A 110876-nucleotide genomic window follows, 5' to 3' on the forward strand; every position below is an offset into this window, starting at 1 on the left:
GGCAACTGGTCAACTTTGCCTCTAGACAGGTTTTGATAAATCTCCCCCATTGTCATTTATTTTCATTACACCTGTTCATAGTGAGGGAAAGGCGGTCAACAGAATATATTCTTCAAATTCCCCAATAGATTTAAACTGCTAGCCAACACCCACCAGAGATCTCACATAAAAATAAAATTCTGATCTGCATCTGTGAAATCTCCCCAATGTTGGATACTTCAATGACAACTATTACCTAATCAACTAGTGCCATGTTGAGACTGGAACAAGCTAGAGTTCAGTGGCCTTAAATTGTATTTCATGAGTAACTGACAAGTAGTCACCTAACTTTTCGAGGCTGATGTCTCAGAATGTATCCTGATTACAAATATGCAAATTGTATTAAAAGTTTATTTTTTGCATAATATTAATTTTTTAATATTTTTTTTACCTACATGAAGATAGTCTAAATTAAAGACACAATAAGGGACATTTAAGAAGACAGGTGTGAGTTCTAAACTTGTTTAGAGCACAAATGTTGTGGAGAAAGAGGCTGATGTTTGCCACATTTATCAAACGTTGCAGGGACTTTAAAAGGGTATTCCAGGCAAAAAAAATTTTTATATATATCAACTGGCTCCGGAAAGTTAAACAGATTTGTAAATTCCTTCTATTAAAAAATCTTAATCCTTCCAATAGTTATTAGCTTCTGAAGTTTTCTGTCTAACTGCTCAATGATGATGTCACGTCCCAGGAGCTGTGCATGATGGGAGAATATCCCCATAGGAACTGCACAGCTCCCGGGACGTGAGTCATCAGAGAACAGTTAGACAGAAAACAGCAACTCAACTTCAGAAGCTAATAACTATTGAAAGGATTAAGATTTTTTAATAGAAGTAATTTACAAATCTGTTTAACTTTCCGGAGCCAGTTGATATATAAAAAAAAGTTTTTGCCTGGAATACCCCTTTAATGAATGACCACAGAACTGTTCTATTTTAGTCTGGTTAAATGTCGCAGAGATGTGGCAGTCGTGCGACAATTGTATCAAATGTCTTATGGACTTTAATACAATTGTCGCATAGAGCTATTTAGTTTTATAGGGCAGGATTGACATTTCACAAAAAGCCGCACATGATAAATTGGTGACCACTGCACAAAGTGTTCTAAAGAAGATCACTTCATGATACTGATATTTAAATGTTTTAAGTGAAATGTCACAAAAAATGTCGCATGGGGCCAGTCTGCGACTTTTCATGCAACAAATTTAGATGAAAAAGCTGTCTAAATGCTTTGATAAATTGCCCTCAAAGTTCTCTCCGTCTAAAGCTGGCTGTACACATCCAATAGTTAAAGACTGAATGCTTGTTCAACCAGCTGCTATTTCCACCACTTGTTGTCTTCACATGAACAGTTAAGTATCTTGAACTATTACATGGATCCCTCTTTTCCCAACATTTGTAGTTGGAGGACAGTCACTAGGCTCCTATACACATGAGATAGTTCGCTAATTCTATCAATATCAGTGGGTTTGGAATATATCGATTCTTTTTATTTTATTTTTTAAATGATCTCTCTACTAAAAATAAACAGGTCTGGGTGGGAACAAAACAGGCTTTCAAGGCAAGCATAGAAGCCTGGGATCTATTGTACAAGGGCCAATAGACTATATCAAGGCTGGCAACAAGGCAGGAAAGATGATGCGCACCTGGCTTGTCCTAGACGACAGGGGAAGCTTGTTAGAACACTGGTGGATGTCAACGACACTATACATACTCACCCCAAAACCATCAGCATTGTTCTATCTACTGAAAAGTGGGAACCCTGTAAGCTAAGCTTGGTAAGAAAGTGTATTTCTAATCCTGTTGAGCAACAACATGACTACTCTACCCAGTACCTCTCTGACTTTGACAGGTGGTTGAGGAAACAGAGTTTTGTAGAAGGCTCATCCAATGTTTCTACTGGGGTCCAGAGGTGTTACAGACATTGTTATCCCAGTGGGTCCAGGATAAAGCTTTCTGAATTAATGCCAACAAAGCATGTTGTACCCCAGGAACATGTCCAACTTGAAAGCATTACTGTTATTTGTAAAAAAAAAAAAAACTTTTGACATGTCATCCTGCACCCGGTGCATTTGCAAATTATAACCCGGTAAAGTGTGCAGCAGCAGGCTTCACTCCCTGGCTGTCAGTCAAACCCAACTCATTCACCATAGAGTATAAAGGAGTGAATGTGACAGAGGAGATGGCTGGCCAGGCTGTGAAGTTCACTGCTGTGCACTTCACTGGGTTATATCTCACTATTGCAGCAGGTCTAAGGAATGAGACCCGATGCGACTGGACAACATGTCAAGAGTTTTTACAAAATACAGTAATGTTTTAAATAAAGATGTAAAAATGCAGACAACAGTTACATTTCCTTAAGGAGAGTTTGGGGAACTGGATAGTTGTCCCATTCTAAGAATAGACTATCAATATTAAAGTTCCAGAAAAAAACAACTTTTAAATGGTAACCCATATATTATATGCAAAGGATTTTGTTTTACCTTTTCCAGGAATGAAAGTTTATCTCTTATTCTCAGTCATATTTATTTTGTAGGTTTGTCTTTATTGGTATGGGGAGGGAAGAGGAGCACAAATACTGTACTCATACAGAGGTTCAATAAAACTTGAGTGTCCACACTGGTTAATGTAAAAATTTTATTCAACATAAAATATTCAACTTACAGTAAAATCCAAGTCAACAAGGCATTGTGGACAGAAGAGGTCATACAACAAGCATCTTACACAGAGACGTTCAAACATTTAAGTGCATTCATCAAAAGTCTGTACATTCAGACACACTGACATTCACTTATTCTGTCTGATCTGTTGTATCTGCTGGCATCACACATACAGTGCCAAGCAGAAACAAGCAATAATACAAATCCAATTTCTAGCTAACCTGGGCTAGACCATTAGTATGAAATGGCATGGTTTACTTTCTTTGTTCCTTAAAGACCTGTATTCTCAACATCTTGTTCTTTAAACATCAGTGTCCTCAACATCATATTTTCCTGGGAGAAATGTTGCAATCTTCGTACCCAAGCTAAGACTGCAAAAGCTTTAAGATGGTTCTTGTGCCAAACAATGTGAAGGTCACCTGAATATGCTGGTTGTCGCAAATAAACTGTGGAGAGATCCTGCCGTGGAATTCCATCAATACATACAGCACACTCCTTCTTATGTATAAAAATAACTGCAACAAATAATAGCTTCTGGTAAAGTGGACAAGGCGAGACTAAAAAGTGTAAACCATATTGATGTAAATTCATTAGGATATAACTTAAACAGAATCTGTCATCAGCGTCACCTGCACTAACATGATGACATAGGGTTACAGTGCCAGTGACACTGATGAAAACCATACTTACCGATCTTCTGTCCGTGGCTCTGTTCTTCTCTAGTTCCAGTCTTCTGGATATGGTAATGAGGAGCTTGGAGCACGGCAGGTGTTACCCTGCATGTGCAATAGCCATGGCTATTCTCCATTCTGCAGCATAGAAAGCTCTGCACGGGGGAGGGGGTGTGACAATGAAGGAGACGGCATGCACAGGTCTTCAGAATACTAGATGTCACTGGGGAACATCCCCTGTGTTCCAAGCTCCTCAGGACCATATCCAGAAGACCAGGAATTACATAAGAATGGAGCCACAGACTGAAGATTGGTAAGTATGGTTTTCATCAGTGTCACCTGCACTATAACCCTGTACCAACAGATTAGTGTGTGTGATACTGATAACAGATTCCCTTCAATTTAGGAGACGTCATAAATAAGAGTTCAGTCTAGTTAGGTAAGTGGACCATAGTATCTTATGACCTTGACATTAAAGGTCAAGATAATAAGCCTAGGATGTAGTGTAATAAGAGAAACTACAAAAGTCTTTGTTCAGCATCCAGCAGCTCCCTCTAGGTTACTCTGCAACTAATGTGTTGGCCTCGAACACATTATCATCTAGAAGCCATGAAACATCTGAGTCATGTTAACAACCAGTGCTGACTACCGCTATTGTTGTTAGATCTAAAAATACAACTTGTTATTTTACTGTTTTCCTAAATGAATGGTAATTATCCAAGGCCATTTCTTTCCCTGCAACATCAGTACTGCACATTTTTAACCCTTTTAGAAGACTCTAAACAGATCCTTATCCTATAACCATAGCAGTGCTGTTTTTCGCAAGACATCGACCATTGCTGTCCATTCTTCAATTCATCCATGTAATGGTAGATGTGAGACTGAAAGGCTATCCGTGTGGGGGGTGAGCAATGGGTAAAGTGAGGGGGTCACTCTTGTGAGCCAGAGTTTGAGAGAGTGACCCCAGAATTTTGTGCACCTCTTCCCACCATCTCCTGGCCCCATTCTCTGTGGCTAGACTCTTGGAGACCTCGGCCTTTGGTTTCAATGGGAAGGAAACAAGAAGCCAGTGCTGCTAGTAAACAACATCCACTGTATACTAACACTGTGAGATATATAGAAGACTCAAGCATCACCTGCAGACAAACAAAACAATGTATGACAAGTACTGTATGTAAGTTAGTTTTCTAACCGTAACTGAGTATTAAAAGGGTACAAGGCCCCTGGACATCTTGGGGGAGATTTATCAAAACCTATGCAAAGGAAATGTTGCCCAGTTGCCCATAGCAACCAATCAGATCGCTTCTTTCATTTTTAAAAGGGCCTGTGCAAAATTAAAGAAGCAATCTGATTGGTAGCTATAGGCAACTGGGCAACTTTTCATCTGCACAGGTTTTGATAAATCTCCCCCCTTATCCCCTATCCAAAGGGGGTATGATGGCTGTGGTCGCTCATCGAACCCCTCCCATAGAAACAAATGGAGTGGGCATGGTGTGACATGAACCAAGCGTTCTGAACAAAAATGTTCAGGGTGCCAGGGTGCCACCCGGAGATCACAGGGGGTCCCAGCAGCTGGACCCCCCCACGATCAGACATCTTATCCCCTATCCTTTGGATAGAGGATAAAATGTCCAGGGGCGGAGTACCCCTTTAAGCTTAAAGTCATGCCTGTTTTTACATTATATTGGCCCATTTGTTAATATTTCCTTTCTGACAAATAAAACTTATTTGAAAGTGTTTAGCCAGTTGTAAAAAATAATGTTACATAATATATACCACATACAATAACATATATATATATATAAACTCTTTCTATAACAATAAACTTTTCTCCATATACCAATAATAAATCAGGTTGATAACATGCTGGGCAGAACTGTTAAATCAACTGCCTCACACCTGCACATTCTCAAGCATAGGCCTTATTAATCACAATAGAATCCATGCGAAAGACTGCTTAGATGCTATATGGTATCTCTCAATGCCTAACATAAAATTGAGTAAAAGAGCAGAGTGACATTGATCTTTGTTTCTTATAACAGTTGACATCAGGGGACAGGTGGGCTTCACAGATTGTAAGTGGGTGCACCATAAATGTACAAACCAATTTTCTCATTTCAGATCCATGTATGCAGAGGACTTCTTCAGAATCGGTGGACTACGTCGATGACCAGCGTTTTTTTTTTTTTGTTTAAAATGAATAAAATGGTTAACGAGGGCTTGGGGGAGTGTTTTTTTGGAATAAAAGTTTTTAAAAGTGTTGTTGGTTTTTTTTTAATTTACTTTACAGGCTTAGTAGTGGAAGCTGTCTGATAGACAAAGTCCTTTACTAACTGGTTTAGCGCTAGCCACAAAAACAGCTAGCGCTAACCCCCCAATTATTACCCCGATACCCACCGCCACAGGGGTGCCGGAAAGAGCCGATACCAACAGGCCAGGAGTGTCAAAAATGGTGCTCCTAGGCCTAGGTGGTAACAGGCTGATGTTATTTAGGTTGGGGAGGGCCAGTAACAATTGTCCTCGCCCACCCTGGTAACGACAGGCTGTTGCTGCTTGGTTGGTATTTGGCTGAAAATAAAAATAGAGGGAACCGTATGTGTTTTTTTGTTTTGTTTTATGCAAAATAAGTGTAGGGGTTCCCCATATTTTCATTCTCAGCCAGATACCAACCAAGCAGCAACAGCCTGACGTTACCAGGGTGGGCGAGGACCATTGCTACTGGCCCTCCCCAGCCTACATAACACCAGCCTGTTACCACCTAGGCCCAGGAGCACAATTTTTCATGCTTCAGGCCTGTTGGTACCGGCTCTTCCCAGTACCCCTGTTTTTGTGGCTAACGCTAGGCCCCAGCTTAGTAAAGGACTTTGTCTATCAGACAGCTTCCCCTACTAAGCCTGTAAAGAAAATAAAATAAAAATAAACAACACTTTTTATTCCAAAAAACACTCCCCCACAAGCCCACCATCACTTTTTTTTATTTTTTCTGTCCCTGCCTATTACCCATCTATCCCTAACCCCCTCCCTGCCTTTAATTTTTTTTTTTTTACATATTAAAAATGCCTTTTTGTCTGCCTGGTAGTGTGCTCACTACCAGGCAGACTTCCCCAGCAGACACGATGTCACTGATGCCTGCTGGGGCCGACACTTCCGCCCGTAGTTCACCTATACAGGGCGCCTCCAGCTGTTTCCCCACTGCAACTCCCAGCTTGCACTGAAATCTATTGGCTGTCAGGGCATGCTGGGAGTTGTAGTGGGGAAACAACTGGAGGCACCCTGTATAGGTGAACAGCGGATCTGTGATGGCCACACATACCGCTCCCCGCCGCGCAGCCCGCAACCCTCCCCCGGCCCCGTCGCGCCGCTCAACTCACTCCCCCTCCCCCTTAGTTCACCCATTCAGAGTACCCCCTCCCCGCCGCTCAGCCTGCAACCCCCCGGCCCCGCCGCTCCGCTCAACCCACTCCCCACCCCCCTTAGTTCCCCTATTCAGTGTCCCTCCAGCTGTTTCCCCACTACAACTCCCAGCTTACTCTGACATCTATTGGCTGTCAGGGCATGCTGGGAGTTGTAGTGGGGAAACTGGAGGCATACTGTATAGGTGAACACGCAACCCCCCCGGCATAATACTTTACCTTGTCCCCGGGAGCCTGCACGCATCCACTTCCTTCAAAGCGCTCGCTCCCGCCTGTTTGATTGACAGGCGGGAGCGAGCACTGCAGTGACTGAATTTCGACTCATTGCCAGGCTTCAATGAGTCGAAATTCTATAGTGACGTCACTGCCGAATGCATTCGGCCACTAGGAGGGCGACCCCTAGTGGCCGAATTTAAAAGTGATTTTAAACTGGTTTAAAATCACTTTTTTCAATTAAAGTATATTAGAGATATGTTGTAGTACTTAAGTACTACAACATATCAATTTTTTGATTTCATGACAGTGCCCATTTAACCATTTTATTAACATAAAAAAAAAATTTAAATTGCTGGTCATCGAGAAAGTCCTCTGCATACATGGGTCTGAAATGATAAGAAAAAAAAACACGGAAAATTGGTTAGTACATTTATGGTGCCCTCCCTTAGGGAAAACCATAAACCAGCGTTGCCAAACAGGGAGCCTCCAGCTGTTGCTAAACTACAACCCCCATCATTTCCAGACAGCCTTTGGCTGTCTGGGAAAAATATAAGTTGTAAATTAGCAACAGCTGGAGTCTCGCTGTTTCTAAACTGCAACTCCCGTGATGAAAAAATTAGCCCTCACACATCCCCGTATACGGAAAAAAAAAGTGAGAGGGATCAGAAGGGGACAATTTTAAACGTGCTAATTTTCATATAAATAGTTATATAAATATATATATTTTTTTATTTATTTATTTATTTATTTTTTAAAGTAAAACAAAATCAAACCTATATATAAGGCCAGCCCCTTTCACACTGCCACAAATGTCTGTCAGCCACTTTTTTTTGTGTGCCTTAACAGACTTATTTTTGATGGGGCACAATGGGAAACAACGGGTCCTGACAGATGTCATTTACTATTGTGGGGTCTGTAGGGTGCCGTTGTTTTTTGAAGAGGAGGATAAAACGTTGCATGATGCATTTTTCCCTCTGCTATTCTCCCTGGGTTCCCCCACGGACGCCACACTGTTGTGTCACAACGGCAGTGTGAATGAAGCCTAAGTTTGATATAATTTCAACTGTATGGGCCTACAGAATACATAGTATGTGTCATTTTAGATGGAAGGTCCTAAAAGTTACAAAATGGCGGGGGTTTTTTTTTCAATTTTTTTGTCCCACAAATAATTTTTTTTTGTTTCACCATAGATCTTGTGGTGAAATTATTGATGTCATAACAAAATAAAATTGTTGGTGCAAAAAACAAGGCCTTATATGTAAGATGGAAAATTTTAAGCGTTATGATTTTAAGAAGGTGAGGGAAAAAAAATATTTAAAAAATGAAAAACCCTGTGTCCTAAAGGGGATTAAAAAAAAAAAAAAATATATATAAATATATATATATATATATATATATATATATATATATATATATCTCAAACATTTTTTACAGAAAGGAGGTGGGGTTACAAAGTGGTGTTCTGGAGTATTTTATTGTTTTTTGCTCATGTGTGCTAACAATTTTTTTTTATTGTACAGTGATTTATTGGTTTTTGCTTATATAAGCCAAATTTATCAACCCCCTGTGATAGTATAATAAATATGTCACACATAAGCAAAACCAAAAGCAAGAAAAAAAATGCCTACAGAACTTGCTTACCAAAGCAACAATGATAAATGTCTCCGTATGTCTTCTTAGACTCTATTCACACTACTGTCAGAAGCACTGCAGTTTCACCAGATTTATTGGGAAGAGAAAACAAAACATGTTGCGCCATTCTTCCCATCAAAATGACAGACACCAAAATGGAATCTAACTCAGTAGGGTTCCTCAAGAACAGTGGGTGTTCTTCTTTTGACTGTTATGGTTTACGTTATGTTAAAAGTCATGATGGCAGTGTGAACAGAGCCTTAGTAAATCTCGCCCAACATATTAAAATGATTAAACTACTAAAATGAAAATGTATAACTTAATCTGTAAACAAACCGACTGTGAAATTTATACAATTGTGGCTTTATCTCTAATTTAACAATGTACCTGTGCAATGAAAGGTGTAATTAATGCCCCGACACGAGCCATCCCACTGCATGTTCCTAGACCTAGTGCTCGTGTAGCTGTTGGATAAACCTGAAAAAAGCCAAAGTGGCAAATATAAATAAAAATACACCAATATAGAGAGAAACTGGTTCCCTCAAGCAACGATACAACCAATGAGCTTTTTCAAACAGTAAATAAAAGCAACAATACAAAAATATCCTAAATATATTTTCATATACACATCAGGTATCAAATATATTACTGACTTTATACAGGTATGGTCGAATATTGATAAATCTGGCTCTACTGTTTAATGGGGGGGGGGGGAGTTTCTTACGACTGTTGTGTAAAACACTAGTCTTAGTAAATCCCCCCCACACCCCACACCTTTGTGTCACTGCTATTGACCTACCTCTGGAGTGTAAACATAGGCAGCTTGGAATCCCCCTGAAATGAAGGCTCTTGCAATGAAGAGTAAAACGGTGAGGACATTCCTGGAATTAAGTAAAATAAAGAATGAATCAAATCAAAGAGATTACCCCTTAGGGTCTATGCACACAGGTGGAATTTCCGCACCAATTCCGCTTCCTGGCTTGTGTGGATTTTGTGTGGAATTGGTCAGGAATTCGTGAGGAAATTCCACATGCAGAAATTCAGAAGTGTGGAATCCCATAAAAGTCTATTGGGCTTTCATTTGAGGCAGAATTCTGCAAGCAGAAATTCTGCCGTGTGGATAGACCCTTAATGAGATACTCTGATCAGTGCTGCTTCTAAGATATAAGTGCTGAATGCTCTGGATGGTAACTAGACACCTCTACAAGGAAATCATTACTTCAATTGTTGCATCTGTTTTATTTTTCACATACCTTCCAACACAAAGAAAAAGAAGAAGGGCACATAAGGAGAAAATGAAAAAACAGATGGCCATCGTCTTTTTCCGGCCTAGTCGGTCAATGATCCATAATGTCACCAACACCCCTTGTAGGAAAAATAAAAAACATCTGATGAATCATAACAATTACAGTTGAAGTAGTTGATGTGGCGCACACGGGGCTAAGTTCCAGTCATGACTTCAGTTCAGGGCAGCACTTAGGCTATCACTAAAGGGCATAAAGCCAGAGTCCTAATCTATATATATAGAACTATGTGTATGTGTGTGTGTGTGTATGTTCCAGCATCACGTCCAAATGGCTAAAGATATTAACATGAAACTTGGCACACATGTTACTTATATGTCAACAACAAACATAGGATAGGTAATTTAACCCTTACTCCCCCCTATTTGCCAGGGGAAATATATGTTACTGCATAACTTCCAAACGGCTGGAGATATTTCGATAATACTTGGTCACATGTTACTTATATGTCCATTTAAAAGATAGGATAGTTAATTTTACCCTTAACTACACCCATTTGTGAGGGTCGGGGTTTTTGTTTAAAGTCCCATGCAAATCAATGAAAAATGTATGTTCCCACATAACTTCCATATGGCTGGAGATATTTCAATACCTGGTACACATATTACGGGTCGTGATAGGAGGTCGGGATAGGTGGTCGAGATAGGAGGACGGAATATGAGGACGGGATAGGAGGTCGAAATAGGAGGATGGGAAAGGAGGACATAATAGGAGGTCAGGATAGGAGGTCAAGATAAGAGGTCAGGATGTGAGGACAGGTTAGGAGGACGGGATAGGAGGACGAGATAGGAGGTCGGGATAGGAGGTCGAGATAGGAGGACGGGATAGGAGGTCAAAATAGGAGGATGGGAAAGGAGGACATAATAGGAGGTCAGGATAGGAGGTCAAGATAAGAGGTCAGGATGTGAGGACAGGTTAGGAGGACGGGATAGGAGGACGAGATAGGAGGTCGGGATAGGAGGTCGAGATAGGAGGACGGGATAGGAGGTCGAAATAGAAGGACGGGATAGGAGGTCGAGATAAGAGGACGGGATAGGAGGTCGGGATAGGAGGACGGGATCGGAGGATGGGATATGAGGATGGGGTAGGAGGACCGGATAGGAGGTCGGGATAGGAGGTCAGGATAGGAGGTCGTGATAGGAGGTCGGGATATGAGGACAGGATATTGGGTTGGGATATGACAACAATATGTGAGGAAAGGATATGAAGTCAAAAGCTTCCAACAAGGTTTAGGAAGGAAAAAGCGGGCAACGCCGGGTACTCAGCTAGTGAAAGTATAGAACAAATCTTATCAAAGAGGACCTGTGAGAAGTAACATATATATATATATATATATATATATATATTACATTTTGATTCTTACTGTTTTTATTTTATTGCACTGCTTCCTCTTACTGAGATATATGAATTTTACTGTTTGGTTTTATATCTGTACCTTTCCTTAAAAAGTCAGGTGGGCATGAACATTATTTCATAAAGGGGTTACATGCTTGCCTGATTCCCCCCCCCCCCCCCTTATATTCACAGCCCCCCTGAACCTGGTTCATGCCCCCTGAATCTAGCAATTACACATCTTTTGATGTAAAGTTCATGCCTCTTACATGTTTCTTATTCTGTCTGATTTAAGCTCTCCTTTTATTACATGAATGATCATTTATCTGAATGGCCACCATGTTGTATATTTGTTTGCCAGGGAGCTGGGAGCGAGACAATGAGCAATTAGCTGATTGACTTCTTTAAATGTTAAGTCTAATAGCACTTGTAAATGATCTAGATATTAGGTGTATATAAGAGGCATCTGCAGAGGTAGTCATGGCAGATGAGGTGTCTGTGCCTAAAGTCTATGTACACCTATCCCATGTCAACATCTAACTCTTCTAGCTTTGCTAACCTGGGAATTCAGATAGTGTGGTCCATAATAAATCTTTGTAATCTTCCACAGTTAAATATTCACAGGAGAGACTGCATTTTGGCTTGACTGCCTTCCTCCGACTGGAAACTGGGAAAAAGAATAGAAATAGGGGACATGATATATTTGCTGTCCAGAAACCACAGCAATATTCCACACTGATAAGGTAAGTATTCACAATTTACAGTCAGGGATTGATAAGATAGCAGATATTTAAATTTTTGACTGTATTTATAGGATAAAAAGTTTTATCATGGTGAAAAATGTTCATGCCTAGAAATGATCATTTTCATTTATTAAATTGTAGCATGAAATCACATGTGAAATTATTAATTGTAAATAAAAGTATTGTTTTATTTCATGCTTGTAACAACTGAGGGAGTAAGCTATGGCTTCTTGGTTGTGTAAAAGCATGGTATTATGTAAATGGGCATTTATTTATCTGGTAATTTAAATAATGAGTGTCATGTTTATGTGTCTGGATCTGGAGGAAACTATAGAACGTCCATCAAAAGTTGTCAGCCTTCCATAATGGGGCATTCAATAACTACAATGCTGTACCTTTATCGGAGCAAATTAAATGATTGAATTTAATACTTACTGCTGCATACATCTCCAGCTTGGAAAAGTTCTGTTGTTAAGAGAACCAGCCCATAGTATGAAAAGGCATTGGAAAACCTGTAATATAAAATTAGATTTATTTTAACAGAAAATCTATAGGCTAAGTTTCCACTTGTGTTTTTTTTTTCTGTCAGTTTTTGGAGATCTGCCACTGCAGTTTTTGAGCCAAAGTCAAAAGTGGATCCATAAGGAAGGGGACGTGTAAGTCCTTCCTTTATATGTCCTATTCCTTTTGAATACACTTCTGGCTTTGGCTCAAAAACTGCAGTGGTAGATCTCCAAAAACTGCTAGAAAAAAACTTAGCCTTACAGTGTTTTTTTGATGAGCTATTGACAGAACAACAAGAGTTTGGTGGGGTGCTGATAACTGGCATCCCCATCGATCATCAGATTGCCAGAGCCAATTTACATGCATACACTGTGAAACAGAGGAGGAAGCATAAGTCCCATACATTGTGTAGTGGCCACACTGGGTTACAGCAGCTCAGCTTCAATTGAAGTAATTAGGAGCTAAGCTGCAATAACCCAGAACCACCACTACACAATGGCCCTCATTTACAAAGACTGGAGTGTCGGTTAGGTTTTTTTTTTCAGTGTACTCGTCTTTTTTTTTCCTTGTGATTTACTGATCTGTCGCCCAATTTACCTTTCTTTCTGTCACAGGTTTTTTTTCTGTTGCACAAAATGTATTCTGTGTGACAGAAAAAAGTCTCTGCAAATTCTGACTACATTAGTGCTTGTACTACTACCCCCATCATGGAACAGGGTCTGTTCCATGTTGAGGGTAGTAGTACAGGGGCTGAGGGATTGATCGCACCGGGTCTCACTTCTGAGACTCGATCCGATCAGATGTTATTAAGCAGGGGAGCGGGCGGCATGTTCCGATCCCCTGCAATGTACTGTAAACTTTCATTTTTAAATTCCTCACCAGGAGGGCTCCTGGCAGGGTTTTAATATAGAAGCGCTGTGGTGGGCAAAGATGTATAGAATCGCTGGGGGGTTATATATCTGGCCGCTCCAGCGTTTCTATATATCTTTCCCCCTGCTGAGCTATATCAAACTTAGTGCCCGCTGCGCTTGAATAAATGTACTGCCCCCCAGCGCTATTATATATCTATACTGACCCCCGCTGTGCATATACTGACCCCCGCTGCGCATATTTATATATATATATACTGCCTCCCCCAAGCTGCGCATAGTAATCTTCATTTTCTCCCTCCCATGGCTGCCAATGAATGAAAACTCTATTAGCGGGGGAGCGGAGGGCTGCTGCCCGCTCTAGTTTGTTATTCATAGCGGGCAGCAGCTGCATATCATGCTGTGGGGGTCAGACATATGGATATATGTCTGACCCTCACATCATACATATACAAATGCGGGCTCACCGCTATGAATGACAAGTAAGCTATTGGCAGCAGCAGCGCGAGCCTCCCTGCACTGCTTTACATGTCATTCATAGCGGTGAGCCGGCACCTGTATATATAGATGCTGTGAGGGTCAGACATATATCCATATGTCTGACCCCTACCGCACATCTATATATACAGGTGCCGGCTCACCGCTATGAATGACATGTAAAGCAGTGCAGGGAGGCTCGCGCTGCTGCTGCCAATAGCTTACTTGTCATTCATAGCGGTGAGCCCGCATTTGTATATGTATGATGTGAGGGTCAGACATATATCCATATGTCTGACCCCCACAGCATGATATGCAGCTGCTGCCCGCTATGAATGACAAACTCTCAGCAGCGAGAGCGGGCAGCAGCCCTCCGCTCCCCCGCTAATAGAGTTTTCATTCATTGTCAGCCAGGGGAGGGAGAAGATGAAGATTAATATGCGCAGCTTGGGGGAGGCAGTATATATATAAATATGCGCAGCGGGGGTCAGTATATGCACAGCGGGGGTCAGTATAGATATATAATAGCGCTGGGGGGGCAGTACATTTATTCAAGCACAGCGGGCACTAAGTTTGATATAGCGCAGCAGGGGGTAATATATATAGAAATGCTGGAGGGGCCAGATATATACCCCCCCCCCCAGCGATTCTATACATCTTTGCCCACCACAGCGCTTCTATATTAAAACCCTGCCAGGAGCCCTCCTGGTGGGGAATTTAAAAATGAAAGTTTACAGTACATTGCAGGGGATCGGAACATGCCGCCCGCTCCCCTGCTTAATAACATCTGATTGGATCGGGTCTAAGAAGTGAGACCCGGTGCGATCAATCCCTCAGCCCCTGTACTACTACCCCCAACATGGAACAGACCCTGTTCCATGCTGGGGGTAGCAGGATTCACTCCGTTTTGAGTAATTTCCTGACATCTCTGAGCTGTCGGGTTTCTGTGAAGCAAAACTCACAGGTTTTCCTGTGAGTTTTCTTCACACTCGGAGGGTTTTTTCTCTTTTTGTCGGGAACACGCTCCTTTTGTCGGGAAAAACGCCCCATTTGTAGTTTTTTTTTTTTTCCACTCTGAGTGAGTTTGATTTTGTCGGGTTGTGCGCCAGATTCTGGCGCAAATTCTGGCGCAGACAGAATTCTGGTGCAAAACCCGACAAAAAGTGTCAGGATCCTGTTAGTAAATGAGGGCCAATGTATGCTTTCTGCTCTCTTCCATTTTGTGTGGTGGAACTGCAGCTCTTCCAAACAATTGATCACCAGGGGTGCCAGGTGTTAGATATCCCTGGGATAGGTCATCAATACATTTTGCCCAGAAAATAACTTTTAAAGAGTTATTTTTTGTAGACAGCACATGGTTACATTATAACTTTAATCTAATGTCTGAAGAAGATTGCATTTAATTCTATGTATAGTCAGTTTGATCCTAGACATGCCTTTAAGTGTCTCAAGGATGGCCTCACCCTATCCTTCCTACACTTGATAGACAGCTATCCTTGTATCTGTGTGCAAAAGATGTCACATTGGAGTCAGCAAGTGGCATAACAGTTCTGCTTTAACCTCTTAATACCATCATATGGATTGCAGACTCATAAAAGAATGATTACAGTTGACATTAGTGGTACCTGTTTGTACTGGTTGTACAATGTTTTGAGCTCACATATATTTCAATGTTTGATAAAGGTTGGTTGTCGGTACAATAGCTTTCACACCGCCCATATATTCAACAGGTTTTGGGCCTTGGCCTTTTGCACTGGAACATCTAAGTGCTGCCTTCTAATTGTACAGTTGAACTAGATACTTTACTATCACACTGCCCTATTCAAGAATGTTCACTTTGACCATCAATATAACCCCCCTGTCCTCAAAATACTAACCTCCCCCAAATCCAGACACCAAATAACAATCTGTTTATTGCTTCAACCCTTCTCACAAACTATCCTATTCACACCTACTATCCCTGTCTCTGCTTCTCCTTACCGCTGGTGACATCTCTCCTAACCCTGGGGCCCCCCTCACCAAATCCCATGCATCTTGTCACCCTCCTGTCACCGACCAGTAACCACAATACCACAAAACTCCTCTAACCACATACTCATCCGCCCAATTCCTCTCCCCCTGTCCTCCTCTCAGTCGCACTCTGGAAGCCTCGCTCAGTCCACATCAAACTTTCCTTCATCCACAAACTCTTTACTGACCTACTTTACTCTATGCTCTTAGGCCTCACAGAAGCATGGCTAACACACTAAGACATTCCCTCCCCTTCTGCACTCTCCTACGACAGCTATCAATTTTACCCATCCTTCCTGCCCTAGTAAAATTGACAGTGGCGGTATCCGCCTCCTGTTATTACTTACTATTTAAATTACTTTCCACATCACACCTTACCACCTGAGTACTTGACCTAATCCCATCCCACCTCATTTCCAACCTGACTGCGGTATTTAGTCCAACCCTTACCTATCTTTTTAATCTTTCACTAAACATTGGCACTTTTCCTTCATCAAACAAGCAACCATCACACCAATCCTTAAATAACATCTTTCAACCCAATCTTCTTTGTCCAACTACCTCCTCATCTTGCTTCTCCCCTTTGCCTCAAAACTACAGTAATATGTCTACCTTGAATTGTCCTCCTACCTCTCATCGTACTCACTCTTTGATGACCTGCAATCTAGTTTTCATCCCCACCACTCTACTGAAACCGCCCTAACCAGGGCCGGCCCTACCATTGGAACCGGTGGGACCATTGGTCCCTGGCAGCACTTTTCAGGGGCCGCACTTTGCTGCCCCTTTTTTTTTGTGCCTCCTAGGTTCATTGTAGGGCCGACCCTGTTGCTGCGCCACCGCTGCTCACTGTTCTAAAGTGTCCGCGGCGCATAATAGCGCAGCAGGCACTTTAGAAAGTGAGTCTGCAGCAAACCGACCAGGGTCTGACGAGGGACGTCGCACAAGCGACGTCTCTCTGCAGACCCACGCAGGAGGACATCAGTGACGTCACTTGTCAGGCCACCGGTGGAGAGAAGTGCTGGCAGGCCAGGTAAGTGTGTCTATGTGTGCGTCTGTGTGTGTGTGTGGGGGGGGGGGGATGGGGTGGCCTATGCTACCTAATGTGGGGAATCTATGCTACCTAATGTGGGAAAAATGCTACCTAATGTGGGTAAACTATGCTGCCTAATGTGGGAAACTATGCTACTTAATGTGGGAAATCTATGCTACTTAATATGGGGAATCTATGCTACCTAATATGGGGAATCTATGCTACCTAATGTGGCCAAACTATGCTACGTAATATGGGAAACTATACTACCTAATGTGGGGAATCTATGCTACCTAATAAGGGGAATCTATGTTACCTAATGTGGGGAAACTATGCTACCTAATGTTGGGAATCTATGCTACCTAATGTGGGGAAACGGCTACCTAATGTGGGAAAACTATGCTACCTAATGTGGGAAACTATGCTACCTAATGTGGGGAATCTATGCTACCTAATGTGGGAAACTATACTACCTAATGTTGGGAATCTATGCTACCTAATGTGGGAAACTATACTACCTAATATGGGGAATCTATGCTACCTAATGTGGCCAAACTATGCTATCTAATGTGGGAAACTATACTACCTAATGTGGGGAATCTATGCTACCTAATTAGGGGAACCTATGCTACCTAATGTGGGGAATCTATGCTACCTAATGTGGGGAATATATGCAACCTAATGTGGAGAAACTGCTACCTAATGTGGGGAACTGCTGCCTACCTAATGTGGGGAAACTATGCTACCTAATTTGGGGAAACTGCTAACTAATGTGGGTAATCTATGCTACCTAATGTGGGGAAATGGCTACCTAATGTGGGGAAACTATGCTACCTAATGTGGGAAACTATACTACCTAATGTGGGGAATCTATGCTACCTAATGAGGGCAAACTGCTACCTAATATGGGAAATATATGCTACCTAATGTGGGGAAACTATGCTACCTAATGTGGGGAATCTATGCTACCTAATGTGGGTAACATATGCTACCTAATGTGGGGAACCTATGCTACCTAATGTGGGGAAACTATGCTACCTAATGTGAGGAATATATGCAACCTAATGTGGAGAAACTGCTATCTAATGTGGGGAACTGCTGCCTACCTAATGTGGGGAAACTATGCTACCTAATGGGGGGAACTGCTACCTAAGGTGGGGAATCTATGCTACCTAATGTGGGGAATCTCTGCTACCTAATGTGGGGAAACTGCTACCTAATGTGGGGAAACTATGCTACCTAATGTGGGAAACTATACTACCTAATGTGGGGAATCTATGCTACCTAATGTGGGAAAACTGCTACCTAATATGGGAAATCTATGCTGCCTAATGTGGGAAACTATGCTACCTAATGTGGGAAACTATACTACCTAATGTGGGGAATCTATGCTACCTCATGAGGGGAAACTGCTACCTAATATGGGAAATCTATGCTACCTAATGTGGGGAATCTATGCTACCTAATGTGGGAAACTATACTACCTAATGTGGAGAATCTATGCTACCTAATGTGGGGAAACTGCTACCTAATATGGGAAATCTATGCTGCCTAATGTGGGAAACTATGCTACCTAATGTGGGGAATCTATGCTACCTAATGTTGGGGGAATCTATGCTACCTAATGTGGGGAATCTATGCTACCTAATGTGGGGAGCCTATGCTACCTAATGTGGGGAAACTATGCAACCTAATGTGGAGAAACTGCTAACTACGGTGGGGAACTGCTGCCTACCTAATGTGGGGAAACAATGCTACCTAATGTGGGGTGACTGCTACATAATGTGGGGAATCTATGCTACCTAATGTGGGGAATCTATGCTACCTAATGTGGGGTAACTGCTACCTAATGTGGGGGAAACTATGCTACCTAATGTGGGAAACTATACTACCTAATGTGGGGAATCTATGCTACCTAATGTGGGAAAACTGCTACCTAATATGGGAAATCTATGCTTCTTAATGTGGGAAACTATGCTACCTAATGTGGGAAACTATACTACCTAATGTGGGGAATCTATGCTACCTCATGAGGGGAAAGTGCTACCTAATATGGGAAATCTATGCTACCTAATGTGGGGAATCTATGCTACCTAATGTGGGAAACTATACTACCTAATGTGGGGAATCTATGCTACCTAATGTGGGGAAACTGCAACCTAATATGGGAAATCTATGCTGCCTAATGTAGGGAATCTATGCTACCTAATGTGGGGAACCTATGCTACCTAATGTGAGGAAACTGCTACCTAATGCTGGGAAACTATGCTACCTAATGTGGGGAAACTATGTTACCTAATGTGGGGAAACTGCTACCTAATGGGGAGATCTATGCTACCTAATGTGGGTAAACTTCTCACTAATGTGGGGAATCTATGCTACCTAATGTGGGAAACCTATTCTACCTAATGTGGGGAATCGATGCTACCTAATGTGGGTAAACTATGCTACCTAATGTGGGGAACTATGCTACCAAATATGGGGAATCTATGCTACCTAATGCGGGGGAATTGATGCTACCTAATGTGGGGAACCTATGCTACCTAATGTAGGGAATCTATGCTACCTAATGTGGGGAACATATGCTACCTAATGTGAGGAAACTGCTACCTAATGCTGGGAACTATGCTACCTAATGTGGGGAAACTATGTTACCTAATGTGGGGAAACTGCTACCTAATGAGGGGATCTATGCTACCTAATGTGGGGAAACTTCTCACTATTGTGGGGAATCTATGCTACCTAATGTGGGAAACCTATGCTACCTAATGTGGGAAATCGATGCTACCTAATGTGGGTGAAACTATGCTACCTAATGTGGGGGAACTATGCTACCTAATGTGGGTAATATATGCTACCCAATGTGGGGAAACTGCTACCTAATGTGGGGAAACTGCTACCTAATGTGGGGAATCTATGCTACCTAATGCTGAGAAACTATGCTACCTAATGTGGGGAAACTGCTACCTAATGGGGGAATCTATGCTACTTAATGTGGGGAAACTTCTAACTAATGTGTGGAATCTATGCTACCTAATGTGGGAAAACTATGCTACCTAATGTGGGGAAACTATGATACCTAATGTGGGGAAACTGCTACTTAATGTGGGAAATCTATGCCACCTAATGTGGGAAAACTATGGTACCTAATGTGGGGAAACTATTCTACCTAATGTGGGGAAATTATGCTACCTAATGTGGGAAACTATGCTACCTAATGTAGGGAATCAATGCTACCTAATGTGGGGAAACTATGCTACCTAATGTGGGGAATCTATGCTACCTAATGTGGGAAACTATACTACCTACCTAATGTGGGGAATCTATGCTACCTAATGTGGGAATACTGCTACCTAATGTGGAGAAACTATGCTACCTAATGTGGGGAAACTATGCTACCTAATGTGGGGAAACTGTTGCCTACCTAATGCTGCAGATTAATGTGAGTTGCAGTGCAATTTTATGGAAGGAGGGGGCAGCATTTCACTCTTGGACCCAGGCAGCACAATGTCTTGGGCTGGCCCTAACCAAGGTGACCAATGATTTATTGACTGTTAAAAGCTTTTGCCAACATTATGTGCTCCTTCTTCATGACCTCTCCTCTGCCTTTGACACATTATACTCCTCTCTCCTGCTACAAAACTCTCTCATCCCTACGCATCACAAATTTAGCCCTTTCCTAGATCTTTTCACACCTCTTTACCCACGCATTTAGTGTCTCCCACTTACACACCACCTCCTCACCCTGCCCTCTCACTATTGGAGCTCCCCAAGGCTCTGCCCTGGGGCATCCTCTTTTCTTTGTCTATACCCTTTGCCTAGGACAGATTATAGAATCCCATGGTTTCAAGTACCACTTCTTTGCTGATGACAGTCTAATTTACCTCCCTGGCCATATCCCTGTCACCTCTCTTCTATCCAAAATCTGAGATTGTCTGTCAGCTATATCTTTATTCTGCTCCTCTTCTCCAAATGCTTCTCAAACTCAACATGGAGAAAATGGAATTGCTCATTTTTAGACATGCAAGACATTCAAGAGCAACCTGAAGACCCATCTCTTAAAGCATCCCTATGACCTACAATAATACTGCTGCCATTGCCAACAGCTACTTCCCCACAGATGACCAGATGACCCCCTCTCCTACTGTTTCCTTCCCCTTCCCAAGGGTGCTATATATATCTAAATAGCAATATATAAATAAATATTAATAAATAATGATAAATGTAAATAAATAATAATGAGTGCAGGTAACATAGGCACTTACCATATAAACCAAAGCAAAAGAGTTGTGCATCTAAACTGAGGTGAAAAAAGGTCCCGTATTTTACCGCGATCCTCCTATAAATGTGAAAATTGGTTACATTTAATAGCATTGCAGAGTTACAAATGCAAAAGTACCAAAAAACTGTCTAACATGGCCTTCACTACATTTTTATGCGTTTTTAACATCTTCAGGTTTCACTCCATTGGGTGGCTTAAAGAGTACCTGTCACCAAACTAAACTTTTAATATATTGTATTTATAATTATAAGACACTCTGCTATTTACTTGCTGTTAGAATTCTCAACCTTTATATTTTTTTAAAGTGATGAAAAATGGCCACTAGGTGGCTCTGTTCTGTTCCCTGCCACAAGTCAAACAGTTAGTTTTGTCTCCCCCGGCCTGGCAGGAGACCAAACTCAGGAATCGAGAGCGGAGCATGGGGAGGCACAGCTCTCACAGGCTTCAGTGACGTCACTCCTGCTGGGGAACGCCCACTTTCTCCTGCCGGGAGCTCACATAATTTAAGCAAGGGGAAAGGTATGATACACAGCTTTTTAAAGCTCGGAAATTTTTTTTTAAGGGCAGGAGGGGTGTTAGGAGCAGTTAGGGAATATAACCTGAGTTAATTTAGAAAATATGGTTTGATGACATTTACGCTTTAACTAGAAAGGCGTAAAATTATGACTTGAAGTATGCCAACTTAATAGACTAAACACTGTCTAAAGATGCATCAAATTTATGAAACAGCCTTAGCTACTGTAATAAATCTGGGGCGTTCTTAGACTATACACTATCTAAGTATTAGTTAAAAGAGTGAAGACCACCCAAAACTTAATTACAAAGTGGTCTTCTCATACAAAATAGCCACTCTGCATACTAAAAATGTATCACACACAATGGAGGAAATTTATTAAAGTATTTACAGAAGGTTTCTAATGTTAAAAAGTCACAAATTTTTGCTCAATGCTCAGTTGCGCAAAATCTTATGACTTTTTGCCACACTTGCAACTTTTCATAAAGTACTTTGAGTAAGGTGTCAAGAGTGTGTGGCAGCAGTGGCCTACCAGATTTATTAAAGAAGATCTCCAGTATTGAAAAACTTATCCCCTATCCTAAGGATAGGGGATAAATTTCAGATTGCGGGGATCCGACCACTGGGGTCCGACACGCCCCCTCAATACAACTCTATAGGAGAACCGGAGCGCTGCCTAAGTCAATCTCCGGCTCTGCCATAGCCCTGTATTGAGGGGGCTTGTCGGCCACCGCTTCGTGTGGTGGTTGACACGTGCTATCTGGCTGGAGAGCCGGGGCCCGTATTGGGAGATCGCGGGGGTCCCAACAGAGCTTAGTCATGTCACTGCTGCTGTTCTCTGCTGGGTCCCAATGCTAGCAAACAGCAGCCATGACACCACTAAGCTCCGCCCATGCTCCAAGTGGGCCTTGGAACAGAAGACACGGTGGAAGATTGTGGGAGAACCACAGCACAGAATGGGACCAGGTAAGTATTGTTACCATCAGTGTCACCTGCAACACCTGTCTGTACTGACAGGTTAGAGCAGGTGACACTGATGAGAGATTACCTTTAAAGGGGTACTGCTGTCAAAACCTTTTTTCTTTTAAATCAACTGGTGGCAGAAAGTTAAACATATTTGTAAATTACTTCTATTAAGAAATCTTAATCCTTCCTGTAGTTATTAGCTGCTGAATACTACAGAGGAAATTCTTTTCTTTTTGGAATGCTCTCTGATGACATCACAACCACAGTTCTCTCTGCTGACGTTATAATAATAATAATAATGCTTTATTTATTGTTGTCCTTAGTGGGTACCCAAGTCCCCAGCACTGCAATGCAGCAGTGCTAACCACTGAGCCACCATGCTGCCCTTGGCATACATCTGCTATGCACGGTTGCTAAAATGGACAGAGATGTCAGCAGAGAGCACTGTGCTCGTGATGTCATCAGTGTTCCAAAAAGAAAGGAATTTCCTCTGTAGCATTCAGCAGCTAATAAGTACTGGAAGGATTAAGATTTTTTAATAGGTTTTAATAGTATTTTTTAATATGTTTAACTTTCTGCCACCGGTTGATTTAAAAAAAAAAAAGGTATTCACCGGAGTACCTCTTTAAGCTATACTTTGAAGCATTTGTATGAGGCCTGGTTCAGACAATGTAAAAAATACAAGGATAATTTATTTACAATCGCATTTCCAGCTGTTTTGTTTCTTTGCCAATTTTGGCAAAAAGCATGGCTGCTAAAAAAAATATTATGGCTGAAAAATGGCTGAAAATAAGAGCATACATAAAACACTTGCACCCCATATTAACCTGGTTTGAGAGTGCAAACTACGTCACTTTGTTGACATATTTGCTTGCTGGGTCATGTTTACAGCAATCAAGTTGTTTTCATTACATTTCAATTATTAATATTAAATAAAATTTGAGGCAAACATGCATACTTACCTGTCTGGATAAGATAAGTTTCCCTAAAGGCATTGGAGCACCATTCTCTGTTGCTATACGCTTTAAGGTAGCGAGAGCTTTTTCCTGATTCCCAGACAGGACATCATATCTAGCACTTTCTGGTAACCACTACAAGATAATAACAGGAATTGAACAAGTCAAGTAACATTTTATAAACATAGGGGGAGATTTATCAAAACCTGTGCAGAGGAAAGGTTGCCCAGCAACCAATCAGATCGCTTCTTTCATTTTTAACAAGGACTCTGCAAAATGAAAGAATCTATCTGATTGGTTGCTATGGGCAACTGGGCAAGTTTTCCTTTGCACAGGTTTTGATAATTCTCCCCCAAATTACTTTTAGCAGTGAGGATGACAATGTGTTACAAAATGTACATTCTATATAAAAGATTCTAGTTAAACAACATTTTGCTTCCAAACATATTTGCTTCCAAAGGATCTTGTTAACATATTATGTTATATTCTTTTTACAATGTGTTTAAAGAGCTCTCCTGACAAATCTTTTTCCAATGAAATAACTTGTTGGGACACATTAGCCCAGATTTATCAATCTGGACAAAAATGTGTTTGAAAATTTATCAACCAATCACAGCTCAGCTTTCATTTTTCAAATTTCTCTGGTAAAAGTAAAGATGAGTTCTGATTTGTTGCAAGGGTGTATGTACCACAGTGGCAGACAATGCGGCTGCTATGGAGCCCTTGGGGAGAGGGGTCCCTGTCCTGGTTGGTCCCAGTACTTTTTCTATTGCTAAGAAACTGTGCAGAACTCTTCTCTCAAAGGAACTGCATTGTCAGCAAATTAAAGGGGTATTCCAGGCCAAAACTGGCTCCGGAAAGTTAAACAGATTTGTAAATTACTTCTATTAAAAATCTTCTTCCAATAGTTATTAGCTTCTGAAGTTGAGTTGTTGTTTTTTGTCTAACTGCTCTCTGATGACTCACATCCCGGGAGCTGTGCAGTTCCTATGGGGATATTCTCCCATCATGCACAGCTCCCGGGACGTGACATCATCATTGAGCAGTTAGACAGAAAACTTCAGAAGCTAATAACTATTGGAAGGATTAAGATTTTTTAATAGAAGTAATTTACAAATCTGTTAAACTTTCCGGAGCCAGTTGATATATATATAAAAAAAGGTTTTGCCTGGAATACCCCTTTAATGTAGGGAGTATTGACCAATGGGTCATGAAAAGAATGGGAAAATAAACACCAGACCTTTCTGGCTTGGGGGGTAAAATCAGGCAACAAAATAGGAGGCACATTTTGATATTTGCTATGAGGCCCCCTTTCTTCCATGTATAACACTGATTGGTTGCTATCTAAGGGTGCATTCACACCACGTATGGGGATACATCAGCTGGATCAGGCAGGGGAATTAAAAAACCAGCCACTGCCGTATCCCTACCACACCCCATTCATTTGAATGAGCCGGATGGACTCGTGACTCTGGTCTGTTAGTTTTTGAGCCGTATTAGTTTTAATGCCAGACTAATAACCGTGGAATATCACAGTTTTCAGTCCGGCAACAAAACCGGATTCGGTGCAAAAATGAGCAGATCGGAGTCACGATATGACTTTGTCTGGCTCATTCAAATATATGGGGTGCGGCGCGGGTTATTCTCCCGGCCGGATCCCCAAGAAGTGGTGTGAATTCACCCTTTCTGAGACAAAAATCTGAGACACTTTTGTCTCAGATGATTGATAAATCTGGGTCATTGTCTCAGAATGCTGAATTGTGCTGTTCCTTTGTTATTCCCCTTTATAATGTATAAATTCCCAACTGGGTGTTACCATGACAGTGATCAGTAAGATTTGTACCTACACAGTCTGACACTGTCCAATGTCAGACTATAGGATGAATGTGTCCATGAATGGTTAACCCAGTCAATTTATTCATACATTTCACAACATGTCACTCCACTTGTGGTACCTATTTCAGTAACTGGGCATGTGAAGCAATGTGAATGTGTTCCAAAGATTTAGTTCCTAATGAACAAGAATGATTATACGACAGGTTTTTACTTTGGCGTGAGCAGTTGCAATGCTTGTGAAGCTATATTGCTATATACTTACAAAACACAAAACTGCAAACAACATTAGTGGCAGGGCAGAAAGGATCAGAAGCCAACGCCATCCTAAGGTGGGCATCACAAAAATAGCCAGTAGAACTTCAAACACTGTGCCCACTGCCCAGAATATCTGGCAAGAAGAAAATAAGTATCATTTTATAAGAAGGTTTGCATTTAAATGTTATCATTCAAGAAAATATTCTACATCATTTTAAGAACAGCTCCATTAAAATGTATTTTGTACTTACATTGATATAATAAAGACACCTTATTCTTGCATTTCTTATATTTTTATGTTTTCAGAATCCGTAAAAGATCTTCCTTTGTCCATGAAATTGCTATGTTAATATCTTTCTTATTGTGTACATTCAACATATGTACTAGAAAATGTGCCCCGTATATACACTGAACATATCCACAGCCTAAAATCTAACACAAATGTATCCCACAAAAATCTAGATTGAATGGTTTACATTTTCTTTTATTTTTTAACTTTGAAAGGAAAATTGACCAAGAATTTAGCTTAGGCTATGTCCACACTTCGGAATGTCCGCATGGAGAATCTCTGTGCGGACATTTTGAAAACTACTGGTGCTGGCATAACATGCCGGTGGTAAGACCACATAGGAATGCGCTGTCTCACATTTTGTGTGGAGTTTGCAGAAAGAATGAACAGGAAATCGGAATTTCTGCAAGCACGGAAAGTCCGCCGTGTACACAGTGCAGCAGAATCCCATTGAATTCAACGGAACTATTCTCCTTCGGAATCTCTGTGCAGAATCCAAATAGCCTTACAGTTACATATCGCAGTGCTGTACATCAGGTGTATAATTCTGAAGATTTTCATGCAATGAAAACCACGTCCAATAGAACTTAGCCTACAGGACTGTGCTCTTGTGACTGCTTTGGCTAAAAATGGGGAACAGTTCCACAAAATCACCATTCACAAAGATCTACCAGGGGTTATATTAGGAAAACAGGATTGGGGATGTTGATTCTTTTTCCTAATTATCTATAAAATATAACACTGAGGATTTTACATCAAAGTGAAGTTTAGAAGTTTGGAATGCATCATAAAGCCTAAAGTCATAACTTTACAATGTAATACATTTCCCATATTACACTGATCCTCAGTTAAAGCTTGCATACTACCATAAAGGGGAACTCTGGTACATAACATTTTACACAAAGCTGTAGTCAACACGTTTAAATGATATTCCTACTGTTTATTAGAGGGTATGAAGGATTTAGATGAATTAATTTCAGGGCTCAAAATTATTGGTGGGTTGTAAGAGAAGCGCCACTAATTCTATGGTGATCTTTTTGAGAGCACAGGCCCCATACACTGTTCTTACCTGTCCACCCTAAAAAAAATGAAAACTGAGATACTTTAAAACATAGACAAATAAAAAGAAAAATCAGCCATGAATGAAGCATTATTTAGCAAATCTTGGAAGTAGTCAACAGTCCTCAAGTTTAAATGGGTTAGTCACAGTAAATTCTTACCTCTATCAAAAGTATGCATTTTGCTCTTGCTTTCATAGGAAGAAACTCTGCATACAGTGTCACTCTGGTCAACAAATAACAAAAAAGCATTTGTTGCAAGCAATGAAATGATGTACCCACAAGACTATGATCATACCCAGTGTTGCCTAATAAAAGCACAAGCTAATGATAGTGCAGGTACCCCCCTAGAAATATGGCATACATCTCCTAAGGGGCCGTAGCACATGTTAAAAATCTAGCAGACTTTGCATGTGATTGTATGAAACTATGCCCATTTCTAATGGAAATATAAATTGTGCTTTTGTTTTTATTGCAAACAGGACATATTAAAGGGTACCTCTCATCAAAAAAACTTTTGATATATTATAGATTAATGTATGCAGAATAACTTTACAATTGCATGTTATTAAAAAAATAGGCTTCTTTCTATTTAATTTTCCCCTTTGAAGAAATGACCACTAGGGGTCTCCCTACCAGTCCTGGCAGCAAGCATTTCAGACTCATGCTGGAGTCCTAAACACTATGAGCTGCCAGTCTGCTTTGTTCACAAAGGAGAACACTCAGAAATGCCAGCCTGCTTTGTTCACAGACTGTTTGGCTGTGAACAAAGCAGGCTGGCAGCTCTGAGTGTTTAGGACTCCAGCATGAGTCAGAAATGCTTGCTGACAGGACTGATCGGGAAAAATACAATAGAAAGAAGCATATTTTTCATTAACATGCTATTGGAAAGTTATTCAACATTCATTAATCTAAAATATATCAAAAGTTTATTTGATGAGAGGTACCCTTTAACCCCTTCATGACCCAGCCCATTTTCACCTTCATGACCTGGGCATTTTTTGAAAATCTGACCACTGTCACTTTAAACATTAATAACTTTGGAATGCTTTTACTTATCATTCTGATTCCGAGATTGTTTTTTTCGTGACATATTCTACTTTATTTTATCGGTAAAATTTCACTGATATTTGTATCCTTTCTTGGTAAAAAATCTAAAAATTTCATGAAAATTTTGAAAATTTAGCATTTTTCTAACTTTGAAAGTCTCTGCTTGAAAGGAAAATGGATATTCCAAATAAATTACATATTGATTCACATATACAATATGTCTACTTTGTGTTTGCATTAAAAAATTGACAAGTTTTTTACTTTTGGAAGACATCAGAGGGCTTCAAAGTTCCGCAGCAATTTTCAAATTTTTCTCAAGATTTTCAAAATCGTAATTTTTCAGGGCCCAGTTCAGGTTGGAAGTGGATTTTAAGGATCTTCATATTAGAAATACCCCATAAATGACCCCATTATAAAAACTGCACCCCCCAAAGTATTCAAAATGACATTCAGTAAGTGTTTTAACCCTTTAGGTGTTTCACAGGAATAGCAGCAAAGTGAAGGAGAAAATTCTAAATCTTCATTTTTTACACTCGCATTTTCTTGTAGACCCAATTTTTTAATTTTTACAAGGGGTAAAAGGAGAGAAATCACCCTAAAATTTGTAACCCAATTTCTCTCGAGTAAGGAAATACCTCATATGCGTATGTAAAATGTTCGGTGGGCGCAGTAGAGGGCTCAGAAGGGAAGGAGCGACAATGGGATTTTGGAGAGTGAGTTTTTCTGAAAGGGTTTTTGGGGGGCATGTCCCATTTAGGAAGCCCCTATGGTGCCAGAACAGTGGACCCCCCACATGTGACCCCATTTTGGAAACTATACCCCTCATGGAATGTAATAAGGGGTGCAGTGAGTATTTACACCCCACTGGCGTTTGACAGATATTTGAAACGGTGGACTGTGCAAATCAAAAATTTTATTTTTCATTTTCACAGACCACTGTTCCAAAAATCTGTCATACACCAGTGGGGTGTAAATGCTCACTGCACCCCTTATTACATTCCGTGAGGGGTGTAGTTTCCAAAATGGGGTCACATATGGATATTTATTGTTTTGCGTTTGTCAGAACTGCTGTAACAATCAGCCACCCCTGTGCAAATCGCCTCAAATGTACATGGGGCACTCTCCCTTCTGGGCCTTGTTGTGCGCCCTCAGAGCACTTTGCACCCACATATGGGGTATCTCCGTACTCAGGAGAAATTGCGTTACAAATTTAGAGGGTCTTTTTTCCCTTTTACCTCTTGTGAAAATGAAAAGTATAGGGCAACACCAGCATGTCAGTGTAAAAAATTTATTTTTTTACACTAACATGCTGGTGTAGACCCCAACTTCACCTTTTCATAAGGGGTTAAAGAAGAAAAAGCCCCCCAAAATTTGTAAGGCAATTTCTCCCGAGTACGGCGATACCCCATATGTGTCCCAAAACTGTTGCCTTGAAATACGACAGGGCTCCAAAGTGAGAGAGCGCCATGCGCATTTGAGGCCTGAATGAGGGATTTGCATAGGGGTGGACATAGGGGTATTCTACGCCAGTGATTCCCAAACAGGGTGCCTCCAGCTGTTGCAAAACTCCCAGCATGCCTGGACAGTCAATGGCTGTCCGGCAATACTGGGAGTTATTATTTTGCAACAGCTGGAGGCTCCGTTTTGGAAACAGTAGCGTACCAGACGTTTTTCATTTTTTGGGGGGAGGGGGGCTGTGTAGGGGTATGTGTATATGTAGTGTTTTTTACTTTTTATTTTAGGTTAGTGTCAGTGTAGTGTAGTGTTTTTAGGGTACAGTCACATGGGCAGAGGTTCACAGCAAGTTTGCCGCTGGGAGTTTGAGCTGCAGCGCAAAATTTGCGCCATCTCAAACTTCCAGCACTCACTGTAAACCTCCGCCCATGTGAGTGTACCCTGTACATTCACATTGGGGGGAGGGGGCAAACATCCAGCTGTTGCAAACTCCGAGCATGCCCTTTGGCTGTCCGTGCATGCTGGGAGTTGTAGTTTTGCAACAGCTGGAGGAACACTGGTTTGGAAACACTAAGTTAAGTAATAAACTTTCAAGTGTTTTGCAACCAAACTTAGTGTTTCCAAACCAGTGTGCCTCCAGCTGTTGCAAAACTACAACTCCCAGCATGCATGGTCTGTCAGTGCATGCTGGGAGTTATAGTTTTGCAACAATTGCAACAGCTGGAGGCACTGAGGTAGGAAACGGACAATGTTTCCCAACTAGTGTGCCTCCAGATGTTGCAAAACTACAACTCCCAGCATGCCCAGACTGCCAAGGCATGCTGGAAGTTGTAGTTCGGCAATATCTGAAGGATCAGATGTTGCCGAACTACAACTTCCAGCATACTTGGGCAGTCTGGGCATGCTGGGAGTTGTAGTTTTGCAACATCTGGAGGTCCACAGTTTGGAGACCACTGTATAATGGTCTCCAATCTGTGCTCTTCCAGATGTTAGAGAACTACAACTCCCAGCATGCCTGGACAGACTGAGCATGCTGAGATTTGTAGTTTTGCAACATCTGGAAGAGCACAGATTGGAGACCATTATACAGTGGTCTCCAAACTGTGGACCTCCAGATGTTGCAAAACTACAACTCCCAGCATGCCCAGAAAGCCAAAGGCTGTCTGGGCATGCTGAGAGTTGCAGTTTTGAAACTCTCAGAGGCAGCAGTGAGATCGCTTTACGGCGATCTCACTGCTGCCAATGAAGATGCTGCACTGCTGCCGGAAACTCACCTCCGGGACGCAGCGCCGCCGGGACCGCCTGGAGGACGTCGGGACCGCACGGAGGACGCCGGGACCGCTCGGGACACCGCTCCGACGGGTAAGTGACGCCGGGGGACGGGTCAGGGACACTTAGCAGAGTGGTGTGTGTCCCGATCCCCGTGATCGGAACTCACACACCGCGCTGCTAAGTATTTTCATAGCGAAACGCTGCTATCAGCTAGTCAGATTTGACCAGCTGATAGCAGCGATCGCTGGGGGGGGTGGGGGACGAAACCCCCCGTGGTCGCATGGTAAGATGGCTGGCTATCAGTGATAGCCACCATCTTTCCGGGCGCTGCGGGATGCCGCGAGTAGCGGCAGTAATGTCCATGACGTACCTGTATGTCATGGGTCGGGAACACCTTGCCACCCATGACGTACAGGTATGTCATAGGTCGGGAAGGGGTTAAGAATAACTAATAGATTTTGGAAATAAGATAAAATAGTCATTGCAAATAGGGTTTTAGGTAGCTGGCCCTTTTGCATGAAATTTTGGAGCGGAGATGAATACTACACAGTGTAATGTATAAACGAATATAAACAAAATTGTCTCCATAAATGCTGTACTCACTGTTCTTTCTACTCGGTTTATAACTATTTGTTTATTAAAAATGGATTGAATCATAAATAGTAGACAAATACATGCAAATACTTCAAACAGGAGTGCTAGATGATATGTGCATTATAAACAAATATGAGATTTATAGACATCCCATAGAAAACAGATCAATAGGTCACTTACGATTGAGGGACACCACCAATCCCAAAACCAACTAGTCCTCTAAGCACAAGAATCCAGCTATAGACAGGTGCAAATGCACTAAGGATTCCATAATACAATGTCCAAAATACACTGATCTTCAGACCCTGAATAAAATATGACAATAGCAGACTTCAAAAGGGGCAAATCCCAATAAAATGTGACACAATACAAGAGCTTTAAACATGGAATTGAATATATATCAGATAACTTGACTTACAGTTTTCCTACCATACTGATCTGAAAGATTTCCCCAAAGAGATGAGCTGGACATCATCCCAATAAACACAACCTGTTGAGAAAGCAGAATGAGAACATCAGCAATCTCGGTGTCGCAGTGTCCTTTTAGTTCCTGAAGGTGCCATCCTCCAGCTTAGATCTGAAAGCCACGAGACAGCTTTTTCTTTCTTATTAGTGATTTTCCATTCATACTATCCTAACATCACATGGTATGATAACATTACATTATCATCCAGTAAAGATCACTTTCCTGCAAGGACCTCAGAAGATTTAGCAACCAGGGGCTGCAGCAATATATACTGTAACTAGCATAAAGCAATTTCACCTTCATTGAATTCAAGTAAAGAAGCATGCGTTTAAATGTTTCCTGCATACATGTTATTTTGTGTATGCTGTTGGTCCTATGTGATGGTGTTATTATGTCCTGGGTTGCAGAAGCTGGTGGATGCTATACTCATTAGTGCCCCCAGATTCTATCACATTGTTTTAAGGGGTACTCTGGGAAACTAAACCCATAGCCTATCCTTTTCCTCTCATTAAACTATTTAGTTGTCTAAATATCGTCTATTAGAAGTCTATGGGAGAGAAAAAACACCAAGAAAAACGCCATGTGGATTTTAACTTTGGCATTTTTGGCGGCGATTTTTATTATTTTTTGGACTTAAGCGATCCCAAAAAAGTGATGGAGGGTACCATTAAAAAATAATAATAAAAAACATACAGTGGTGATAGAAAAAATTGTATTTAACGAAATTTTTCTTTTTTATAACAAATTTTTAATTAATTCTTAAACAGGGATCAATTTATGTGGGCGGGCAGGGCACTAAGGCTGGAACTCCACTGAGGTTTTTTTTTGCAAAAACGCAGTCAAAAACACCAATTTTCCCGCACTGCGTTTTTTCAGTGAAAAAAACGATGCATCCAGATGTTAGCTGCAAGTCAATGGTAAACTGCAAAATGCCAGATTCACTTGGTGTTTTTCAGTTTGGCGTTTTTTTAATCCTTTTGGCGTTTTTCAGCAATTTCGGGCTCAGAGGCTGGATTTTCAAAACGCCTGCCAAAACCTAGTTTGGCGTTTTTTGCCCTGAAATCGTGGCGTTTTTATCCCATAAAAGTCTATGGGAGAGCAAAAACGCCAAGAAAAACGCCATGTTGGTTTTAAATTTTGCGTTTTTGCAGGCGGTTTTTATTCTTTTTTGGACTTTAGCGATCCAAAAAAAATGATGGAGATACCTTTTTTTATTAAAATTTCATAGGGTACCATAAAAAAAAATTAATAAAAAAGATACAGTAGTGATGGAAAAAATTGTACCTAACGAAATGTATCTTTTTTATTACGAAATGTTTATAAATTTTTAAACAGGGATCAATTTATGTGAGCGGGTAAAGCGCTAAAAATGTAGCCGACAATAATAAAAATGTAGTGTGTGCGTGTTTTTCACTTTTTTTTTTTTTGTACATTTTTTAGGTAGTACTACTACTCCCAGCATGGAACACGCTGTTCCATGATGGGAGTAGTAGTTACCTGTACTTATTGACAGATCACACGTTGCGATCCTCTTGTATAATCTATAGATGCGGCGGCCGCTCTTCTCTGGTCCCCTGCACTCACGTATATATATACACCTATTCATATTTCCCGCAGAGAGCTGTGATTGGTCAGATGGTTCCAGACAATCATGGCTCTCTGTGATAAATCAGAATGTGTATATATACGGCGCGCAGGGGACCATAGGAGAGCGCCGGCTGCATCCATACATTATACCGGAGGATCACAGCGGGTGTCAGGAGTGATACCCGCTGTGATCTTTCCTTAACTACAAGTACTACTACTCCCAACATGGAGCACACTCTGCTCCATGCTGGGAGCTGTAGTACCTGCATTAATAGACAGATCGCAGCGGGTGTCAGAAGTTACACTCGCTGCGATCTGTCTTTTAATGCAGGTACTACAACTCCCAGCATGGAGCAGAGTGTGCTCCATGTTGGGAGTAGTAGTGCCTGCTAAAGGACACATCACAGCGGGTGTCACTTCTGACACCCGCTGTGACCGTCCTGTCAATAGCAGAGATGGAGCGACTGTATACATCGCTCACATCCCTGCTCTGCATTGTACTTCGGGCCGGCCACTCATTCATTCATCTTTTCCTCAGAGCTGTGATTCGCTGAAACCATCCGGCCAATCACAGCTCTGGGCAGAAAATATGAACGGCCAGTGATGTGAATAGAGCAGAGATGTGAGCGCTGTATAGAGCCACATCTCTGCTATATTATGGACGATCGCATCGGGTGTCAGACTGACACCCGGGGCGATATGTCTATAGTACAGGTACTACTACTCCCATCATGGAACAGTCCTGTTCCATGCTGGGAGTAGTAGTACTACATAAAAAATGTGAAAAAAAAGAGAAAAAAAAGTTAAACACACACACACACTTTATAAAAAAATGTATAAAAATTTTGTTATAAAAAATCAACATTTAGTTAAATGCATTTGTACATCCCTACTGCTTCTTTTTTTTTTTTTTTTGGTACCCAACTATTTTGTAAAAAAAAAAAAGCAAAAGGGGCCAAAAACGGCAAATTCCACACAAAGGTAAAAATGCCAGAAAAAACACCAAAATGCAGGGAAAAAATGTGGCAGTTTTTCTGGCGTTTTTATGCCACAAAAATCGCAGGGCAAAAATCTCAGTGGAGTCCTAGCCTAAAAATGTAGCTGACAATAATAACATTTTAGTGTGTGTTTCACTTTTATTTATTTTTTACTATGGTCCCCTGCACTGCCGTATATATACATCTATTCATATTTCCCGCAGAGAGCTGTGATTGGCCAGATTGTTCCAGCCAATCACAACTCTATGTGGGGAAATATGAATAGGTGTATATATTTGTCAGTGCAGGGTATCATAGAAGAGCGGCCGGCCGCATCTATACATTATACAGGAGGATCACAGCGGGTGTCAGGAGTCACACTCGCTGCGATCTGTCTATTAATGCAGGTACTACAGCTCCCAGCATGGAGCAGAGTGTGCTTCATGTTGGGAGCAGTAGTACCTACAGTAAGCGACAGATCACAGCAAGTGTCACTCCTGACAGAGCCAGGAGAACAGCTGATGCTGAGCAGTAGATATATGTCCTATATCTACTTTCCAGCAAGAACTTACAGTGAGCATGCAATGAGTATACAGTATACACATTGCTGGCTCACTTAACCCCTTGCTGAGCTATGCTCTATGTGCAAGCCCAGCAAGGAAAGAGTTAACTTACACTGCTGGACAGTGTAGGTTAACCCTTTTGGCGGTATACACTATATACAGCTATCTATAGATAGCTGTATATAGTGTATACAGAAGATGAAGTCTGCTTACTTCCCTTCAGTCCCGGCTGGGTCATTGTAGCTCCGCCCCCTAGTGGTGATGTCATTAGGGAGCAGAGCTTCAAACGGGAGCCAGGCTGGTAAGGGTGTGAGGCTCTGTTCACATTGTACCTTTTGTAAAATGTGAACAGACGTATCTGGCAGTGTCTTCCCAGACAGGGAGAGGGAGGAAGGCGCCTCATGTGCGGGATCAGTAGATCTTGTTGGTGGGGGTAGGGGATGATAATTCCCAAGCCGCTTACCAAAGTTGGTTGTGCGCCCACACACAACAAGGTAAAGTGCAGAAGAAGTCAAGAAGAAGGTCCACTGCAGCCCTCCTGGGTGAGAGTAAAATCAAAACCGAAAGACCAGGGAGTCAGGAGTTTGTCTGGCGCAGAGAGGAACCATCAGGCAGCCAAGTAAAATCAATGGATTTATTAGATGCAACGCGTTTCGTTGCGCATGCGCAGCTTCATCAGGCATCATGATGCCTGATGAAGCTGCGCATGCGCAACGAAACGCGTTGCATCTAATAAATCCATTGATTTTACTTGGCTGCCTGATGGTTCCTCTCTGCGCCAGACAAACTCCTGACTCCCTGGTCTTTCGGTTTTGATTTCCCAGACAGGGGGACTCCAGTTGTTGCTAAACTACAACTTCCAGCATGCCCAGACAGCTCGTTTCAGATCCGTGTATGCAGAGGATTACGGCGGATTCGGAGGACTACTACGGATGAACTGGATTTTTTTCCTTATAATAAAATGGTTAACATGGGCTGTGGGGGAGTGTTTTTTTAAATAAAAAAATGTTTCGAATGTGTCGTCTTTTTTTTTTTAAATTGAATTTTCAGGCTTAGTAGTAGAAGGTGTCTAATAGACGAAATCCATTACTAAGCCGGGGCTTAGCATTAGCCCCAAAAACAGCTAGCGCTAACCCCCAATTATTACCCCAGCACCCACCGCCACGGGGTGCCGGGAAGAGCCGGTACCAATAGGCCTGGAACGTCAAAAAGGACGCTCCTGGGCCTAGGCAGTAACAGGCTGGTGTTATTTAGGCTGGGGTCGGCCAGTAACAATGATCCTCGCCCACCCTGGTAACGTCAGGCTGTTGCTGCTTGGTTGGTATCTGGCTGAGAATAAAAATACAGGGAATGCTATGAGTTTTTTATATATTTATAAATAAATTTAAAAAACGCATAGGGTTCCCCGTAATGTTATTCTCAGCCAGATACCAACCAAGCAACAACAGCCTGACGTTACCCGGGTGGGCCAGGACCATTGTTACTGGCCCTCCCCAGCCTAAATAATGCCACCCTGTTTCCGCTAGGCCCAGGATCACCATTTTTGATGCTCCGGGCCTGTTGGTACTGGCTCTTCCCGGCACCCCTGTGGCGGTGGGTACCGGGGTAATAATTGGGGGTTAGCGCTAGCTGTTTTTGGGGCTAACGCTAAGCCCCGGCTTAGTAATGGATTTCGTCTATTAGACAGCTTCCACTACTAAGACTGAAAATTCAATAAAAAAAATAAAAAAAAGACAATACATTGGAAAAATGATTTTATTTTAAAAAGCAATCCCCCACAGCCCTCATTAACCATTTTATTAAAAGGAAAAGAAATTCAGTTAATCTGCAGTAGTCCTCTGAATCCGTCGTAATCCTCTGCATACACGGATCTGAAACGAGAAGAAAAAAAAAACACAAAAAAATAGTTAGGACATTTATAGCGCTCTCCGCTGGGGGGAGTGCCCATAATGCAATGTCTTCCCAAACAGGGAGCCTACAATTGTTGCAAAACTACAACTCCCAGCATGCCCAGACAGCCTTTGGCTGTCTGGGCTTCCTGGGAGTTATAGATTAGCAACAGCTGGAGTCTCCCTGTCTGGGAGGACACTGCCAGAAGGGTCTGTTCACATTATACAAAACGAACAATGTGAAGAGAGCCTCACACCCTTACCAGCCTGGCTCCCGTCTGTAGCTCCGTCCCTAATGGTGTCATCACTAGGGGGCAGAGCTACACAGACCCAGCGGGTACAGGGACCGAGGGAGGTAAGCGGACCTCATCTTCTGTATACACTATATACAGCTATCTATAGATAGCTGTATATAGTGTATACCGCCCAAAGGGGCCATAGGAGCAAGGAGTCCTGTCAGTCTGGTGACAGGATTCCTGGCTCCTGTATAGTATACACGGGTACACTATGCCCCCCTGTATAATATACGGCCGGGGGAGGTGAGTAGTGATGCTATACATCCCTCCTTATCTCCTTACACTCTGTGGACCGGGCGCTCAGCATCCGACCCGCACAGTGGTACCTGAAGGCAGTGAGAAAACTGCCACAGGGGACAAATTTGACTGTTTCCACACACCAGAAAAAATGCCAGAAAAACTGCTAAAACGCAGGAAAAAGCTGTGGCAGTGTCTCTGGTGTTTTTGCTGGTGTTATTTTAGGTGTAAAAAATATAAGAGGTGGAAACCTAGCCTTATGAAGACACAGTTAAAAATAAATCTTGTATATGAACTGTAAACAGCTTTAGATACCATAGGCCATCTGGTATAAATTGATAACAGTGCTACTGCAGGTAACAATTTTATATTCATTAACTGCACCAGCAAAACTTTGTGCTTACTCAGGATAAGTGCAAGTCCTTGGACACATATTACGTCAATGAAACACCTGAAATTCGATCCAAGAACTGGTCAGTGAATCTGCTTACCGATGTTAGCAAAGCAACCTGCCAACTGGGTAATCTCCATTCACAGTGGAGCTGTGGAGCCAGGATGCTTAGGATCATCATCTCCATTGCATCTGCCATCTACACAAATCAAAGGGCAAAGGATTAGAGCAGGATAACTAAAAAAAAACGCAGATCGCCAGGAAAACAAAGCTTAGTGCAAGACTTAGTGATACAAGAAATCACATAGAAACAAAGCACATCCATTTATCAATATTGATGAAAGTGTTCAAAATTATATATATACATAATATATAAAGAAAGACTAATATAGTTTTCCTCATTTGTTTACAGCATAGTACCAATTCACAAACTTGATACAACTACTACTGTTGAGACCTTACATATATATATATATATATATATATATATATAACTCAATGGGGGAGATTTATCAAAACCTGTGCAAAGGAAAAGTTGCCCAGTAGAAATGAAGACAGGATATGAGGTCGGGATATGGGGACGGGATACGGGGAAGGAATATGAGGTCGGATATGGGGACGGGATATGAGGACGTGATATGAGGTCGGGATATGGGAATAGGATATGGGGACGGGATATGGGGAAGGGATATAAGGACGGAATATGAGGTCGAGATATGAGGTCAGAATGTGAGGAGGGGATTTGGGGTCGGGATATGAAGAGGGGATATGGGGTCAGGATTTGAGGATAAACGTTTTCTCCTTTGTTGCTTTTCCTCCCCCACAAGGATTAGGTAGGAAAAAATGGGAAGTGCTAGGTACTCAGCTAGTTCCTAATAAGCCACATCAGGAATCACACACTGCTGTCTGATGTTGCTCCTATATGGAGAATGCTCTGCAAAAGACTCTAGTCCAGTTAAAGGGGAACTCCAGTGAAAATGTTTTCAAATCAACTGGGGCCAGAAAGTTATACAGATTTGCAAATAACTTCTATTTAAAAATCTTTTCTTTCCCAGTACTTAGCTGCTGTATGCTCTAGAGGAAGTAGTATAGTTCTTTTCAGACTGACCACAGTGCTCTCTGCTGCCACCTTTGTCAGTGTCAGGAACTGCACAGAGCAGTAGAGGTTTGCTAAGGGAATTGGCATCTATTTTGGAGAGTTTCTGACATGGACAGAGGTGTCTGCAGAGAGCACTGTGGTCAGACTGGAAATAACTATACAACTTCCTCTTTAGTATACAGCAGCTGATAAGTACTGGAAGGGTTAAGATTTTTAAATAGAAGTCATTTACAAATAAGTACCCCTTTAAGTAACAATGTGGCACATGCATTTTCTGGCCCTATTTCATGCGGCTTTCTGTGTTGTTGAGTCCATGGTACCCTCTGTCAGAATTTTTGTCGCAATGCAGACATTGTCACATGGTGGGTTATATGTTAGTGGCTACTGGTTGTCAGATTGCATATAAGTTCCAAGCCTCCATAAACACAACAGTGGGTGTTATGTAAGCAAGTACCACTGTGTAGGTAATATGTGAAATTATTATAAATCATGTTAAAAGTACGGTATGTTACAATTCCTGAAAAACTTACAAAAAAAAAAAAAAGCAGTGATAGAGGCTACTGATAGATTTGTTGGGCATCTGATACTGTTCCATAAGCAGTTTACGTTACACTAGAGGTCTTTATCTTTTTTGCATCGTGTGAACTATATAAAGCAAACAAAAAAGTAAAAGAAAATGTAAAAAGTATGTGGAGATTATGAAACTTGCAAATATTTTAGTGTGAAATTTGGAATTCTGGTATACCATCCAAACTGTCTCTCAAGGGATGAATATGTCTGCAATGTGGTGGTGTTGTACTACAGTGATCCCTCAACTTACAATGGCCTCAACATACAATAGTTTCAACATACAATGGTCTTTTCTGGACCATCATAAGTTGAAACCAGACTCAACATACAATGTACAGACAGTCCAGATCTGTGAAACGTGTCAATGGCTGTAAGAACCGACCAATCAAAATGGGCATTCACTGGTAAAAACCCCTGTATTACTGAAGCGTATGCACTGACTGGTGTCTGGTAGCGCCCCCTACAGTACAGGGAGGTATTACATGTTCTGTACACTTTACCTGTATCAGGGTTAGTTGCTCCTTTGGACACCAGGTGAGGGCGACTCCATTACTTTTTTTAGGACACCGTGTACTGTACAGGACCCTGAAGAAGCTGTCTATGTCAGTGTTTCCCAAGCAGGGTGGCCCCAGCTGTTGCAAAACTACAACTCTCAGCACGCCTGGACAGCCTTTGACTGTCCGGGCATGCTGGGAGTTGTAGTTTTGCAACAGCTGGAGGCTCCCTGCTTGGGAAACACTGTCATAGACAATGATTTACAGCTCCCAGCAGATCTTTCCAACTTTTATATGTAAAGACTTGTTTTATCTATATTAGTTATCTACTTATTTTTCTTTAATCCTCACTTTTTCCTATTTTTGGATGACATTTTGGCGCCTTTAGAACCAATTACCAGGTTTCCATAGAGTTCTGGTCTCAACATACAATGGTTTCAACATACAATGGTCATCCCAGAACCAATTAATATTGTAACTTGAGGGACCACTGTACAAGTGAATATGACCATAACTGAAGGCATCTATAGCGAGTCCACGGCACTACATGAATGAATGCTACATCATTTGCTAATTCATGGAAAATGTTTTCCATTTCTTATGTATTTAAACATGAATATACATAGGCAACAACAAGCTATAAATGCTGTTAAATTCTGCATTAGTATATAAGTGGGTAACTTGCCCAGGCCAGTCCAGTAAGAACTGACAGCTTCCATTGAAATTTCCCAAATCCAATTGCTTCCACTGCATCTTCCACCATAAATGTGTCTGTAAGGAAGAATAAAGAATTGACAACATTGACAACTAAACTGGTGGTTGAAATAATTTATCATTGTCTAATAATAAGACTTTGTTTATGGCATAAATCATGTTTTCTGAAATTTAAAAATAGACCCAGCTCCAGCACATTTTACCCTCTGCTACATATTCTGATAACTCATTCTCCCCAGCAGTATCAGTGACCAGGCTACATTCATTATGCCCTGTTTAAAGGGTATTCTGGGATTTATTTATTTTTATTTGACTGTGTAGTGTTATCCATAATATAGAGTCTGTACCTGTGTTTGATATCTGGTCTTACAATTCTTATGTGCTCTTTTCCCCAGTTGTTTATTCTTAGCAGCATACAAAGTGAATGTTGCCTTTGGCCTTTCCCAGGTTGCAATGCAGCCTGAGACATTACATCACTAGTCAGGTGTTGAAAGGCAGCATGTCTGTGCTTCAATGGGTTGAGCAACCGCTGGGAGGGAGGGAGATTATTCTCCACAGGGCTGCAGGGAACTGTAGTTCAGCATGAAAGGGAGCCTAGCTCTGCTGCATTGGCTGGTGTGGTTGATGTGTGGGAGGGAGATAAGTCAACTCCCACCTAGAAACAAGGGATCCTGGGGATTGTAGTTGGAGGGAGGGTACAGAAACAGAAAATATCCAGTTCACACAAACAAGCCAGCAGCATGATGAGGGACACAGGACAAGGCCATTTACCAACAACATAAACACGGATCCTTGGTAAACATGTCCATTACTGGTTGACAGATAATAAGTAAAGACACCTTATGTTGGATAACCCCTTTAAGCATTTATTGAGAAAGGGCAGGTGCAAAAGAAGGTGAGAAAAGAAAAATGATTCCTGAACATGTCTTGATGGATTCTGACTTTAACCTATTGGGGACCAAGGGCGTACAAGTACACTATCAGCAGCCAGGACCTAGGGTTAATGCTGGGCACCACTGATTGGGCCGATGCCTGGCATTAAAGGGGTTTTCCGGTGAAAAACAATTATTTTTCATATGAACTGGCTCCAGAAAGTTAAACAGATTTGTAAATTACTTCTATTAAAAAATCTTAATCCTACCAGTACTTATCAGCTGCCGAAGTTGAATTGTTCTTTTCTGTCTGACATCAGTGCTCTCTGCTGACACCTCTGCCTGTCTCAGGAATTATTCAGAGCAGGAGAGGTTTGCTATGAGGATTTTTATTTCACCGCAGATTATGTTATAAAATAAGTGATGTCATTACAAAGTATAATTGGTGATCCAAAAAACAAGCCCTTATATGGGTCTGTAGGTGCAAAATTTAAAGAATTATGATTTTTTGAAGGGGAGGAGGAAAAATGAAAGTGCAAAAACTAAAATTGGCCTGGTCATTAAGGGGTTAAGGGGGAAATCCAGACAAAATAATCTTCTAATAGGTCATGGATACTTGTGAAAAGAATACATAAGTGATAGCTGTGATCTTGGACCATTTAGTGCCCAATGTACAGGAGTGTTCCTACCATCAGTAGGGTTGGCAAATTCTTTTGGTACTATGGTTCCATCTTCCAGCTCCACTGCTTCCAAGTCTGTGTGGACAGGTCCAATTTGAATCTCATGCTCCCCAGAGATGTTGTCTTCTTCTGATCTGGCACTTTCTCCAGTTCGACGGAATTTGACAACACTGTAAAGAGAAGCTTTACTTTTGTAATTTTCATTATTACTTTATAATATAGGACTTCAAATATCAAGGTCAATAGTATTTACTGTTGTTGTAAATTGTCCACAAAGTCTAAAGCCTTATCTGGTATTATGCTTAAAGTGGTTGTCTGATTTATAAAAGACTCCTGATGCAAAGAGTGGCTATGTAGTGTTTTTAAGATGGGGCTTTCCCCTGAAAGGAGTGACATGGGACTTTTTTCATGCCAGACTTTTTTTTATTTATGTCAGAAAAAAACCTTTAAAGGGGTACTCCAGCGCTTAGACATCTTATCCCCTATCCCCGCTGGGGACCCCTGTGATCTTGCACGCAGCACCCCAGTTAAAATCAGTCCCCGGAGCACGTTCACTCCGGGTCTGATTACCGGCGACCACAGGGCCGGCGGCATGTGACGTCACGCCCCCGTGTGATGTCACGCTCCGCCCCTCATTGCAAGGCAATGGGAGGGGGCGTGACAGCTGTCAGTAAACTACACTGAAATATATATGTGTATAACAGAACATTTACTCTTAGTTTTAACAGAACCTAAAATTTCAAAAGGGGGTTTCTTAACTTAAATACTTCTGGCAATTCTACATAAAATGCCTTAAAATGCCACCATAAACAGAACATGGGGGTAAGGTTATGATCGTTGGGGTTCTGACCTCTGGAAACCCCACAATCTCAAGGACTGTCTGAATGGAGTTGCAGTACAGCACGTGCACTGCCACTTCATTTATTGTCTATGGGATTGCTCAAGATATAAAAGCAATGTACTGTACTGTACTGCTATGTTTGACATTTCCATAGACATTGAATTGAATAGCAGTGGGTATAATTGACTGAAATCTCAATTCAGACAGGAGCGTCACAAATCATATTCTTGGAGAATAGGAGAACCCTGATTATCAGTTAACTAGAGGTGGCAGCAACTAGACACAGATCTAATGGAGCTCTGTCAACCATGGTGAAGCTTGTTCTTAATGGAACCTGTCTTTTAAAGCCATTGGATGGTCATAGCCACCATGATGCAGCTTAGTTTCAGGGTCTTTACAATCTTCTTATAGCCTAGGCAATCCTAATGTAGAGCAACAAAACTTTTTTTGAGATCCTTAGAAAGTTCATTGCCATGAGGTGCCATGTTGAACTTCCACTGACCAGTATTAGAGAGTGTGAGATTGATATGAAATTTAAGATACTTGTTCCCCAGACACACCTGACCCCTTGTAACACTTCACACGTTTCCAGGAAGTGAAAATGGCTAATTGGGCCCAATTTGGAAATTTTGACTTAAGGGTGTACTCACTTTTGTTGCCAATGTTTAGACATTAACCCCTTAAGGACCAAGGACGTACCGGTACGTCCTTGGTCCTGCTCTTCTGATATAACGCGGGGTTACACAGTAATAGTGTCATAGTGAAGCCGGGACCCGCCTCTAATAGCGCGCAGCGCCGATCGCGGCGCCGCGCGCTATTAACCCTTTAGCCGCGCGCTCAAAGCTGAGCCGCGCGGCTAAAAGTGAAAGTGAAAGTTCCCGGCTAGCTCAGTCGGGCTGTTCGGGATAGCCGCGGCTAATCGCGGCATCCCGAACAGCTGACAGGACAGCGGGAGGGCCCCTTCCTGCCTCCTCGCTGTCCGATCGCCGAATGACTGCTCAGTGCCTGAGATCCAGGCATGAGCAGTCATGCGGCAGAATCGTAGATCACTGGTTTCCTATGAGAAACCAGTGATCAACATAGAAGATCAGTGTGTGCAGTGTTATAGGTCCCTATGGGACCTATAACACTGCAAAAAAAAAGTGAAAAAAAAAAGTGAATAAAGATCATTTAACTCCTCCCCTATTAAAAGTTTGAATCACCCCCCTTTTCCAATAAAAAACAAAACACAGTGTAAATAAAAATAAAAATAAACATATGTGGTATCACCGCGTGCGGAAATGTCCGAATTATAAAAATATATCATTAATTAAACCGCTCGGTCAATGGCGTGCGCGCAAAAAAATTCCAAAGTCCAAAATAGTGCATTTTTGGTCACTTTTTATATCATTTAAAAATGAATAAAAAGTGATCAATAAGTCCTATCAATGCAAAAATGGTACCGTTAAAAACTTCAGATCACGGCGCAAAAAATGAGCCCTCATACCGCCCCATACACGGAAAAATAAAAAAGTTATAGGGGTCAGAAGATGACAATTTTAAACGTATTAATTTTCCTGCATGTAGTTATGATTTTTTCCAGAAGTCCGACAAAATCAAACCTATATAAGTAGGGTATCATTTTAATCGTATGGACCTACAGAATAAAGATAAGGTGTCATTTTTACCGAAAAATGTACTACGTAGAAATGGAAGCCCCCAAAAGTTACAAAACAGCGTTTTTTTTTCAATTTTGTCGCACAATGATTTTTTTCCCGCTTCACCATAGATTTTTGGGCAAAATGACTGACGTCATTACAAAGTAGAATTGGTGGCGCAAAAAATAAGCCATCATATGGATTTTTAGGTGTAAATTTGAAAGAGTTATGATTTTTTAAAGGCAAGGAGCAAAAAACGAAAATGCAAAAACGGAAAAACCTCCGGTCCTTAAGGGGTTAATGACTGTGTGTTGAGGTATTTTGAGGGGACACAACACTAAACACTGTTATACAGGCTGTGCACTTCCTACTACTTCACATTGTAGCAAAGTGTTATTTCTTCAGTGCTGTCACATGAAAAGATATAATAAAATACAGTGATCCCCCGACCTACGATGGCCCCGACATACGATCATTTCAACATACCATGGCCTCTCAGGCAGCATCTGAAGGCAGCACCAACACACGATGCTTTTGTATGTCGGGGCCATCGCATAAACGTCTATCTGTCAGCGCAGACTGCTTCAGCTGCCACCGGATAGCCGTTTAATGTGATCGATGTGCTCTGGTGAGTGTCACTCACCATTCCCCGCCACTCTGGACCATCCTCTTCATGCTCCGCTGCATAGCCATCGCTCTCCTTTGTTGTCATCACCTCTCCACGCACGCCGTCCCATCATCCAATAGGATTGGCGTGTGCGGCGACGACAGCGATGGAAAGCGACGATCCAGGGCAGAGGTGACGGTCCGAGTGGTGGGGACACGCAAGTATAACTTTGTATATTATTATTTCACGGATCCCTCAACATACGATAAATTCAAGTAACGATGGTTCCTTTGGAACGAATTACCATTGTATGTTGAGGGATCACTGTATTTACAAAAATGTGAGGGGTGTACTCACTAATGTAAGATGCTATGTATATATACACAAACATATATGATCTTTTCCTCGTCAAATGTGTCCATAGCTCTTACTCTGGTGGAAAACATTTTTTTTTTTTCAAATCAACTGGTGCCAGAAAGTTAAACAGATTTGTAAATGACTTCTATTTAAAAATCTTAATCCTTCCAGTACTTATCCAGTGCTGTATGCTCCAAAGTTGTGAAGTTCTTTTCAGTCTGACCACACTGCTCTCTGCTGACACCTCTGTCTATGTCAGGAACTGTCCAGAGCAGGATAGGTTTGCTATGGGATTTGCTATGGACAGTTCCTGAGAGAGACAGAGGTGTCAGCAGAGAGCACTGTGGTCAGGCAGAAAAGAACAACGCAACTTCCTCTGAAGCATACATCCACTGATAAGTACTAGAAGGATTAAGATTTTTTAATAAAAATAATTTACAAATCTGTTTAGCTTTCTTGAGCCAGTTGATATGAAATAAATAGTTTTCCACCGGAGTACCCATCCAAAAGAAATAAAAACCTAGTAGAGTCCAGCACTGATGCCTCTGCATACACTCTCTCCCTGCTCTCCTTATGGCATTTCAAACATACTCCAGCCTCATCAGCTGAACAGGGAGAGCACACGGGGGGTGGGGGCAATTATGGCACTGGGGCAAACCAGAATGGTGGAACAGGACATGATGATGTGGGTATGCTGTATTGTATTATTTTACACCCCTTGCAGGTTGTTGTTTTTGTATGTCACAAAAACCATTCAGGTGTAATGAGAAAATATCTTAAATTGAGAGTCTTCAAAAAAATCATAAATAAAAATATACGGTACATTGCTCTGACTTTTGTCTGGATCATAACTGCTTTGTATAACAGGGAATGCAGTATATCCAATATGTTTATTTGTATCCAATATGTTAATATGTATTCCTTGTATCCAACATAAACAGACTATGATGAAAAGGCTTTGTTGTGCCAGGATCCTCAGATTGGACCAATTAGCTGAAAACATTGGAGGGGGAAAGTAATTTATAGAAAAGACTTGTGTCTTGCCAAAAGCAATATCAATGTAGGAGCTTCTGGAAGATTGCAAGATGGGGATGATTGTTAATAGAAAAGAATTTTTGGACTTGGTTATTGTCTACTATACAATATGGAGTGGGCAGGTACACTTATTCTTTTCATTACATATACAGTATTTCTTGCTCTTCCATTACATTTTTTTGTAAAATCTGTTTTATTGTGGTAAGTGGATTGTTGTGACATTCTTTACATATAAATAGCAAAGAAACATTTAATAATTCTAGTATGACCCGCAATTCTGCCAATTTTGTACATCAATATATGCACTGCATCCATATATACTGGCTTGTAACTAAATATTAAAGGGGTTATACTTTACATCAAATGAATGGTCCCTTTAGCTGTTTGGAGGGACATGGGTACTGCATGTGTAACAGAACCTGCATTCTGTACCAGGCACAACTTGATCATTTTAGTATTGCCTGAGCCTGGTATTGCATTTCACTACAGCTTTGCTTCAAATGACTTTGGACTTACTGTACCTGTAATACCAGGCACTACAGCCACTAGAAGTATGAAGTTATGCCTGTAAAACAATAGAAAGGGGTTGTTTCCCTCACCAGAGAGGTATGGCCTATTCAAACAGCTGAATGGTAGGAGTACAGAAAGTCCTACCCCCACCGGTCTAAGATTGATAAACCCTTTTAGTATTGTTATGATTATTATTATTATGTATTTTGTTATTTCAACATAAGTTACTGGTATAACTTCTTTACATTTGGATATTAGATTCAGCAGTCAAAATGCTAAGTTATTCTCCTTTAAATTCCCAAAGCCTAGCAGCTGCTGGTATTTCGGACATCTATTTTTTCTGCAAATATTGATGCATGAATATCTACCAGACACTTTTGTTAGAATAACATACTGGATGTTGGGACCTTAATCGGAATCTATATTATTTTTTTTTGTAATGTAATGTAAATGTACATTATTTGGTCCAAACTTTATATATTAAAGATACCAGCTGTTGTGTTTATGTATTTACCAGTCAACATATGGCAGCGTATATGGACAAGATGCCTACATAGGGGTCAATGTAAGCAACACAACCATGTGCACAGAATATCCACATTGCCATACGGATGTTCATAGATAAACATAACAAGCATTGTCCCCTCCAATACTTGTCCCTAAAATTTCAAGCATACTAAGGTATTCCACTAAAAGCATAGGTGTTCCTATAGTAATGAAGAAAGATCAAACATACTGAAATATTATTTAGACTGTTTTTCAAAGAATGCATCCATTACATAATAGAATACTTTGGAACACAAGTGGCGTTTTTCTTTCTCATATCTCTGAAACTATTATATGGCAATTATACATGTAATGATATGAGACATATATAAAGGTTTGGGCCCAGGTATGCTAGAATAGCAGCATGGTTGTTTATTTGCTTAACTATTATGCTAAATATTTAAGTCTTATTTGCTTACCTATTATGCTAAATATTTAAGTCTAAATATTTAAGTCTTATTTGCTTACCTATTATGCTAAATATTTAAGTCTAAAGACTGCCATATACACAGGTTTTACTATATAATAGACCAGTCATGTGCTGTGTGCCCACTGCTTGCAGAGAGCCCCATTTAGCATGGAAATGGTTAAATGACCCCCTCCCTGTTATAATGTCCTGCATTGCATTACTGATTCCAATGAAGACGGTGGAGATTCTCTTCCTCACATGATTACATAGAGCCCTGCTCATATTAAATCATTAACCCATTGTTCCAGTAAAGACATCACCACCTGCATCTATCTGACTCTAGTCTGCAATGCATGACAGGTAGGTGCAATCATATGCAATACATATGGGGCCTTATCCTGCTCCTTGGATGCTGAATACATTAAGGGATTCTACAGATACATGATGAAGATGATGATGATCCCTGAGCTACTCACGGAAGATGTCTTAGCTGGAACAGATCATCCTCCATCTCTGTGCTGTGTGTGGTCCAGATGCCCCTACTGCTCTCATGGCCTCTCACATTGTGCTGGATTCAGGAGGTCTGCCTGCTGGACAGCTCCTGAGTATTGTGAGCATAAACAGATGTGTCACACTTCACGAATGGTTCCCAGCCAGGAATGCTAGCCACACAGGCCCTCCTATCCTGTGCCATGTAACATAGCCCCCCATTGGCTCTCCCTCTATTATCCAGACTGCTCACTGAATAGCTAGCTCCTATTGGCTTTTCACAGAACCCAGGCTGGCAATAATAGCTGATTGATAAAACTCAGCAAGCCTGTTACTGGCTATAAAGCTTATACATTGTGTCTTTGCATCTATGTTTATGTCACCAATATCTGCACATACAGTGGTCCCTCAACATACGATTGTAATTTGTTCCAAATGAACGATCGTTAGTTGAAACCATCGTATGTTGAGGGATCCGTGCAATGTAAAGTATAGGACAGTGGTCTCCAACCTGTGGACCTCCAGATGTTGCAAACATACAACTGCCAGCATGCCCGGACAACCAACGGCTGTCCGGGCATGCTGGGAGTTGTAGTTTTGCAACATCTGGAGGTCCGCAGGTTGAAGACCACTGGTATAGGGGGTTATACTCACCTGTTCCCGCCGCTCACCACTGCCCTGGATGTCGCCCTCCATCGCTGTCGCGGCGTCCCCGGACCGTCTCTGCTGCGTCTCCATCGCTGTCATCACGTCGCTCCTATTGGATGATGGGATGACAACGATGATGGGATGACAACGATGGAGAGCGCCGGTGATGCTGGGTATCCCAAAGAGGATGGTCTGGAGCGCCGGTAAAGGTGAGTGACACCCACCGGACCACACAGGGCACCTTAAACGGCTATCCGGTGGCAGCTGAAGCAGTCTGCGCTGCCGGATAGCCGTTTATGCGATGGCCCCGACATAAAAAAGCAACATATATTGATGCTGCCGTCAACATGCGATCGCCTCTGAGAGGCCATCGTATGTTGAAATGATCGTATGTCGGGGCCATTGTAGGTCGGGGGGTCACTGTACTCAATACCTTATTGTCACTGACTGCTAAGATTCTAAATATGTGATGGATTCATAAAACAGGGTGCCATGTCTAGACAGAAAGCATTTTGTATTCAATTTAATACAGTGGTCCCTTAAGTTTCAATATTAATTGGTTCCAGGACAACCATTGTATGTTGAAATCATCGTATGTTGAGACCATAACTCTATGGAAACCTGTCAATTGGTTCTGAAGCCACCAAAATGTCATCCGAAAATAGGAAAAAGTGAGAATTAAAGATAAATAAGTAGATAACTAATACAGATAAAGCAAATCCTTACACATAAAAGTAATAAAGATCTGCTGGGAGCTGTAAATCACTGTCTATTTCAGTGTTTCCCAACCAGGGTGCCTCCAGCTGTTGCAAAACTACAACTCCCAGCATGCCGGGACAGCCAAAGGCTGTCCGGGCATGCTGGGAGTTATAGTTTTGCAACAGCTGGAGGCAACCTCTTTGGGAAACACTGGTCTATGTAGAGGAAAGAATCTTCTTCTGTAAAGAACACACAATATCCTAAAAAAAGGAAAATGGAGCCGCCCTCACCTGATGCCCAAAGGAGCAGGTAACCCTGGCACAGGTAAAGAGTACAGAACATGTAATACCTCCCTGTACTGTAGGGGGGCACTACCAGACACCAGTCAGTGCATGCACTTTAGGCATACACGGGTTTTACCAGTGAAATATCCATTCTGATTGGTAGGTTCTTCCAACCATTGACATGTTTTGCAGATTCTACAGCATTGTATGTTGAGTCTGGTTTCAAGTTACAATGGTCCAGAAAAGACCATTGTATGTTGAAACTATTGTATGTTGAGGCCATTGTAAGCTGAGGGATCACTGTATTAGAAATATTTGCTTTCAAAGTACTGAATACCCCATTGTGACAAGACAGATTCTGTAGTCAACAGAAGCCAACTTAACATAAAATATACTACATAATGCTGGCCTGGAAATGTAGAGCAGCGAAACAATCTACAGTGCATATTATGTGTGTGTGCATTGTGTTCTAACTGTATTTGCAGTGTACTTTTAATGCATACATTGGAGAAAGCTACTAAAGTATACAGGGATGCCTATGACAGATGCCATACTGTACCCATGTCACCCATAGGCTTTACATAAAGAAAAAGGATACAGCACAGTATACAGTTTTATGGGATGCTACTGTACAGAACAGTATAACTGAAGATGCAACACTATCCAGCAAGAAACATGTTTAGTGGTGTATACTGGCCCAAATAATGTTAGATTAAGACTCAAATTTTAGACTATGGGAGGAAATTTATCAAAACCTGTCCAGAGGAAAAGTTGCTGTATCGCCCATTCATATCTGGATGTATTAAATGTTACTCAGAACCTATTCCTGACCATGTAAATTTTTTGTGCATCTTGCACCTATATTTATTATAAAATACCTCTTTTCATTAGTTCACAGTGTTAGAAATCCTCTCAGGGGAAGGGGGCGAGGTGATTGGTGTGTCTTCTCATGCAGCTTTGTCCATGACCCATGGACAAGCTGATGCTGCTGCAGGACTGGTTAGTGTATGGGGAGCCCTAGTGGTGGGATTTTCAGTAGTTTTCTTTATTAAATATTAAACATTTTTTTAAACAACCACATTACAAAAGGTCTTTATTTTTCATCAGTAACAATATATACATTTTTGGGGGGATCTGACAGTGCCCATTAAGGCAGTAGGTCAAATATTAAGGATCCATTGTCCTTTCATACAATGGTATAGGGATGATGAATTTGATGGGGTGAATGGTGGCGTATCCTTAGTCATGCTGACCAGTCATGAAATATGTAGATGGCACATACACACTGAATGGCCATTAAGCCATCTAGTAGCATGTTGGAACTCCTATGGCCTTTCGAACTGCAGCATTTTGTCATGGTATGGATTTCACTTGATGTTGAAACTGTTCTGCAGGAATACTGGCTCCAGAGAAATCTGAATTTATATAAGTAGGCATTGTTTTTTCACTAATATTTGCGCTTTTTTGATCACTAGAGCCTTGCCTTTTCTTTTCTCCTTAGACAGCAATGGCATTGAAAATGGTCAACTGCTATAATAGCCCTATTGTTCTTAGAAACAGTAAGTTGGGTATTTTGACAAGAATTTTGTATTCAGCTGCAATTTACTTAAAGGAAAACTGTCATTAGTGTCACCCGAACTAACCTGTTGGTACAGGTATGTAGTTCAGGTGACATTGATGGTAAACATACTTACCTGTCCCCGTTCCGTGGTCCCATTGTGCCTCTATCCTGCTCCGTATCTTCCGTTCTGGCTGCAGGCTTGGGCAGAGCTTCCTGAAACAGCAGCGGGGACATCAGGAAGCTCCACCCGTGCCCCAAGCCCTCAGCCGGAATGGAAGTTACGGAGCAAGATGGCAACACAACGGTACAATGGAATGGGGACAGATAAGTATGGTTATCATCAGTGTCACCCACACTACCCACCTTTACCAACAGGTTAGTGCGGGTGACACTGATGACAGATTTCCTTTACCTTTGCTCCACCAACTCATCAGAACAAATCTAGACATCCTCCTCTGACCCCTTTCATCAATGAGCTGTTTTTTCCCACAGGATCCCCATGTTTTTCATCGATCGTACCATTCACATATATTTGTGACACCATTGCATAAGAAAACCCCAAAAGGTTTGCACTCCTTGAAATACCAGCCTCAGATAGTCTAGCACTGATGACCAGGCTTCAGTTGAGGTTGCATAGATCATTCAAGTTTACCATTTTGATGTGGTTTCACACTAAAACTGATCCAAAAAAAATGTACTCACCTGATTCTATGCACTTAGGGGTCAATTGCCATGTGTCTTATTTCCATACATGGAAGCTACAATCATGAAGGGGAAGGTGTCTCTTATAAAGTGGCCATTCAGTGTATACTCAGGATCTATTGTCCCTTTACAGTGAAAAATATGGGTACTGGTACTAGTGTCTAGTCACAGGGATATATGGGGTATTATGACAGGAGTTTACTTAGATGCACCATGTATAAATGTTTTAGCACCAAGGGTGGTATTTTAGCTGTGTACAGTTGTCACCTAGCATCTTGTGGATTGGAGCAGCACCTCTTACAGGTAAAGCACATGCAGGCGATGTGGAATTACCAAAGAAAACCAATGTTAGTGGGACTGGAGCTAATGGGAGTAATAAGGCTGAGTGCCTCAGGTCAGAAGTATACAAAACCATCCCTCCCTATAAGAATTACTACAGTGGGGATCAAAAGTTTGGGCACTCCAGGTAAAAATTTGTATTAATGTGCATAAAGAAGCCAAGGAAAGATGGAAACATCTCCAAAAGGCATCAAATTACAGATTAGACAATCTTATAATATGTCAACAAAAGTTAGATTTTATTTCCATCATTTACAATTTCAAAATAACAGAAACAAAAAAATGGCGTCTGCAAAAGTTTGGGCACCCTGCAGAATTTATAGCATGCACTGCCCCCTTTGCAAAGCGGAGACCTGCCAGTGTCATGGATTGTTCTCAATCATCATCTGGGAAGACCAGGTGATGTCAATCTCAAAGGTTTTAAATGCCCAGACACATCTGACCTTGCCCCAAAAATCAGCACCATGGGTTCTTCTAAGCAGTTGTCTAGAAATCTGAAACTGAAAACAGTTGACGCTCACAAAGCTGGAGAAGGCTATAAGAAGATAGCAAAATGTTTTCAGATGTCAATATCCTCTGTTCGGAATGTTATTAAGAAATGGCAGTCATCAAGAACAGTGGAAGTTAAAGCAAGATCTGGAAGACCAAGAAAAATATCAGACAGAACAGCTCGCAGGATTGTGAGAAAAACGATTCAAACCCCACGTTTGACTGCACAATCCCTCCAGAAAGATCTGGCAGACACTGGAGTTGTGGTACACTATTCCACTATAAAGAGATACTTGTACAAATATGGTCTTCATGGAAGAGTCAACAGAAGAAAACCTCTTCTACGTCCTCACCAGAAAAATCTGCATTTGAACTTTGCAAATGAACATATAGACAAGCCTGATGCATTTTGGAAACAAGTTCTGTGGACCGATGAGGTTAAAATTGAACTTTTTGGCCAGAATGAGCAAAGGTATACATATGAGCATACATATAATGGTATTGTCTACATTTTAACTCAACTGGTAGAAGTTGGCAAAAGATTTTAATATACAGTAAGAACAACCAACAGGGCTAAATAAACTGTATCATTATTTTTATTTATTTCAGTAAAATTTTTAACCCCTAAGTGACCAAGCTAATTTGGCCCTAAGCTCTTTCCTGCCCTATGACATATTACGTTATTGTAAAAATATGTAAAATTATATATTCACATCCTTTAGCGTTAACAGTCTATGAAGTGAGCACAGGAGCTGCACTTGCTTCATAGGCAGAGAAAAATGGCTTCTATCAGCAGCCAGGACTCACCGCTAATGCCAGGCAGCAGCGATTATGCAGATACCCTGCATCTCCAGGCTGTTTCAGCAGGCTCGAGAAGCAAAGCACTGATAACACTTATCGATGCTATAAGCATCAATGAGTGTATGCAGTTATTATTTATTCATATAGCACCTTTATATATATTATTACAGCTATACATTTGATGAGGAGGTAAAATACATGACACAAATGCAGGTACAGTAAACTTGACACATTGTATGACAGACTGATATACAGGGAAAGAGGGCCTTGCCCTCATGGGCTTACAATCTACAAAGAGAGGGAAACAGTAGGTGAGTGGGACAGCTGGCCGGCTATGAGAAGTTAGGGAAGTAGAGGTTTCCAGGGCAGTGGCAGTAGGGTTATTGTAGGTCATAGGCTTGCTTGTAGAGATGGGTCTTCAGGTTGCTTTTGAAGGTCTTCATGGTGGGTGAAAGCCGGATGTGTCAGATTAGTGAATTTCAGTGTATAGGGGAAGCACAAGAGAAGTCTTAGAGAGGCTTGTGTTAGGTGTGGACAATAGGAGAGCACAGGCAGATGTTTTGAGATGATTTGATTACGTGAGTGGCAGTATCAGGAAATCAGGTCAGAGATGTATGAAGGGGACAAGTTGCGGATGACGGATGACCTTATATGTCATGGTGAACAGTTTAAACTGCATTTGTTTAGCAACAAATAGCCAGAGAAGAGATTGGCAAAGGGAAGAGGCAGAGAAGTATCGAGGGGACAGGTGAAAAAGTCGGGCAGAAGAGTTAAGGATGGACTGGAGGGAAGCAAGAGTGTTTCAGGAAAGACCACAGAGGAGGATGTTACAGTAGGTCTAGATGTGCGGTTTGAGTCAAAGGTGATCCCCAAGGCAGAAGACTTGTGGGACTGGGGAGAAAGTGGAGCCATTGACTTTGATTAACAGGTGTGGGAGAACTAAAAAATTGTGGAAAAACATAATTAAAAAAATAATACATGAATGTGAATAGGTCACCCTTTAATAACAGTTTAAATTACCTTTTTCCCAGTTTTCAAAAACTGTAATGTTAATAAAAATAAACATATGTGGTATCTCCACATGTGTAAATGTCCGATCTAACAAACATTATTGAAACCACACAGTAAATTAAATAAAAGTAAACAAAATACCAAAGTCTAGAACTGCTAATTCTTAGTCACTTCATATACAAGAAAAAAAAAGACTGAAAAGCAATCAAAAAGTCCCATCACAACAAAAATGGCACTAATAAAACCTACAGATCATTACCAAAAAATTTGCCCACATACAGTCCCTTATACAAAAAAAGTGTTATAGGGGTCAGAAGTGAACTACACTGCTCAAAAAAATAAAGGGAACACTAAGATAACACATCCTAGATCTGAATGAATGAACTAGTCGTATGAAATAACACTCAATTATAGAGTGATATCTATTGCAAATGTCTTAAGTGGTGAGCACTACCGAAGTTGAAGCTATCAAGGGGTTGATGTCCAGGTGTGAGATGTCCAGACAGCTGACTACAGCAAGGATTTAAGCAGTTTGGTGGTGCCGGTAAACATCTTGTTTGAACAAATCGTATGAAATACTTTCGTCTTTACATAGTTAAATGTGCTGACAACAAAATTAAACAAAAATTATCAATGGAGGTCTGGATATGGAGTCACACACAAAAGTGGAAAACCACACTATAGGCTTATCCAATTTTGGTGTAATGTCCTTAAAACAAGTAAAAATGAGGCTCAGTAGTGTGTGTGGCCTCCATGTGGCCGTATGACCTCCCTACAATGCCTGGGCATGCTCCTGAAGAGGTGGTGGATTGTCTCCTGAGGGATGTCCTCCCAGACCTGGACTAAAGCATCCACCAACTCCTGGTCAGTCTGTGGTGCAACGTGGCGTTGGTGGATGGAGCGAGACATGATGTCCCAGATGTGCCCAATTGGATTCAGGTCTGGGGAATGGGCGGGCCAGTCCATAGCATTAATGCCTTCCTCTTGCAGGAACTATTGACACACTCCAGCCACATGAGGTCTAGCATTGTCTTGCATTAGCAGGAACCCAGAGCCAACTGCACCAGTATATGGTCTCAGAAGGGGTCTGGGGATCTCATCTCGGTACCTAATGGCAGTCAGGCTACCTCTGGCAAGCACACGGAGGGCTGTGCGTCCCCCCAAAGAAATGCCACTCCACACCATTACTGCCCCACCGCCAAACCAGTCATGCTGGAGGATGTTGCAGGCAGAACATTCTCCACAACGTCTCCAGACTCCGTCACTAGCTCAGTGTGAACCTGCTTTCATTTGTGAAGAGCACAGGGCGCCAGTGGCGAATTTGCCAATCTTGGTGTTCTCTGACAAATCGTAGAGCTCTTGCATTGCAGAGCCAGTTGTCACCTAGTGAATTCAGTGACACTGGCAATAGAAATGACACCTGGCTTTCCGCTAAGGGCAGCTACAAATGTGGCCGCCCCAGATGCGGCAATTGTAAATACATGCACAACTCTACCATTTTTTCTTCTTGTGCATCTGGTCAACAGTTTAATATCAAAAGTCTTCTTAATTGCCAGTCATCCCATGTGGTTTATACCATCATTTGTCTAGAATGCAGCCTGCTATATGTAGGCTGCACGACTAGAAAACTAAAATCCAATATTCAAGAACACATGTATATACCAAACACTGAGAAAAGTGTGAACAGGTCTCTATCAGGTTTCTCTAGACATGTGGTGGAGAAACATTCAGGCAGTATACCCAAATGCAAAGTATTAGGAATTGAAAAGGTCTGTCCTCCCCGAAGGGGTGGAGATTGGGGCTAACAGGTGTTTAGAAGAGAAGCATTTTGGATATTAAATCTAGAGACGCGTTATCCATCCGGTTTAAATCATAGACATGATTTATCTTATATTTACTAAGGTCTTGACTCTCTAGAAAACTATATTCTAGTTACAACATTGTTATATCTCTTCTTTGCATGTTTTGTCCTGGTGATACGCCTTTGATGTATCTCCGCCCACCGACATGACTAAGTTTGGTGGGCGTGTTTGAGTATAATGTCACTGCTATTTGCTCGCACCCTTGGTTATAACATCTATTGTATATGCTAATATAGCTCCGTTTATATTTTTTGGAAGCATAGATTGATATGATATGCATATGTTGTTTTTTGACAATTTAGGTGTGTTTGGCTTTACGTAGCAAGACATCCCATTTTTGGGAAGGGCGTGTTAGTGTGTGATGTCATGTCACGTATTGCTTATCCATGTATATATACCGAACAGTGTGTGCCTGTAACTTGCCATGACTAAGATTTTCTGTTAAGTCAAAACGCGTCGGCATTTCATTTGTGTTTTTATTCCCCTATTTTTCTTTAATTTTTCACCTACCTGGACTCATTTTAATGGATTTGTAATAAAGTTGGATTTTACCATACTCTATTGGGAGCCGGATATCCTGTTCTACTTTCGGAGGTGTTCTCTGACAAATGCCAAACATCCTGCACGGTGTTGGGCTGTAAGCACAACCGCCACCTGTGGACGTTGGGCCCTCATACCACCCTCATGGAGTCTGTTTCTGACCGTTTGAGTGGACACATGCACATTTGTGGCCTGCTGGAGGTCATTTTGCAGGGCTCTGGTAGTGCTACTCCTGCTCTTTGCGCAAAGGCGGAGGTAGCGGTCCTGCTGCTGGGTTGTTCCCCTCCTACGGCCTCCTCCACATCTCCTGATGTACTGGCCTGTCTTCTGGTAGCGCCTCCATGCTCTGGACACTACGTTGACAAACGCAGTAAACCTTCTTGCCACAGCTCACATTGATGTGCCATCCTGGATGAGCTGCACTACCTGAGCCACTTGTGTGGGTTGTAGATGCCGCCTCATGCTACCACTAGAGTGAAAGCCCTGCCAGAATTCAAAAGTGACCAAGACATTAGCCAGGAAGCATAGGAACTGAGAAGTGGTCTGTGGTCACCACTTCAAGAACAACTCCATTATTGGGGGTATCTTGCTAATTGCCTATAATTTCCACCTGTTGTCTGTTCCATGTGCACAACAGCATGTGAAATTGATTGTCAATCAGTGTTGCTTCCTGAGTGGACAGTGTGATTTCACAGAAGTGTGATTGACTTGGAGTTACATTGTGTTGTTTAAGTGTTCCCTTTATTTCTTTTGAGCAGTGTATTATAAGCATACCCTTTATTTATTTTTATTTATTTATTTTTTACAAAAAAGTAATATTTTTTTTAAAAGTAGTAAATAAAACTAAATCTATATAAATTGGGTATCACATTAACCTACAGAATTAAGATAACATGTCATTTTAACCATAAAGTTTACTGTGTTGAATCAAAACCTGCATAAAACAAGCCCTTAAAGTCATGGCTGTAAAAATGAAGTATTTCTCACAGAAAAGGATTGCAGTAACACATGTTTTGCTATACACACGTTTATTCCCTTTGTGTGTATTGGAACTAAACCAAAAAAGGGAGGAAAAAAGCAAATTGGACATAATGTCACACCAAACAACAAAAATGGGCTAGACAAAATTATTGGCACCCTAAACTTAATACTTGGTTGCACACTCTTTGGAAAAAAATAACTGAAATCAGTCACTTCCTATAACCATCAATAAGCTTCTTACACCTCTCAGCCGGAATGTTGGACCACTCTTCCTTTGCAAACTGCTCCAGGTCTCTCTTATTGGAAGGGTGCCTTTTCCCAACAGCAATTTTAAGATCTCTCCACAGATCTTCAATGGGATTTAGATCTGGACTCATTGCTGGCCATTTCAGAACTCTCCATCGCTTTGTTGCCATCCATTTCTGGGTGCTTTTTAACATATGTTTGGGGTCACTGTCCTGCTGGAAGACCCAAGATCTCGGATGCAAACCCAGCTTTCTGACACTGGGCTGTACAGTGCGACCCAAAATCCGTTGGTAATCCTCAGATATCATGATGCCGTGCACACATTTAAGGCACCAAGTGCCAGAGGCAGCAAAGCAACCCCAAAACATCATTGCACCAACACCATATTTCACTGTAGGGGCCATGTTCTTTTCTTTGTAAGCCTCATTCCATTTTCGGTAAACAGTAGAATGATGTGCTTTACCAAAAAGCTCTATCTTGGTCTCATCTGTCCACAAGACGTTTTCCCAGAAGGATTTTGGCTTAATCAAGCTCATTTTGCCAAAATGAAGTCTTGCTTTTTTATGTCTCTGTGTCAGCAGTGGGGTCCTCCTGGGTCTCCTGCCTTAGTGTTTTATTTCATTTAAATGTCAACGGATAGTTTGTGCTGACACTAATGCTCCCTGAGCCTGCAGGACAGCTTGAATATCTTTGGAACTTGTTTGGGGCTGCTTATCCACCATCCGGACTATCCTGCGTTGACACCTTTCATCAATTTCTGTCTTCTGTCCACGCCCAGGGAGATTAGCTACAGTGCCATGGGTTGCAAACTTCTTGACAATGTTGCGCACAAAGGTAAATCTAGATCTCTGGAGATGGACTTGTAACCTTGAGATTGTTGATATTTTTCAACAATTTTGGTTCTGAAGTCCTCAGACAGTTCTCTTCTCCTCTTTCTGTTGTCCATGCTTAATGTCGCACACACAGACACACAATGCAAAGACTAAGTGAACTTCTCTCCTTTTTATCTGCTTTTAGGTGTTATTTTTATATTGCCCACACTTGTTACTTGTCCCAAGTGAGTTTAAAGGAGCATAACATGCTTGAAACAATCTTATTTTTCCATAATTTTGAAAGGGTGCCAATAATTTTGTCCAGCCCATTTTTGGAGTTTGGTGTGACATTATGTCCAATTTGCTTTTTTTCCTCCCTTTTTTGGTTTAGTTTCAATAAACAGAAAGGGAATACACATGTGTATAGCAAAACATGTGTTACTGCAATCCTTTTCTGTGAGAAATACTTCATTTTCTAGAAAAATGTCAGGGGAGCCAACATTTACGGCCATGACTGTATATGGACCTGTAGGTGAAAAAGAGTTATGGATTTTAAAATGTGAGGAGGATAAAAACAAAACCCAAATTAATTAATTTATTTATTTATTAATTACAAAAAATCTTTTGGGTTGTTTTTTTTATTATTTTATTTTAAAAAAATGTTTTATTCTCATAAGGGAGACTTATATACTACACTGCACTACTACTGTATAATGGTGACAAGCAATGCACATACCTGCACATGCATAGCATGCCTGGGGCCTTTAGAAGACTCCTGGCTGCCATGGAAACCAACTTGCACTCGGTGATCGCATCTGTGGGGTAACAGAGCCCCACAGATCAGTTACATGCAGTGGTCATGATTGGACCATGGCATAAAAAGGGTTAAACTACCAAGTGCGTAGGTTTCTTTGGTCCTGGCAGTTAGTGTGGGGGGCTGTCACAGGGTTAATGTTCCTTGGCAGCCCAGCCTAATTCCCCTTTGTGCATTCTGTGGACAGTCTTTATGAAATTGTTAAAATTGTATTTGTCCCATATTTTAGCTTATTTCAGTCAATAAAATGCTCAAATAATGTTTGATAGATTTGATATTTTATGCTATAACCTTCATTTTTATTATATATAACATATTCTGTAAAATCTATCTCTGGCTGCTCTTTTAAAGAATACTCCGACAGAAGCATAGCATAGCATTGCCTATCTGTCTGGCCCAGTTCTGAAACCATCAAAAATCCATTTGTTTTGAGAGTCTTAGTCCTGTACATCCTAGTTGTACAATTCTCAGAATTCATTGCTTTTGCCTATTGTATCATCACAGTCCTCCCACCCTGGCTACTTTCCTTTCCCAGCACTCCTGCCAGTTCTCCACCTAGAGATGTTGGAGAACATCCCACAGCTGACTATTTGACAGGAGACAACTGCAAAATCAGTGAGATTGCAGCACCTTCTATTCATTCTCTGTCTGTTCTTCTGACTGTGACATTATTCAGTACACAATATCATGTTGAAAACACAACTCACTCTCCCTAAAAGTCCCAATAGAAAATTATACAGTGCTCAAAAATAATAAAGGGAACAATTAAACAACACAATGCAACTCCAAGTCAATCACACTTCTGTGAAATCACACTGTCCACTCAGGAAGCAACACTGATTGACAATCAATTTCACATACTGTTGTGCAAATGGAACAGACAACAGGCGGAAATTATAGGCAATTAGCAATCCCTCATAAAGGAGTTGTTCTGCAGGTGGTGGCCACAGACCACTTCTCACTTCCTATGTTTCCTGGCTGATGTTTTGGTCACTTTTGAATGCTGGCGGTGCTTTCAATCTAGTGCTAGCATGAGACAGAGTCTACAACCCACACAAGTGGCTCAGGTAGTGCAGCTCATCCAGGATGGCACATCAATGCGAGCTGTGGCAAGAAGGTTTGCTGTGTCGGTCAGCGTAGTGTCCAGAGCATGGAGGCGCTACCAGGAGACAGGCCAGTACATCAGGAGATGTGGAGGAGGCCGTAGGAGGGCAACAACCCAGCAGCAGGACTGCTACCTTCGCCTTTGTGCAAGGTGGTGCAGGAGGAGCACTGCCAGAGGCCTGCACAATGACCTCCAGCAGGCCACAAATGTGCATGTGTCCACTCAAATGGTCAGAATAAGACTCCATGAGGGTGGCATGAGGGCCCGACGTCCACAGGTGGGGGTTGTGCTTACAGCCCAACACCGTGGAGGACATTTGGCATTTGCCATAGAACACCAAGATTGGCAAATTCACCACTGGCGCCCTGTGCTCTTCACAGATGAAACTTCACACTGAGCACATGACAGAGTCTGGAGACACAGTGGAGAACGTTCTGCTGCCTTCAACATCCTCCAGCATGACCGGTTTGGCGGTGGGGCAGTAATGGTGTGGGGTGCGGTTGGCCCTGGGTTCCTCCTAATGAAAGACAATGCTAGACCTCATGTAGCTGGAGTGTGTCAGCAGTTTCTGCAAGAGGAAGGCATTGATGCTATGGACCGTTCCCCAGACCTGAATCTGATTGAGCACATCTGGGACATAATGTCTCGATCTATCCACCAATGTCACATTGCACCACAGACTGCCCAGGAGTTGGCGGATGCTTTAGTCCAGGTGTGGGAGACCATCCGCCACCTCATCAGGAGCATGCTCAGGCATTGTAGGGAGGTCATACGGGCACTTGGAGGCCACACACCCTACTGAGCCTTGTATCAGCCTTTAGTGTGGTTTTCCACTTTGATTTTGAGTGTGACTCCATATCCAGACCTCCATGGGTTGATACATTTGATTTCCATTGATCATTTTTGTGTGATTTTGTTGCCAGCACATTCAACTATGTAAAGAAGAAAGTATTTCATACAATTATTTCATTCATTCAGATCTAGGATGTGTTTTCTTAGTGTTCCCTTTATTTTTTTGAGCAGTGTATTTATAGGCAAATCCACAAGAAATCCGCACGTGTGAACAGACACTAAGGGTGTATTCACACACAGGATCTGCTGTACATTTGACGATTCAGATTTTAAGTGACAGATTTGATGCTGTGTTCAATTATTTAGTTTACACTGAAATCTGCAGCATCAAATTTGCAGCAGATCCTGTAAATGTGAATGCACCCATAAAGTACCAGGCATATTTCTAGCTTAGGTGCAATATTCTGCAGAGAAACATAAGAGCAAATTATATTGTTTTCCTGAACAAAGCTATTGGAGGTGTAAGCTGTTGTTGACTTCCTAAAAATAGTTTATAATTCCACCCCCTCAAGATGTCTGTGTTCAAAACAAAAGCCAGCCACATGTGTATGGAACAGATCTGTACCAGCCAGCAAAAGACAATGTACATACTGCTCTCTAACTACGTTATCAGATACACAATGTAATACACTTAAAATTTCATCAATATCCTTCCCTTCCATAAAATAAGGCCCGGGCTACAGGATTGATTTTACCTATCGAGCTACAGCTGAAATATCCAAAGCAATACATTGAGTCATATGCAATCTTATGGACTATCTGTCACTTAGTATTTCAAATCAATTGTAGCGCTACAAAAAGTTGCAGTGTAGCCCTGACATAAAACTAGTGTATACCACAATGTGTTTTTTTAGTTAGGGTCTACTCACACTTACAATATCCTGCACATATTTATTTGATGCGCAAATTTGAATCTGTGTACAGTCATTTAGTTTACAGTCAACTCTGCAGCAAAAAATCTGCAGCTGTAAATCCTGTGCATGAAATATGAGCAGGATACTGTAAGTGTGAATACATCCTTAGAGGGAATATATAATCAGAAAATTACCTATTGTTTTTAGAGCTGCGACGTTTAATCGATAAAATCGATAAAATTCCATAACGGGATTCGTTGTCGATGAATCCCGTTATCGAATAATCTCCCGATTCGTTGTCCACAGCCAGGAGGCTGCTGCGGTCAGTCGCAAGTCCTGAAAATCCCGCAGCAGGGACAGAGACAGTGAGTCACTGTGGAAATTGTATCGCCCGATGCCCGGGACATGCAGTTCCGAGTGCCGGGCAGGTGAATTCTTCAGGCATTTAGCCCTGCTTCGGGCAAGCAGGGTCAAATGCCTGAGGAATTCACTTATAACGGGGCAATCAGTTTTGCCCTGTAACTAAACTCCTATAGGCTGCAGCTGTGCACTGCATTCTATAGCGAGCCGCGCAGGATGACAGAATCCCGGCGTAGGCATGTGCGGTGACGTCACTCATCGCGAGCAAATCCGTCCGGACCGAGGATGTGGTCCAATACCAACAATGACCGCCGAGCACCTGAGCCTGCCATAGCACACATGGGGGCAGAGTACAGGTAGCAGGGGATCAGAGAGGAGGGGAGGTTTGGTAATAATGTGGTACAGGAAAGGGGGTTGGGCTGAAATATCATGACACACGGGGCAACAGAGGGGGGATATAATGAAAGAGGGGGCATCGGGGGGGGGGATATAATGACACAGGGGGCATCAGAGGGGGGGGAATATAATGAAAGAGGGGGTATCAGAGGGGGGGATATAATGGCACAGGGGGCATCAGAGGGGGGTAATATAATGGCCCTACCTAATAAAGTGTGTGCAGTGCACACTGCTTTACCCATGGGGGTATGTGCAGAGCATTACACCGTTGTGCCTGTACTACAGACATGGGTCGGGTGCTATGCTCTGCAGTCTGCACATACCCCCATGTGTATAGGAGTGCTATATAAAAAAAAAATGTAAATAAACCGCTACACCAATAAAAATTAGCTCCCCTTTTTCCTACTGCTATATAAAAAAAGGAAAAAAAAAATATTAACGGATTATTTGAGATACTCATCGGACCTCCAACAGTGCAACTGCAGACCATAGAAGTAGATGGCCAAATACACTGATCAGTGCTATGCCTATGCGAGAAAAAATGAAATCACTTTCTTTTTCCATTTTACAAATAAAAACAAAAAATCTAATAAATCAGCATATTTGGTATGACAGCATGCGGAAATGAGCGAACACTTTGAATATAATGGTAATGATCCCATACGGTGATCTGCATAAAATAATATGGAAAATAAATACCTGCAAGTCCAAAATTGCTGATTTTTGGTCACATCCATGTGATCAAAAATGACAGATTATGGTGCACAAAATGAGCCCTCATACAGCTGCGTGCATGGAAAAATATTAGAATTATGTGGGGTCAGAATACTTTTTTATACAAATAAAAAAAAAGTTTGCCTAATTTTAAAGCAGTACAATAATAGAAACGCTTGTAAACGTGGGTATTAGAGATGAGCGAACTTACAGTAAATTCGATTCGTCACGAACTTCTCGGCTCGGCAGTTGATGACTTTTCCTGCACAAATCAGTTCAGCTTTCATGTGCTCCCGTGGGCTGGAAAAGGTGGATACAGTCCTAGGAGAATCTTTCCTAGGAATGTATCCACCTTTTCCAGCCCACCGGAGCACCTGAAAGCTGAACTAATTTATGCAGGATAAGTCATCAACTGGCGAGCCGAGAAGTTTGTGACGAATCGAATTTACTGTAAGTTTGCTCATCTCTAGTGGGTATCATTTTAATCGTACTGACCCACAGAATAAAGCGCACTGCAAAAATGAAATAGGATGAAATGAAATATGTCATTACAAAGAAAAATTAGTTATGTAAAAAACATCCTCACATGGGTCTGTAGATGAAAAACGCACAAAGCGTTATGGCTCTTAAGAAAAGCATAAAAATTGGCTGTCCTCCCACTAAAACTCCAAAAAGTGTATGTGGAACTATCATATATATGAATTGATAAATACATTAAAGATGGTAAACATAAAAAATACATTTAAAAAAATGCCTGAAAAAAAAATGATTTCTCTATTGAGCTCCATCAGATTCTATCCGAGCAGCCCAGCGCTCTCCAGTGAAGACTAGATTTCCATGGCAACCACCACCAGCGCTGCAGTCTGTAGTGCGGTCCGCTCCCTTTAGCGTTCCGGGCTGGAGTTCCTGGTGCACTACTTTGCAGTCTCGTCAAGGAACAAGAGACAATGAATAATTAGTTCCGTTTTGCGGTGTCCGCTCTGGGCGTGATGCTCAGTAGCTCATCCCGGGCCCCTGCTGGAGTCGGTGTGCCGTTACACAGAGGTCCTGGTGCCAGGTTAGGAGCGGGCCTGGTGGGAAGGAAATGAGAGGAGACACGTGAGGAGGAGTGCGGGTTATATGGAGGAGGCTGTGTAGGCCCCTGGAGCACCTTCAGCAGTCTGTACACACTGGCCGGCTGGAGCTATGTATATATATAATATATATATATATATATATATATATATATATATATATATATATATATATATATATATATATATAGCCTGTCCTGGTGACTACAGCTGCTTGTCTCATAGTGCACACGTACATATAGCTACTAGGATCACTTCTGGTTCATCTCCTGAAGATATAGGGCAGTGTTTCCCAACCAGGGTGACTCCAGGTGTTGCAAAACTACAACTCCCAGCATGCCAAAGGCTGTCCGGATATGCTGGAAGTTGTAGTTTTGCAATACACCCTGATTGGTAAAAACGCTGACATAGGGATTCATAAGAAAGCAGAATACAAATAAACGTTCACTGGCTCTCTAGCTGGTGCAGAACTACAACTCCCACTAGTCTTCAGCTGTATGCATGATGGGTGCTGTGGTTTTGCGTTAGCTGGAATTACAGCCCAGTTCCTCTTCTGACATGTGATATAGGCCTGTCAGTACATGACTAGGGGGCTCAGAAAGTAAATGTACTCCTTTATTTATATCCTGGTATAGATGATGCCTGATATACAGTAGTCCCTCAAGTTACAATATTAATTGGTTCTGTTACAGCCATTGTATGCTGAAACCATTGTATGTTGAGACCAGAACTCTATGGAAACCTGGTAATTGGTTCTGAAGCTCCACAATGTCATCCAAAAATAGGAAAAAGTGAGGATTAAAGATAAATAAGTAGATAACTAATATAGATAAAGCAAATCCTTACATATAAAAGTAAGAAAGAGCTGCTGGGAGCTGTAAATCACTGTCTATTTCAGTGTTTTCCAACCAGGGTGCCTCCAGCTGTTGCAAAACTACAACTCCCAGCATGCCCGGACAGCCAAAGGCTGTCCGGGCATGCTGGGAGTTGTAGTTTTGCAACAGCAGGAGGTGCCCTCGTTGGGAAATACTGGTCTATGTAGAGGACAGGAGCTTCTTCAGGGTCCTGTACAGTACACACAGTGTCCTAAAAAGTAAAATGGAGCCGCCCTTACTTTGTGTCCAAAGGAGCAGCTAACCATGCCATGGGTTAAAAGTAGTAAAGAACATGTACTGTAGTACCTCCCTTTACTGAAGGGGGCTCTACCAGACAGCCAGTCAGTGCATGCACTTCAGTAATACAGGGGTTTTTATCAGTGAATTCCCATTCTGATTGGTCGGTTCTTTCAGCCATTGACCTGTTTTGCAAATTCCATAGCATTGTATGTTGAGTCTGGTTTCAAGTTACAATGGTCCAAAAAAGACCATTGTATGTTTTAAATATTGTATGTTGAGGCCATTGTAAGGTGAGGGATCACTGTACACAGTGACTGACTGCAATAGTCACATGGCAAGTGATGTACTTACTGGCATCACCAGCAATGCCACTGGGTGTAGTGGTCACAAAGTGTATCATTGCTCCCAGGATTATGGAAAAACTTTTATTGGCATTGTTTTTCTGTACCTCTGACTCTTTCATTGTCTCGAACAACATGTAACACAATCCTGCTATTATAAATGCCCCTGTTTATTGGAGTTCCACCACACTACTCTACATTTCACAATATTCAGCACGTACAGGGGAAAACGGTTCACGGACAATCCCTCACGAATAAGAAGATCTCTTGTTTTAGGGTCTGTCTTTATTTTCTTGTAGTTAATTATTTCAATTGAACACATATATATACAGACATGACAAGCTGCAGTCTTTGCCTTTGTCCAACTCTCTCAGCCATGGACGCAATGGCGTTTCGGGGGCAGGCCCCCTTAGTCATGCGTACCAGGTGTGGGAGGATTAATTACCTATCCGTTACCAACTTATTCCCATGCAGTAAAAAACATACAAAATAACACATGAGATTAGAAAAAATAATACACAGTTTTAGCAGAAGGGTTAAAGGGGTATCTTGCCCCTAGACATCTTATCCCCTATCCAAAGGATAGGGGATAAGATGTCAGATTGCCGGGGGCCCGCTACTGGGGACCCCGGGGATCGCTGCTGCAGCACCCCGCTATCATTACTGCGCAGAGCGATATTGCTCTGCACGTAATGACAGGCAATACAGGGGCCGGAGCATCGTTACGTCACGGCTCCGCCCCTCGTGATGTCACGGCCCGCCCCCGTCAATACAAGTCTATGGGAGGGGGCAGCCGCGATCCCCGGGGTCCCCAGCAGCGGGACCGCGGCGATCTAACATCTTATCCCCTATTCTTTGGATAGGGGATAAGATGCCAGGGGTGGAGTACCCCTTTAAAGGGGTACTCCACTGGCCAGCGTTCTGAACATTTAGTTCTGATGTAATGAAGAAAACTGTGTCCCTGTAGCGGAATGTGACCCTTCACCCAGGGACATCCTTTTCTGCTTTATAGCCGGCTCCCTCTCCCTCTCTAACTCCTTTTTCCTTTAAAGGGGTACTCTGGTGGAAAACTTTTTTTTTTAATCAACTGGTGCCAAAAAGTTAAACAGATTTGTAAATTACTTCTATTAAAAAATCTTAATCCTTCTAGTATTTATTAGCTGCTGAATACTACACAGGAAATTATTTTCTTTTTGGAACACAGAGCTCTCTGCTGACATCATGACCACAGTGCTCTCTGCTGACATCTCTGTCCATTTTAGGAACTGTCCAGAGCAGCATATGTTTTCTATGGGGATTTTCTCCTACTCTGGACAGCTCTTAAAATGGACAGAGATGTCAGCAGAGAGCACAGTGGTCATGATGTCACCAGAGAGCTCTGTGTTCCAAAAAGAAAATAATTTCCTCTATAGTATTCATCAGCTAATAAGTACTGGAAGGATTTAGATTTTTTAATAGAAGTAATTTACAAATCTGTTTAACTTTCTGGCACCAGTTGATTAAAAAATAAAGTTTTCCACTGGAGTACCCCTTTAAAGGAGTACTCTAGTGCAGAGTATTCCTGCTCCGTTCTGCCCGGGCTGCAAAATAAATTAAAATGAACCATCACTCACCTCCCTGGGTTCCCGCGGAGCTCCGCTACAGCTGTTCGGTCCTCCGGTCCATCCTCTTCATACTTCCGGGTGTAACGAAGCGTCACATGGCGCTCAGCCTATCGCCGGCCGCCGCAATGTTCTGCCTCGGCCGGCGATAGGCTGAGCGCCATGTGACGCTTCGTTACACCCGGAAGTATGAAGGAGATGCACCGGAGGACCGATCAGCTGTAGTGACGCTCCGCGGGAACCCAGGGAGGTGAGTGATGGTTCATTTTCATTTATTTTGCAGCCCGGGCAGAACGGAGCAGGAGTGGTCTGCACCAGAGTCCTCCTTTAAGGTAGGTATTACAAATAACATTTAAAGTTACATATTTTATTAAGTCCCATAGGGACAATGCTATTAAGCTCAGTAATCCAATAGCACTCCCTTTGTAATAGACACTTTTTATTTAGACCCTCATTTATTGCTTCTGGAACCTATTCTAAGATTAACCATTTAAGTTCGGTAATGAAATGCCCATAGTCACAGAAATGTCTTGCCACAGTGGTCTCACCATGTGCCGATGTTGTTGTAATGTCGGATTTAAAAAAAAAAAAAATGTAAACACAGTTATGTTTCGTTATTTTGATTTTATTAGGACGCAATGTCTGCCCATGTAAATATCTAACCCACAGGGGCATTTTAATAAGTAAATTAAATTCTTCATGGAACATGTCTAAAAACCTTTTAAGGGAATATTATATCCTTTTGAAGGAGGACTATTCTGGTCACCTTTGATTATACTACTGCATTGGCTGCAATTCAAACACGGGAAAGTACCCTGGCGTTGTGCAGCTAAAAATGTTTGTCGACTAATTTAAAAAAAAAAAAAAGAGACATCACTTCTGATCAACTTGTCTCCAATTGATTAACCCTTTTATATAGGAACATTTTTTTATCAGATTTTAAAGTATGCCAGTTACGTAAAAATGACACATTTAATCATGGCTATTTTGTCATAATACCCTGTATATAAGATACAATTATTTAGATCTTTTTTGTACTTTGATCAAATTTTTTTTGAAGATTCTGCTGCAACTCTGTTTTACTTATTTTCTCCTTTTGTGCATGTATTTTCTTTGGATTATATCCCTTTTCTATAATTTTTTAGTTTTTTTTTTTGGTACTCTTCATCATTGCTTCATCATTGCTAGTGATCAGTTTGCTAGGGAGATCTTTAAATGTAGACATGGAAACTTTTTTTTTTTTAGTCAAACATGTTATTTACATCAGTAGGTTTAGCAAATAAAGTGGTAACAAAACCAGTAGATTATTTTTGTATTTCAACACCCAAACAAATAACCATTTTTTTTAATAATAGGTAAGGGAGAACTATCATGTTTTTCATTCAAATCTTCCACAAATTTAAGAAGAGATTTTTCATCCTTCTTCCATATGATGAACACATCGTCCATGTAACATAGCCACGAGGATGGTGCAGTCACGGGATCAGAGAAAACAAATTGATCTTCAAACCATGTCATAAATGTGTTGGTGACACTAGGGGCTACTGAAGACCCTATAGATACACCATAGGTCTGTAAATAATACTGTTGATCAAATCTAAAATTAACTTTTAGTAAGTGCCAAATCAAGTAAACCCATAAGTAATGCAATTATCTAATTATCCAACTGAGCATTAGTAGATAACAATTCACGAATACAATTCATTCCCTGTTCATGGAAAATATTTGTGTACGGACTTTGAACGTCCAAAGTACACAAAAATTCCACATCATGACATTAATTCGTCACTGCTTGGATAAAAGTGTCCAAGTAGTTTGTCTCCTAAAAAAATGAAAATGTAGCATTTTTTACAGCAATCTTCAAGCTAGATACATAATGATATAGATTTATAGTTTGGTCATGGCGAACGTGACAATACCAATGTTTTTTATGTATCATTATATTTTTATACTGACTGAGCTTGCTACTTTTGTCATTACTTTTACAGATTTTGCCATTTTTTTTAAATTATTTTTTTACCTTTTTACTTCAGATGCAAAATGATGAAGAACTGGGGTATGATAGGTGGGATTGCAGCAGCTCTGGCAGCTGGAATATATGTTCTGTGGGGACCAATCACAGACAGAAGAAAGCGCAAAAAAGGTAAGAAATTAATATGTACCCAACCAGCAGTTATTATACATTATTGATTCCACATAATAACAGTAATAAGTGTATGTACTGTGGTGCTATTAATCCCTTATAGGCCATAATCCCCTGAGAGGGCTTTCACACCATGTTTTCAGCCTTCGGCTGCCGGACTGGCGCTGAAATCCATTGACTTTAATGAGCCGGCCCGGAGTCATTGTTTGACTCCGGTCGGCTCATTTCTGCCCGTATCCGGTTTCGGGACCGGTCCTAAAACCGTAGTATACTAACATTTTTAGGTCCTGTCAGAAAACCAGATACGGGTCAAAAATGAGCCGACCGAAATCAAACGGTGACTCCGGTCGGCTCATTAAAGTCAGTGGATTTCTGTGCCGATTCGGGTGGGATATGGGAGCACATGGCTCATTCAAACAGCTTCCTTCCAGTTGATAGCCTGTGTGATTCCTAACATGTTTTTAAATCACTTCATTTACCAAAAATAACTCTTTACCCCGGAAAAAATCAGCTCTACAGTCTTTCTTTGCTGCAAATCTGCTGTTAACTGCATTTTATAAGGTTAAAAATGTCTCTAGTAACAGCCTCAGCTAGATGAAAAACAGGAAATGGGGGCAGGGCATGTGCTTTATGCTGAAGAGAGGAGCAAGGCTGTGCACCTGCATTGGTGAGTGTCCAAAAGATCTGCACTGTCTTTGCAAGGCAAATCAAGGCTTCCCTCTCATTTCAGAAGCAGTAGGAGTGCTCAGTTTACCTTTTTGTGCTGTACCGCTGCTCTTTACTTCCTTACTGCTTTCAGTATCTTGCAAACCCAATGGATTGGTAACCTATTTTCTTTGCCATATGCCATCTATAGTAGTGTACTGTAAATCATCCCCCAGCACAGTGCCAGCCATACACTGCTGGGAAACCCTTTCCTTGGGTTGCAGCTGCATCAATAACCCCTCCTCCCTCCACATTCTATGTATAGAGTGTAAATCGTCAGCACAATGCAAGCCTTTTCAGTGCACTCTCACCATGGTATGTATGTGATCTGTAGTGCCTTTGCTTCTATTGGCTAAAGATGTAAGGGAGGAAGTTCTGTGTGTGTACTTCTAACAAACAACTCAGCTCTGGTCCTGCTCCTTGAAATGTAGAGTATAAAAAATAGCTGTGCACCATGGGGGGCTCAGTAACAACATGGAGTGCGCTAAAATCACCATGTCACTTCTAAGGGTTATTCTAACATGCTTGGTTTAAAGAGTACCTGTCATCAAAACATATTTTCTGAACTAACTCAGATTATATTCCCTAACTACTCCAAACACTCCTCCTGCCCTTTAATTTTTTTTTTTTTACAAGCTTTAAAAAGCTCTGTATCACACCTTTCCCCTTGCTCACATTATGTGAGCTCCCGGCATTAGAAAGTGGGCATTCCCCAGTAGGGGCGATGTTACTGAAGCCTGCAAGAGCTGTGCCTCGCCATGCCTGCATGCACTTCCTGAGTTTGGTCTCCTGCCAGGCCGGGAGGAGACCAAACTAACTGTTTGGCTTGTGACAGGGAACAGAACAGAGCCACCTAGTGGCCGTTTTTTCAGTTACATTAAAAACATATAAAGGTTGAGAATTTTTACAGCAAGTAATTGGCAAAATGTCTTATTACATAAGGAACAATATATTAAAAGTTTAGTTTGGTGACAGGTACTCTTTAAAGAAAAAAATGATAGGTATGCTTTTAGTATCCAGGGACACAATCAAGATTTCTTATTTGACAATTTTTGTAGTTTTGGATTCCATCATATAGACATGTATCATTGTATGTGTATGAAATATTTGTTTACACCTTTTTTTGTGTGCTGGTAATGTGTATGTCCACCAAATTTATTAAATGGTTGCAGAGCATTTGATACATTTTGTGCAGATACACATGGAATTTCTCTGGTTAATACGTTGCACAACATTTTGCGCTGCACATAAATTCGCCAATTTTCTACACATGCACCAAAAAGCTAAGCCAAGCCTGGGCTGGTGTATTCTTGCAACTTTTTGGAAGTGTTTGCGCCAAAATTTTTGACTTTTCAGAAAAGTCGCAGTTGATAAATACTAGGGATCGACCGATATTGATTTTTTAGGGCAAATACCGATAATCTGTGGACTTTAAGGCCGATAGCCGATAATTTTATACCGATATTCTGGTATAAGTTATCGGCTATTTCAGCACCGCCGTCGCCAGCCCCCCCCCTGCCTACTTCTCTCCCCCTGCTGGTCCTTAGTCCATCCTCTGCTGCCCCATTACCTCCCCCATCCCCAGTTTTATAATTACCTATTTCGAGGGTCCGCGCTACTACTGGCTCCAGCAGTGTCCTGAGCTGTCACTGTGCGCACTGACGGTGACGTCGCGTTGAGGACGTCACTCATCATTGTGCAGCGTAACTCAGGACGCCGCAGGAGCCAGAAGTAGCGAGGGCCCCAGAAACAGGTAATTATAAAACCGGGGATGGGGGAGGCAATGGGGCAGCGGCGGTCTCTGGCCGAGGCGGTGCGGTGTGGGGAGCAGGGCATTATCGGATTATCGGCAAGGTAATTGCCGATACCGATAACGTCCAAAATCGTGAATATCGGCCTATATTATCGGCCAAACCGATAATCGGTTGATCCCTAATAAATACATGACCACTGTATAATGAAAATGATAAATGGTGTACTGCAAGTCAACATTGTGAAGAATGTCTACTTGAAAAGTCGCAAAAAAAAGTCAGAACCCCCCCCCCCCCCCCCCCCCCACTGTACCTAAACTGCACCAAATATAGACAACAAAACAGCTCTAAATGCAATGATAAATATGCCTGTGTTCTCTTCACTAGGTCTTGTACTGGGTCTCCTGAATCTGGGCAACACTTGTTTTATGAACTCCTTGCTGCAAAGTTTATCTGCCTGTCCATCTTTTATTCATTGGTTGGAAGAATTCACATCACAGTACCAACTTGAACAGAAGGATACAGCAGATAAGTACCTGTCGGTTACTCTGCTGCAGCTTTTAAAAGGTCATATTAAAAATTAAAAGCTTAATAATTATTTACGAGACTTGTATGTTTAAAGAGACTATGTCAGGTTTTCAGGGCTTCACACACTAGCAACGGGGGCTGACCGGTGAGGAGAACAGTGTTCCGACGCTATTCTCAGCAGAGAGAAAAATAAAAGAACTTTTCATGGATTATGCTGTGGTGAGGGGTGATGTACAGTCACACTTTCCGCACAAACTCCTGCCAGTCAGGCGTGATTGACAGCCTGAGGGTGTGGCTTCTCCCTGCACTCAGGCTGTCAATCAAGCCTATGTTCAAAGTGTTTGAATGTCACTTACCTCATCTTTTAGGTCAACAATAGTGACATATTATGGTCACAACACTTGACCAGACTCTGCATGAATTATAAATTAAATGTTACGTTTATATGGTAATCTTATGAGAATGTATATATATATGACTAAATAGCCAAATAGGTGTTACCAGTTAGGAGTGCCCCTCCACTGCCTTAAAGGGGTATTCCAGTGGAAATGTTTTTTTCCTCTATCGGCTCCATTGGGGGGACACAGACCTTTGGTATATGCTGCTGTCACTAGGAGGCTTGACACTATGGCAACAAGAAAATTCAGCCCCTCCCAGCAGGATATAGCAGCCTACAGGCATCTGAGCAAATCAGTTTTAGCTTAGTGTTTTAAGGAGGCAGATGCTGGTCTGGGTTCTCCCCAGACCAGGTCTCACATTTTTTGTTTTCTAAGTTTAGGGACGTTTAGATTTTTATCTCCTATTTCTTTTCTGGGATGTACTGTCAACCCCCTCTCGCCAACGGTCAGCGCCTGGGGTTGTACCTCATGGATCCGGGTCCCCCTACCTCCCTGCTCGTCTCGCTGTTACAGCCTGGCATGATGCAGGTGACAAAAGCTGACTGAAGACTTAATTAGGTAAGTTCTTCGGACTGAGGTGAGTATTTTCCCCCCCTTTTTCTCACAGGTTAGGGGACTTGCAACCTCTGGAGACCCCTAGTTTTGGCCCACTCTTTATTCACCTGGGCAGTTCTTTCACTGATGGGGGCCTGGTCAGGAGGGTCCTTTACTAAGGGATTGGGGGTTATGCAGTGGTGTAGGACTGTCTAGTGCCTTGGTCTTTACAGACGCCGGCATTTTTTCCCCCAACTCCTTCCCTCAGCAGCCGCTGCTGCCGACTTTCACTTCATGCGAGTGCTGTCTCAGCCCGACCGCAGCTCGCTCCCCTGACACAGTTCTTCCGTCGGCAGCGTGGAGAGCTGCCGGCGGTGTGTGTTTGCGGGCACCATTATCCCGACATGCGGCCGCGGGCTCTGTATGGACTTTAGCTCCGCCCACCGGCGGCCAGCAAGGATTTCTTCCTAGCGCGCGAATTCCTCACCAATTAGGGGTTTCTCAGGTTCAATCAGAGCCGCTTTTGTTTCTTCACAGCCCCCTCTGTTCATTGGCCATACATTCCCAGCCCCTCCCCTCTCTCTCCCTCTCTCAGCTGCACTGAAGTTCTCCTCACAGCAGCTGCGCTGTTGGGGACACAGACACTGGGTGAGACTGTTTCATTTTACTATGTCCGAGCCCAGGCCTGTTCCTCTGCAAAGATTTACTACCGTACCTGGCGGTCTTATTTTCGTTGGTGTGAAGCTCAGTCTTTTTCTCCGGTCGTGTTTTCCTTTCCCCGACTCCTTTCCTTTTTGCAGTCGGGGCTGGAACAAGGGTTGGCTGTCAGCTCCCTTAAGGGTCAAGTTTTGGCCCTTTCCATTCTTTTTCAACTTCCTCTGGCGTCTAATTCTCATGTCCGGACCTTTCTTCAGGGAGTGGCACACGCTGCCCCTCCTTATCAGTCACCTTCTCCCCCTTGGGACTTAAACTTGGTCCTAGGTGTCCTGCAAGGCGCTCCTTTTGAACCTCTCAGGGACATTCCTCTTTGCCTCCTTTCCTGGAAGGTGGCGTTCCTTATTGCTATTACCTCTATTAGGAGGGTGTCAGAGCTGGCAGCTCTCTCCTGCCGTTCTCCCTTCTTGATTGTCCACCAGGACAAAGTTGTTTTCCGTCCAGGTCCGTCCTTCTTACCTAAGGTGGTTTCGGTCTTTCATCTCAATGAGGACATCGTCCTACCGTCCTTTTGTCCCGCCCCTTCTCATCCCAAGGAACGTTTGCTCCACCAACTTGATGTGGTGAGGGTTGTTAGGACCTATCTCTCAGTCACTTCTTCCTTTCGGCATTGTGACTCCTTTTTTGTTCTTATAGAAGGTCGTCGTAAAGGACAATCTGCTTCTAAGGTCACCATTTCTCGGTGGATCCGATCTGCTATTTCGGAAGCTTACCGCTGCAAGGGGAAGATCCCACCCTTCAGGGTTTTGGCTCATTCCACCCGTTCTGTCGGGGCATCCTGGGCCCTCCGCAACAAGGCGGTCTTTGCACGTTTTCACCAGGTTCTACCAGGTTCATACCTTTGCATCAGCTGATGCTAGTCTGGGCCGTAAGGTGTTGCAGGTGGCGGTGGTACATCCCATGGTCTGTGTCCACCAATAGAGCCGATAGAGAAAAGGAGATTTTTATGCTTACCGTAAAAGCTCTCTCGAAGGATCCATTGGGGGACACAGCTTCCACCCTTTTTCTGGTGTTCCTATTTCAGTTATCTGTCCGAGGGTGTGTTCAGTTACTTTTTATTCTGGTTTCTCGGACATTTCGTGTTTTTTTTCCTGACCTGTCGGTCTTCTATTGCTCTGGGACTAAAACTGATTAGCTCAGATGCCTGTGGGCGGGTATACCCTGCTGGGAGGGGCCGACTTTTCTTGTTGCCATAGTGTCAAGCCTCCTAGAGACAGCAGCATATACCCATGGTCTGTGTCCCCAATGGATCCTTCGAGAAAGAGAGAGATTTTACGGTAAGCATAAAAATCTCCTTTTTTTAAATCAAGTTAAACAGATTTGTAAATGACTTCTATTAAAAAATATTTACCCTTCCAGTACTTTTTAGCAGCTGTATGCTACAGAGGAAATTCTTTTCTTTTTGAATTTCTTTTTTGTCTTGTCCACAGTGCTCTCTGCAGACACCTCTGTCCGTGTCAGGAACTGTCCAGAGCAGCATAGGTTTGCGATGGAGATTTTTTAATAGAAGTCATTTACAGAACTGTTTAACTTTCTGGCACCAGGTTGATTTAAAAAAAAAATTCCACCGGAGTACCCCTTTAAACAGTCATCTTTGATTGGATAGTGTCAGACAGTGCAGGAATGTGTCCCTATCTGGTAACACCCAATTGGCTATTTAGTCATACATTGCTAGTAACAACTCTGGAACAGCAAAACAGAGAGCTAGAACAAAAGATGTTCCAGAATTGTTATTTTATGGAGTATGCATGTTCCTACTAAGACCGACATGTCAGGAGAGGCTACAGGTCCTTTTTTAAACTTGCCCTACATAAAGGTTTTGGTTTAGTGCCATAAGATAATATGACCGCTAATGCCAAATCAGTCTCTGCCATAATCTGGGGCCTAATCTATATCTGCCATTGGTCATTATTATTTTTCTCTGTCCAAAATCTCTAATTCAGGGGGAATCTTAACCATATACACTAAAAAGATTTTCGTTATTTTATTTATTTTTGTGACTATAGCATTATCAAACCAGGAGCCTGCAGAAGATGAGGTGTTAGATGCCAGTCCTCTCCTAGATGTCCTAAGAACATACAGGTGGCAAATCTCTTCTTTTGAAGAGCAGGTTAGTAAATGTCTGATACCCTTATGTGCCATTATTGTGATATTTGCTTATTTTTACTTGCTAATTAGTTGAAATTATATATACTTGGTTTTCATAACTTATTTAAATTGTATTGGGATCCACTTGTTCTCCATCACATGTAGCTAAACAACGTGCGCCAGTGTAACTAAACTAGCATATATTGGAGTCTACTGCATCCGATCAGACCTTACACAGAACTTAAGGAAACCTCTGACCATGCTGTTTTGTGGTTATGCTCTACTTTTCTGAAAAATCCACTAAAAATAATACTTTTGCCTAAACAAAACCATGACAGGTTGCCTAAATGTGCTTTCTTATTTTGCAGGATGCCCATGAGTTGTTTCATGTGTTGACCTCCTCATTGGAAGATGAGAGAGATCATCAACCTCATGTAACACATCTGTTTGACGTTAATACCTTAGAAGTAAGGGTTTCCTTTTTTAATGTACAGTAGTTGTTAGCGTGTTGTTTGTAGTGATAAAACCTTAATTACAATTGAACATGTTTAATCAGTAGTAAAATATAGTCTATCCTACATTACCCTAAATTTATTGTTATTTCTGTCTTTCATAAAAATTCTAAGTTATACTCACCTGCCCCAATCCCCTACCATGTCTGCTTCGATGGTGTGCGGTCAGCTGAGCAATAATTCTTGCTTTTGTTTCAACACTCAGGAAGTGCCTGCTCAGGCAATCACTGGTCATGGTGGTGACCCTACTTGACAGGTTATTGGGGGAGCAGGCACTTTCTGTGTGTCAAGACAAAGGCAGGAAGTGCTGCTTAGCCCAGACAAGGCATTGTCTGGACAGACGTGGCAGAGAATCAGAACAGGTTAGTATAACTATTTTTTCACTTTTATACCAGTCCATGCCAGTACACAAGAATTTTGTGGACTCGGACAACCCCTGTAATAAACAAGCTTTTATAACAGATACATTATGATTTTGTAACATCATTTTTTTGTGGAATATTGTTTGTTTTCATAACAGCTTCCTCAGAGCACTGACAGGCAAATTCACTGCAGAACCCAAGGTATGTTCTGGCACACATCTGTGCCAAAATAATGTTTGTCCATTGTGATGAAAAATAGGAATCTTTAGTGTTTCATTAGTTTTTGAATAATATTAAATAAAGCAATTAAGTTGTAAGTACCTAATGAAAGTAATAGGTTTGCTTTGTAGGGGTGTTAAACCCCATTCCTAGGCAGTGGAAATCTCAACACCCTTTTCATGGAAGACTAACCAGTAACATGATATGCAAGCACTGTCAGCACCAGGTAGGACTATATTTCCTTTTTATTTGAAACCTGATAGTTATCACATTTAAATGCCCTTTTAGAAGGACCAATAGGCTTCTGATAAAGAGTGCCAATCTCTGTGATCTGCACTTGTTTGTTGAGCCTTCAAAAGGTCAGCTATGTGGCTGGGCCTCACGAACGATACAGTAATCTTCATTTCATTGTTATGGGCCGCACATCCCCTCTTTGCAATGGGCCATGTGTATAATAAACACTTACATTGATGTGATCTAAGGTGATACAAGTGCAGTTGTGCACCTACGTTGGAGTGGAGGACCTACACCTATGGATCACAATGTGGTTTCACAACTGTGGTGGATGTAAACAATGACATTAGCTAACCCTCAAAACTGATGTAAAATTGAGACATTAGCCAGTATATCCTTATATGAAGGACACACTTGAGCCCGCACACCAACGCCAAGGTTTCTCAAATGGTGCGAGTCCTATCAACTAACCTGGCCAGATAAATAAAACCAGGAACCAAATTACGGCAGCCTCAGTCGTCTCCAGTGTGGACTGGGCACACATACAATGGGAGGGAGTAGACAGCTACAAGCCCCACCCTGGTTGGTTCATTTATAGCAGGACTCACAGGTGAAACCCTAATGCTACCCAGCAAGATAAAAGGGTGCATTAGTATCAGCCTTAAGCAAAGACATAACGGCTTATATTTGCATGAACATGGTTTTATAGCATGTGTATAATAACTCTTTATTTATACAGCACACACAGATTCCGCAGCACTATACACTCAAATTGGTCCCTGTCCCCATTGGGGCTCAAACCTATCAGTACGTTTTGAATTGTGGGAGGAAACTAGAGTACCCGGAGGAAACCCACGCAAACACAGAGAGAACATACAAGCTCTTTGCAGATGGTGTCTTTGTTGGAATTGGAACTCAGGACCCCAGCGCTGCAAGGCAACAGTGATAGCCACTGAGCCACCATGCTGCCCATCCACTGACATGATTTTCTTGGCTGCACAAAAGATGCAATTAAAGGGGAACTCCGGTGGAAATTATTTTTCTTTTGACAAATCAACTGGTGCCCGAAAGTTAAACAGATTTGTAAATTACTTCTATTTAAAAATCTTAACCCTTCTAGTACTTATCAGCTGCTGTATACTACAGATATACTACAGAGAAATTTGTGAAGTTCTTTTCAGTCTGACAACAGTGCTCTCTGCTGACACCTCTGTCCGTGTCAGGACTGTCCAGAACAGGAGGTTTTCTATGGGGATTTGCTTCTAATCTGGGCAGTTCCTGACACGGACAGAGGTGTCAACAGATAGCACTGTTGTCAGGCAGAAAAGAAATTCACAAATTTCTCTGTTTTATATAGCAGCTAATATGTACTAGAAGGATTAAGATTTTTTTAATAGAATTAATTTACAAATCTGTTTAACTTTCTGTCACCAGTTGATTTGTCAAAAAAAAAAATTTCCACCGGAGTTCCCCTTTAAGGGTGGGTTCACACTACGTTTGTAGTGTACAGTTGCTGGATCCGGTTGGGAGGGTCGAAAACCGGCCGCTCCCGTATCCCAGCCGGATCCAGCCCGAACCCCATTCATTTCAATGAGCCGACCGGAGTCAAACGCTGACTCCGGTTGTCTCATTTTTCCCTGTATACGGTTTTCTGACCGGACCAAAAAACGTGGTGTACCACGGTTTAAGGTCCGGTCAGAAAACCGTATACGGGGCAAATATGAGACAACCGGAGTCAGCGTTTGACTCCGGTCGGCTCATTGAAATGAATAGGGTTCAGGCTGGATCCGGCTGGGATACGGGAGTGGCCGTTTTTCGCCCCTCCTAATCGGATCCAGCAACCATACACTACAAACGTAGTGTGAACCCACCCTAACAAACAAACTAGCGTTTACTCATTCGTCGACTGGCCCCTTTACAAACACAGATTATCCGGTATGAGCATTCCATACTATGTAATCTGAGGGCTTACAATGGCTCTTGGTCTGCTATTATAGTACACCTGTTAGGCTGAAGTAGAGGCAAGATCTAATGGGCTGCCTGCCACTTCTACACTGACAAGCATTGTAAACTGCAATTTTTGGACTTGAATATTCAAGTTTGCTGGTATAATTTTTTTTTTATATAAAAAGGTTCTAGAAGAGAAAAAAAAAATATTGTTCCCTTGTCACGTCCTTCAATACTGTAATAAAAAGAAAAGAAAAAAAGCAATACATAATTTAGCAAATTGTACAAATGAAAACGTTAACCCCTTCTGCAAGAATAAGCCCTCACAGGGTCCTGAAAAGAAAATGATTGTTTTTGATTGTATTCATCTATTGGCATAAAATGAATGTATTGTATGTATGTACGCACCCCGAAAATTGTGCCATTTAGAAAAAAAAAAAAAAAAACGATACTGATACATTAACCCTTTAAGGACCAGGCCCATTTTGTCATTAAGGACCAGACCAATTTTATTTTTGCATTTTCGTTTTTTCCTTTTCACCTTCTAAAAATCATAACTCTTTTATATTTCCATCCACAGACCCATATGAGGGCTTGTTTTTTGGATCACCAATTTTACTTTGTAATGACATCACTCATTTTACCATACAATGTACGGTGCATCCCAAATTTTTTTTATCTCAATCGGCTCCATTGGTGGACACAGACCGTGGTTGTATGCTGCTGTCTCTAGGAGGTGTGACACTATGGTAATAAAAAAAAGTCAGCTCCCCCCAGCAGGATATACCCGCCTTCAGGCCCTGAGCTAATCAGTTTAACCCCTTAAGGACCGGGGTTTTTCAGTTTTTTGCTCCTTGCCTTTAAAAAATCATAACTCTTTAAATTTTGCACCTACAAATCCATATGATGGCTTATTTTTTGCGCCACCAATTCTACTTTGTAATGACGTCAGTCATTTTGCTCAAAAATCTACAGTGAAACGGAAAAAAATCATTGTGCGACAAAATTGAAAAAAAAACGCTGTTTTGTAACTTTTTGGGGCTTCCGTTTCTACGTAGTAAATTTTTCGGTAAAAATGACACCTTATCTTTATTCTGTAGGTCCATACGATTAAAATGATACCCTACTTATATAGGTTAATTTTGTCGGACTTCTGGAAAAAATCATAACTACAAGAAGGAAAATTAATACGTTTAAAATTGTCATCTTCTGACCCCTATAACTTTTTTATTTTTCCGTGTATGGGGCAGTATGAGGGCTAATTTTTTGCGCCGTGATCTGAAGTTTTTAACTGTACCATTTTTGCATTGATAGGACTTATTGATCGCTTTTTATTTATTTTTAAATTATATAAAAAGTGACCAAAAATGCACTATTTTGGACTTTGGAATTTTTTTGCGCGCACGCCATTGACCGAGCGGTTTAATTAATGATATATTTTTGTAATTCGGACATTTCCGCACGCGGTGATACCATATATGTTTATTTTTATTTACACTGTTTTTTTTTTTTTTTTTTATTGGAAAAGGGGGATGATTCAAACTTTTAATAGGGGAGGAGTTAAATGATCTTTATTCACTTTTTTTTCCACTTTTTTTTTGCAGTGTTATAGATCCCATAGGGACCTATAACACTGCACACACTGATCTTCATCATTGATCACTGGTTTCTCATAGGAAACCAGTGATCGACGATTCTGCCGCATGACTGCTCATGCCTGGATCTCAGGCACTGAGCAGTCATTCGGCGATTGGACAGCGAGGAGGCAGGTAGGGGCCCTCCCGCTGTCCTGTAAGCTGTTCGGGATGCCGCGATTTCGCCGCGGCTATCCCGAACAGCCCACTGAGCTAGCCGGCAACTTTTGCTTTCGGTTTTAGCTGCACGGCTCAGTTCTGAGCGCGCGGCTAAAGGGTTAAGAGCGCGCGGCACCGCGATTGGCGCTGCGCGCTATTAGAGGCGGGTCCCGGCTTCACTATGACGCCGGGCCCGCCGTGATATGATGCGGGGGTTACCGTGTAACCCCGCGTTATATCAGGAGAGCAGGACCAAGGACGTACCGGTACGTCCTTGGTCCTTAAGGGGTTAAGCTTAGTGTCTGAAGGAGGTGGGCATGGTCTGGAATTCTCCAGACCAGGTCTTCTGATTTTTTATTTTCCTAGTATAGGGACGTGTTAGTTTTTTTGTTATTCCTTTTTCTTTTCTGTTTTCAGGTGGGGACTCAAGGACTCCGGTTCCCTGTTTCCCCATTGCGAGTAAGGGGGCACAGACATTGCGTATATGCGCTGTTCACCCCCCCCTCGCCTACGGTCAGCGCCTGGGTTGGTACCTCAGGGGTCCGGGTCCCCCTATTTCCCTGCTCGCCTTGCTCGTGCATAGCAGCCAAGCGTGATGCAGGTAACTAAGCTGACTGAAGACTTCACTGAAGACTCCATTAGGTAAGTTCTTCTGACTGAGGTAAGTACTTCCCCCCCCCCCCCCCCCTTTTTCTCCTCAGGTGCGGACCTGCAACTTCTGGAGACCCCCTGTTTTGGCCCACCTTTTAAGGTTATGAGGCTGGCTTACTGGGGATGGGCTTTTATTCTGGTCCTTTATTCTAGGGGAGCAGTGGCATCTGAGGGGGCATATGTTTTTCACTAGTGTGTGTGTGTGTGTGTGGTTACAGTGTTTAGACTGCAGCGCCTTATATGTGGCTGACAGCCGCGGTGCTGGTACGGGCCGGGCGCTCTCCGTGCCGGCTTACTTTCGTTTTCTCCCCCAGCGCCTTATATGCGGCTGACTGCCGCGGCGCGGGTTTGGGCCGGGCGCTCTCTGCGCCGGTTTACTTCACTTTCGCCGGCAGTCTCTGCCGGCGTATCGGCCGCCCGCTCTGTTCCCCCGAGAGCATATGCGGCTGACATGTGCGCTCGGGACAAGGAGCGGGCGCCATTACTGCTTCTTCTCGGCCTTCCTTAGCTCCGCTCACAGAGCTGTCGGAGCTCTTCTGAGGCGCCAAATAGCCTCCAATCAGCGCTGTGGGCGAGATTTTCAGTCAGAAGGGGGCCAATTAGTTAGTGCCTCTGCTTCAGGCACGCCCCCCTCTGCTATTGGCTGGCCTGTTTTCTCACACTAGCCGCACGGAGTCGTTCTCCTCACTGCAGCTGCCAGGGGACACAGACTAGCGGGAGAAAGCTCCTGTCTTTTTTTCTCATAATGTCCGTACCCAGAGCTGTTCCCCCCTCTAAACAGAAACCTGGAACCTCAGTGACTTATTTTGACTGTAAGCACTGTAGTACCAAAATGCCTGGCTCTACTGAGCCCACTTGCCCTGCCTGCTCCACTGCTCCCCCAGACCCCCTGGTACCCCCTGACTTCCTCAGTCGGTCCTCACCCGACCCCGGCGAGTGGTCCCTACATCCAGAGGTCTTTGCGCAACTCTGCGACCTCTGGGGCATTCCTGACGTGGACCTCTTTGCGTCCCGGCACAATCGGAAGATCCTTCCTTTTGTATCCAAGTCCCGGGACCCTCAGGCTCTGGCCATGGACGCCCTAGTGATTCCTTGGGTGGAGTTTGCCCTACCCTATCTGTTCCCTCCCCTTCCGCTCCTTCCCAGAGTGCTGAGGAAGCTCAAAGCAGAGGACGTCCCCGCCATTCTGGTAGCTCCAGATTGGCCCCGAAGGTCGTGGTACGCCGACGTAGTCAGGCTCCTGGACGACGCTCCACTGCGCCTTCCGCTCCGTCCGGACCTGCTCTCTCAGGGTCCTCTTTGCCACCCCAATTTACAGTCGCTGCATTTGACGGCGTGGCAGTTGAGACCGCGGTTTTGAAGGCCCGTGGGTTCTCTTCCCAAGTCATTCACACCATGCTCAGGGCTCGTAAGCCCTCCTCCGCAAGAATTTACCACCGCACTTGCCGGTCTTATTTTCGTTGGTGTGAAGCTCAAGACTTCTCCCCTGTAACCTTCTCGGTTCCCCGTCTTCTCTCCTTTTTGCAGTCGGGGTTGGAACTGGGGTTGTCTCTCAGTTCACTTAAAGGTCAGGTTTCGGTCCTTGCTGTTCTTTTCCAGCGGCCCCTGGCTTCTAATTCTCATGTCCGGACCTTCCTTCAAGGAGTGGCGCACGCGGTTCCTCCTTATCGGTCACCCTCTACCCCTTGGGACTTGAATTTGGTTCTCAGTGCCCTTCAGAGTGCTCCCTTTGAGCCCCTTAGAGAGGTGTCTCTCAGCCTCCTTTCTTGGAATTTGGCGTTTCTTGTTGCTATCACCTCCATCCGGAGGGTGTCTGAATTGGCAGCTCTTTCCTGTCGTTCTCCGTTTCTGGTGATCCACCAGGACAAGGTTGTTTTCCGGCCAGATCCTTCCTTTTTGACTAAGGTGGTTTCTGTTGGGGAATCCTGGGCTCTCCAGAGTAGAGCCTCGGCGTCGCAGATTTGCAAGGCGGCTACCTGGTCGTCTTTGCACACTTTCTCGATGTTTTACCGAGTCCATACTCGGCTGATGCTAGTCTGGGTCGTAAAGTGTTGCAGGCGGCAGTGGATCGGCCGTCTGCCTGACTGTTTATCTGCCCACCCAAGGGATGGCTTTGGTACGTCCCACGGTCTGTGTCCCCCAATGGAGCCGATAGAGAAAAGAAGATTTTTGTTTACTTACCGTAAAATCTCTTTCTCGAAGGATCCATTGGGGGACACAGCTCCCGCCCTTTTTGGGATTTCCTTTGGTTCTCTGTCCGAGGGTGTGTTCAGTTATGTTTTTTCTTCTGGTTTTCGGACAGTTTTGGGTTTTTCTTTGACCTGTTGGTCTCCTCCTATTGCTCTGGAACTTAAACTGATTAGCTCAGGGCCTGAAGGCGGGTATATCCTGCTGGGAGGAGCTAACTTTTTTTATTACCATAGTGTCACACCTCCTAGAGACAGCAGCATACACCAATGGTCTGTGTTTCCCACGGTCTGTGTCCCCCAATGGATCCTTCGAGAAAGAGAGATTTTACGGTAAGTAAACAAAAATCTCCTTTTTATGTGGGAAAATTGAAAAGAAAACTCAATTTAGCAAATTTTGGAAGGTTTTGTTTTCATGCTTTACACGTTATGGTAAAAATGACATGTTTTCTTTATTCTGTTAGTCAATATGATAAAAATTATACCCATGTTACATGCCTTTTTATAATGGCTTTAAAAAAATCTCAAACTATTTTAACAAAATTAGTATGTTTGAAATTGCCCTATTTTGACCACTTATAACGTTCTCATTTTTCCGTATATGCAGAGGTATGAGAGCTCATTTTTTGCACCTTGATCTGTAGTTTTTATCGGTACCACTTTTGCTTATGTTTTACTTTTTGATAATTTTTTTTAATACATTTTCTTTTTTTGAATAAAATGTGACAAAAAAGCAGCACATTTTTTTTTCTTTACCGTTTATGCCGTTCACCATACAGGATAATTAATATTTTGATAGTTCAGACATTTGCGCACGTGGCGATACCAAATATGTAAAATTTTTTAACGTTTTTTGGAGGGGGAAATGGGGAAAACGGATGATTTACAGTTATTGGGGGAGGGGATTTTTCTAATTTTTTTTACTTTTTTTTTTTACACTTTAATAGTCCCCATAGGGGACTATTTATAGTAATCAGTTGATTGCTAATACTGTTCAATGCTATGCATAAGGCATAGCACTTATCATTGTTATTGGCTGTTTTCTGCTCTGGTCTGCTCGATCTCAGACCAGAGCAGAAGACCCCAGGAGACGGCCGGAGGCAGGTGAGGGGACCTCCGGCCGCCATGCTGGATGATCGGATCCCTGCGGCAGCGCTGCGGGCGATCCGATCATCCATTTAAAGCACCGCACTGCGCTATCGCTCCTTTTCTTGAATTTATCTGACCACCATCCTCTCTGCTGACACCTCTGTCCATGTCAGGAACTGTCCAGAGCAGGAGCAAATCCCCATAGCAAACTTATCCTGCTCTGGACAGTTACTGACATGGACAGAGGTGTCAGCAGAGAGCACTGTGGTCAGACAGAAAATAAATTAAAAAAGAAAAGAACTTCCTGTGGAGCATACAGCAGCTGATAAGTACTGGAAGGGTTAAGATTTTTAAATTGAAGTAATTTACAAATCTGTTTAACTTTCTGGCACCAGTTGATTTAAGAATTATTTTTTTCCCACCGGAGTACCACTTTAACAAAAATGTCCCTTGAAAGGCATGCATTAAAAAAAAGAAAATTGGCAGGTATTTAAAAGGTCGCTGTCATTTTAACAAACTATAATATATACTATACTCAATTATGTCTTGTTATTACAATATAAACTATCAGCTCACTGAGGGAATATTTACATGCTGCCTAAATCTATTTTGGAGTGGTTGGACAGAAGCAAACAGAGTCTACACAAGAGTTTGCTGTGATTATTAGATCCCACCCCATGGCATGATTCACAGCATAGAGTGTTGACTGTTCTATAATATGCTCCATGCTGCTGCTGTTTTTAGGGTGTACTATAAATTCATAAAAGGGCAGGAACCCCTCTTCTGTTTGTGCAGTGTATGGAGCCATCATAGAGGATAGTCTCTACCCACTAGCTCAGGAGCAGCTGAAAATTACAGATAAAGCCTTCAGAGCAGAAATACGATGAAAAATTCCAGAAATAGTGCTGCTGCTCGTGTGCAAGACAGCACATCTTGAAAAGTTACCTGTCACCACAGGTATGCTTTAGGGCCCACAATAGGAGGGATGTTAAGAGGTTAAACCTCATGTAATTTAATTTATTTTGAAAGGGAAAAAATATGTAAATTGCAATTACTGCAACACAGAGATATGGGGCATGAATACTTAAAAAAATGGAAGCTAGTCAGGGGATTTAAGACAGTGAATCCTTTAAGAGTTCCACTTTTCCAGCACAAAACCTCTGTTTAAATGACATTGAAGTTTGTGGGCGTTTTATATGTCATGTTTCTATCAGCCCCGCAAAGCAAAGCTTTATTTATATCTCTTTTCTTTTAGAGCCCAATGAGATATGACACATTTGACAGCCTGTCCTTAAGTATCCCCTCTGCTTCTTGGGTAAGTATGCTATAAAAGCAGATCCCCAGTTGTTCTTTTTTTATAATGTGTGTATATTTAGAGAAACAAACAAATCTGAATAAAAGTAATATTTAAAAATGTCTTATACTAGTCTAACTTTAAAAGAAATAATATTTTTTAGAATTTTGAACATACTACATAGCTGTCGATCATTGAAAAGTAAATAAAAAATCATTTAAGACACATCCTTCAATAATACAGTTTGTACTATTAAAATAGCTTAAACAGGTATTTTCATATGGGACATGTATGACATGCAGATCTTGGCTGGTGCCTCTTGAACATGCACCTATATCTGGAATAAATGCTTCCCAGCCCCCTCCAGCCTGTTTGTGAGTGGTGGAGGTGGTTGGGAAGTTGAAAAAATCAGAGCCAGTGGTTCACAGTTTACATAACTCCTGTTGTCTTGTGATGCTACACTGTTTATCTATATTAAAGTCAATGGGATTTTCGCAAACTGTGTAAATTTCCTAGCTCTGCTATTTTTGCCCACCCGACTACCTATGGCTGCAGTTGCAGCTCCAAGAGGTGGGACCTATTGAGAGAGAAATATAAGCACTAGACCAGTGTTTCCCAACCAGGGTGCCTCCAGGTGTTGCAAAACTACAACTCCTAGCATGCCTGGACAGCCAATGGCTTCCCAAGCATGCTGGGAGTTGTAGTTTTCCAACATCTGGAGGCTCCCTGGTTGGGAAACACTGCACTAGACACATAAAAAAAATTATGTGAACACGATCAGGATTAAGTAACATATAACTTTTTTTTATTTGTGGACTATTACAGGTACGCTTTAAATGGACTTTGTTGTTTTAAAGCAAACCCATGGCTTAAAGGAGTACTCCACTGGAAAACATAATTTTTTAAATCAACCGGTGCCAGAAAGTTAAACAGATTTGTAATTTGCTTCTATTAAAAATCTTAATCCTTCCAGTTCTTATTAGCTGCTGTTATGATCCACAAGAAGTTCTTTTCTTTTTGAATTTCCTTTCTGCCTGACCACAGTGCTCTCTGCTGACACCTCTGTCCATTTTAGGAACTGTCCAGAGAAGGAGCAAATCCCCATAGAAAACCTCTCCTGCTCTGGATAGTTCCTAAAATGGACAGAGGTGTCAGCAGAGAGCACTGTGGTCAGGCAGAAAGGAAATTTAAAAAGAACAGAACTTCCTGTGGATCATTACAGATGCTGATAAGTACTGAAAAATCTGTTTAACTTTCTGGCACCGGATGATTTAAAAAATAAAAATAAAAAATAAAATGTTTTCCAGTGGAGTACTCCTTTAAGCCATGTAAATAAGCCCATGGCTAGATAGAACTAAATAGTGGTAAATAGGACATGGGCTAAACTTATATGGCCCCTTGCCATACTTGGGAAACGCCCCTTTGGCTTATAAGCCTCTTTTGCACAATAACAAAAAGGCTTGTAGCTCTGTGCTCGAAAGGACGCTTCAGCTAAGCATAAATCCAAAGTATCAGCCAATATAAGAAACTTTGTAATATATCTTAATGTACTTATTAGAGCCTGTTCCTTTCCCCAAACTTCTTATTGACTCTAAATAACAGCTCATGACCATCTGGAGTGAGGAGCTTGATAAGGGATCAAATTGCATACTGCCCTTAGAAATCTATGGAGAGGGGAGGGTGGAAGAGGAGTGGCTGAAGGGGCTGGCAAGAGGCAGACACAGAAACTCACCCGAATGCTGAATTTACAACTTACACTACTCAGTACTTCTCTGTATTGTTCCTAGGCTGCTGCTACTCCTGATGGCTGGCTATAGAGCTATTGGGGAGCAGGTTCCTCCTGTGTGTGTGCAGTGTATGGAAGGCACCATAGTAGCTAGTCTACACCCACTAGCTCAGAGAATGCTAAAAATGAGACATGAAGCCTGCAGATCAAAAATTGCATTACAACAAAATGCCATGTATCAAGTTATATTATGGTTAAATATAGCCCTACTCCTGACAACAGCTTATTCTAAAAAGTTATTTTAAACTACAGGTATACTTTGTGTTGCACTATTTTATATTATTCAGCCTTTTTCCTGGTCATCAGGGCTTAGTCACATCTTTTAGTATGACTATATAAAGGCAATTCCTAGTATAAAAGCAATCCCTTCCAAACTCTTTCCACAGATATACTTTTCTAGAATGGATTCGTCATAAATGCTGCTCCTTGCATTCTTGTCAAAACTAACAAATGTATTATCACTCGTTTGTTGCCTTGTTATTATTATTGTATTACTTTCCTAGAAGCAATTCACCATACAGTCATTGCTGTAAATGTTGGCACCCCTGACATTTTTCTAGAAAATCAAGTATTTCTCACAGAAAAGGATTGCAGCAACACATGTTTTGCTATACACATGTTTATTCCCTTTGTGTGTATTGGAACTAAAAAAGGAAGGGGGGAAAAAAAGCAAATTGGACATAATGTCACACCAAACTCCAAAAAGGGGCTGGACAAAATGATTGGAACCCTTTCAAAATAAGATTGTTTCAAGCATGTGATGCTCCTTTAAACTTACCTGGGGCAAGTACCAGGTGTGGGCAATATAAAAATCTCACCTGAAAGCAGATAAAAAGGAGAGAAGTTCACTTAGTCTTTGCATTGTGTGTCTGTGTGTGCCACACTAAGCATGGACAACAGAAAGAGGAGAAGAGAACTGTCTGAGGACTAGAGAACCAAAATTGTGCAAAAATATCAACAATCTCAAGAGATCTAGATTTACCTTTGTCCACAGTGCGCAACATTATCAAGAAGTTTGCAACCCATGGCACTGTAGCTAATCTCCCTGGGTGTGGACAGAAGAGAAAAATTGATGAAAGGTGTCAACGCAGGATAGTCAGATGGTGCATAAGCAGCCCCAAACAAGTTCCAAAGATATTCAAGCTGTCCTGCAGGCTCAGGGAGCATCAGTGTCAGAGCGAACTATCCATCAACATTTAAATGAAATGAAACACTATGGCAGGAGACCCGGGAGGACCCTACTGCTGACAGAGACATAAAAAAAAAACAAGACTACATTTTGCCAAAATGAACTTGAGTAAGCCAAAATCCTTCTGGGAAAATGTCTTGTGGACAGATGAGACCAAGATAGAGCTTTTTGGTAAAGCACATCATTCTACTGCGTGGAATGAGGCCTATAAAAAAAAGAACACAGTACCTACAGTGAAATATGGTGGAGGTTCAATGAAGTTTTGGGGTTGTTCTGCTGCCTCTGGCACTGGGTGCCTTGAATGTGTGCAAGGCATCATGAAATCTGAGGATTATCAACGGATTTTGGGTCGCACTGTACAGCCCAGTGTCAGAAAGATGGGTTTTCTTGGGTCTTCCAGCAGGACAATGACCCCAAACATATGTCAAAATTGCCCAGAAATGGATGGCAACAAAGCGCTGGAGAGTTCTGAAGTGGCCAGCAATGAGTCCAATAGGCTTATTGATGGTTCTAGGAAGTGACTGTTTTCAATTTTTTTTTCCAAAGGGTGTGCAACCACATTATGCCCAATTTGATTATTTTCCTCCCTTATTTGTTTAGTTTCAATACACAAAAAGGGAATAAACATGTGTATAGCAAATTTCAGGGGTGCCAATATTTACGGCCATGACTGTATGTCATGATGTCATAATGACATGCAAACAGTATATGTTTCTGTATCAGCATACAGGGACCATGCAGCATACAGGGTCCCAGTACACTAAATTGTTAACAAAGTGAGCATTCGTTGATTGTCCAAATCACATTAATTTATTTAAACAAAAAAAACGTGTGCCTTGTTCTCCCACCAGGGCCGCGCCATGACCCTTGATAACTGCCTGCAGCATTTTATCTCCGTCGAGTGTGTTAAGGATGTGGTCTGTGAAAACTGTACCAAAGTAAGTATTTGTGTAGTGACAATATATTTTGAAGCACAGAATGTAGCCATTAGGCACATAGTTGCATACCTGCAATAAAGGTTTCCTGCCAGATCATAGTAGCTACCAGCGGACGCCACTAACTGGAGGTTCTGTACTCGTGGCATAGTAATTGCTGCTTCTGTTGTCAGGACCATTGACTAACATGGAGTATAAATTATCTTGCCTCCTGATGTCTCCACTTAGATGCATTATTACTATTATTATAATTTATTGTTTATAGTGCCCTTGGTTCCAGGGTGCTGTACATAAGGGTTACAATATATAACAAAAGTACAATGAATGTTTAAACTGAATTAATTGGGCAATAAGTAGCTAGTGAAGGGATTGTCGGATGAGAGAGGCAGAGGAGGAGGACAAAGGTGGTTTAGTTAGATAGCAGAGTTGAGGATGAATTGGAGGGGAACAAGAGTGTTTAATGGAAGAGAAAGGGAGGAATTGCACTGGACGTGTGTGAAGATGAGTCGGGGGGACTGTAACTTAAAGCTTTTTCTGATTGTGTCGATCTTGTGTTTGAAGTATGTGGCAAAGTAGTCTGCTGGGGAGTGGCAACAGGGATGAGAAAGGGAGTTAAAGATGATTAAAAGTTGCCTGGGGTTGTGATATAGAGAGGATATGACAGTAGTGAAGTAGTCCTGTTTAGTGAGTGCAGACTTGAAGGTGATGTGTGCTTGTTTGTATGTTGTGACGTCTTCTGTGGAGTGGGTTTAATTCCAGCACCTCTCTGCAGCCCTAGAGGCTTGCCTTAATTGTTTTGTAAGATTGATCGAGGGCTGACTATTGATACATCGAGTTCTATTGTGTGGGAGAGGGTTGAGGTAACTCTGGTGTTATTGAAACTATTGGCTGTGTCTGGATAGTGGAGAGTGGTAGAAGAGAGTTGGAGAGTGTAACAATGTTGAGATATTTGAGGTTCCTCTAAGGATGGGTTAGATTCTGGACTGGGAGTTAGTTTAAAGAGTACCTGTCATCAAACCATATTTTCTAAACTAACTCAGATTATATTCCCTAACTACTCCTAACACCCCTCCTGCCCTTAACGACCAAGGACGTAAATGTACGTCCTGATGTGGCGGTACTTCGCGCACCAGGACGTACATTTTATGTCCTGTACATGACCGCGAACATCGGAGCGATGCTCATGTCATGCATGGCAGGTCCCGGCTGCTGATAGCAGCCAGGGACCTTCCGGTAATGGCCGACATCCGCGATCGCACGGATGTCTGCCATTAACCCCTCAGATGCCATGATCCATACAGATCACCATATCTGCGGTAGTGTGGCTACATTTAATGCCAATCTGATCACCCATGGTCGCGGGGATCAGATCAGCTAACATGGCGGACGGAGGTCCCCTTACCTGCCATCTTCCAAGCTTCTTCTGCTCTGATCTGCCTTCCAGCAGACCAGAGCAGAAGATCGCTGATAATATTGAACAATGCTATGCCCTATGCATAGCACTGAACAGTATTAGCAATCAAGTCATTGCTATAAATAGTTGCCTATGGGGACATAAAAAGTGGAATAAATAAAAAGTAAAGACAAATGTGAAAAATCCGCTCCCCCAATAAAAATGTAAAATGTCCCTTTTGTCTTACCACCAAAAAGTGTAAAAAAAATATATATATAATAATAATAATTAATAAACATATTTGGTATCGCCGTATGCATAAACGTCCGAACTATTAAAATATAATGTTAATGATCCCAACGGTGAACGTTAAATAAAAAAAATCCAAAATTGCTGCTTTTTTGTCACATTTTATTTAAAAAAAATATTATAATTTTTTTTTAAAGTTTTATATACACAAATGTATCAATAAAAAGTACAGATCACGGCGCAAAAAAATGAGCCCTCATACCGCGGCTTATACGGAAAAATGAAAAAGTTATAGGTCGTCAAAATAGAAGGATTGCATGTGTCGCTTCCTGTCATGCGCAGTGAAGACCAGTTAGGAGTGGCGGGGAGTAGGAGAGCCGGAGGGAGGGGGGATGAATATTCATAAGCGGGCGGCGCTGCGGATGGCCGGCGCTGACGTCACAGTGCCACTAGGCTCCTGAAAAAACCCTGCCCGTGCCAGTTACAGCCACATTTGCATATATAGAAAAACTAAGATTGCGGGCGAACGGCAGGACGGATCCGGTCAAGGTAGTGGTCATATGAATCAGTGCCCCTGCACTGTCCGTCAGTACCTGTGGTTAATGTGGGAGTGAACATGTGACAGTTTTCCTTTAAGGTCAAAATGGGCTTGGCCCTTAAGGGGTTACAAAGCTCTGTACCTTTCCCCTTGCTCACATTGTATGAGCTTCCAGCAGGAGAAAGTGGGCATTCCCTAGCAGGCGCAAGAGCTGAAAGTTGTGCCTCGCCCTGCCACGCATGCACACCCAGAGTTTGGTCTCCTGCCAGGCCAGGAGGAGACCAAGCTAACTGTTTGACTTGTGACAGGGAACAGAACAGAGCCACCTAGTGGCTGTTTTTTCAATCACATTAAAAACATATACAAGTTGAGAATTTTAACAGAAAGTAAAAAGCAAAGTGTCTTATAATTACATAAGAGACAATATATTAGGAGTTTGGTGACAGGTACTCTTTAAGAGAATATGAGGAGGTTATGGTTAGATATGTGGAGAGGTGTGTGTAGAGAGGTTAAATATGGAGCAGAGGCAGGGAAGATAAGGTCAGGTGTGATGCATCAGCATATAACTGCATCATTTTTTTTAAAGTGCATTTAATAGTCTACAAAATAAAGCATCTTTTTTATTTTATCATTCCAGATTCAAGCTCAAGAAAAAACAACTGAGCAATTAGTGGAAGACCAAAAAACAACATTTGTTAAACAACTGAAGCTGGGAAAGGTGAGTAATTCATGGATATAGATAAAACAAATTCCATAAATGCCTGTATAGATTAAAAAAAAACTTTGATGCAGGAGATTTATTAAACCTTGTGACTAGGAACAGTGGCGAAGTTGTCCATAGTAACCAATCATATCCCAGCTTTCATTTTTAAAAAGGTCTCTGATTGACAGCTATAGGCAACTTCTCCACTGATAAATTTCCCCCATCAACCTTTGGATAACCAAAAGAAAAACATTGTTATATCCAGAGGATGACAAAAACCTTTGTAAGGTGTGGACTATTAAAGGGGTACTCCGGTGGAAAAAATTTTTTTCATATCAATTGGTTTCAGAGAGTTAAACAGATTTGTAAATTATCCAAACTGAAAGAAAGGTAGATGGCACTCATCAGGAAAGTAGCTTCAACTTCTTTATTTTTCTTTTGCAATCGTGTCGGATCAAGGGAGAGCGGTGTCAGGCAGGTATCATGGCGGAGACACCGGGACCCAGTGTGGAGGTAACAGCTGTGTCGTACTTCCGTACTTCTTCAGACCCCATACGCCCCAGGCATAGCCACCAGTGATATACTTGGGTGACGTGAACAAGGGGCGGGGAATACATAAAAGGTGTACACCAAGAACATGTGCATTAAAAACAATTAAAAACCCAAAATACCTCCATGCTGGGTCCCCAGCGTCTCCGCCATGATACCTGCTTGACACCACTCCCTTGCCCGACACGATTACAAAAGAAAAATAAAGAAGTTGAAGCTACTTTCCTGGTGAGTGCCGTCTACCTTTCTTTAAGTTTGAATATCTGGAATTGTTTCTTTCTGGACGCAGCTCCCGTATAGGATTTATGCTTTATTCATCCCACCTGTTGCTTGCCTATCTTCGTTATTACAGCAGTGCCGGTAGCTATTTCTTTCTACTGTTGAGATTTGTAAATTACTTCTATTTAAAAATCGTCATCCTTCCAGTGCTTATCACCTGCTGTATACTACAGAGGACGTTGTGTAGTTCTTTCCAGTCTGACCACAGTGCTCTCTGCTGACACCTCTGTCCATGTCAGGAACTGTCCAGAGTAGGAGAAAATCCCCATAGCAAACCAATCCTACTCTGGACAGTTCCTGACATGGACAGGGGTGTCAGCAGAGAGCACTGGGGCCAGACTGGAAAGAAATTCTAAAAGAAAAGAACTTCCTCTGTAGTATACAGCAGCTTATAAATACTGGAAGGATGAAGATTTTTTAAATAGAAATAATTTACAAATCTGTTTAACTTTCTGAAGCCAGTTGAAAAAATGTTTTACACCAGGAGTACCCTTTAATTCTTCTCTGGTGCCACAGACTAAATTTTATGTATACACTGTACCTCCTTAACAACACAGAAGAAACAAATTGGCCGTATGTTCCAATACTGATAATGTGTGGACATCTATGGTGTTCAGGACCTATACAGAAGTACAGATCACTTTGGAGACGTGCATCTGAGGCTCAGTAGTAAAAGAATTCATGGAGTGAATGTATAACATGACCTAGTAGATTCTTTTTTAGGATACAAAGAACTGATCCAGCTTTATTCTCTTTACATACAGCAAATTATTATTATTTATTAAGAGACATAAACCTTTTGGAACATGTGCAGGACTTGCTGAGGCAGTTGCACTTCATGTAAATTCTGTGCTGGCCCGTCTTTTACAGCCTATATTAGAGCTACTTGCATCTCCAGATCAGCAGCAACTTACCTCTGCTACTTCCCAGAATGTCAGGCAAAGATAGGAAGCGTGGTGTGGGGATTTGTTGCCCCCCATCGCAAAGTTTCTGAGGTGTTTAGAGCGGGCCTTCCTTCAAACATTGCACTGACCTTCTCTTGCGCACTGAGGCCTGACAAATAGGATATCCCAGACGTGGCACCATCTGTTTCCTTTGCTGATTTGTCACTGGATGACCTAGCTTTATTCCTCCACATTTGGCATCTGTTTAAGGAAGATCTTTTAAAGGCAGTGGTTGACTTTACCAAGCAGGTGGGTGAGCTAGGTCAAGGTGTCTCTGGTGAGCTGGAGATTGAACATGATGAGCTGGAGATTGAACATGACAAGCTGGCTAACAACCTGGACAAACCCTGGCTGACCATGTTGTCAAATTGGAGGCCCTAGAGCTAAAACTGAAAGATAAGGCGATCAGGTCTTGCAGGGCCAATATACCCATAGGGGACCTGCCTGATAATATGACTGATTGACATGCTACGGTTGTGCGTTTAAACTGCTCAAAAAAAAATAAAGGGAACACTTTCGTCTTTACATAGTTGAATGTGCTGACAACAAAATCACAAAAAAATTATCAATGGAAATCAAATTTATTAACCCATGGAGGTCTGGATATGGAGTCACACTCAAAATCAAAGTGGAAAACCACACTACAGGCTGATCCAACTTTGATGTAATGTCCTTAAAACAAGTCAAAATGAGGCTCAGTAGTGTGTATGGCCTCCATGTGCCCGTATGACCTCCCTACAATGCCTGGGCATGCTCCTGATGAGGTGGCAGATGGTCTTCTGAGGTATGTCCTCCCAGACCTGGACTAAAGCATCCACCAACTCCTGGACAATCTGCGGTGCAACGTGGCATTGGTGGATGGAGTGAGACATGATGTCCCAGATGGGCTCATTCGGATTCAGGTCTGGGCCAGTCCATAGCATCAATGCCTTCCTCTTGCAGGAACTGCTGACACACTCCAGCCACATGAGGTCTAGCATTGTCTTGCATTAGGAGGAACCCAGGGCCAACCGCACCAGCATATGGTCTCACAAGGGGTCTGAGGATCTCATCTCGGTACCTATTGGCAGTCAGGCTACCTCTGGCAAGCACATGGACGGCTGTGCGGCCCCCCAAAGAAATGTCACCCCACACCATTACTGACCCACCGCCAAACCGGTCATGCTGGAGGATGTTGCAGGCAGCAGAACGTTCTCCACGGCTTCTCCAGACTCTGTCACGTCTGTCACATGTGCTCAGTGTGGACCTGCTTTCATCTGTGAAGAGCACAGGGCAAAGGATAGGGGATAAGATGACTGATCGCGGGAGTCCCGCCGCTGGGAACCCCCCGGGATCTTGCACGCGGCACCCCGTTTGTAATCATAAGGATAAGATGTGTAAGCACAGGAGCACCCCTTTAATCTGAAATTCCAGCTTAACCCCTTAAGGACACATGACGTACTGGAACGTCATGTGTCCACTCCCGATCTATAACGCGGGGCCACGGCGTGGCCCCGCGTCATAGCGGGTCGGGCCCGGCCTCTAACAACGGCCGGGACCCGTGGCTAATAGCGCGCGGCATTGATCGCTGTGCCGCACGCTATTAACCCTTTAGACGCGGCGTTCAAAGTTGAACGCCGCGTCTAAAGTGAAACCGAAACCATGCCGGCTAGCTCAGTGGGCTGTTCGGGATAGCCGCGGTGAAATCGCGGCATCCCGAACAGCTGACAGGACAGCGGGAGGGCCCCTACCTGCCTCCTCGCTGTCCGATCGCCGAATGACTGCTCAGTGCCTGAGATCCAGGCATGAGCAGTCATGCGGCAGAATCATCGATCACTGGTTTCTTATGAGAAACCAGTGATCAATGTAAAAGATCAGTGTGTGCAGTGTTATAGGTCCCTATGGGACCTATAACACTGCAAAAAAAAAGTGCAAAAAAAAAGTGAATAAACCTCATTTAACCCCTTCCCTATTAAAAGTTTGAATCACCCCCCTTTTCCCATAAAAGAAAAAACACAGTGTAAATAAAAATAAACATAAATGGTATCGCCGCGTGCGGAAATGTCCGAATTATAAAAATATATCGTTAATTAAACCGCACGGTCAATGGCGTGCACGCAAAAAAATTCCAAAGTCCAAAATAGTGCATTTTTGGTCACTTTTTATATCATGAAAAAATGAATAAAAAGCGATCAATAAGTCCTATCAATGCAAAAATGGTACCGTTAAAAACTTCAGATCACGGCGCAAAAAATGAGCCCTCATACCGCCCCATACACGGAAAAATAAAAAAGTTATAGGGGTCAGAAGATGACAATTTTAAACGTATAAATTTTTCTGCATGAAGTTATGATTTTTTCCAGAAGTGCGACAAATTCAAACCTGTATAAGTAGGGTATCATTTTAATCGTATGGACCTACAGAATAAAGATAAGGGGTCATTTTTACCGAAAAATGTACTACGTAGAAACGGAAGCCCCCAAAAGTTACAAAATGGCGTTTTTTTTTTCAATTTTGTCTCACAATGATTTTTTTTTCCCGTTTCACCGTAGATTTTTGGGCACAATGACTGACGTCATTACAAAGTAGAATTGGTGGTGCAAAAAATAAGCCATCATATGGATTTTTAGGTGCAAAATTGAAAGAGTTATGATTTTTTAAAGGCAAGGAGCAAAAAACGAAAATGCAAAAACGGAAAAAACCCCGGTCCTTAAGGGGTTAAAGGAAATCTGTCATCAGAATCACCCGCACTAAACCTGTTACACAGGCTTGTAGTGTGGGTGATCCTGATTAAAACGCTTCTTACCTGGTTAAAAATGGTTCAGCGGTTCCTCAGATATCTATATCTTTAGTTTTCTGTTATTCCCTGGCTTGGGACTCAGTGGGAGGTGTTATCATCTGGGACTCGGCCACACGTCATTCTAACTGGGCGGAGCTGCCGCCCGGCTCATGAATATTCATGAACTTATCCTCGTAGTCTAACTCCTTTTGCTAGGTCTGGTGGGGAGGGCCGCGAGGATAAGTTCATGAATATTCATGAGCCGGGCGGCAGCTCCGCCCAGTTAGAATGACGTGTGGCAGAGTCCGAGATGATAACACCTCCCACTGAGTCCCAAGCCAGGGAATAACAGAAAACTAAAAATAAAGATATCTGAGGAACCGCTGAACCATTTTTAACCAGGTAAGAAGCGTTTTAATCAGGATCACCCGCACTACAAGCCTGTGTAACATGTTTAGTGCAGGTGATTCTGATGACAGATTTCCTTTAACTCCTGAAACTATTCTTTTTGGACCTTTCAAGAAACCCAAGAAATACTACAACGTGAGAAGATTCAGAATGGAACAGATTCACCAGGCCCTGGGATGCCCTAAAAACCCTGATGTCCCACCAGATGTCCTCCATCCTCCCACGCTTGCACTGCCCTGATATGAGAGACCCCATTGTACAAGCGGCCCAGGAGTTGTTTCTCTCACATAGATTCTGCAGGCAGAGATTTAACTCTTGAAGGCCATCATCAAGGCTACTATGTGCATTGTTAACATGCTCCCACAGATGACCCACTCGTGTGTAAATGTGTTCCTTGTCTCTTCGATATGACTGTGTAATTTGGTGCAGAAACTTTAATATGGTTGTTAATGGTACAGTTAGTATCATTTTGGATATCTGGTACACTAAATTGACTCCTTTAGTACTACCGATTTGGCAGATACATGGAGGGAGCACAATCTTGTGCAATGTGTCTATACTTATTGTTCCTCTTCTCACAAGTTATATGCGCACATAGATTGGTTTCTCACAAACACCTACTCGTTGTCAACTCTCCTCGAACACCATGTTCATAGTGTGTGGTCCAACGACAATGCTGTTTTGTCAATTGGTATAGTGACCATGCTCCTTATTCTTGGAGGCCTAATAAGTTGGTGCTGTAGACCTCACCTTAGAGATTCTATGGCGACTGACCTCCAACATTCTTTTACCACCAATTGTTCTCCAGACTCGGACCCTGATTGGATCTGAATGGCTCATAAAGCTGTAAATAGGGGTGAACTCTTGTCTCCGGCCTCAAATGTGAACTGATCAAAGATTAGGTGCTCTTAGAACATAAACTGTCCAGACTGGTTCTTACTTGGCCCAGGCCATCCAGACTACCAAGTATCAGCTGTCCTCACAGATCATATTGAATGTGCTTTGAGGTGGACCCAGGCCTTGAACTATAAATGGGCAAACAGGCCAGGTAAGTTTTTTGCTTCCATGTTAAGACTGAGGCAAAAGATCAATGTAGTCCACAAGATTCAGGTCAAGCCACTGGTGCTTTCTTCTAATCCTTCTAATTTCTTTCATTATTTTTTTTTCTGCCTTTATAGGCAGTCTACACCCACTCCACTTGAGAAACAGTGGATGAATTTGTGGCCTCAGTGCATCTCCCTAAATTGACTATAGGGCTACTCTTAATGCTTCTATCTCCATGTCTCCCAAATTACCTCTTTATGCAACAAACATCTTTCTGGTTATCCTATGCCCCCTGAATTCCTTAAGGCTTTTATTGTTGTCATTCCTAAACCTCTTAAAGATCCTCTCCTTCCTTCTAACTAATATCCTACCTCTCTCATCAACCTTGGCACTAAACCCTTCACTTCTATTCTTGCAAGACACCTAAACTCCCTTCTTCCTGACTTAATCAATAACGATCAGGTGGGCTTTATCCCAAACTCTGGATCATATACGTAAAGTTTTAAATATCATTCACCGGGTTTATACTTCTACTACTCTCAAGCTTCTGGGGCTAGATGTTGAAAAAGCCTTTGATTTAGTCTATTGACCCTATCCTCTTTGGGTTTTACGCCACTTGGGTTTTTATGGCCATTTTGTGAATTTCCACCTTGATATTATATCATAGTTTTTTTTTATACCTCTTCCTTAACGTAAAAGGGTTGGTGAGCTCTCCATTACATTAAAACTGGAACAGAATCTTTATTATTGTAGTCCTTATACCCTGTGGATAGGTCATCAGTATTGTGTTTCTGGAAAACCTCTGTAATAAAAAAGCTATTTTAAAGTAGATAAAGCTGGGTAGGTTCTACGCTTGTATCCTGTGATTCTGCATCTGAGTCAGTGCTTGTTCTTCATATTTGTTTTAACATTAGGATATTGGATTGCTGGATATTGGAGAGCTGGTGGTGCAGTGGATTTTATTTTTGTGGACCTTACATTACTTGTTAGCTCCATTTTACTAACCATGACAATAAACCTTGAATTTCACTTTCTCAGCACTACATAGTACTAGTTAATTTCAAATTTTGTTTTTTCTTCAATAGCTTCCCCAGTGCTTGTGCATCCACTTGCAGCGCCTAAGCTGGTCCAATCAGGGTAGCCCTCTGAAGCGCAATGAGCATGTCCAGTTTAGTGAATTCCTATCCTTAGATAGGTATAAGTATCGACTCAATGGAAATGCATTTCGTCAGCGGCAGTGCACTAGTCTAGGTGGAACAATGCAAGCAACTGATGCATCCGCAGGTACATTAATTATATATATTCTGACTTTATTTTATTTTGTGACTGTTGTAATATCAAGTTTAATTACACAGACTAAGCAGTAAGTGGATTCCTATGGATAAACCATTAATTTCATTTTGTTATAAAAATATGGAAAGACTAGACTTTTGATACTAATAAAAATTACCCAAGGGGCAAAAAAATGTAATGCCAAATAATAAAATAAAATAAACTGTATTTACCCCTCAGCTCATCAGCATCACTTCTCCTTCCCCACTAAAAGCAATGATATTAAGTCCACTAGTGTGACTAAGAAAATAAGATGGCAAAACCCCTCAAAAATAAATGCAAAAACAGCACTTCCTTGCTTTAGTATAACTAGTATGTCTGTGTCAGGTATGACTGTATAAAAAAACTAATAAAAATGTTTTAAGACAGACCAGCCCGGTCCTGATTCTGAAGGCTACGAGGGAGTGGAGGAAGGTGAATAAAAGTTTTTATTAGGCATTCTGGGGAAAGTAGTGGGGAAACAACATTTCACCAGATAACCCCTAAGTGTATGGATTTTTTTTTTTACTGCAGTTAATGCTGTAAAATTAAAAAAAATGCTATATGATTACTGTTTGGTTGTTCAGTAATAGGTTAAAAAATATAAAAGGAATTGCAAAATTTTATTCACCCTCTTCAATTGGAAAAAAAAATCTATATATTGCATGTGCCATTAACCCCTTAAAGGAGAACTACGGGATTGAAAATGTACGCTGGCCCCCCCCACGATCTCCCGTACGGGGCCGCGGCTCTCTGCATAGAGAGCACGTGTCGACCACCGCACGAGGCGGCGGCTGACACGCGCCCTCCATTTACTGCTATGGGAGAGCCGAAGCGCTGCCTTCAGCAATTTCTGGCTCTCCCATAGCAGTGTATGGAGGGAGCGTGTCGGCCGCTGCTTCGTGCGGTGGTCAACACGCCCTCTCTGACCAGAGAGCCGGGGCCCCGTACGGGAGATCGTGGGGGGCCCCTGCGGTCCGGCCCCCCGCGATCTGAAACTTATCCCCTATCCTTAGGATAGGGGATACATTTTTTAATCCCGTAGTTCTCCTTTAAGGATGAAGCCCGTTTTGGCCTTACGGACCAGGCGATTTTTCATTTTTGCACTTTTGTTTTTTCCTCCTCCCCTACTAAAAATCTTAACACTTTCAATAATGCACCTACAGACCCATATAAGGTCTTGATTTTTGCGTCACTAATTGTACTTTGTAATGACTTCACACTTATTTTATGACAAAATCTGTAGCGGAAAAAAAAATGTACTTTATTAGTGGGGTGAAATAAAACAAAACAACATTTTGCAACTTTTGGGGGCTTCCATTTCTATGCAGTGCATTTATCGGTAAAAATGACACCTTATCTTTACGGTCCATATGATTACAGGGATACCCAATTTATGTAGGTTTTATTTTATTTTACTACTTTAAAAATTCTTATCTACATGCACCAAAATTAGTATGTTTAAAATTGTCATCTTCTGACCCCTATAACTTTATTTTTCCGCATACAGGGCTATACGAGGGCTCATTTTTGTGCCATGGTCTGTTATTTTTATCGGTACCATTTTTGTTTTGATGGGACTTTTTAATCGCTTTTTATAAATTTTTATAGTGTATGAAGTGACCAAAAATGCATATTTTTTTACGTGTACGTTATCGACCATGCGGTTTAACTAACCTTAGCTTTTAATAGTTGGGACATTTATGCACGTAGTGGTACCACATGTTTATTTTTTATTACATCATTTTATTTAAAAAAATGGGAAAAGGTGGGAGATTCAAACTAGGGCTGGGCGGTATAGCCAAATATGTGTATCGCAGTATTTTTGTAACCTTTGGCGGTTCCACGGTATATAACGGTATTCTCCCCCCCCCTCCCCCAAAATTAATTAGTAGCCCAGCGCTGCCCCCATCGGGGTACTACTCAGTCACCCGCAAGCGCTGCCCTCCTGGTCCTCCTGTTTGTTGCAGCCTCTGACACTCTCTATACATTGCGGTATCCCTATGCCCAGGCTGCAAAAGGTAAACAAAATTAACGAACGCATGTTCCGACGTCGGCCTTATGCTGGGGACGTGAACGTCGGACAACCGTCAGCCTATCACCGGCCGCAGCGATGTTCCGCCTCGGCCGGTGATAGGCTGAGCCCACTGTCATGTAAGAAGACGGCTTCATTCATTCCCGCGGGGGAGGGGCCAAACTGGTATTGCGGTTTGGGGAAAAATTCATATCATGCAGCACAAAAATTTCGGTATTCACTATGAACCGGTATACCGCCCAGCCCTAATTCAAACTTTTATTAGCAGAGGGGCTTTTTCACATTTATTAACTTTAAAAAAAAAAAAATGTATTACACATTTTCCTTTTTTTCTTGCGATTGCATACAATGTTCAATGCTGAGCTTTTGCTCAGCATTGATCAATGTTATCGGTGCCCTGCTGCTCCAGCCTGCGTACGCGAGGAGGCAGGTAAGGGCCCTCTCGCCATCTTCTCAGCTGATTGAAACATCGCAATTTCATTGCGATGGCCCCGATCAGCTCCTCTGAGCTGCTGGGATTGTTTTACTTTCATTTTAAATGCTGCAATCAACTTTGATAGCGGCGTCTAAAAGGGTTAATGCCGGGCATCAACCCGATCGGTGATGCCCGGCATTAATCCTGGGTCCTGGCTGCTGATAGCAGTCGAGACTCACCTGGTTTAAACCACACTCAGCCCATGAGCGTGGTTTTTAACACCAGCAAGCGTACCGGGGTGTACAGGTACGCCCTTGGTCCCTAAGTACATAAGTACCCATACGCCCTTCGTCCTTAACAGGTTAAAAATACAACTCGTCCCACAAAAAAAACAAGTTCTCAAATGGCTAGGTTAATGGAAAAATTTTTTTTTTTAAACACACACACACACACACACACACACAAATACATGCACATTACACTAAAATATAGGCTCCAAAGCAATGGGAATCCCCCCCCCCCCCCATGTGTTAATAGCATTTGATATCTGAAAAAAGGTTGACCTGATGTTTATACTAGGATCTCTGAAAATTATTAGGTCCATGAGAGGGTAGCACTAGTCTTGGTTAGACTTTCTATTTCTTTATTATGCTTCTGTTATAGCCTATGTGTACAATATTACAGCAACCTTGTTTTTAACTGTAGTACTCTGTTAGCACATTTTGGTTACTACTAATGTATATTGCCCTAACTTACTGTTGTCATCATAGCTTCTGATGGGCCTTATAATTCCAAGGTACAGTTACTAAATGGAACATGTTCTGCATCCTTACTTTCATCTCCTTACCCAAGTTTCAAGTCATCCAGCCCAGAGTGCGCGTGAGTATATTTATTTAGCATAAAAGATGTTTGTTACTGTGCTTTCAAGTACCCTGAAGTTATAAGTAGCTTTACTTTCTCCTACAGTGACTGCCCAGTTATGAGCTCAAAAAATGTCAGTACCCACAAGAAATGATTTCCTATTGATTTTCCTCATGTTTTGGCTGCTTGTTGCCTCCTTTCCATTAGAGTAGAGCTATATATGAACACAGTTTACCTGCATTATCTCTGTGAAGACTAAGACACATCTCCTGTATCATTATTGGTTCAGCCTGTTCTCTTCCTAAATATGCAGCTCTGTCTCTATATTGGCTGCTGTGTATAACACAAGTCTATTTCTGGCTGACCTGCAGGTCAGTGCATGGAGAGCCGATTTCCATTTCAGCAAGGGCAGAATTATAATACAAACTAGCAGTGAGAAAAGATGATCAGGTATCGGCCAGACATATACTGGGGCAAATAAGCCTTTCTAAAGGAGAACCTGAAGGGTCATTTTATATAGATTAGAAAAGGACATCCGTTAAATAGTTACTAGTCATGTAAAATATAAATGGATACTTTGGCAAAAATTGTTTCTACAAAGATACCCAGTCTGCCTGCTATACTTACCTCCTTGGCTTCCCCACTGCCTCAGATATTGCTGCTCTCATTCTCTGCTGCGCTCCACCTACTTATGATGAGGGGGAGAGGGGAGGACTGGGTAATACGCCACATTACCACTCAAGCTATTGCTGCCCGCAGGGGTGTCCATGGTGGGTTTTTTTGGGGAAAAAAACTACATATGTGAAACCACCCTAATGGGGATTTTGTATTACAAATGTGCACACACACATACATTATTTATTTATGTATGTATGTGTGTGTGTATATATATATATATATATATATAAAAAATGTTTTAAGAGTGGACTTTAATGTGCTTCTTCTTTTATGTTCCATGCAGTAGTTCTTATCTCTTCCGTCTAATGGCAGTCATCGTTCATCATGGAGATATGCACTCAGGCCATTTTGTTACTTACCGACGTTCCCCTCCAGCAGTAAAGACCCCAAAGCATCCAAGTCAGCAGTGGTTGTGGGTTTCTGATGATACTGTGCGCAGGGCAAACATACAGGAGGTCCTCTCTTCTAATGCTTACTTGCTATTTTATGAGCGTATTCGGTCTAAATCACACAACCAAGGAAGTGAGACTCGAGCAGAAGAATAAACATGACAGATTGTGGAAAGACTATAATTCATGCATTTCATATAAATATTATATATTTGATATTGAGTCCTATACTTTGGAATCTGTCAGTCCTAGATCATGCTCTGATTTAAAGTGTCAAGGAGATGCCAAGCTGCTGGGTGCACTCCTCCTCTCTCCCTGCCTTGACTGATTAATGTATAATGCTTAGTGCTGGAAGCCAAGCGTTGTATGTCAATTAATTAATGTGGGGTAAAAGAAGGAGGAGGCATGCAGTCTGTGACTCAGTAACACCCCCTTGACACTTGTAATCTGAGCATGATCTAGAGTTGACAAATTAAAGGATGATTACGGTCAGAGACTGCAGACATAGAAAAGCTTTTTACTTTTTGTCTGCTGTCCTTTACCTATGTCTGTAATACGTACCTTTGGTAAGATTTGCCCAATATTGTGATGTACGGAGGATCTAATTTTGTGTTCCTAGCAGCTGGAAAAATGTAAGGGGTTATTCCAAAATTGAAAGTTATTATATTTTCACATGAGTAGTGATGAGTAAATAGAGCCGCAGCACACATTTCCACTAAGGCCCCTTTCACACTATACATTCATCCGTTTTAAAGATCCGTTATAATGTTTTGTTATGAAAACCTTGAAAACCGTCCATTAAAAAATCCCATTATAGTCTATGGGATTTTTACATTATGCGTTTTAACCCGTCATAGTCCGTTATTAATAACGGACTTTATTTTGTGATTGGAGATATTAATGGGAGAAATAGTGCATGCACTATTTCTTCTGTTCTTTCTCCCGTCACAAAATTTTCAGGGTTTTCATAACGGAGCATTATAATGGATCTTTAAAACGGATGAATGTATAGTGTGAAAGGGGCCTAAATTTCTATTTGACCTGTTATGTTCGGAAGGTCTATAGAAAGTGAATATTGTGATTGGCAAGGGTCTCAGCAGTCAACCCCCCACTAATCAGCGAGTTATTACTTATGCCGTGAATGGATGATAATCAGTTATATTGGAGTCCTACATCAGAAAGCATTACCTTTTACATCTAGAGATTAACCTGCGGAGTGTCTAGTTACTGGAAGACTGGGAAGTCACTTCTAACATATAACAGCTTTGGTAGTCTGGAGACCAGGCACACTATAAAAAGTTATCTTTCCAGTATTTGGCTAGAGTTGTACTGAAATGTATAAAATTGTAACATGTAATTTTAGATAACAAATAGACTTAAAGGGGGTTATTACACCAAAGACAAAATGTATTCATTTTAAAAGGTGAAATAAATAAATTTACTAAAGTTTGGAAAGCTGCTCACGTCCTCCTATTTTGAGGCTCATCCCATGACTATGCTGTTCAGACTCAGAGCATCCCCCCCCCCCCCCCCCCCTCTGTCTATGCTTTAAAGTGATCCTGTCACCATAAAAATGCTTTTTAATTTAACAGCATTGTGTTATAGAATAGGAGGAGCTGAGCAGGTTGATATGTCTTTGTGGGAAAAGGTTCAGTATAACTTGTCATTCATTGATTGTAACAAGTTAAACTCTGTTTTTTCTCACAAAGATATATATCAATCTGCTCCGTTCCTCCTGTATTAAAACATGATCCCAATAGATTACATAGCATTTTCCTTTTAAGAAGACTGGCTGTGTGGTTGAATGCATTAGCTATGTCTGACCCTTCTCTGTTATGGCTCATTCAGAGACAGAGAAAGGTGGCTGGCTTACCTAGTAAACTGCTCTTTACAGCCAACCTTTCAAGCAAGTCACCGAGAGGGGAGAGGAAGTGTTGAACAGCATAGTCACAAGATGGACAGAATCATAAGATTGATATTAAAATAACCTGGGCAGTGAATAAATAACTTTATCTTTGGTTGAAAATACCCTTTCAAGCAGAATTATAATTATTTTACAAAGATGTTGCATTAGTAAATTGGTTTAGTGCTTTTTTTTTTTTTGTGGAAATCTTCCACCTAATTACTTACAGTAATATCCAATGTCTACAATGAAAACCAAAGACAATAGCCATAATGGGCACTGGATTTGCCATATCATGATATCATCAAGACATGTCTACATATAGTAATATACATATAGTAATTTCCTTAAAAAAAAAAAGTTTGTCCATCATTCAGTAAGTACACACAGAAGAATTTTATTATTCTGGAGGTTGTCCTGTGTTTCAGATGCAGGATTAAAGGGTACCTTTCATCCAAAAATGTTTTGATATATTATAGATTAATGTATGCAGAATAAATTTCCAATCGCATGTTATTAAAAAATATGCTTCTTGCTATTTAATTTTCCACTTTGAAAAAATGACCACTAGAGTTCTCCCTACCAGTCCTGGCCGCAAGCCTTTTATTTTTTTTAAAATAGATTTCAGACTCATGCTGGAGTCCTAAATCTCAGACTGCAGCCAGGACACAGACAAGCTCAGCTGGCAGCTCTGAATCTTCTGTTTACAACTGCATGTGCAGAGAGAAGAAAGATCAGAGCTCAGATAGTAAAATGAATGAGGGCATGCAGTAAGGCAGAGTCAGGAGTATGCCCTGCTGTGCTATGAGCACAGTGCTGGCTCCTGCCTGTCTGATTGACAGGCAGGGAGCAGTGCTGAGCTTGTCTGTGTCTTGGCTGCAGTCTGAGATTTAGGACTCCAGAATGAGTCTGAAATCTATAGAAAGGGCTTGAGGCCAGTACTAGTAGGGAGACCTCTAGTGGTCATCTTTTCAAAATGGAAAATTAAATAGAAAGAAGCATATTTTTTAATAACATGCAATTGGAAAGTTATTCTGCATACACTAATCTATATCTCAAAAGTTTTTTGATGAAATGTACCCTTTGTCATATTTTCCATTGTTCCTTGTGTTATTTGACTTATTACATTGCACTTTAATATATGTGAAGAATATTTCCCTGAAACCTAAATCAAATGTGACGTGACACTCTATAAGGTATTTTACTTAATAGGATATGAGGTTATTCAGGTCATATTTTCCAGGCTTGGAGTTTTCAGCCCTTGAAAAAAGTGCCACAAAAATAATTTTATTGATGCATTAATTGCATTTAATGTATATAGCTGTAAATAAGAGATATTTATTCTTATCTGAACAGATTGTATTAAATTACTTGTTATTCTCCTGAATAGTTTTAATTTGTTAATATCAATGGTAATAAAGCTGTTTTGTTGAAGAATGTTACATTATTAGTACCATTTGTATTTTTATTTCAATTTTTTTAAATTACAGTGACCCCCCCCGACCTACGATGGCCGAGACATACGATAATTTCAACATGCGATGGCCTCTCAGAAGGCAGCATCAACATACGATGCTTTTATATGTCGGGGCCATCGCATAAACGGATATCCGGCAGCGCTGACTGCTTCAGCTGCCGCCGGATAGCCGTTTACGGTGCCCCATGTGCTCCGGTGATGGTCTCCTACCTGTCCTCCTTTTCACGATCCCCTGCATCGCTGACACTCTCCATCGTCGTCATCACGTCGCCACGCACGCCGTCCTGTCATCTAATAGGAGCGGCGTGCATAGTGACGTGATGGCGGCGACGTGAGAGCGACAATCCCGGAGAAGCAGAGACGTCCGGAGCGTCGGGGACGCGGCGACAGCGATGGAGGGCGACATCCAGGGCAGCGGTGACAGTCCAGAGCGGCGGGGACAGGCGAGTACAACTTCCTATACTTTACATTGCACAGATCCCTCAACATACGATGATTTCAACAAACGATGGTCCATTTGGAACGGATTACCATCGTATGTTCAGGGACCACTGTATGTAAAGATTGTAATTTTCTATACAGTGAAAAACATTTCAATGGCTACTGTTTGATTCAAAAACTTGGCAAAACTTATCTTCTTTTTTTATAGAAATCATGACTTATAAAAAACACCACTAGGGGTCCCCATACCATCCAGAACATTATTCTGTCTGGCTGCAGCATCATCTTTGTCCCAGTTGTAGCACAGGCAGGGATAAAGTGCAGTAAGTGAGGGGGGGGACTAGCACTCCTCTGTGCCTATGAAACTGCAGCATGAAAACAGAGGAGGAGGAGGTTGCAGAGTAGCCTGCAGTGATTTGATGAAGGGACACAGCACAGCAGACTGAGAAGAAGTGGTGAATGCATGGTGAGGGCTCAGTGCCTGCCTTGGACATGCCCCATGCTGAGCAATGGCTGTCAGAATGCATGAGAAGCAGAACAGAGGGATT

General features: G+C 41.9%; 2 protein-coding genes across 6 annotated transcripts; one reads left to right on the plus strand and one right to left on the minus strand.

The window, feature by feature from the left end:
- Nucleotides 1-3403: 3403 nt before the first annotated feature.
- On the minus strand, nt 3404-48871 carry SVOP (SV2 related protein). The gene is made up of 16 exons (XM_056528801.1): nt 48683-48871; nt 42274-42434; nt 40684-40769; nt 37936-38034; nt 31848-31919; nt 31610-31734; nt 27221-27284; nt 25719-25844; nt 23627-23755; nt 21168-21241; nt 12448-12524; nt 11829-11936; nt 9887-9998; nt 9433-9514; nt 9021-9110; nt 3404-4508 (listed from the first exon to the last, which is right to left on the minus strand). Exons 1-16 carry the CDS (start codon nt 48715-48717, stop codon nt 4302-4304), a joined length of 1647 nt encoding a protein of 548 aa, XP_056384776.1. The 5' UTR covers nt 48718-48871; the 3' UTR covers nt 3404-4301.
- Nucleotides 11886-108922, plus strand: USP30 (ubiquitin specific peptidase 30). Of its 5 annotated transcripts, none has more exons than XM_056528805.1 (13): nt 11886-12012; nt 70929-71038; nt 73882-74061; nt 77675-77778; nt 78125-78223; nt 78789-78831; nt 78981-79075; nt 88005-88064; nt 91870-91956; nt 94771-94851; nt 101904-102102; nt 105350-105458; nt 106402-108922. In XM_056528805.1, exons 2-13 carry the CDS (start codon nt 70936-70938, stop codon nt 106661-106663), a joined length of 1422 nt encoding a protein of 473 aa, XP_056384780.1. In that variant the 5' UTR covers nt 11886-12012; nt 70929-70935; the 3' UTR covers nt 106664-108922. The 5 variants fall into 5 exon arrangements, with proteins under 5 accessions (XP_056384780.1, XP_056384777.1, XP_056384781.1 ...); XM_056528802.1 differs by lacking the exon at nt 11886-12012 and adding an exon at nt 65613-65822; XM_056528804.1 differs by lacking the exon at nt 11886-12012 and adding an exon at nt 65775-65863.
- Nucleotides 108923-110876: the final 1954 nt, after the last annotated feature.

The sequence above is a fragment of the Hyla sarda genome, chromosome 1 (genome assembly GCF_029499605.1).
Source record: "Hyla sarda isolate aHylSar1 chromosome 1, aHylSar1.hap1, whole genome shotgun sequence".
Classification (NCBI taxonomy): Eukaryota; Metazoa; Chordata; class Amphibia; order Anura; family Hylidae; genus Hyla; species Hyla sarda.

What these genes read in the sequence shown, in the direction of transcription:
- SVOP (XM_056528801.1), bottom strand. Translation starts at nt 48,717, where the DNA reads ATGGAGGATGATCTGTTCCAGCTAAGACATCTTCC. An exon ending in AGGTTGCTTTGCTAACATCG is followed by an intron (nt 31,920 to 37,935) that starts GTAAGCAGATTC and finishes CTTTCTCAACAG; the next exon opens with GTTGTGTTTATTGGGATGAT. An exon ending in AACTTATCTTATCCAGACAG is followed by an intron (nt 21,242 to 23,626) that starts GTAAGTATGCAT and finishes TCACATTTATAG; the next exon opens with GAGGATCGCGGTAAAATACG.
- USP30 (XM_056528802.1), top strand. Translation starts at nt 65,755, where the DNA reads ATGCTCAGTAGCTCATCCCGGGCCCCTGCTGGAGTCGGTGTGCCGTTA. An exon ending in CACAGAGGTCCTGGTGCCAG is followed by an intron (nt 65,823 to 70,928) that starts GTTAGGAGCGGG and finishes TTTTTACTTCAG; the next exon opens with ATGCAAAATGATGAAGAACT. An exon ending in TTGACGTTAATACCTTAGAA is followed by an intron (nt 78,224 to 78,788) that starts GTAAGGGTTTCC and finishes TTTTCATAACAG; the next exon opens with CTTCCTCAGAGCACTGACAG.